Below are 117,654 nucleotides of genomic sequence, written 5' to 3'. Positions count from 1 at the left end.
GGGAGTGGGGTCAGATTCTGGGAGAGGAGGTCCCAGTCCTGGCCTCACCTCCCACTGGGCAGGAATAGGAGATGCAGGGGTTGGGCTTGGTGCATTTGGGGTACATGGGCTCATTCATTCCTGTGCCCCCTTCTTGGCGGCTCCTCATTGAGCTCATCCCTGGTGGGACCACATGGTCCTGGCGGGGTAGAAAGTGCAAAAGTCCTGGGTGCAGGTGTGGGCTTCGCCTCCTCCCAGCTGGGGGTCCCCAAACAAGTCACAGCACCCCTTTGGCTCCAGTTTTCGAAGCTGGAAAACGGTGTCACTAATGTCAGCCTCAGATGAGTAAATGAGACAACGCACTCAAAGGGCCACCAAGCACCCTCAATCATCAGGGGACATGCACCGCCTGGAGGGATGATGGCCCGTCACAGCCTCATTTATCTAGTGTGTGAGACACAAAGCTCAGTCCCGATCCTCCCGTAACTTCTGGAGTGCCCCGGGCAAGCCGACGGCCGAACCCTTCTTGTCGGATTCCCCCACGCCCAGCACAGGCCGGGCACGGAGAGGGTGCTCAGTACCTATTTGCTGAGTGACTGAAGGAGTCTCAGTTTCCCCATCTGTGGAACGAGGATCTTCAAGTGCCTGAGAATCTTACCCAATCCCTAGGCCATTGTGCAATTCAGGTGAAATGATGGCCCAGAAAGCATTTGTTTTTGTAATAAAAAAGGAGGAGGAGGAGGGAGGCAGTGACTTCCCAGAAAACAGCGTGGGGGCTGGGAGAGAGTCTGGGGCACTGTGTCCCCCGGCCAGCTGAGCTGTAATCACCGCAGTGCCTGGTCATCACTCAGCCACCCCCCTCAGTCCCCCTGGCTTGGAGGAGCATCCATCAACGTCTCCTTCCCCTCCGACGGCCCAGACAATTAGCCAGTCCTGCCTGGGTCTGCTGGCCCTGCCACTTGAAGCCACCGCCGCCTCTTCATCCGCCAGCCTGAGGAGCCTCGCTGGAGGCTGCGAGGCAGGCGTGAGCCTCAGATCTGAATCCATGAATCCCCTCCTCTTCCGGGTGAGGGACCCTGCCGTGTCCCCATTTTACAGGTGAGGACATGGGCTCCCAGAGGCCAGAGTCTCGCCCAGGCTCACGCGAGTGAGTCCTGGAACCGTCACTCAAACGCTGGTCAGTCTGGTTCCAGAGTCTCCACTTTTAACTTCTGCCGCCATCCTCTAAGCCTCAGTTTCCCCTACACTCGAGAGAGCTGCAGACTTCCCGAGGGCTTCAGCCCCACGGAGCCTGGCAGAGGGGCTGCTGCTTGCTCACCCCCTCCCAGTGGCCCAGAGACAGCGTGATGGATGAGGATCCTGTTGGGGGCAGGGGCGACACGCCCACACATGCTCGGACCAACTGTTGGGTGATGGATCTTTCCCTCCTCTCCCCTCCCCAGGGGCTCGGCTCCATCTGGTCCGGCGCAGAGCCAGGCTGATGGATGGGCCGCTTGCCAGGTCACCCTCACTGTTGTGCTCCAGGGTCAGGAGGGCAGCTCTGCGGTCCCTCATTCAGCCATTCAACAAACACACCAAGTGCCTACTATGTGCTGGGACACAGGACAAGCAAGACAGACTAGGAAAGGAGCTGTCACCCTCCAGAGCGACAAATGTTGCCCCAGGGTAGCTGTGAGAGCCAGAGGAGGACTCGGATCCGAGGCACCAGGCTGATGGGCGTGACTGAGGCGGGGTGTGGGGGGAGGAGCAGCTTACACAAAGTCCTGGAATTGAGAAAGAGCAAGGCACACACCTGCAGCTGCAACGAGCCAGGGTGACTGAGGCGTGAAGATGGGGCGGGGGCTGGGGAGTGGGAGAGGCCAGTTGAGGTGAGAGCAGTGAGGAGCCAGGTGGGAATTTCCAGAAGACCTCGCTGCCATGGGAGAGGGCAGCCTGCCAAGGGTCTGCCAAAACTGAGGAGCAGAAGAGAGGACCCTGGTGGGGTCACTGGAGGAGGCAGCGAGGGGAGGGGATGCGAAAGGCTGTGTCACCGACCATAGTCGGTGCTGGAAGCCAGGAGGGTGATAGTATCAGCCCCACTCTAAAGATGCGGAAACTGAGTCCCGGCTTTGGGGGAGAACTTGCCCAGGGCACCTTAGGGAGAGAAAGAGCTGGGCTGGAGGTAAGGGTGTGAGAGCCCACAGCCCCCCGAACCTTGGCATCCAGGCCTCTAGGGCGGGGACACCCCCCACCAGCACCAGCAAGCCTCTTTCAGGGAGGCAGCTGAACCTTCCTGCTGCCACAGACAGGAGCCAGGCGAGAAATATCACATCATTACAATGACAAATCCCTTCACTAACTGAACTGGAAGGCCTGTCTTCCTGCCTCATATCCCCTCGGTCCCCCTCTTTCCCCTGCCCCCAGGCGTATATTCCTTCCCAGGCGGGCAGGAGAGCGTGGCCAGGACCACCGCCTCGTCCCTGAGATGACCTTGGCTCTTCAGCCCTCCAACAGGGCCAGGGTGGGGTTGGGGGGCTTTATTCCACAGGGGAGGAAACAGGGGCTCAGAGAGGGGACAGTACCTCAGTTGGGGCTCCCTCCTTTGCAAGGATTCTTGCCTCCGGCCCATGTTAGCAGGAGGGCCATATGGAGCAGAGGGTCTGCAAGTGCCCCCGCAGGCCCCGTGCAACCCTGGGATTTCACGGCCACGCCCTACCCCTGCTCAGAACAAGTTCAAGGCGGCTCACCTTCCAGAACAGTGTTCCCAGCCCGTGACTGGCTACAGAGCCTCTCTCCAGGGTCAAACCTGCCTCCCAGCCTGGGGAACATTTTCTTGTCTGAGCCCCACCCTTGGAGGGTGGAGCAGGGGCCTGTCTCCTGAATTTGCAGGCAGGAAACCCCACGGCCTCAGGCAGGCTGCCATCCTCAGTTTCTCCTCCTGACAGTGGGGGCCTGGCCCCAGATGTTTTGACTGAAGCTGAGGCCGAGTTTGCGCAGGGCCTGGTGGGTGCTGAGGGGGCACGTGTCTCCCCACACCCACCCTGTATGTCCACATCTCCTCTACGCCTGCGTGTGTGGAGAGGCCCACACGAACCAAGTTCTCTGAACCACAGACACGGGCCCACAACATGTCTACCCCAACTGGGCACCAGCTCTGCCCCAACCCTGAGGCCTAGGACCGTGGCTGCTCAGGCCCCTGCATGTGCCCCTCCGCCCCAGCACACGTGTGGGTGCCCACAACCGGCCACAGATGTGCCCACGGTGCCCACAGGCGTTCGTGCAGGCCCACCCTCTTGAGTGTCCACCAGACCTGTCGGTTTACAGCGGTGTCACGTGCACAGCCACTGAGAGCCTCATGTGGCGGCTGGGCTCTTCTGGGAAGCAGGCAGGTGAACAGATGCTGGGAGATGCCGCCCAGCCCAGCAGGCAGCCCCTGCTCCCAGAGTGACGCCCCCACTCCCCGTCCCTCCTCCAGGCCCAGCCAGCAAGGACACACTGTTTGTCCGCCAGTGTCCTGGTCTCCTTGGACGCAGACAGAGCCCAAGGAGGTGTCTGGCGCATTCTGACTAAGTCACAGAAATTGCAGCACTCCCCCTGCCCCCTTCCCTGTGCCCAGCGCTGACCTGCCTGTCCTTCCCCACCTGGTGGGCAGCTGCACCAGCCCCCCACCCAGTCCTGGGTCCATGGCAGACAGAATGCTTCTTTCAGGAATCACCACTAGTTGTCCCCTGAGCCCTCCCACCTGACCTTGGGCAGGTTCTACTTCTCTCAAGACCTCAGTGTTCCCTTCTGGAAAATGGGAGGGAGGTTGAACTAGAAATTCGCCAAGGTCCTGTCTATCTCTGGCTGTGTAATTCTCCCAAAGGCCAGGAGAGGAAAGGCCAGATGGGGAGCTACAGGGAGGAGGAAGCGGGGTTGCAGGGACAGCCCCTCCCCGGCCCAGCACCAGGCCTCACAAGGTTGGGGGTGGGGGCTAGCACACCGCTGAGTCGGGGGCTGTGCTCGGACTGCAGTCTCTCAGTTGATCCTCCCTGCCCCCTCCCAGTGGGTGCTTTACTGCCATTTTACAGATGAGGAAACTGAGGTCTGGGCAGATGCTGTGAGGGGCCAGGAGCCCCCCACTCCCCGCACCTCCCCACACTAAGGGCCACAGTGTGGGAGCCATGCCCGAGGCAGCTCCAGCACTCCCCGTCCTGCCCTTGGTCAGGCAGGGTGGCCTTCCCGGAACGGCTTTCTCCAGAGCCACGCACCTCCCTCTCCCTGCTCCCGGCTCCTGGCTCTGAGCCCACCCGTCAACACTGCCCATTCATCTGCTGTCGCTTCCTGGCAGGGCCAGTGGGCCATACATCACCTGATGAAGCCTGAGGCAGCCGGCCAGGCCAGTGGGCAGGATGTTGCTGGGAGCTCTGGACCCCAGCCCTCCGCCTGGGGGCCATCCACCTTGATGCTAATGGTGGGATTTCAGGCACTGTCTCCTGCCTGTGAGCAGGCAGCTGGGGCCAGCAGAGGAGGGCTCTCCTTCAAGCCCCAAAGCCTGCCTGAGTAGCCGCTTCTTGTGGGGAGGGATGAAGGAGGCACTTGGAGGCCAGGAGGTGACCTGGCTGAAGGAGAGTGTAGGTCAGGCTAACAACTGCGCGGGTGGAGGGCAGGGAGGTTGAGCATCTGGCAGGAGGACAGAGATTTTTATCTCCCCGCCCCCACCTGCCAAGTAATTTGCTGATGTAGGTCGCTGGGGCGCTATCTCCTGGCTGAGTTACCGGTGGGGGTGGGAGCCAGGGCTCACGGCCAGGGGTGTCTCAGTGCTGAACCACATCAACCTCCTGCCCCTGCAACCCCAAAACCTGCCCCCACCAGCCAGTGCCACCTCTTTAGGAGCATCCAGGCCATTCATTCATTCATTCATTCATTCAACAACTGCGTATGAGCACCAACTGTATGTCACAACATAGGGATGCAGTTATAAAGTGCAAACCAGGGTAATCAAGCAGGGCAGTGGGAGAACAGGTGTGGCTTGTCTTTTGTGGTTTTTTATTTTAAGCTAGGATGGCCAAGACAGGCCTATTGAGAAGTTGACTTCTGAGTAAAGACCTTAAGAAGTGAGCGATGTGGGTGTCTAGGGGGCGAGATTCCTGGCAGACACACAGCATGTGCAAAGGGCCTGAGGCAGGAGTGTGCCTGGTCCTCTGCCAGGAGCCGGCGGGGACGGAGTGAGGCGGCAGGAGCAGGTGGGCAAGGGCAGGAAGTGGCAGCAGAGAGGGGAGGAAGGAGGTATCTGGGGCCCCTTGGTGAGTCTGGCTCTTCCTTAAAACGAGGTAGATGCCACTGGAAGGCTAAGAGGAGACCGTGCCTGAGTTTAGGAGAGTGAGCAGTGTAGGGTGGGGGACCACTGCAAGGGCGTGTGACAGAAACCCTCTGTTCATGGTCTGTCTGCTCTCTCTCCTTCCCTCCCTGTTCTTTTTGCTTTCTTTCTTTCTTCTTTAATTAATCCAGCAAATATTCACTGAGTGCCAGGCTTACTTCTAGCCGTTTGTGAATTCAATCCAAAGGACACTCCACCTGCCTCCCCTCCGCAGGGCACCCCACAACGTCTGCCCCATATGCCTGGAGTGAGGACTGGGCCCCCCCACCCCAGGCCCTCTCCCTGCTTTGTGCCCTGCACACGGGTGCAGAATGGCAGCTCTTTGTGTGCAGAGAACCCACCAAATGCTGCTGTTCAGGGCCGGTGAGCCTCACATGCATGTAAGACCAGAGTGGGGCATACACGAGGATGTCCCTTCCCCTCCCTGGGCCCCTGTTTCCCCATCTGAGACATGAGCAGGGTGGGAGGACCCAAGACCCCTTCCTACTCTGAAATGAGGGCACCCTGTGGCTGCCCAGAGCCCTGGGGGTCAGAAGTGGGACAGCACAGGGCTGTGGTTCCGCTTGTGCTGGCGGGGACATCGGTGCACAGACTGAACCCACAGGCAAGGTCGCACAGAGCACATGAACCCATGTGAGCCCAAGGGACACACGTGTGAGGACACAGAGAGGAGCTGGGTGTGCTCTGCACCCAGTTCTATAGGGAACTGGGCTTTGGGGTCCCCTTAGTAGTGCTCTCCAAGGCCTCCTCCTACTCCTCCCCTGAGGGGACCCCAGGTCTCGGATGGGTACATGTAGACCCCCAGCAAAGACCCCCCTCACTCGGCTGCCCCAGGGCCATACTTGGAAGGGGCAGCAGAAGACCAGGAGGTCCTAGTGATGACCCGGCCCCAGCAAGGGAAGGGGCCCTGCCTCCTGCTCCCTGCCCCGGACCCAGCATGGCCCCCCAGTTCACCCCAGCCCCCCACAGCTCCTCTAATTACACAGTCATAAAGCACAAATCTCTAACGACCCAATTAGTAACGCCATTACTGCTCTGTCCAGGATTAAAATTACCAATTAAACTGCTGTCGATTTTATCATCACTTAGGCTCAACACAACCAGGGCACTGTGGGCCACAGAGGCCCATTAGTGGGCCCTTGGGTAGGGGACCGGCCCCGGGCCAGGGCTGCAGGCCTAGCTCAGCCCTGGGATGGCGCAGCCCCTCCCCCATCACTGGGGACGCCAAAGGATCAGAGTCCAGTGTCCCACAGAAGTGGTGGTGTCCGGCGTAGGAAGGGCTCCTGCAGAACCAGCCCCTGCCAGAGCAGCACCTCCAGTCTGGGCCACCCTCACTGTTCCCTCGTCAAAACTCACCCAACCCGTGACCCAGTCCTCTGTGCCAGGCTAATTAATCTTTACAGCTGAGCCCTGGGACAAGGGGCCATGGGCGCTCATCTGAAAGCCTGGCCTGCATTTCTTCTGCCCCCTCTCCCTGCCACCATAATGCCCTCGGCACACAGGCTCACTGCACCATCCTTACACGATGGGGGTGCAGTGAGGGGACACTCTAATGAGCGGCTCACCAGTGGTCAGCATTGCCTGTCTCCCAGCTGACACACAGGGGCCCCTTTTGAGGTCTCTGTGCCTTGTTTCATAACATGGGAGATACTAGAGTACAAAGTCAGAACACCAAGAATAAGCAAGTGCTGGTTCTGCCTCTTGGAAGTGGTGAGCTCCCTGTCTCTGGAGGTGTGCAAACACAGGCTGCACCCAGACTATGTGGCAGTAGGTGGAAGCAGCAGCTCATGCCTGGGGAAGGGTAAGTGCTGGGCTAGATGATCCAAGCCAGGTAAATAATTTGTCTCTTTTGAGAAAGAATTTGAGGAGTGGTGGGCAGCCAGAGACAGGGAGGCAGGGGCACCAACCTGAAAACTCAGCCCAAAGAGTGTGCTAAAGGCTCCTGGTCCAAGAAACCACGAGGGTCCCTCTGAGACACAGCCAGAACAGTGACGGTGAACACCGGGGCTCTGTCTTGGACCCTGGACTCGGCACCTTGCATCCTTCCTCTTTCTGTGCTCACTCTGACAAACAGGTGCCCTTATTTCCAGGTGAGGCACCAAGACTGCAAGTTCCAATGACTTGCTCTGGGGCACAGTTTCTCTCTTGGGTGCGACCCCGGAGGACTTCCCCCAGTGGGTGTTCCAAGCGAGGCTGCAGAGCCCGCCCACAGGGTCTGCATGCACCACAGCACCTGTGCGGCTCCTGTTCAAGTGGAAGCTTGCACAGAGCCCTTTGTGTCAGCTAGAGAGATGCGGAGAGGAGAGGGCAGACCCCTGGGGGACTGCAGGGTCCCAGTCTCACCCTGCTCCAGAGGTGGTGAGACCCCACAGGAAGGGGTAACCTGCCCCCCCACCCACTCACTGCCACCGTGGGCCTGCAGAGATGGACCTCCTCTGGGGGAGCAGCCGCCCCAGGCAGGATGGTGGAGCATCTCGTTGAAGGCAACAGACTGAGTCAGGGATCTGGGAGCCCAGAGCAATTAGTAGCTGCCTTGTGCCTGTCTCCTGCCAGCTGTCACAGCTGTCACTCAGGAAGTGGGCCTGGAGCAGGGGCTGGGCCCTCAGTACCTGTGATTTCCCATCCCAACCAGCAGCCTGGCCATGCCCCAGGGGTAGGCTCCACTTCCCAGAGGGGAAGATTGGGGCCCAGAGGGGACCAGAGACAGGGACTTCTGTCACCATCTGGGTGGGATATGCCTCAAATCCTTTTGCCCTGGCAAGGCTCAGTTTCCTCCATCAGGCCTTCTGCCTCTGGAGCAGGAGTTCTAACCCTGGCCGCACCTTAAAAGCTCCTAGAGGACTTTTTAAAAGTGCCCTACCCAGGCCCCAGCCCAGCCCAGAGGAAGCAGACTGTGCAGTGGGGGTCCTGGGTGAATGCCTGTCTCCCTCTCACCCTCCACCAGTTTGTTGCATTTATTCACAGACCCTGCCCTGAGAGCCAGAAGCTTCTCTGCTCCCACAGCCATGCCTCCCTCTGCCTTGTAGACCACTCCCTGGCTCAGGGGAGCCCGGGGGCCCAGAAGGGAGGACCTGAAGGTCCAGCCGCAGCAACAGGTCTGAGCACTGTGCGTGCCTGGGACAGTGGCACCAGGCACTGTCACCTCCATCATCTCATCAGATCCTCGCAGCAACCCTAGCTGTGTGGTGGCAGCATCAGCCCCATTTTACAGGGGAGGAGCCTGAGGCAGGACAGAGCCACACGCAGAGCACACAGCTGGTAATAGAAGACAGCGTTCATCCCAGCCACAATGGACTCCAAGTCCAGTGCCCTTTCTCTACTGCCAAGTTGCTTCTCAAAGAGCAACAAATTCAAGGACCTGTCCCCTTCATCCCATTTCCTTCTCATAGACTCTGTCACCTGCTCTGTCCTGTCTTCCCTTGTCACCTGCAGGAGCTGGGCATCTAAAGGCCCAGGAGGGGTGCCCAGGGCAGGACGAGATCAGAGCAGACAGAGGCCTCAGGAGTCGGGGCTACACCCCCTTTCAGCTAGGTCTGCCTCTGCAAGTCTATAAATTCCATTATTCATCAAGTGACTGTGTGAGTTTGCCCAGCCAATGAATATTTTATTCACCTCCAGACACTGTCCCCAGCGGGCTCTCGGAACAATATTGTTCCCTAGCCAAGGAGCAGAGGCCAGAACCTCTGCCCTCCCTGGACACCCCTCCCCCACCCCATTTACCTCCTGCCACCCCCAGCAGCCCCCCAGTTCAAGCAGGGCTGCAGTCAGCAGTCCTGACATGACCCTAAGCTTGGTGCTTGCCCTCCCTCCACTTTGATTTCCTCGTCTGGACAATGGGTTCGTTTATTGCCTTATCAGGCTCTGTGTCCCTGGTAAATTCACCCTACTCTGCAGGGCCCTGGGCTCTGCCAGGAGCTCTCCCTGGTGCTGAACAGCAGTCGTGAGCGAATGTTGGCCTCAGAGGAGCACTCCCCTGACCAGGGAGAGTGGGGAGCGTGTTGGTTTTGACAGGAGAGGGCTCCTGTCTCTGGGGGGGGGGGGGAGGGATCCAGCCTCTGGACAGAGTGGTACCCACTTCTTTCTCCCTGCCTCCCTGCCACTTGGTGGATTCTCTCAGAGTCACAGGTGGGTTACCTCTCCTGGTGTCTCCAGCACTCTGACCCAGGTACTAGTGGGTGAGGTCTGTGGAGACCCTTCTAGGGAGGGCCTCACAAGTGTCCTGGTGACACCCCGGGGAGTGCAGTGTGATGGCAGCAGTACCTTCCCCAGATGGGGGAGCGACAGACATAAATCACACCCTGCAATCACGCCATCTGCTCCCCAGCGATGTGCAGAGAAGAGGATGGGCCTGCAGTGCCAAAGGGCTGGTGGGCGATCGCTCATTCATTCACTCATTCATTCATTCTCTCACTCATTCATTAAGATGTTCATGCAGCCCCGGCTCCCTTCCTGAGCCCAGCCCAGCCTTGTGCCAGGTACAGGATCTGTGGATGCAACCTAGACCCTGTCCTCCAGAGCTGAGGTGGTCCTCACCTTCTGAGCTTCTGCCCACTTGGCTCCTCCTCCTGGAGTGCCCTTGACCCACAGTAAGAACCACCGTTTCCATGCACTGAGCACTCAGGTGTGGGATCTAAGTGTTCATGCCGAGGGTTAGGTGTGTTCCTATTAACAGGTAAGCTGAGCCTCAGAAAGGTGAGTGTAGACACCCCAGGTCACATGGCAACTCTGGGTTCTCCATGCAGAGCTCTTGCTGCTTGTGACACTGCCTCTTCCACACCATGTCAGAGAGTTTTCAAGCCCTGTCTTCATGTCCTCCCTCTGTAAAAACCACCCCCCGTCCCATTCTCTGCTGCCCCCAGCCATGTGTCCAGCCCTCTGGCACTTGCTGTGTGAGTCTCAGGTGGGAGCAGCTCCTCCTCATCCCCTGACTCCCAGCCTGGCTTGCTCAAAAGACCTGGCACCCAGGTGCACAGAAGTAGAAGAGGCTGACAATGGGTTCCAGAGGGGGCAGCATTCCTCTGAGCCTGAGAGGGCAGGGAGAGACCAGCATGGCTCAGAGCCTGGGCCCTGGCCCCACCCTGCTCCCACCTTGCGCTTGAACCCCCAGCTCTCCCCATACAGCTGCATGACTCAGCCTGGTCCCTTCTGTGCCCCCATGCATGAATGGGGGCAAGGCTAAACTACCTTCAGAGGTTCAGGAGACTTAGCAGGTCACCTGCACAGCCAGGTGTAGCTCATGTATCCACAGCAGAAGGGGGAGCAGGTGTAGCTGGTGGCAGATGAAAGACCCATGGGCCCACGGCCAGCTCTGTGGGCTTTGGCTTTGCACCAGGGGAGAGGACAGAGACTGGACTGAGTCACCAGAGGCTGGGGTTTCAGGGATGTGCCAGGCAGTGGGGTGCACTAGAGCCCTGGGACTATAATCCCCATCGAGTCCTGTCCCTTGGGCCTGGTGGAGCCCGCTCCAGAGAGCAGCCTGGTCACAAGGCAGACAGCCCAGCCCCTGGGCTATAGGCAGAGGCTGAGGCCTGGAGGAGGCCCGTGTCAGGCCCGCAGGGCCAGCCACGTGAAGTAGGCCCACCCACCTGATTTTTATTCGATTCATCTCAGGAACTGTTTCTTCACCATCCTTTGAAATTCTCCACCTTGGCAGCAAGGCTGGGAGCCGCAGGGGACACAGCAGGAGGTACTCCTCCGTCAAGCAAGTAGAGTACTAATGTGCTCTGCGGCAGCCTCTCAGGGGGTCCCCAGGAGCTGTGTGGCCCACTAGCCCCTCACAGGCTGCAGCCCACCCTCCCTCAGTGCGGGATTTCGAAATGGCTGGCCTGGGCTGCTGTAGCCTGGCCACTCTGTGAATGCCACAGGAGCGAGCTACTGCAGCTCACGCTCTCAATCAATACGTGGCAGCTATAATTATTATTAATTCATATTTCTCAGGGGGGTTCTCATGCTAATAGGAAATTCCCAAGAGGTATAGGGAGGCACCTCCAGGCACCTCTCATCTGTCCCATCGCTCCATGCTCACCACAGCCTGGGAGGTGGCATTCCTCCCTCCCCTTCACCAGGGGGAAACCGAGGCCCCAGGAGGTTAAGGGAGGTGACTTAGTTCCCATAGCAAAGAGGTGGTAGATGCAGGAGCCTCAGGTGTACCTGGCTCGAGTTCTAAATTCTCACAGCTTCACTCCTCTGCTCCAGCAGAGGACCCGAGGGAGCTCAGAGCAGTCAGCTCCAGTGGTGGCCTGTCCAACAGCGGGACAGGTGGACGAGGAGAGCTCTCCTGGGGCCTCTCGGAGCCCCAGGCACAGTCCTGATGTGCACCCGACTGGGGAGGCAAATAGCTGGGGTCCCTCCTGACTCCTCTGCGGGTTCCAGGTGCTGTTGGGAGCCCCCTCCAGAGCTGTGCCAGAGAGTGCTGGGGCCCAGGCCCGGCCCAGCCCAGCCCAGCTCAGCAGAGCTGGCATCCCTCTCTGAGCCCCCTCTCCCCAGGCCCCAAGACAAGGCTGTGATTAATCAGCAACAAAAGCAGAAACACGCAGGAAAATGTAATCAGCTTGGGAAGGGCAGATCAGGCAGGGCTGTGGCAATCTGCTTTCCCGCTGGGGCCACGGGCTGATTGGACCAAAGAGGGCAGGGAGGTGGTTCTGATGGGTCTTCTGGGAACAGGGCCCACAGCTGGGGCCATGGCAAGGCCAGAGGGTCATCCCCTCCCCCATAAACATGCACTCACATCTGTGCGCGCATGCCCATGCCACACCCAGCCCTAGGTCTGCACCCTGCCCCCCACCTGCCCAGGCTTCTGCTAACCAGCTCCTGCTCTCCCCTCCCCTCCCCTCCCCTGCCAGCTCACAGCCTTGTCACATACAGGTGTCCAAACACCCCTAACCCACGTCCATCTACACGTGGACTTGCACACTTGTACACACCCTCGTGGATAACAGATATATGCACACGCATGCTGTGTCCCATGAACACCTGCCTCCTCACCCCGATGTGCACGCGTGCTCTGGGGCCTGGGTGAGCCCTGCACACGCATTAGGTCTACCTGCGGCCGTGTGAACTGACACACAGGCCCTCTCACCAGTCCCCACAGACACCCAGCCACCTACTTCTCTGCCCCTGGATGCCCCCTGGCCATGAGACAGACCCTGGCTCCCCCTCCTCAGGCGAAGGGGCAGGGGCTTGGGAAGGAGCAAGGACTGAGGCTCTGTACTGCGAGCGGGAAGGTCTCAGCCACAGGGCAGGGGCGCCTGCCCCAGACCCTGACCGGCTCCTGCCTGCCGCCCCTGCTTCATGACCTTGGTAAATGCCCTTCTCTCTCGGCCTCAGTTTCCCCACCTTCGAGCCTCTCCTGGCACCAACATCGTATAACTCTCCTCGAGGACCAGACGCCTGGGACCGACCTAACCTCGTTGCCAAGTCTCTGGTCCTCCCGTCCCTGCTCTCAGTTCGAGGGGTGTAGGGGCGGGCCAAGGGGCAGGGAGAAAGGGCCTCACCTCATCGCGGTCCTGGTGGCTGCGGTGGGGGGCGAGTGATCCTCCCCGGGGAGAGAGGGGCAACCGAGGTAAGGGGAGCAGGAACCCCCAGCGGGCTTGGGGCGGCCCCCCAGGGGCCGGCGGCGGGAAGGGGCGGGCGGGGAGCGCGGAGGGGGCGGGCGGACAGGCGGCGGGCGGGGGAGGCGGGAGCGCAGCCAGCCCGGCACAGAGCGAGCGAACGAGCGAGCCGGGGAGGAGGCGAGAGCCGGAGCGGCGGGCTGGGCGGCCGCGCGGGCCAGCGGACGAGCTGGTGGCGAGCAGCGCGCAGCGCGCGGGGCACCGAGGAGCCGGCGCGGCGGGCGCAGCGCTGGGCAGCCGGAGCAGAGAGGCCGGAGCGGCGCCGCCCCCACCACCCCTGAGGGGCCCCGGCCCGGAGCCCTACGAGGGAGGGGGCGGCATGGACCGGTGGCTTGGAGCGCGGGGGCGCTAGGCCCCCGGACGGGTGGCACCTCGCCTCGTCGCTGCTGTCGCCGCCGGGCCGCCCTTCACAGCTGCGCGCCCTGCCCGCTCCAGCCGCCCCCCGGGCCGCCGCCGGCCCATGAGCCCCGACCTCAAAGTTTGCGGCGGGCGGGCGGGCGCGGAGCCTCCAAAATGCCGTTCCACCCGGTGACGGCGGCGTTGATGTACCGGGGCATCTACACCGTGCCCAACCTGCTGTCGGAGCAGCGCCCGGTGGACATCCCCGAAGATGAGCTGGAGGGTAAGTACCCCACCGGGACCCCTGCCAGCTGGCCCTCCTACCTGTGCGCCCAGGTGAAGCGCGGGCTAGGGGCGCAGGGGGGCGCGGGGCGGTCCGCAGGTGCCTGCTGCCAGGTGAGCGCTCCAGCGAGCAGCTGCGCATGGAGGCCGGACCAGCTCGTACCCCTGGGCGCCGCGGTGAGGGTCGCCAAGGCGAAGGGGCGGCCCAGCCTCTGCCCGCGTGGTCCCCAGCGCTGCGGAAACTTGCTGGGTCCCGCATCGGGGTCACGGGGCCGTGCAGTCCGCGGTGGCGGTGCGGCAACGCGACAGGTTGGGGTAGGGGTCCGAGCTGCGCCCCAGCGCCGGCCCAGCCGGAGCACCCGCGTCCTGATCCCCTCCGCGGCGCCAGCCCGCGGCTCTGCGCTCGCATTGATATTCCACTCGTGTAGCTTTTAAAATCCAATCTGCTCGGGCAGCTGGAGAAGGGGAGAGGGCAACTGCCCTGCTTACCGACTGCGGGGCTGCCCCTCAGCCCCTCCTGCGGCCTTAGCTTCTTCCGCACAGCCCTGCGGGGGACCCCCAGCCCCGAGCTCGGGAAGGCGGTCGGGGAGGTGGTGGCGACAACAAGTGGCCAGATTCAGCGGCTTGGTCGTGATAACCAAGCCTGGAAAAGGAAAGGCAGAGAGGCACCCCCAGTCCCTCTGCCTCTGGACATGAATGGGGGACTTCAGGCAGCGGACTAGGTGAGCTGGGGGCAGAGGGCAGGGGCTGTAGTCCGCGGACCGAGGCTTCTGGGGAGCAGCGAGACCCCTGGGGCCTGGGAGCTCTTCCCCTACTGGGATGCGGGCAAGTACTCAGGCTTCCCCTGGCCCCAGACCTCCTGGAGCCCCATAAGGAGTGAAGTGTGTGTGTGTGGGGGGGGCTCCAGGCTGATAGGATTCTTGGCCCCCCGGGATCTTCTTGTCTGGTGTTGGGGGAGGGGCTGAGATTACCCAGAGGCCCGGCCTCTTTCGGAGTTACTTGGGTCCAGGGTCTCTGCCACCCGGGGCTTATCAGAGTCTGGAGGAGGGTTGCAGCGGAGACACCAGCGCAGTTGGGGATGGTGGGAGCACGTTGGATCACATGGAGAAAGGACCTCTCTTGTCCCCAAGGCCTGGAGCGTGCAGGTCTCGGGCAAGTCAGCCCTGGCTTAAGGGGAAGATCAAGAGCGAACAGGCAGCTCCCATCCCCCCAACTGCACCACATGCTACGGGCCACCTGCTCCTCACCAAGTCCCCCGAAAAGCTCCCAGAGGCCAAGAGAGCCACCGAAATGGGTTCTGGTGTCCGATGTGGGCAGGACAGAGGGATGGGTGCTGCTCTTGGGTCTTTGGTCTTGAACCCCAAAACCCAAATCCCTCCCCTGTCTGGGCCAAAGTCCATGAAGCAGAGCCTTGTCCAGGGCCTGGGACAAGGAGGGAGTATGATGAGGGGCGAGGGGGCAGGGGATGGAGCCTGGGCTCTCTTCCCTAATGTCTCCTCCTGCTCTGGGCCACCCGAAACCTCCTGCCTGTGCCCCCTGTTGCAGGCTCTCACCACTCCCCCCTCCTGGCCACTGAGGCAGGGGTCAACACTGTCCCCTCACACCCCAGGCCGCTTCCACCTCAGTCCCTCCCCTTGCTCCCAGCCCCCCACCAGATGCTGGCAGCCCTGCTTTGGACCTCACTGGGTCCCACTTCTCCCAGTCTCCCAGGCCTGAAGGGGAGAGGCCGAGAGGAGTCTAAGACGCAGGGGTGAGTGGGGCACAGGGCAGGCAGTGCGGGGGCCGGGAGGCCGCAGCCGCCTGTTGGGCTGGGCTGCCCGTTGGCCACGCTGGCAGGAGCCCAGGAGCGTCAGCCACCAGCCACACCAAACGCACTCCCTGCTCCACTCCGTCCTCTTCTCCTGGGCCCTGGGGAGCAGAGGGGCTTGGCACAGGGGGCATCTGAAGGGCAAGGCCCTCCTTGGTGTGAGCAGGCAGGGGCTGTGGAGCAAGCAGCTGCCCAGGTGGCCCCAGCCCATCTCCTGGCCCACGGGCATCTACAGAGGAGGACAAAAAGTCCCCCACGACTGACCCCTGCCTTGGCTGCAGGCGTCCCGAAAGCCCTCCTTCTAGGAGACCAAGTTTCTGCAGGCCCCAGTGACCCCGGGAAGCCAGGGCTGTGTGGACAGGGTGACCATTCCTGGCACAGATCCCCCCTCCAGCCGCTTCACCGCCTCCCCAGTGCCCCATTAGTGCTTCTGCCCCAGGGCAGTCTGGGTAACACCCAGGCCCTTTCCTGGGAGGATGCCCATCAGTGGGGGAGCCACATGTGCCGAGAAGAGGGAGCCTGGCAGCTTGGGATGAAATGCTGCAGACAGTACGTGCCTGCTGCAGAAATCCAGGGGGTGGTTAGTCCAAGGGGGAGGAGGACCGGAAAGGGAGGCGGAGAGCTCAGGGTTAAGATCAGGGCTTTCCAGGCAGCACTGGGTTCGAGTCTCTGCACCCCTGCCTCACAGAGGGACCTCAGACAGTCACTTGCCTCTCTTGCCTTGGTGTCTCCATCTGTGAAAGGGGATTGGCATTACCCCTCCTCAGGGCAGCTGGCGACAGTGTGATGAAAGTGCTCAGTGCAGGGCCTGACAGGCAGTGGGGGCTGGACAGATGCGGCAGCAGGGGAGGCCACGGAGGGGGCCCTGCAGGGATTGGAGTCTGGAGTGTAGAGGGACCAGCGAAGGCTTGAGAGGCAGGGCTGCAGGGCCTGCAGGGGGCCCAACCAGAAAGGCAGGTGGGGGGAGGGGCTGGGTGGAAGGGGCCTTGAAGGTCTGGCAGAGGCACTGGGACCCCGCGCCTGGGGCGCCATGGATGGCAGTCGGCAGGGTAGATGTGGATAGGTAGAGCTGGCCTAGGATCACCTGCCCCCTGTGGGAAGCTCCCCCAGATTCTCCTTGTACCTCCTCCCCAACATTCACACACAGCAGAGAGCCCCAGACCTGCAGGAGCACTGAGCCTGGCCCCAGTGGCATCATGGGGCTTGAGCACCCGAGGGTGGGAACGGGGCACCTGCAAGCCGCAGTCCCATCCTCTCCGGCCCCAGAGGAGGGAGGAAACAAACAGGCGGCCACCAGGACAGGGTTCTGAGCCTGGCACTCGGCCTCCTCAGTGGGACAGTGGAGCCTGCATTGAGAGTGGCCAAATAGGGGCATTTGGTGAGTGGGGGGCAGGGGAGCCCCATTCATGCCCCTTTTTCCGGCAAGCCCAGCAGCTGCCTCTGTGTGGGCCGGAACTCAGGGAGGCTGGAGTGATGGGGCGTGGGGCCAACATCTCGGAGAGCGCCAGTCACTGCAGAGGACAGACACTGTCCCAGCCCCGCAGTGACCTCCAGCCCACGCACCCCTCTCCAATTCCAACTCTCTGACAGAGTGCCTGTGTCCCTTGGAGCCTGTTAAGGACTCAGGCCCTGACAGCTTCACGACCCAGGGGAGGGGATTAGGGGTGTCAGGCAGGAGGCCATAGGTGGGGGACAGTGTGGGCCTGGAAACCCAGAGGCCCTGCCAGCCCTTTCCCGGGCCAAGAGTCCCCATGCCAAGATGGAGCACAGCAGGCTTCCCCCGCCTCATGCTGCAGGAACAGAGCGAGGCTTTCGGGGAAATGCACCCAGCTGGGACGTGCTGATGGCAGCAGCAGCACCAGGGAAGTCGTGACAGCCCCCCCACCCCCCGCACTCAGGGAGTCCCCAGCAGGTCCAGGCCTCCGCAATGGAGTAAGAGTCACGCTCCCATTTCACAGATGAAGCACTTGAGCCTCAGAGAGGGAACTGTCTTGCCCAGATCATTCAGCTGCTGAGCCACGGAGCTAGACTTGAAGCCCAGGCCCCCAAGTCCTGGCACCAGCCAAGAGGAAGGCTGCTCTGGTGTCCAGAACTCACATAGTCCTCCTGCTCCTTCCGGCGCTGCTGTCTGACGCTCTGATTTGCAGTGGCCTGTTCTGAGCCAAGCCCGGCACCATCAAGCACTTACATGCTTGATTTTCATATTTAGTCATCCCCGCAGCCCCATCGTACAGGTGAGCAAACACCAGCCAAGGTCACACAGCCAGCACATAGGAGAACTGGGGTTTAACCCGAGTCTCTGTGACTTAGAGCTGACTCTCTAGCTGAGGAGGTGGTCCCTGAACTTGGCCTGGGTGTCAGCTGGGGCTGGGGCAGGGCCCTTGGCATTGGCAAAGGTAGAGAGGCAACCCGAGGTGTGAGCTGGGTGTGCCAGGGAGGGATGGCAGAAGGGATGCACAGACGTGGAAGAGGCAGTTTTTGGATTTATCTAGTGGTCTTAGGAGGTTAGTCCTGCCTGAAAAATGGCTGTGGGGCCCATGGGCGGACTCCAGGCCTGTCACCTGCCCACATACCCCATGATTCACCTAAGCACCAGTCTCCTGCCAACCCAGGGCATTTCCTGGGGGCTCCCGGCAGGGGGTCCGGGCCTCCAACTGAAGCAGCCTTGGGCTCCGGGAGCCACACCTGGCCCCTGCCAGGGTGGGAGGGACCACCCGGACCCCAGTTCATTGCAGGGGAGGGGGCCAGTGCCCACTGCAGCCCCGCCGGGGATTCAGAGTTTTGCCATCTCACCCTGAGATCTCTGAGTGACGGCCACACATGAAGAGCTGCAAAAGCTCCTGCTCAGCTCCCCTCTCTGTGCGCTTCAGATGGGTGGGTTCCCCAAATCCGTTAACCATTCACACAGCAAATGTTTATGCTTGAATGACAGGCACTGTTCCACGTAATGGGGACAAAGCGGTGAACATGCTCCGTCCCTGCTCTCATGGCACTAGTAGTTCAAATACAATGTGGTCAGTGCAAGGTGGGAGAAGAACGGGATCTGAGGGAGCCCAGAGTCAGCCACGAGGCAGGGAGGGCACCGGGGGTGGGGGTGGGGGGGCGGGTGATGTGTCCATGCCGGGAGCCGGGGATGCATCAGCGTGTGCCATGGCGAGAGAAGAGCATTCCAGGCGAGAGGAGCTGCCTGTTTGAAGGCCTGGAGCTGGAGCAGCCCCGGTGCCCGCAGAACTGAAAGGGCTCCTGGAGCTGGAGTTCAGGACACCCGAGGTGGACGGACCTGTGGCTGGGCCAGGAAGGCAGCTGTGCCAGCCAGAGACCTGAGTGTGTGTATGGGGGCGAGGGGACAGAGAGCGTCCCTGGTTGCACGGCCAGCGCACTCATCTCTAGCAGAGACTCCCAGGCGACTGGAAGGCACTCAGCAGCCTCCATAACTATGAGGCCTCTGCTCACATGCCTCTGGGAATGGGGAGCTCACCACTCCTCGGTGGCTTGGGAAACCTCTAGGTGGAAGTTGGCCCAAAGTTTCCAGAGTCTGGGCTTCACAGAAACCCCTGGGCCTTGCACAGATCTCCCTTCCCAGCTCCCATCCTGCAGACGGGCAGGTCCTGCCTGAGACAGGTAAGGGCAAGGTTCAGAGTCAGAGGATCTGCGGCTCCGTTTCTGCCCGGCCTGCACTGCAGCTAGTCTCACCTCCAGGCTGTGGGTGCAGACACCAGGTGGGAAGAACCTGATGAAGTTCTGGGCCTTTGTCCAAGCTATCTTGCTGGGTAGCCTGGAGCACTCGGCCACCCTCTCTGGGCTATCGTGGGGCCAGCAGGATCAGGGAATGGCCCCAAGATGCAGAATTACACAATCAGTTTCAGGGACTCACAGACCCTTAAGGCCAGGCTCAGGCCAGCCTAACTCCTGCTCTCACTAGAAATGGCCCGGACCCCACACTGACCCTGAACTGTCCACCTAGCTTCCCTGCGCCTCATTTTCCAGCTCTGCAGCATGAAGGTTATCTCATCTGCCTGTACTCCAAAAATGCCTGTGCGTGTACACACACACACACACCCCTGAGGTGGCCTCTGCCTGCTGAAGTCCCACCCAGGGAAACAGCTTAAGCGAAGGCCGGGAGACTGGCAGGCGAATGAGCAAGGAGACTCGGGGTGCTGGAGCAGAGAGGGCACAAGTGGATTGAGATCAGCTCTGCCCCAAAGGAAAATGCTCTTTTGGGCCAGTCAGGTTGAGTAACAATGAAGGGACACCAGGCAGAGAAACAGGGGTAGAGCCAGAAGAGGTTCCTGGGTATCCTTGGTAAAACCTTGTCGCTCTGCCTTCATTACCACCCGCTTTACTTTGGGGAAGTCTGAGGCTCGCTCAAGGTCACTCTTGGGGTTGCTCCTTCCCAGGTTCTCAGCTCACTGCATTGCCCCACCTGAGTCATCCAGGTCTTTGGGCCTGTCTCCCCCTCTGTATGTATACCTGAGTGGAGGGAGGGCCCCCCACATCTGAGCTGAACTAGGCCAGCTGGGACCCTTCTGTCCGGCCTCCCTTTCCTTGCAAACCTTGGGCTCCCAAGGCAGTCTGCACTGAGCTGCCAGCCCTGCTGGGCTGCCTCCGTGGTTGTCAGGAGAGTGTCGGCCAGTGTTGAGGAGCTGAGCCTGAGCCACCGAGCTGGGGGGTGGGGAGGAGCGCAGGATGGGGACAGGGGAGAGTGAGGATGGAAGGAGTGTAGGGCGGGCAGGCGCCGCCTGGCTTCCTCCCCTGCACAGTGGGATCCATGGCTCCTGCCACACGGGGTCGTTGTGAGTATGCCTGGAGAGGCCGTGGGAGCCTGGTGCACCGAGACGGAGACCCCGGGGAAGGTGGCATCCCTGCTGAGGGCCTGGCACGCCTCTGCTGCTTGCTCTGTCCCGAGCTCCCAGAAGCAGCGCTATTGCGGACTTCTGGGCCACCTGCCAATGCTCTGACCAGACCCGCAGGCTCTGGTGGATTCTCAGCGCTGGGCTCAGGCTGCGGGTTTGGGGATCCTGGCGGTGTGGGAAGTAGGGTGTCAGGGAACAAGAGTGAAGTCCTGGCCTGCTCTGCTCCCCCCACAGAAATCCGAGAGGCCTTCAAAGTCTTTGACCGCGATGGCAATGGCTTCATCTCCAAGCAGGAGCTGGGCACAGCCATGCGCTCCTTGGGCTACATGCCCAACGAAGTAGAGCTGGAAGTTATCATCCAGCGACTGGACATGGACGGTGAGTGCTGCCCCATTTCCTCGCCCTTTGCCTGGGGGGATGGGGCCTGAACCTCTGGGGACTCCCACTCTCCCCACTACCAGCCATCCCCGAGCCTGGCTTATAGCCAGGTCTGACCCCGTCTCCTAGCCTGGAGAACCTAGAGAGTTGAAGCCAGTGTGACAGCCCCAGCCACACCCAGTGGTCCGACTCTGCCCGTCCTGGTCTGTATCCTGAGAAAAATTTAAGTACAGAAAGTAGGAAGAAGGATATACTAAATGTCCCAGGTCTGACCATTCAAAATAGAAAATGATTTAGTTGTGTTTGCCAACTGGCATTTTATTATTGAAGAAATAAGGACCAGCAATGCACAGTTCCCCTCCCTCACACCCGTGCCCTGCCTCCTCTTTACTCAGAGAGCAGGTTGTCCCCCCTCCTGAGCTCCATGTCCTGTCTGTGTGGCGGGGAATGTGGGCCCCACCCCACCCCACCCTGGGGCAGCAGCAGGGTCCTGGGAGCCGTGGGGGTTCTGGGTGAAAGGCCGCGTCCTCAGGGCGCACCTGCCGCACTCCACCCCCCACCTCGTCAGTGGAGCCTCATCACACTTGGGTTTAGCATCAGCCCCTGAAATGTAGGTGCCCCTAGAAGTGACAAGGCTTAGAAAAGGAGGGGACCTGCCTGAGGTCAGACAGCTGCAGGCTGACCCCGCTGATTGGACCTGTGCCTACTCTAGGTGATGGCCAAGTGGACTTTGAGGAGTTTGTGACCCTCCTGGGACCCAAGCTCTCCACCTCAGGGATCCCAGAGAGGTTCCATGGCACTGACTTTGACACTGTCTTCTGGAAGGTATGCCAGGGCCGGAGGGGACCCAGGGCTGTGCACACTGTGGAGGGCTGTACTGGGACCAGTGAGTGGCCAGGCCTGCTCTGTGAAGGGGGGATGGCCACTCCAGTCCTCTGTCCGCTGGACGTCTTGTCTCCCAGAGAGAGGGTCTCGGGCTCCCGGGAGAAGCTGGGCAAGGACTCGACAAGTGGAGCGAGTGGTTTCCAGCCCTGCAGCATCTGGAGGCCCGTCCCGGCTCAAATGGCTGCAGGCGCTGGATGGGGACTGTGGGGGTAGTGGTGGCCAGAACACTGTGTCCCCTCCCACCCAAGTGTGACATGCAGAAGCTGACTGTGGATGAGCTGAAGCGGCTGCTCTACGACACCTTCTGTGAGCACCTGTCCATGAAGGACATCGAGAACATTATCATGACGGAGGAGGAGAGCCACCTGGGCACAGCTGAGGAGTGCCCCGTGGATGTGGAGAGTGAGTGACCGACCCCTGGGACCTACCCCCTGGGCAGGCCAACTGCTTGAGCAGGGGTGGAACCAGGGGTATGCATGGCTGGGGGGAGGGGGGTGCGGCTCGGTCTTCCTCGCCTGCCTCCAAGGCTCGTGTCCTTGTCCGCCCCACGGGACAAACCCATGTGCAGGAGTGCAGGCAGCTCCTGACTCCATCGCTCCACTGTCCCCTTCTGTCTCTTTCTGGTGCTCCCTGGCGGGCAACCACAGCCTGCTCCAACCAGCAGATCCGCCAGACATGCGTGCGCAAGAGTCTGATCTGCGCCTTCGCCATCGCCTTCATCATCAGCGTCATGCTCATCGCAGCCAACCAGGTGCTGCGCAGCGGCATGAAATAGGCACCGCCTGGGCACCTCCTCTGGTGCACACGATGCGCGGGGCCCCCTCCACACCCACCACCGCCTGCAGGCCTCTCCTTCAGCTGCACCCTGGGCCGCCACCACTGTGTGCATTTCGGGGCCTGGAGGTTCAGTGACCCCGCCCCACCCGCCCTTGCATGGAGCCATGGCCCAGCTGTGGAGGGTCTGATGGTGGCTCTGAGGACGGCTCCCAGCCCCGCCTGTACCCTGCCCCTGTCCCCCTGGCCTGTATGTAGCACTAACTCTTCCCACTGTCCAGGGGCTCCTGGGAAATTGAGGGATGTGTGCAGGGCCCAGTAGCTGCTGTGGTCCCTTAGGCTGGAAGGGGCACCCTGGGCCCAGAGCCACACAGCTAGTCTGTCCCTGGTCCCTGAGGTTTGGGCCATGGGCAGGGTGGTGGAGGTGGGACAGAAGGCCTCTTCCTGGGGCAGGGTAGGGGGGTGAGGCCAGGGTGTCCTGGGTCCTACTTCCTGGCATGGACTGAGAAGGCCCCTGGCCTTCTGCTGGGTCCCTTCCTCTGGGAGACTCAAATCCAGCCCTCCTCCACACACTCACTGGGGCCAAAGAGCCAGCCCATTTCACAGATGAGGGCCCAAGGCTCAAAGGGCCCCCAGATTTGGCTTTAGTTCCCCTATCGGTAGAATTTTCAGGAAGGACAGAAGCTCATGAAGGATGGGGCAACTGAGGTGCCTGCAGTCCCCCCACCTCCTGGGTGCCCCCGACGAGAGGCCCAGTGGCCTGCGAGCCACACTGCCCACTACCACCCTAGCACAGAATTTAGAGCTGGACTACAATTGAGGAAGGAAGCAGAGGGGCCTGGAGGCCCCAAATCGCCTGAGCAGCCTGTGTGATCTTCCCACCAGCCAGGCCACTCCTCCAGGGCAGAAGCCTTGGAGGGGCTTGTGTCCGTGCCAGGAAGCTCAGCCAGGCCACTCTCGCAAGCCCAGGACCTGTCTTCCTGGGTCCCCCACATTTCTCAACACAAATTAGGCTGGAGACCCAGCTCCCATCCCTGCCCCAGTTCTGCCAGCTCACACTCGGGCACCAGCTCTGCATGGGCAGGTGTGGGAACGACTGGGAATGGCAGACAGAGTCCTTGAGCTCCTCTCCCCAGATCTGGAGCCACTTCTCAAATGGGTGACGGTCATGGCCACACTGGCTGCCATCTTTCAGCTCCCAAGGGAGAAGAGTAGCAAGCACCGTCACCCTGAAGAAGACCTTGTATCATTCCAGCCCTGCCCATCCTCTGACCAGGGGCCAGAGCAGTGAGCTGAGGTCACCCGGCAAGGGGGAAGCGTAGCCATATCACCATAGCGACAGACTTTCTTCATAAACATCCAGAAGCTAGTTTCCTCACCCGTCTTCTTAAGGTGTCCCATGACCGAGGGAGGGTGAGGCTGACCGGCAGGACCAGGACCAGGGCTGCACCTGGTGGGGGAGCTCCTGGGCCTCACCAAGGCCTGTCCAGGCTGAGCCAATAGCTTCAGAGGCTCCATGGGGGCACAGCAGGAGGGGGCCTCCGCATCCTGGTATGAACCCTTTATTGTGACTGCAGTGGGAACTGACCGGCCGGGGCCAGGTGGGAGTGAGGGACTCAGCCCCACTGGACGCTGGGCTGCAGGGGCCACCCCCCGGGTGGGGGTGCCCGCAGAGATGGAGGCAGCTCCTGGACTGGTGGCCAGCCCACTGGGTACTGGAAGACAGAGGCTCTGATGGGTTCAGCCCTGGAGAGAAGGAGAAGGGCAGAGAATCAGAGTGGAGCAGGCCCCCGGCACACCCTCCCCGCCATCCCGGCTGTAGGGAGGGCCAACCTTTCCGGAAGGCAGAGCCTCAAAAACATGCAGACCCTTTGAGCCAGCAACCTCACCTCTAGGAATGAGCCCAAGGAAACAGCAGGGTTGTGGGCAGAAACTGAGGTGAGAAAAGCAGAAACCACCTCAGTGTCTGGCTGGGGGGGACTGATGCCACGTATATGCACGTCCACGGCAGAGAATGCTATGCAGCCTGGGTACGAGTTACGGCAGACTTATATGCACTGATGAGGAAAGGCATCCTGATGTACTGTGTGAGTAGTAGCAAAAGCAGCTTATAAAATAATGTATATAGCATGATACTATTTTTGTTTAAAGATATATAACATATATAAATGCATAAAAAAACCTGGAAGACCGCAAAGTGTTAGCAGTGGCTCTATCTGCACAGTTATGGGTGGGGATTTTTTTTTTTTTACTTCTTTATACTTTTAAGAAAAGTTTTACAAGTCCGCAAGCCTTTGAAATCCAAAAAAAAAAATACCGTCTAAAAATTTTTTAGGAACCTCATTTCTCAAGCTACTCACTTTCCTTCCCTGTCTGGTCCACCATCCCTGGGACAATTTCCTGGGACCCCAGGGCCCATCTGAAACGCGCAGCCTGGGGCCTCCCTGTCCCGAGGAAGCGCGCTGAGGTGCAGAGACAACCTCCCCCACCCACTGTTCCACATTCCAGTCCTCCCGGACTTGACCCCCACTCGGGCTGCCGCTCCCAGGAGCGGGGACTCCGTGAGCTCATGTGGGAGCTCATGTCTCCCCTATGGGATTGGAGCTCTCAGAGGGTAGACACCAGGGGCTAGGGGTCGGGTCCATCGGGTCCCCCAGAGCCCAGAGCTGAGACTGGCACAGGGAAGCCACCTAGGGCATGTTTGCCGATGACAAACAGCAATGCTAACCAGGCACTCCTCTAGACTAGACAGCACGGCCTAGAGAAACCTTAAGAATCGCCATGCAAACCCCATTTTATAGATGAAGCAACTGAGGTATACAGAGTCAGGCACACTCTCAAGTGAAACAGTCCAGGAACAGGGGTAAAGGGCTGGGATGCAACCCACACGTAGGCTCCAGACATACACCGCCCCACTCCGGCTTCAGCTCCAGCAGCATCCAGCCCCACCCCACTCCCAGCCCCCGCTTTCAGTGAAGGCGAGGCCTGGCAACTCCTGGCTGGCTCAGAGGCCCAGTGGCTGGCCCTACGCGAGAGGTCTGGAGAGGACTCAGGCCTCCGAGGTGGAACTGGGCACTTGGGGCAGGAGGCCCAGGAGTTTGTCTCCCTGTACCCACCCAGGCTGCCCCTCTTGGGGCCTGACCTGAGGAAGCGCGCTGCGGTGTCTATTTGAGAACCTCAAATACAGAGCCTATTTGAGGACTTGGGGCAGCCCAGACACAGCCACTGGGGCCTCTCCTTGCACATGAATAGGGAAATCCCTGCTCAGCTGCTTGCTGCCTGTTGGAAAGCGCAGAAAGCAGCTCCCAGCATGATTTATGGCCCTGGGGAGATTTCATAAACTCCACCAGCTGCAGAGAAGGGTGGGAGTTGGGGAGGCTCCACAGTCACTGGATGGGACAGCCCCAGCTGCCCGCCAAGCCGGAGTTCTCTGCATCCTCCACAGAGAGGGTATGATCCTGGGGAGCCCCTTCCCATGAGCCTCAGACCCTCCCTCTAGAAGGTGGGACAGACGCCTGGGCAGCTGGGACTCGGAGCCCCTGTGCACCCTCAGGCCTCCCACCGGGAGAAGGGCACCCCCACGTGTGCTCACAGACGCTGGCACGGTGCCCAGACCCCAAGACACACGGGCCTGAGCCCCTGAAGCAGCCCCTCCAGCCCCACACAGAGCGGATGGGGACGCTGAGCTGCACACGTGGCACGGCTCTGCTCGCAGGTGCGTCCGGGCACAAGGACAGGAGCAGCTCTCGCTCTCCCAGTGAGGTCTCAATCAGAAGGACAGAGTCTTTGCAGGGTGCACGGGCCGCAACAGCAGTGCCTGGCCAGAGCGCGGGCGAAGGGGAAGGTTACGAGGGATAAAGTCACAATCTGAAGAGCCAACAACACGGGGCGCAGACAAGCACCGGCCTCGCCGGGGATTAGTCCGCTCGGCTGGGGCCGGCCTCTCCCGCCCTCCGCCCACTGCTCTGGGCACAGCCCTCAGGGTCAGTCTGTCAAGGGACACGGCACAGTGCGCCTGCTGGGGCCCCAGGGAGCCTCCCTCTCCCCTGTTCTGGAGGGGTGGCCTGGCTCACCTTGAGGGCTCTGCTCAGTCTGTGGGGTCTGGGCCCTCGAGTCTGGGTGGCCCCAGAGAGGCCAGGCAGCCACCGGTGTCCTGTGCTCCAGGGGAGGAAACAGACACCCAGAGAGGAACAGGGGCCACTAGATCAGTCCCCGTAGGTGGTCCATGGCATCGACACCCAGAAAATAGTCCTCCAGGCTGGGGACCCTGCTCCCCAAAATGCTCTCATGCAGGCCACATGTCACCCAGCTCCAGACCCCAATGACAATAATGCAAGCTCAGGGCCATGATGGGGAGGCCGGGGGCTGGAAGGGGTGATACCTTAGCCAAGCTTAAAGCATGAGTCTGACTTTGCCAGGTGTGGGAAGGTTGGGGGGCAGCGACAGGTGGAGGAAAACAGCATGCACAAGGTGCCCCTAACTCAGAAACACCCACCACAGCTAAGAAGCTGCTGAGCATCCAGGGGTACTGACATAGAGGCCCGATGGGACAGGCTAGAAGGTGACCCCCACAGGCCCGGGGAAGTGGCAGGGAAGCTCCACCTGAGGCGGAGGAGGCCTAGGAGGGTTTAAGCAAGGGCCAGGCCAGCACGTGTTTTAGAAGCTTGTTGGGCTGTTGTGGGAATGAACTGGAGGAGCAGAGGGGAGGCAGGAGACCGGGAGGGGCAGCCATGGCCACCAAGGAGAGCTTGGTGTTTGAAGGTCACAGAGCACCTGTTTCCAGGGCTGCCTAGAGGGGGACATGGGAAACAGTGAGGCGGGAGTGGGGGGTGCTGGCGGGGCTTGAATCCACCTGCCCCCTCCCCTGCAGGGGCAGAGCCCAAAGCTCTCAGGCCCAGGATTTGGGTGACATTTTTCACAAGACTAGCCTACAGGAGAGGGCTGAGAAAGAGGGCAGCGATGACAAAAGCAATGATAAAGGTTCCCTCTTTTCTAACAACCCTTTTTTCTCAAGGCTGGACAGATCTGCTCTGCCCAGAGAATAATTCACTTTGGCTCTGAGCCCTGAAGAGGCAGGTGGATGGCGGGCGGACATAGAGAATAAGTAAGTGGTTGCCGGGAAAGCAGGTCCCCTGGAAGGGGCCACATTGCGTGGACAGAGGGGGAGAGGCCTGGGGGAAAGGTCCGGACCCTCGAGAGTCTGGGGTCATCTCCAGTTGCAGGCGGTACTCCAGAAACAGGAGGGGGGTGAGAGGCCAGGGAGGGAGCATGGCTCAGGAAAAGCAGCGCAGCTGGACGCGCAGGTAGCTAATCCCGGGAGCAGTGCGGGGTCCAGCCGGAGGGCAGGGCGCCTCCAGAGCTCCCTGCGGGGCCTCCAAGTGGCTGCAGAAAGAAGTCTGAGGCTCAGACGTGAATCCCTGGGTGATGGTGGCCAGCCAGCCCCCAGGAGGTGCCCATATGACTCAAATCATCACCACGAGGAAGAAGGGATGTGACGCTCTAATATTTGAGTCATTTCCGTACTATATGTATTTTCAAGGTGGGGGGGGGGACAAAAAACTGGGCACAGATTTAAAACAAAGATGAAAAACAATGGAAGTTCATTGTACAATAGAGGGAAGTCCTCATCCCCATAGACCAGGGGTGTCGAACTCATTTTCACCAGGGGCCACATCAGCCTCGCTGTTGCCTTCAAAGGGCCAAATGTAACTTTAGGACTGTATAAATGTAACTGCTCCTTAACAGTTAAGCAAGAGCTCAGCGCTGCCGCTGGGTTGAAACAAGGTGCTGAATCGGATAAAACAAGGTGGAGGGCAGGATTCTACCCGCGGGCCTTGTGTTTGCCCCCTGTGCCACAGACTGTCCAACCACACACAGGCCAGGCCAGCTGCTGTCCCATAAAGCCACACCGCAGAGATAACTGGGTCTGAAGTGGGGTGGTCCCAGGTAGGGCAACTTGTACAAAGTCACAGGCAGCCAACGACACACCCTTCGGCCCCTTTCCCTCCCCTCCCTCTCCTCTCTCTCCTGGCAAAGAGCCCCAGGGAGCCCTGGCTTGAAGAGAAGGACCTGGGACAGCACCCAGCACATACATGAGGGCCCCACCCAGGGTGCTCCCCATATGTGTAAAGGGCGTACGTATGCAAAGAAATAAAGGACGCCCCCTCTACTTCTGAGCATCCCGAGTGCTGGTCTAGGCAGGAGCCCCTCCGCAGGGGAGCCCGGGACAATGACAGGAAGCCTGTTTTTACAACCCTGGGCACTCCCAGCTCAGCCTCCTCCAGCCATGCGGCCTCGGGCAAGTCACACCCTCCTGTGAGCCTCGCTTCCCTTCTGGCAGGACCCTAGAGGGGACACAGCAGAGACTGGGACACGGGGGATTCAATAACCACAATCAGACTCCTGTGGTCATGGAACTGGTGATGGGGAGTCAAGGAGGCTTGGCCTCCCTGCAGCCAGCGCAGACTCCGACAAGGGAGGAGCCACTAAGGCAGGGGGACGAGGCCCAGGAAGAGGAGCTTTCGAACGGTCGTGCCTCAGCTTCTGGCCAGACTTGGGGGCTCAAGAACCCCCAATGTGGCCCTTCCCTGGGGGAGCTCCGCTGGGGGCTGAGTCCCTGTCTGGCACCGAGGCTCCGGCAGTGCATGGAGAGTGTTCACCTTCAGGTCAAGGCAGGCTGGCTGGGGTCTTGCTCCCAGGGGACACGGAAGTGGGGGCCCACGGGACCTGTACCTGCTGCTCGGGGCTGAGCTCAGCCGCTTGGCTCTCTTCTCCAGCCAGTCCTCCAGACGGCCCTCGGGCAGTTCAGTGCTGTCTACAGGCCACTCCCTGGCCCGCCTCTCCTCTGTGGGGAAAGGAAGACAGAGGCAAGTGAGGGGCAAGTTCACCCCACCTGAATCCCAGCCTCCCACAACACAGTCAGAACCTTTCGGAACCTTTCCGAACCTTCCTGGGAGGGCGCGGGCTGGGAGGCCAGGAGCACAGCCTCTGGCCTGTCCCCACCGTGCCACCACTTCCCCAGGCCCACCCCTCTGGGCCTCACTCTGCTTCCCCATCGAGTGGAGGTAAAACACTGACTGTCTCCCACGCTTTTTCGAGCTGGACACAGGATAATGCCTGGGGAGAGCCTGGCCCTCAGGAGGAGCCCAAATCCAGGGTGCAGGGAGGCCGTGTGGGCTTCAGAACAGGGCAGAGCAGGATTCGAATCCTGGCTAAGCCACCAGTGAGGTCTCTGACCTGGGCAGGAGAAGCAGCCTCGGCTTTTCTGATCTTTCTTCTCATAAAACGTCCTATGTAAACCTTTGCTCACTAAGTTGAAACCAAGTAACCGGTGGAGTTCAAACAGGCTGGGTGTGAGAGGGCGTCAGAGTCTCGGGGGGCGTGGTGTGGGATGCAGCCTAGGGCCAGACAACCACGGTCATACTTGTGGACAGTGCCTGCCGTGGGCCCGGCCCTGGGCCAGCACTGCGCGTGCACCTACGCTCTCCACCTTCAAAAGCGGTCACGTCTGACAGGTCAAGGCTCTGCCCCTGAGAGATTAAGCCGTGTGGCAAGGTCACACGGGATGTGCTAGAGCCAGCTGGGGGCACGCCTCTGCTCCCGCCTCCCCCACCCTCCGGGCCTCTCCCGCCCTCCGGGCCTCTCCCGCCCTCTCTCCACCAGGGGTCATCTCCAGCCTCAGGCCCACTGGCCTGTGCTCTCCCCACCATGGACCAGTGATGCCCCGAGAGCCCAGGCTGGTGAAGAGCAGCAGGTACTGCCATGGCCAGGACTTGCTGGTCTGGCCACGGGCCTCGCTTCCACCTTGGGAAAGCTCCCGGAAACCCTGAGTTTTGCCAGGGCTGCAGCCATAGCACTGTCAGCTCCCCAGGGCAGGAGATTGCCCACAGGGTCTGATTGGTCAGAGGACAGTGAGGCCCCTTGGGGCACAAGGGCAAAGGCCAGGCTCCCCTAGACACTCTGGCTGCCACAGGGCCACCGGACAGAGTAAGCACGGCAGCACCCTAGGAGACCCCAGCTGGCCTCTGCCTCGCTTGGGGCCCACGTGAAGCCCTTCTGCCCAAGTGCTGGCCTCAGTTTCTCCCTCTGTTCAGGGAGGGGCTGCATGAGAAGATTGATAAAGACCATCTTAGTGGGAACCTCCTTGTTCTCCAGTTGGAGAAGTGAGAAGTGAATTTCCTAACGGCAGACACGCCAGATTCCAGGGGAAGCTGAACTTGCCCTTCCCTGGGACCACGAGGCCCAAGGATGCTGAGGGTGGGCAAGCTGCTCTCGTCACCCCCTTGTCCCCAGAGTGCAGCAGGGGCTCGCTGTGTGTTGCCTGGTTGAGGCAGGGAGGGAGCACACAGGTGAATGAACGTCAGGGTAGCAGGAGAGCCCACGTGGGGCTGAGGTGACCCTCAGGACTCCCTGAGAAGCCATGCCTGTCACTTTAAACCCAGCAGGGGGCACAGATGGGAACTCCCCTGCACTTTCTCCACTCATGCCTGGGGTGGTTTGGAGGCAGTTTCTGACATCCACCCTGTCACCCGGGGCAGCCCTCCGCCTACCCGCCATGGCAACCATAAAAGACGGGGCGGTAAGGAGGCACAGGGCAGCCTCCCCGGCCTCAGATCTTGCACACTGCCCCCAGCAGCCCACCCCCACCCCAGCCCCTGGTCCTGACCCAAACGCACCCTCCACCTGAATGCTCAGCTCCTGCAGGTCTCGCTCTGACATGTGGGAAAATCTGCAGTTGGGGCCAAAGTCGCACTGGCCTGCAAAGGGAAGACAGAGTTACTCGCTGCTCTGGCGGGGCTCCCACTGTGGGTGGAGGGGTCACTGAAGTTTTAGGGGCAAGGCTTTAGGGACTAAGGAGCAGCACCCCCACTCCTGAAGACAAACCTGACTCTCTGTGGCCCCGCCCACACGAGCAGCCAAAACAAGCTGTCTGGTCCATCATGCCTTGCTCATAACCCTTCCCTGGCTGGGGATCAAAACCCACTGAAGTCTTTTGTGATTGGGCAGCAAGCCTCTGCAGGTCTGGCTCTTGTCATCACCCTGTGGCCCCAGCCTCTGTTCCCAGCCCCAGCAAATGACATGCGGGTCCCTGAAAAAGCCATGCTTCCTCTCGCCACTCCAGGCCATGGCCCGTGCCGTGTCTTCCGTCTAGTGGCCTATCTGCCCATGTGGCTGCAGAGCAGCTGCACTGCTCCCCAGAAAGGGGAGCAATGGCAGCTTTGTACCATTAAAGGAGGCACCAAAGTCCAGGGTGGCTTTCTGAAACTCAACTGAGACGACCAAAATGTGTCTCAAAATATCAGAGGACTGGAGGTGTCCTAGGCCAGCGCAACAGACCAGAGGCATGTTCACGTTAAGGGGAAGTCCTTGGGGAAGGCCCCATAGGGGCAACACCATCCCCTGAGGGAATGCGCCTAGATTCCCGAGGTCAACAGCAGCACCTCTCCCCAGTGCTAAGTCCCCTTACACACTATGTCAGTCACCATGGCCTTCATCTTTGCCTTGGCTGCTAGGAAGCTCAGGCCCAAACCCTCAGAGGGTACACAGGACCTCAAAGCAGGCAGGGAGGAGACTAATTTTCCTGGCTTTGTCTTCTTTTTATCTGTGTCTGCTTCCTTCATTTACTGAGGTTTTTATCTCTTTAAACTATATGCATCGCCCTGACCACTGTGGGGCAGTGGGTTGGGCATCGCTGGCAGATGGAAAAATTGCCAGTTCAATTCCCGGTTAGGGGACAGGGTTGCAGGCCAGGTCCCCAGATGGGGGTGTTCCAGAGGCCACCGATTAATGTTTCTCCCTCATATCAATGTTTCTGTCTCCCTTTCTCCCTCCTTTTCCTTCTCTCTAAATATAAATAAATAATGAAGTAAAAGAAAAACCATTGTATATGCATCTTTATTAGGTGGGTATTGAGCAGTCACATCAACACTTAGCATCCTTGGTTCCTATTCTGAACCTTCTTGGCACCATCAGGCCTGTCACTGTCTCCAGCCCTGCCTGCCGGGAGGGAGGACGGGAGGGAGGACGCAGCGGAGGTCTGGCTCCCGGGCTAACTTAATCCGCCAGTCTATTACTCCCGTCAGTGTCTCCTGGATTTGCACAATCTGCCAGTGCTTTCCTGTTCCGGCTGAGCTGATAAAATCGCATTCTAGGTCTGAAGAACTGAGGACAAGCTCCCAGAAGCCCTAAGGCGCAGCCCTAGGCCTCAACTGAGCAGTGGGCTGAGGCGCCAGGGCCAAAGAATGGGTTCAGGATGGGGGCCAGGCTGGGGGAGAGGCTCTGCAGAGGTCCCAGCAGGCCAGGCAGGGCGTGCTGGTCCCTGGAGGAGGGGGAGCTGAACTAAGCAGAGCACTTTACCTGTCAGTAGGAACTTCCTGCAGGGCCGCTTGTTCTGTTCGTCCAGCAGGATGGCAGCTGCATCTGAGAGGAGAGAGCGGCTGGGTTCAGACCCAAGCTGCACGCAGGTACTTCTGGAAAGAGCTCCCTACCCATGAAGGAGTGTAAGAGGGGAAGGCCACAGATGGGGGTGCTGGGCAGAGGGACCCCGGCTCCAGGAGACCTCAACCCCCTCACTACCCCGCCCAGACCCAGACAAAGGCAAGGACCGGTTTTAGGTTAGAGGGTCTGAGCTTTGCACAGTGGAATCACCTAAGGGGTTGTTTTTCTTTTTCTTCTTTTTTTTTAAATGCTGGTACCATAAGACTTTTCTGCCCTGTCTTTGCAACTTCCTATAAATCTGTAATTATTTCAAAATAGAAAGCTAAAAAAAACCCCCCCAAAACTCCTGGTGCCCAGGAAGCTCACCAGTAAACCCCAGGGCCCAGGCACTGCTCCACAGCCGAGGCTGCAAAGTACCGCTCTCCGCTCCCCTCTGCACACTGGCTGTGGGCCCTCAGCACCAGGGCAGTCGCCGGCCTTGACAGGACCTGGAAATGACCTTTCTGGATGAGAACCTAAACCCTGGTTTCCCCTGATTTTTCTTCTACCTTTGTTTTCATGGTATAGTTTTGTGTACTTCTTGGTAGGCAAGGCAAGGAATCAATTCATCGAAATCTGTAAGACATGTGAGGAAGGTGCGCTGACTCACTGCCCTGATGTCACCTTCGAGAAGGCTTCCCCACATGTACAATGGCAGGGGAGGTCTCACCTGGTGAGGCTGCTGTGACAGCAGACAATGAATGGACCAGACTTGGCAGGGGGCCGAACGTTCCTATACCTGATGCCACGTTAGCATTGCTGGGAAGGTGGGGTTGGGCATGGCCTCAGCATCAGGTTCCCCAGGTGACGCTAACTTTCAGCTAAGAATGAGACCTTCTATAGTGGATGATCAACAAATGGCAGCAGTTCTGATTTCATTTCCTCCTCACACACCCACTGAACGCTACGAACACCCCCTCTGGCAGACGGGAAAACTGAGGTTCAGACAGGGAAAAAGGGCACATGGTGAGGAGGCGGCAGTGAGGGTTTGAACCCTGGCATGTGAGTCTAAAGCCCCCACCCTTTCCCGTGTGGCTGCTCATCCCCTGGTTTCAGGGTGAGTAGCTGGCTCTGACGGGGGCTCCTCCCTTCCCCCCTTCCCCGGGGTAGCTGGTGGCTGGGGGATAGGGTGGGCTGCTGGGGTCAGGAGTTGGATATCAGAGGACTCACTCCAGGGGTGGCCTGGGGGAACGTGGGTTGGACCAGCGGGGTGGGGAGGGGTCCACCTGTCAGCACTGGGCTTGTCAGACTCAGTCCAGCCATCTGACGCCACAGAAATTTCCGGGGGAGGTGGACTGGTGGGACCATGTGGACATTACCCAGGGCCCCCTTGGGGGTTGGAGCGCTGAGGCTAGCAAGCCTGCACGAGGGACCCTGGCTGGGTGGCTCAGTGCTGGGAGAAGACTTCCAGGCTGCCCAACATCTGGCGGGCGGTGCTTGAGCCCAGCTACACGGTAGAACCATCAGGCGGCTTTTAAAGAACACAGAAGCCCGTGCCCATCCTGCTCAGGCTCTGCTTTAATTCGTCTAATGGGGAAAGCATGAGAATTGTCAGAAGCTCCTCAGTGAGTCTGAAGTGCACCTAAGCTTGAGAACCCCGGGCCCAGGCCCCACACAAAGAAGCCTGCGCTCCTCCACCTCGTGTTCAAGGCTCCTCGTGATCTGACCCCATCTGTCCTTCTCGCTCCATCTCCCAATATTAACACCTGCCTCGGTGCCTGTGTTGTTTGCTCGTTCAATTAGACGTTCATCTAACAAACATTTGCTGAGCACGTCCTGTGTGCCAGGCTCCGTGCCAGGACGAGGATTTAGTGGAGAACAAGTCAGGCCTGGTCCTTCCTTCCAGTCCAACAGCCACACTAATCCACGCGGATGGACAGGGGCAAACAGCCAGCGCAAAGCCAAATGGCCTGACCCGGCCCCAGCGGTGGGGCGGGCAACCCGGAAGGCTCTGCCTGAGATGAGGCGGGAGGACCGGCAGGGCGGGGGGTGGTGGGCAGGGAACACAGCGGGAAGGGCACGTCTGTAGAGGGTACAGTAACTGCAGTGACCAGTGTGGCTACAGCTCAGAAGGAAAGGTCAGCAGGGCATGGAGGCCTGGGTAGGACAGGGGTTCCACCCGGAATACGCCGCTGTCACTGGGCATGAGGTCACTTAGGAGAGGCCTTGCTTTGTTCACCAGTAAGTCTTCCGAGGCTGTCTGGGAGCTGAGGGCATGCCCGGGGCTTACCCGGCTGAGTGCTTCCTGGGCGTCGGCTGGATGAATGAGCCAGGAGATACGGGGCCTGAGGCCAGCCCTTCTGCGGACCCACAGGTACCTTTCGTACTGAGTGAACCCTCAGTGCCATACAGTAAGCTCAAGAGGACTGAGATTACACGTCCCTGGGAGTTGGGTGCTGCTGGTATGGCTGTTCAACGCCTGATTAAATTAGGGCCACGCTGTTAGTGACACCTTGGGACTGACCCCCAGAAAGCCCAGCTCCAGGGCCTGAGCTGATCCGGACCATGGTCAGCACTCTGGCAGGACAGAAGTTCAGGGACTTGTCCGTGGATGTGAAACCAGGAGCAGAGCAAGAGTTGAGTCCTAGCCCAGGCTGGGGTACCACATGTTCCCCCTGCCCCCCAAAGTCTGCACTGTGCGGTCGTTTGGGTAAGCTGGGGCCCTGGGGAAGCCTCTTAAGGAAGTGGAAAGAGCTTGTACGCCAGCTTAGGGTCCCAGGGTGGAGCGACCCACTGCTCTGGTTTTCAAAGGTGCCGCCTGAATTAGGGGGCCCCAGCCAGCCCAGGGCCCTTCACAGATCTGTTCCAGGACTGAATGTGGCTGGTGAGGTGAGAGGATGCTAGGAATTCAGGAGCCCTGAGAAGGGGCTCACCTGTTTCATCTTTTCTATGAGTAACACAACAGCCTCTGAAGATCAGCCCTGGCCCCTCAGGCCTGGCTGCTCTCCGCTGAGAGTCTGGGACTGGGGGCAAACACCAGGGTGACCCTGAGGCCCAGTTCCATGCCAGACCACAGCCCCCGCTGGACTTGGGGGACAGGGTGTCTCTGCTGGCACCAGGGTCAGAGGCCTGCCAGGCACCTAGGAGGCCCCTTTGCCCCCAATCCCAGAGCCCAGCAACAGCAACCGTGTCTGGCCTGCTGAGCAGCCTGGCCACCCACCCTCATCTGAAATGGGGCGAGTCTGGGAGAGCTTTCAAAATATCATGCCTAGGCCCATCCCAAACCTGCCTCTGGGGATGGGGTCAGGGGATCAGCACTTTTTATTTCAAGGTCTCTAGGTGATCCCAACTCCAAGGACTGAGATCCTCTGACTTAGAGAATTACTGAGAAAAGCAAATGACAAAACACGGAAGGCACCTGGCATGCAGCAGGCACCCAATAAATGCTCACTCCCTGCTTGTGAATTCTGAGTCACAGACCAAGGAATTCTCTCTGCCTCACCTGCTCCTTCCCTCTCAGCTGCTGGAACTAATAACGCCCTCCGCCCAGAATGGTGTGGCTGGCTTTCCCCCGCCTTTCAGCTATTGGCTCACACATGGCCTCCTGGGAGGGGCCTTCTTCCTGGGTCACTTGTCCCCAGAGCCTGGCACGGTGGCGTCTGAGAACCGAGCCCTCAGTCAAGACCCCTGGGGAGAGGCGCTCACGCTCCAGTCTGACCTTCTGAGGCCCCCCTGCACGAGGGGCTGTGGGCCCACAGCGCTCCTGTGTCTGAGGATGAGGAAGACCAAAGAGCAGGGCTGTCAGCCGGGCCGCTGGGTCAGCGAACACCCACCTCGGAACATGTCGTACCAGGACTTCTTGGCCTTGAGATGCTGCAGCCCGTTCAGGTGCTTCTTGCGGTTGTGGAGGTTGTCCTGGAAGGAGCGGTCGCAGTAGTCGCAGAAGTAACGCTTCCCCATGGTCACCTGCGCCAGGTGCTGCCACTGCCTGGGGGGGCCACAAAGCACTCATTCAGAGCGTGGAGGAGACGCCACGCACCCAAGCCCACCGCACACCACCCTGACAGCGTGTTCCCTGGGGGCCAGGCCTGCGCTGTGCGAGGAAGGCCTTCCGGACGCGCTCTGCCTCGGTTAAAACTCGCCGCAGCCTGTGAGGAGCCACGTGGGCCAGTGCCCGGGAGGCCTCACTTCAGAGGGATCTTGGAACAATTTTGATGCCCAGCCTCCACCCCAGGCCAGTTAAAGCAGAGCCGGAGTGGGTGAGGCCCAGGCACCAGTATTTTTAAAGCTCCCCAGGAGATTTTCACAAGTAACCAGTGAACCACCACCTCACACCCCAGGCCGGCTGCCCCCTCCACGCCTCCGACCTCCTCTCGACTGCTCTCTCCTTACCCCTTCTCTGCTCCTCACACACGCCAGGCACAGGCCCACCCGCCGGCATTGCCGTGCTGTTCCCTCCGCCTGGGTGCTCTCGCCAGGTACCTGCCAAGCGTGCTCACTCGACTCCTTCGATCTTTGCTCGAATACTACCTTCTCAGTAATCTACCGTGACCACTTCATTTAAAACTGCAGAGCCCTCCACCCTCTACTTAGCTTTCCTTATTCCCTGCTTCACTTTTATCACCTTTAAAACAGTAAGTCACTTGTTAGGTTTACTATCTTTTCTCCCAGTACGAAGATAAATGCTTGCAGGCAGGGATATTTTTGTTTTGTTTATCGCTGAAGCTCCAGCACCCATAGTGGTGCGTGGTACCTAGCAGGCAACCAAATACTTCTTAAATAAACAAATTAATTCTCATTTTCCTTAAGGGACAACTGAGGTTCGGAAAGAGGACTTGCCCAAGGTCACATAGTTGGTATGCAGAAGGTGAACCCTGGTCCCCTAAAATCCAGCTCTTCCACAGCTAGCTCAGTGCTTAGAGAAGTCAGAGGCTTGGGTAGAAATGCCAACAGCGTCCCAAGGAGATTGGCTAACCTCTCAAGTGGCAGGTCCCCAGCCAATCACAGAGGAAGGTGAAAACTGAGACCCTGAAACATTCTTATTTCCCTCTGTCTTAAGATCCATGGAGGCCACAGCTGCCACTCTGGGCCCCGGAGGTCTGCAGCCCAAGGCAGAGGTGAGTCTGCGGCTCTCGTGGTGTCACAAGGCCGGGGGAGAATCCACCGGGGCCATCAGGTAGGATCTGCATGGGCTGAGCCCAGACAGGCCCCTCGCCCTTCGGGTTCTGTATTCCGACCCTTCCTCTCACAGAGCAGGGTCCCGAGGTCCAGAGGACAAAGACAGGTGACTTGCCCAAGGTCATGTGGTAGCAGCCCAGGGTAGCAGCCAAAGCTCCAGACTCTCATGATCAGGCAGATAAAGATAGAACTGGGACCTGCCCCACAGGCTAGACAGATGGGGAAATGCATCTTGTTAAGAAGGGACTGGAGGGACACGAGACACACAAACCCCCTGGACAGTCCAGGAAGCCACACGAGCTGACAGGGAAAGCTGCTCCTGCGGCAGACAGGGACAGCAGCCATTAAGTCAAGGGCTGTAATGGGATTAGGAACAGACAGTCATTTAAAATGAAAACATATAAAATCTCTCTGTTCTCCCGTTACTGCTGAGAAACCGCATCCCAGACACATGGACTTGATATATTAAATTTGGCAGCTCTAATATAGCCCATCTTGCCAATAAACTTATAGGAATTGGATTGAAATCGTAACAGATGAACGTTTAGGCTGAAAGCTTAACCAAGCCATTCATGAAGCTTGAGGCTCCAAGGAGCTGCTGGCTCTGGAGAGTAATGGGAAGGGGAGGGGCAGAGCAAGGGGTGCCCCTCAGGAGACTGAGACACGAAACACTGGCCCTGCAGCAGACTTAGCTGGACCAGGCCATACAGGGCACTGAGCAGCCAGCTATGTGACCTTGGGCAAGTCACTTTCCCTCTCTCGGCCTCTGCTTTCACTGTGGGAATGAGGCGGTGGGTCTAACTGGTTGCCTGATTATTTGGGGAGTGGTACAGAGAAGTTTGCTAACCCCAATGAACTAGTAACAAAAGCACTAGCAGTACAGAGGCACTAATAATGTTCAGCACTGAGGAAGGACTAAATAAATATTACCTACCACTTGATTTATTGTGCACCTACTATGTACTGGCACTAGATTGAAAGCTTTATAAGTGCATCATCTCAGGACAACCTCTGCAGTAGGACCTATGGTTATACCTTTTCAAGACAGGGCACTGAGGCTCCAGTAAGTGAAGTGACTTAGCCAGGATCATGCCACCAGAAGGCGGCGGAGCTGGGTTTAGAATCCAGGCAGGACGGCTCTACAGCCCCTCCCAATCACTCATGCAACTCTCCTCCGGACAAAGCACGCCGACGACAGCTTTCCTTTATGAATCACTCACTATACCCCCAGGACCACATGGTCCCCAGAGGCTGGTGTTAGAATCTCACTCACGAATGAGGAAACTGAGGCTCAGAGAGCTGCCGTGAGGTGCTCCCGGGAGGGCACGTTGAGGAAGGGCAGAGTAGGTCTCAGGGTGCCCGGGGCTCGGGTCTGCTGAGACAGCCTCCCACCAGCCCACTGGGAAATCAAGGCTCAGCAACACTCGGACCCAAATGATAAGCCCCCTAGGGCTGGGTGTGTGTGTGTGTATGCGTGTGTGTTCACGTTTTCCTTCTCTCGCACACACACAGTGGGGGGCAAATCAGCCCCAGTGGAGGGCCGCAACAGCAGAACGGCCCAGCATGCCTTGCTGTGTCCACCCTGGCCACCCCTTCTGGCACAGGGGAAGCACTCAGCCATCCTGAATGGGCCAACAGACCCCCACAGTCTAGTCCCAGATCTGCCAGGTGACGCTGTGACTCCGCCACTTGCCCTCTCTGGGCCTGTGTCGCCGTGTGTGAAGCAGCAGGCGGGCAGCTCAATCAGACCATCCTAACGGCTTCTCCAGACCATCCAGGTTTAAATTCGGGTTTAAAACTACTGCTTTCTAACTCTGCAATCTCGAGCAATTAACTTCTTCTTATGAAAACTGGGAAAACAGCAGTGCCCAACTCAAGGGTTGCTGGGAATCAAATCATCCACATACACACTTCAAGCAACACAGGGCCTGGTCCACAGGCCTCGGAAATGTGTTGGTTGTCCTTATCATCATCAGCAGCCTTCAAAAAGCCTGCTATTTTAGAAAACACAAGCGCAGACAAGGAACAGGATGCCACTGCCCAAGTGAGCAGCTGGTACGTATCACAGATGAGGTGAGTGAGGTCAGGAGAGAAGTGAGTGCACAGAACATGGCAGAGGTGGGACTGGAACCTCGGCCCCTGTGGTGGGCCCAAATGCTTGCTCTTCACAGCAGTTCCGCAGAGCCCCCCACTGCTTGGGGATGGTGTCAGGGGAGCAGACAGGCTCCAGAGGACCAGGGCTGCCTGCCCGCCTCGCAGGACTTCTCCCTGGAGGCAGAGTCCCCTCCCTGGGCAGGAGCTGGCCTTCAGCAAGGTGACCTCACCGGGCATCACCCAATTCCGTCCTGCTCCAGTGCTTTGGCACACATCAGGACTAGGTGCGGCTGCAGAATCACCTGGAAAGATACAGCGCCCACCGGACACACAACTTGGCGAGCAGACTCACCCCTCAGCCAGGTGCCCTTGCACAGGGCACAACCGTATCACTGCACTGGCAGCCCCGAGTGGGAGGTCAGGGAGAGGGGATGGGGACAGCTGGACATTTCTGATGACGTTCAGATACCAGCATGGGCTGCTGACTAAGCTGGCCTTCTCTGCCGTGATTCATCCTCATCTACTGAGGCTGGTGTGCTCGGCAGCCTATGAGCAAGGCCCTGTGCGAAACATGGAATAATCTGGCCCGCTTCCTTGCTGGGAACACGGGTGGAACCACCCGCTCAGTCCCGGGGCCCAGGTACATGGTTGCAGCAGCATTTGCCAGGTGACAGAATGGCTCCTTGGGACAACCCAGTGGGGTCACACAGGTGTGGTTTCGAGTCCCAGCTCTGCTGGGTGACCTCTAGAAAGTTATTTCATCTCCTTGAGTCTGTCCTTAGCTATAAAAGGGGAGCCCCACTGTTGCCAGGGACTTACCAAGGTAGTGGTAGGCTAAGGTGCCTAGCATGGAGTTCATGCTCCAGTGGAGGCTGTTACTGTTGCTGCTGTTTGTTGTCCAGAAGCCTCATCCCCTCAGCCCCCTGGTGAGCACCCCCTGACCACCTGATTTAAAACCGCAGCCAAAGTCACAACTGCAGGCGCACACCAGTGCGGGCACTTCCTCCCCGCTGACAACCTGCTGTTTCCCACAGGTCATCTCGCCTTCTCACGGGCTGATCTGCTGCCACGTGTGGCTGCCTCCCCTCTAGAATACAGGCTCCATGAGAGCAGAGAGTTCTGTCGGTCTGTCCGCACCCAGCATCTGCAACAGGGCCTCGCCCACACTACGGCACAGCTGCTGGTGGAAGGAGCCTGCAGAACCCGAGCTCTCCCACCCTGTGCTCACTCACAACATCTGCCAGGCCCCCTTTCCTCAGGATTGAATCTGGGGACAACGATGGGGATGGAAAGAGGAGACCGTGAGAAGAGAGACACACATGGCCCCAAAGGCAGGTCTCTCAGTGCTGCCACCGCCCACCCCATGGGGCTCCAGCCTCCAGCGGAGCCCCCTCTACTGACTGAGACCACACCTGGCCACCCCGTGGCTCCCGACTTCAGTCGTCTGGGCTCAAGGAGGAGATTACCAACCAGCTGAGAGACACTCCGGGACAGAAGGAAGAATAAAAGAGAATGGGGGTGAGGGAGGGTGAGGGAAGACACCTTCAGATTTGATTCCTGCGTGCTGGGCTTCTGGCTTTCATTCTCCTATTTAATCCTCCCCGAGACCCTCTGTATCAGGCGCCCACTCACAGATGTGGACACAGGTTCAGGAATACTACTGATGTGCTCAAAGCCAAGGCTGGGAGAGACACTGATAACGGTCATTGCTCTTCAGCCTGAGCGCTGCTGGCGGGCCAGTGGCACCGAGGACCCTCTCGCGAAACCTGCTGCTCACGTGAGGCCGTGTGCCGGGGCCCCACAGCCAAGGTGCACCAGAGACAGCACTCACTCACGCTGGGGTCTGGCTGACCCCAGAACCCCTTCTGTCCCCATCTCCCTGCTCCGCTGAGAGGCCGCCGTGGGGCAGACATTTGTCCTTTGCTGATATTCTTGGTTCCTTTCATCGTGTGCGTCTCAGGTACAGAGCTCGCTTTGGCAGAGCTCGCTTTGGCAGAGCTCGGCTCTGGCCGGGGGCTGGGCCACACATGGTAATTACCCAGGACTTGTGCTGACCACATGCAGCCCTGAAGCTCACCTGCTGTTCCTTCTAATTATGGCACTGCCAGACCCCAAGTCAACAGCAAACCGCAGCCAGGGGATGGCTTTATTGCACACCCACTAGGAGCATGGCAATGTCCCAGCGCCACATATGCCTGCCGTCTGGAGTAGATGGCATCAGAGCTGCCCTGTGGGGTGGCCCACAGATTGCCCACTTATGACCCAGCTCCAACAGAAGTGCCAAGAAGACCCAGATGTCTTCCCTGGTACGAGTCCCAATATGTTAGGGGCCTCCCTCAGATGCCCCGGTGTTTGTAGCTATCACACGGCTTTCTCATCCTGACCTCCCTCAGCTCTGCCCCTTGGAATGAGAAGCCATCACCTTACTCCCAGGGGTGTCAGGCAGTGGGGGCCCACGCCAAGCAACTGATAACTCGGCAGGCCTGCGAGAGGGCCAGGGTCCAGGGAGGCTCTGCTGCAGGGTCCACAGGCCCCACTGAGAGAAATGCTAGTCTAAGGCAACAGACGGTGGACTGGAGAACAGAGAGGGGGAGAGCTGGCGCAACGTCACAGAGATCACCGAGTCAATCCCTTATGCTAACCATTCAACCGGGTCTGAATCCCATCCCCGCCACTCTCGGGCTGTGAAACGCTCAGCAAACCACTTAACCTCTGAGCCTCATCTGGAAGATGAGGGTAATAATCCCACTTCCTATGATTACATTGAGGATTGAAGCATGCCTGCCAGGTGCTTAGCACAGTGCCTGACATGCCGACGGTGCTCATTTGTGGATGTGGCGGCCAGCCGTGGCCCCAACGATACCCCCTCCTCTTGTTCGTGCCGAGTGTTGTTCCCTTCTAAGCTGTAGCAGAGTTCTGTGTGACTAAGAGAGTAAAGCAGAGATGACAGTATGTCACTTCGGAAATCAAGTTATAAAACACGCTGCGGCTTCCATCCCAGTGTCTCCCTCCCTCCAGGCCCCTGCTCTGAGGGAAGCTGGCTGCATACTGTGGGTAGCGCTGCGGGGAAGTGCACGCGGCAAGGATCTGAAACCTCCTGTTACCAGCCACGTGAGTAAGCCTGGCAGTGGGGCCGCCAGCCCCGGTCGAGCCTTCAGACGGGCACAGCCCAGAGCTTGATTGCAACCTCATGCGCGCAAGTCTGAGAACCACTCAGAACCACTCAGCTCAGCCACTGCCAAATTCCTCACCCTCAGGAAGAGTATAAGATAATGCTCGTTGTGTTAAGTTGCCAAGTTTTGGGGTAACTTGTTATATAGCAACAGCTAGTGAACGCACTGGAAGACATGAAAAAACTAAGTCGCTTTACGATCCATGATGGCTACAGACTGCCCTGTATCCAAAAACCAAAAAACAAAAAACAACCCCACTCCTGAGTTAAGTCAAAGGAACCCCTGCACCCTCCCCACTCACACACGCACAACCCCAGATTCCACGGGTCCCTTTGCGCCCACTCATTCACCAGCCAAACATCTGCTGAGCACGTCCTCTCTGCCCAACTGGGATTCCCCTTTCATGACACAAAGTCACTGTCCTCACCAGAAGGTGCACTTCTTCGCCGGGGGTGACTGACAGATGTGCCCCAGTAACAGCACTAGGTAACAAGCTCTGTGCCAGGGGGTACCCAAGAGGGGCCCCGAATCCAAGAGGGAATTCCTCCAAGGAAATGATCAGAGATGATCTCAAAGATCTAGGTACCAAGGTGGTTGCCACAATGCAGCTTGTCCTAAAGCTGAGATGTAGATGCCCAACCGTAGAACAATGGACAGTTGGGCGGTGCTCACCACATGCACAGCAGGCTGCCCAGAGTCCTGAGCGGGTAGGGCCAGAGGCTCAGTGACATGATGCACAAAGCCCCTTGTCCTCACCTTACCCTCAAAAAAAAAGAACTGTGGCCACAGCTGGCCAGATGCAGGAGGAGGGCATGAGCCATATCTGGTTGATGGAATACCACACAGCCATTAAAGATCAAGACAAAGGAAATGATTCCTTCATATGGACAAATGTTCACTCCATATTGCTAAATAAAAATGATTCATTATCACAACAGTATGTATAATATAATGGCACTTTTTTTAGGAGAAAGAACCTCCCACCCCAACACATACGCATGAAAAGATTAGAGCAGACACAAAGTATTTGCTGTGGTTGTGTCTGGGTAATAGGGTTACATGTAATGTGGTTTTTTCATTTTGTGTTTTTCTATTTTTCTGCATTGAGCATGTATTGTTTTTAAATCACCCCCCAAAATTCCCTTAAAAAGTGGGAAACTATTCCTTCTTCTGTAGGAGATACCATAGATGGCTCCGGTGGCCTGGCTCACCAGGATGACCCTGGAGAGGGATCTCAGGCAGACCTTTCCCCAGCCCCCAGCTGCAGGCTGACAGTATGTGCCCTGGTTCTAAGCAGACCTGGTCCATAAAGGTCAGCTGAACCCAAATCGGGCTCCAGGGAGCTGCAGGCTACAGACACGGTTTCTCATCAGATAGTTACAGGTCCCAGGAGGCTAGAGTTTCCAAATAGGAAAAGTAAAAATAGTCTGAAGGAGGCTGATGAACCAGATACCCAGACTCAGAACTGCCTGTGCCTCCCTCTCCCCCTCCTCCGGGTCTGGGCTCCAAATACCACCTGACCCTCCGTTACCACCATCACTGCTGCCCAATCAGATCTCTCCTTCTTGCACCTGGACCAACCTCTGCCCCCGCCCCCGCCGCATTTACCCACCCTGGGCATCATCAGATCAACCCTCTTAAAACAACTCCTGCTCAAAATTTTCCATGGCTCTCTCTGCGAAGCTTATTAAAAATGAAGTCTCCTGGAAGCTCTCCAGAATTCTGACCCAGCACATCTGGGGCGAGGGCAGAAATCTGCATTTGAACCAGTGAGTCTAGCACCTGTCCGTAGGTACCTGCTAAGAAACCAAAGCGTAGGGGAACAAGCTTCTGCTCATTGACCTCTCCATTCCCTGCATCCAAAGGCGGCCTCCACTCGGGACAGTGACTCCGGGTAGACACAGCCCCCGCCCGATGTGTGTCCTTGTCAGAAACTGGTCAGCTTGCTGACACGGTAACCCCAACTTGATTGGCATGCTACACATAATTCACTGGAGTGAACAAAACTGTTTTCTTACTAGCTATGTGTGCTGTCACGCTTCAGGACAATTTAGAACTGCAAACAGAGGGAGCAATATAAATCAAACTCATTGTACAGGGTGGAGCAAAAGTGGGTTTACAGTTGTTCATGTGGAAAATAATACAATAATTACTAAGTAACATACAAGAATAAATTCTGTGCTTTGCATACTCACAACTGTAAATCTATTCTGCCCCCCACTCCGTATATATGTTCCTGTCCTGAATTTAGTAAGTCTGTGGACATTTGGTATTTAAAAGTATCAGTGACATTGAAAAGAATTTGACATGTTGAGTATATGACGCATAAGCATTGTGATTCCAATTTAAAACATAGAAGTTAAAATATACAGCTAGATAATTGATAAATTAGGTCAGTAATTAATATTACACTTGGGATTTTAAACTGAGAGGTTATCAGTGGTTGGAAACACTATCAGGATTACCTGGGGTGCTATAAAAATACTAAAGGTGCCCCCCATGTCCTAATTTCATGTCAGAGATGTATTTTTTTTAGCTTTGTGGGCTGGGAAACAGTAACATAAGAGAATTTGACTGTCTATTAAATGCACTGAACTGTGCCCAGAGATGAGGCTCAGTTGATTGGAGCATCATCCCATGCACTGAAAGGCTGTGGGTTCGATTCTCAGTCAGGGCACAGATCTAGCATGCAGGTTTGATTCCCAGTTGGGGCGTGTACAGGAGGCAACCAATGGCTGTTTCTCTCTCATATTGATGTTTCCCTTCTCCCTCCCTTCCTCTCTCTTTTTAGAATCAATAAATATATATATATTAAAAAATAAAAAGGTACTGAACTGTTTACAAGAACTTAAAATGCACTGTTTATAGGCTTAATTTATTAGGTTTTCTAGTAACTGTTTAAGTACCCTGGGGTAATTATGCTTGCTATGTTATGTATCTGAAGTACTTAAAAAGAAAATCAAATACATTACATTTATAAGTGGAATTAAATGTGTAAGGGAATGCAATTAGGCTGTAAATAAGGCTGAATGTTTAAAGGAATTTAGTTTGTTCAACATTAATCAAAGGAAAAGTTCAGGTCATTTTTCTCAGTTTATTTATAGAATAATAACTTCAAAGTTGAATTTGATGACTTACAGAAAATTACATTTTTAAAAATTGTTGCTCCAAAATGAATTAACTAAAGAGACAAAATAAAACCAAATAAAACAAGCCACAGCATTACTGTCGGTGGTCTTCTCCACCCATCTCACCAAGTCCTCCCTCCTCTGAACTTCCCATTGGCCAGATTTGTTGTTAGCAAGATGTAAGTATTCTTTCCCAGAATCTTCACAACTTCCTGTCCCAATGGGCTACTAGGATGCTTTGCAAACAGAAAATAACCATAGTAAGGAGAACTCATTGTGGATGTATAGCATTTCACTTTTTTCCTCCCAGTCCCCTAATGACCGCTAGTTTTACAAGTCAGAGGCAGACCCAGGCCTTGAATCCAGTCCCTGGTTTCCAATGCCACACCTGTGCCAATGGGTTTTATCTGTGGCCCAGGTCTCTCCCCGGAAAATCAGTTCCAAATCCCCATCTGTCCGCAGACATCTCCACTTGATGTCTAAGGGGCAGCTCAAATTTAACATGGCCAAACAGAACTTGAGATCATCCCCATAGATTTTTAAACTGTTGAGATCAAAACTTAGTGCTTGATTCCTTTTTCCTGCGCACCCTACATGCATCTGTCAGCCTGTGCTGTCTGTCCTACCACCCCAAATACCTCCCAAATCTGACTGTGGCCAGAAGTAACTGAGTGGATTAGCCATTGTGATGGAGGGGACCACAGGCACGTTTTGGAACTAACTGCCTGCAGAGCTCAGGCCGTAGGTCCTTGTGGAGCCACAGCAGACAAGTGCTGCCTGATTTGGCTGCTTTCTTTGCTCATCTACTGCCTTTCAGATAGAGATTTGCTTATCCTGTGGTAAGGAGGGAAAAAAAAAAAGCAAATGCCACAAGTTTGAGAGGCAAAGAGTGGTGACAGAGGAGCCATAAGTGGAAGTGGGGAAAAAATGAAATAGGGAAAAATAGAATTTTGTATTTAAAACACATTCAAAACAAGGACATCCCTGCCCTCAATATACCACATATACATAGATATATTTCTCATTTTCACAAGTATCTTGCCCCCTTTCTCAAAGTATTTTCTTAAAACAACATATACAAGAAGGACCAATTATTTAATACAGCCCATTTCCAAAAATTAACATTTCCCCTAAAATACAAAGATAAAACAAAATTATACAACTAGGCAATGAGGAAAAAAAAATCTGATCACTACTCTAATCCAAACCCTAATCTAATTTCACCATCCTGCGTCAATTGACCCACCAAGATAACTTCCCCTCTTCAGTCCATTCTCCAGAGAGCAACCAGAATGATATCAATAAAATGTAAATGAGAGCACGACACGACCCAGCCTAAAACCCCTCAGTGGCTTCCCAGTGCAATTAGAAAAAACAAGGCTCCTTACAATAGGGTATAAGGCATACATGCGCTGACCACAGCCCACCTGTCATAGCCCACTCACTCTACTTCTTCCTCTCAAACAACCCAGGACTGCAGCAGCCTCAAGGCCTTTGCATCGAGGTTTTCCTTGTTTGACCTGCTTCTCTTCATTCGGGTCTCCTGTTAAGTGTCATCCTGGGGACCTTGGCTAAAATGACACCATCACCCCCTCCCCAATCAACCTGTCTTCGGCTCTTCAAAGCATTACTTGTTTGTCGTTACTGCTCCTCCCCATCCATCCACACCCAGCAGAATGAGTACTCCATGAGCAGTTACTTGTTCACTAAGTCCCCGGTGCATGGTCCAGAGAAGGCACTCAAAAACCACTTGTTAAACGGCCCTAGTACTCCAAAGCTCTTACTCTTTCTATTCTTAAATAGGGATTATGGTGTCAGTTTTCCTGCCTTGCAGGCCAGGGTTCTCAGCTCTAAAGTCCAGGTATGAGGGATGTAAGAAGTACGAGCAGGACTGCCCCTTCCCCTTAAGCCAGGCAGAGGGGTTAAGCCCCCCAGGACCTGACTTTTGCCACAGGATCCAACTGGGATCCAGGGAAAGTTGGGATTGACAGAGGAGACAGGAAGAGAGATGAGCTCGGGACCCAGATGTCAGGACCCCTCGCTGCACTAGCCACTTCCATCCCGTTAAATAGTGCGGCCCACCGCGAGGAGCGCAGACTTAGAAAAAGAGCTCAAGTCTTCCAGTGATGGGAAGGAACCTAAGACTCGACTCTCGACGTCTGGCCAAAGAAAGTACCTGGTTCCGCCCGGACCGCTGGATATGAGCTCCTCCTCCTGGGTCCCTGCGTCGTGAACTGCTTGCTGGGATTCGTAGTCCTTCCTTGGGTATCAGTCCTTCCTTCCCAGAAACCTTTGGGAATTAAAGTTGAAACCGGACACGGGGAGGTGGAAGTAGCGTGAGGGCTTCTGGGTGTTGTAGTTCGAAATAGTTAATCAGGAAGAAATGGTTGGGGAGTAAACTTGTATAATAAATCTTACAAAGCAATTTGAGCTGCCTTGATTTGACTCTTATGATACTTATTTTTTCCACGAAAGCCATCAGTTACCTCCGTGATTCAAAACGACGAGCACCAAGATTCAGAGTGACTACATATCCCATAAAGTATTTCATATTGAGGGCCTTTGGAGAGCAAGGTCAGCTGCGGCGCAGGCGCTGTGTCGCGACTTCGGCAGCGGAGAAACATGGCGGCACCGACATTAAGTGGGAGGTTGTACTCCTTGCTGTTCCGCAGAACCTCCACCTTCGCCCTTACCATCGCCGTGGGCGCCCTGTTCTTCGAGCGCGCCTTCGATCAAGGCGCAGACGCAATCTACGAACAGATCAACCAGGGGGTGAGGGCCTAGGCCATCCCTGACCTTGGGCCCACCTGAGGGGTGACAGTGGGAGTGGAGGTGGGGTGGGACTCAGTGTACCCTTACAAGGGAGAGGGGTAAACCCTGGGCGTCTTCTGTCTGTAGACTGCCGTCTGTCCTTTCCGCTCGGTGTGACTCCTAAAACGTTAAACGAAGTCAATAGATTCCCCCGTTGCAGGGGTTGTAAATATTGCTGTCTCCCACGTTCACGCTTTTCTATTTGGAGAAGCAAAAACAAAGTCAGTGGCAAGTCAGGGCTGGAACCCGGACCTCCTGCCTCTTCTGAGGGTTTCAAGGGCAGATTCAAGCTGCCGACGATCGCAGAAAGGGCATCTCCTTAGACGTTGTGTCGGCCTTTTCAGATAGCACTTTCAGTTACTAAGGCTTCCCACGCAGGCTGCGTGGTATTAATTATGGTTAAGAGTGGGAGCTGTGAAATCAGAGCGCTGGGTGGAAATACTGGGCCTTGTCATTTAAAACTGTGACGTTAAACTTGGGCAGCATTCTTAACATCTCTGAGCATCATTTCTGTCTGTGAAATAGAAACAACAGTAACTACCTCGGAATTATTGTGAGAATTACTTGAGTTATAAACAAGATGCCACAATACCTGCTAGGTAGTACCACTCAAAATAGCATTGTTGCATTCCTCAGGAAAAAGTGGGAGCATAATGTAGGGAATAACAACATCTTTTACTATTTTAATTTTTTCAAATTATAGAAGTTTATTTAGAAAGTTACAAAGGTAGTAGAAATGAGCCAGCTGGGCTGTGTAAGCTCAGGAAGCAGGTTACAGAAGCAAAAGAAGGGCCCTTGGAGCTTAGGAGAAGAAAGGACAAAGGTAACATCGCTGCGCGGAAGAGGGGGCGGACAGGAAAGGCATTCCCGGGAGAGCCAACATCTTTTAGGTGCATTGTGTGGCGGGGATGGTGCTAAGTGCTGTGCATGCTCTAGATCATTAAGTTGTGGCTCACACTAGGAGAGGTCTTGTGCAGCCCTGTCCCAGCATTCACTCTTGTCTTTAATTCATAGCTGTCTGGCCTTACAGCCCCGGCGGGCTCTGTTCACTGACACTGTACTGCCTGTGGCCAGGGTGACTTTCTGCTCCTGTAAAAGTGCTGCCACAGTTCCATCTCCTGCCAGCAGTTACCCTTTCCCAGTGTTTGTGAAAGGCACCTGAGCATGTTGTCATCTGTGAGTTTAGGAATGAGCGCCCAGCTAGTTCCTGACCCAAGGATCGTAGCTCTGAAGAAATTAGGAGTGGCTTAATGTGAAGTGTAATATTTGGGGACTCTGCATTTAGGACCTCCTAAGTGATACTTGGGAGTTGAAGAAATGAGCCGTCTTTCAGGCTCTGTTCCTTAATAATTGTGTGTTTTGGGGCCGATTCCTCAATCTCTGTATCTCAATTTCCTATAAAAGTAGTGTTATTTCTTCCCATTTACTTCACATGGTGACTGAGAGCATCAGAGCGTTTTATAAACATTAGGAATGTGCAGCATGCCTGGCATTGCTTCCAGTTTGCCCACTGCAACTGTCAGGACGTGGTAAGAGTTTCCCTCAAGTTTGTTTTAGAGACCAGAGTAGTAGGAGTAGAGTTGTAAAATGTGAGAGGCGAAACTGAAAGTCTGTGTCTGTTGTCTTTAAAACACAGAAGCTGTGGAAACACATCAAGCACAAGTATGAGAACTAGATCCTCGGAGGCTCCCATGAAAGCCAGAAGGACCAGGTCCACCTGCCAGCTGTTCACCCAGAGCCAGGGCCTCAGCCTGAGATGATGCTCACATCACGCTCCATGGACCGCTCTGCTCGTAGCTGTTGTTGTGAAATGGCTTCACCTGACAGACTCGTTCACTTCTGCTGTGTTTGAAGTATGTTCAGTCAGAGTCATCAGCAAATAAATGTAAATTTTCCTCGAGACCTGCTCTGCGTTGGGTGCTTTGTTGACTCCATCTCATCTTCACTTGTCACTTACCCGAGACCACTTCCAAGTCCTCTGCAAGCATTTGAAGGGCAGATTCCATTGTTTTGGGTTTCCTGTTAACTCCCAAACAATTCTGGTTTTTAAAACAAGAGCTAGAGCCCTGGCCGGTGTGGCTCGGTTGGTTGGACATCGTTCCCGCAAAGTGAAGGGTTGCTGGTTCAAGTCCCGGTCAGGGCACGTGCCTGGGTTGCAGGCCTGGTCCCTGGTTGGGGTGTGTGTGAGGTACGGGGAGGCCAATCAATGTATTTTCTCACACATCCATGTTCCCTTCTCTTTCTCCCTGCCTTCCCCTCTCTCTAAAAATAAATACCTAAAACCTAACAAATAAAACGAGCTAGAGTTGGACATGTTACCTTCATCTATTAAACTGGTAATTCCATTCTTAAATCATACACAGGACAGCTAACTGGCTTGGCCATGGGGAAGCGCTGTGGCCTTAGCTGGGCAAAAAACCCTGGCCTGAGGGTCTTGGGACACCTAGACCCCACACTCTAGTCTCCATTCAGCCTTTAACTTGCTGAGTGTCTTTGGGTCGGCTGCCATACTTTTCTGGGCTGCAGCCCAGAACTCGAAGCCTCCTGCTAGAGAGTCCTGTTCTCTAATGGGCTTCGTTTATCATAGTGCTCTTGGTTTGAACCCTCGCCCCACCAGTTCTAGCTGTGTGAACCAAGGACAGGGCATTTGATCATGTTGAGCTTTAGTTTCTTGTTCTGTAAAGTGGGGGAGATAGAGGTACCTTCTGTGTGCAAGTACCTTTTGAGTATTAAAGGAGTTACTAATGCAGGTAACAGTCGTAGCTCATGGCACTTGGTAAAGGGCACACAGAGGTAACTGCTGGCAGAGAGATGGGGGATGCTGAAGGACCCAGAGAACCAGAAGATTCTGCTGGAAAGCTGTGTAGCAGTAGGAATATGAGGAAAAGGGGTTCAAGGAACTTACTCTGGTCATTCAACAAATGTGTGGGTGGCCGCCGTGAGGCACTGGAGTCAGGTGCTGGGCACATGGTGGTAAACAGAACACGGGGCTTGAACTAGGGGAGCACTAAACATCATCCATACGTACATCTTACAGACGGGCCCATGGCTCTGGGGGGTGCCGAGCAGATGCAAAGCAGTTCTGTTTTGTAACTAGCCTGGGAAGGTAGTCACTTGCCTACCATCTTCCATCCAGTGCCCTGGCATGATTCTGGACCATGGATGGGGGAAGACTCAGGACAGGAAACACAGGCAGAGGAAGGTGGGACCCTAGGAGTTACCTGTGTCCGGTCTAAGGCACGTCTCCATCGAGATTAAGGCAAGGTCTGTCAAAGGTGGTACAGTTCTGGGGGTTAAATCAAGATCTGAACTGAAGGAGAGACAGTCTAAGACTCTTAGGAATGATTTCAGCATCAAACCAAGGATAACCCTGGGGTTGAAAATTGTCCTCAACATTATACTTTCCCAGTGATTTGAGGGCAATGTGCTGGTAAAAACAAAGAAACAAAAAAAAACATAAAGCAGGGAACATTCTCACAGTTACTCTGTTATTCTGCAGTACGTGGTCAGGGCAGTAGAGTCATAATGAGCTCAGTGGGTCTGCTGCCTCAGGTGGGGCACATTCTGCCTCAGTCCAACCAGCAAGCGAGCGTATCCATAAGCCCACCTATAGTTAAGATGTCCCATTATTTGTCCTCGGCATTTCTGGGCTATTGTGTGTGTGTGTTTCTTTTTGATAAGAGCTGAAGTTTAAAATAATAAAACCTGTTTTACCTGTTGTAGGGGATTAAATAGTATCCCCCCAAATTCATGTCAACCTGGAACCTCAGAAGGTGACCTTGTTTGGAAACAGGATCTTTACAGATGTAATTAGTTAAGATGATGTCACACTGGATTGGGATGGGCCTGAAATCCAGTAACTGGTGTCCCGTGAAGAAGGCCACGACAGGACACACGGGGAAGAGGCCGTATGAAGACAGAGACAGAGACTGGAGTTATGCTGTCACAGGCTCAGGAATGCCAAGGATTGCCAGCAACCACCAGAAACGAGGAAAGAGGTGAGGAAGGATTCTTCCCTAAAAATTTTGGAGGGAGGGTGGCCCCGCTAAAACCTTGATTTTAGAGGTCTAGCTTCCAGAACTTTAAGAGAATAGATCTCTGCCCTGGCTGGTGTGGCTCAGTGTATTGAGCCCTGGCCTGTGGACAGAAAGGTTGCTGGTTCGATTCCCAGTCAGGGAACATGCCTGGTTTGCAGGCCAGATCCCCAGTAGGGGGTATGTGAGAGGCAACTGATTGCTGTTTCTCTCACACATCGATGTTTTTCTTCCTCACTTTCTTCCTTCCCCCTCTCTTTAAAAATAAATGAATATTTTAAAAAAGAGAGAGAATAGATTTCTGTTGTTTTCAGCTGCTCAGTTTGTGCTAATGTGATACAGTAGTCCTATCAAACAAATACACCTATCACATTGGCCAAGATAAAAAATGATATACATAATCTTATCGAACACATGAAGAAATGACACTCATGTGCTGTTGGCGAGAGTATGTGCAGCATCACCATCTTCTTTTAAGATATTTGGTACATATGTACTAAGATCCTTAATGTGTATACATTTGACACAATAAATCTCACTTCCAGCAAATTCTCCTAAAAGAAAAATGCATGTCCACAAAAGATATTCATCATAGTGTTGTTTGTAACAGGGAGGAAATGAAAACAAGTAAAATACCCCAAATAGGAATTACTACTGAGGTGAAGCATGCAGTCATTTAAAACTGTGTTTTAACTGGAGGAAAATATCCAAAGTACCAAACCTCACTAATATATGAAGCAGTCTTCCAAATTAATAAGAGAAAGATGAAGAACTCAAAAGAAGCTAGGGTGAGATATGAATACGCAATTAAGAAATACAAATGGCCCCAAACACAAAAAGATGCCCAGTTTCACTAGTACTGAAACACAAAATGAAATTCCTTTTTTTTTTTGGCTCAGCATTATCAACAAAGATGAAAAAGATTAGCAAGATGGGTTTTCTGGCGAAGGAGCAGGCGTCGCCCCGGCATTGGAACAACAGTTTTAGAGGGCAGTTTGGCCCTTTAATCGTTTATTCCTTTTGACCCTGATACTCTGCTCCTAGAAAAATACCTCTAGAATTATATATGTGTGCACACACACAAAGTCATTGGAGTATTGTTGGGAATCGAAGAAGAAAAAGATCTTTCAATGGGGGAGTGGTTAACTACAAAACAGGTAGATTCAAATTGTAGAAATTTACGGTAGGTAGATGTTAAAACGCACGAGATGACTCCGTGTGTAGTGGTAAAGAAAAATAGATTAAGTGAAAAAGAAATCTAGCTGCAAAATGGTATGTTTAGTTGTTAAGTCTGATCCCGTTTATACAAATGCATACACATTGATATGTGTACATGCAAAATTCTGAGGAATATGCGCTTGTTTTCACAGTGGTTATCTCCAAGGGGCAGGGCTTCCAGGACTTGCACTTTGTGTAATAGATACCTACTCTTTTTTTCTTAAAACAAGCAGATGTTGATATTCTAACCCCCCAAAAATTATAAAAAGAAAGCAATAAAGTAAACAATGCATCAGGCTCACAGACAAAATTGGTCAAAATATAAAGCTAAGTGGAAAAGGTGACTTACAAATTTATATAGCATGTAGTACTTTTTCTTTTTGCAAACATGTATACGAAGAAAATTGGAAATGTTTACACCAAATCATTAACAGTGGTTAACATTGGGCGAGTTGTTTTCTGTTGTATTTGTTTTCTTGGTTTTTAAGTTTTCCGCATCAGGCATGTATTATTTTTATAACGGAGGAGTATAAATAAATTAAAAAGGGGCTGCCTTAAAAGAGGAAGTGTGAACACAAAGAGACGCAGAATGTGAGCCCCCTGGCGCTGGCTGCAGGCCTGGATCCTGGCAGCTCAGACCCCCGGGGCCCCTCCCTGAGCTCCCTGTGAGGACTTGCCCTTGAGTGGCACTGCCAGATGAGAGCTGAGCCTCCCCAGAGGCCCCTGGCTGGGTCTGCCTCACAGGTCTCGCAGGTTGGGGATATGAGGATTAGCACCCTGCTCACACTGATACCAAGAAGCTGTTTATTACCGAAAAAAGTTTACCCTCTCTCCTAGGCTCAGCCGGAGGCATTTCCAGGAGTCAGGAGCTGGGACAGTCTTCACAGTTACAAAGCCCCGAGAACCTCCCACCTGCTCCCCTAGCGCAGGTGTCAGGAAAAGCTAAACGCTTGGGTGTCTCATAAAGCAAGTTCCAAGGTGTCTGAAATCCTCTTCTAAGAAGTTGGCATCTGGTATAGCTCTGAGCAAGCAGAATGGCTCTCTGACTTAAGAGTATTTGAGCTGATGTCTTATTCCCCTAGCTTCCCTCTTGTGTTCAAAAATATCTCTCCAAACTGGTAGAAACCATTCATTCATTCATTCATTCATTCATTCATCTATCCATCCATCCAACCAATACATCTTTACTGAGTGCCTGTTCTTCCTGACACTGTTCAAGAACTTGGGCATACCTGGCTGGCATAGCTCAGTGGATTGAGCGCGGGCTGGGAACCAAAGTGTCCCAGGTTCGATTCCCAGTCAGGGCACATGCATGGGTTGCAGGCCATAACCCCCAGCAACCGCACATTGATGTTTCTCTGTCTCACTCTCTCTCTATCTCTCTCTCCCTTCCCTCTCTAAAAAAATAAATAAATAAAATCTTTAAAAAAAAAAAAAGAACTTGGGCATATATGGAGAACTTGGGCATATATGGAGAACAAGAAAGACCCTACCATGTTGGAGCTTACCATTCTAGTAGAGGAGATAGGCAGTAAACAAACAAACAAACAAAACTAAGTAAGAATTTCAAGGCCCTCACCTGGTAGCTCAGTTGGTTAGAGAGTCATCCCAATATACCAAGGTTGCTGGTTCAATCCCCAGTCAGGGCACATACAAGAAACAACAAATGAATGCACAAATAAGTGGGACAACAAATGGATGTCTCCCCCATCCCCGTCTCAAATCAATAAATTTAAAAAAGTTCAGTTCACATTAAGGTTTATGAATAAGCTAAAACCAGGTAACGTATACAGAGCGACTTGGGTTTGATGAGTAAAGTGAGACGCTCAGGTGGGCAGTCAGGGAAGACTTCTCCGAGGAAAGGACACTAGAGCTGAGGGCTGAATGGAAGTTTCGCCGAGGTAAAGATCAAGAATAAGTGCATGCTAGGAAAAGAGAACAGCAAGTGCAAAGGCCCTGAGTGAGGCGTGAGCTCGGTTTATGCAGTGAACTGAAACAAGGGAGGGAGCAGCAGAGAGGGTCAGACACTGTGTGGTCTTGTAGGCCGTGCTGAAAGAGTTCGGATTTCATTCTAGGAAGGAAGGGAAGCCCCTGGAGAGTTTCTGATTAATAGCTTACATTTGTCAACTTCTTACTGTGAGCCAGGCATTGTATTAAGTGCTTTGCAGTTTACGTGTCGCTTAACTTGAACAATAATTCAAAAAGCCATGTTATTATTACCACTGAATAGCTCTAGCGAAATGTAAAGAGCACTGGTTTTAGAAGGGACAGTCCTGGGTTAGAGTTCAAGCCCCACCTCTCATTGGCTGTGTGAACCCAGACAAGTTACTCACCTTCTCTGAGCCAGTTTCCTTGTCTGTAAAATACCCGCCGTGAGATTGCACAGTGGCAGCTGTGATTCTTGTTATTTCTGGAGATGGTGTCGAGGGGAGTATGGATTACAGTACAGTAAATCTTCGCCCGGCTGACTGCTTAATTAGCCCAGCCAGGGGCTACCCAGGACGCATCTGGTTCTCCAGCGTTGCCTGCCAAGGCTGAGAACTTCTCAGCTTTGGGTGCAGTCCAAGCACTCCTGGCAGCTCAAAGAAAAAAAGGAAAGGCCAGCCCTCAGAACATTCTAGGCTTGTCCCGGGTAGACGCAAGGATGCTGCCTGTCACAGACTGGGTTCTCTGGGAAAGAGACTTTTTAGTGCACGGCAGCTTTATTAAGAAGTGCCCTTGGGTTGACAAAGGCAGGGAAGGAAACAGCACTGGCAGAGGGGAGAAGTCAGATGCAGAGGTGCAGTCTCAGCGGAGGACTATGCTGACCCCAGACCCTTGGGAGTTCTGAGAATGGGATGACTTTTCAGAGCTGCCCTGAGCAGGGGGAGAGGGCAGCCCTTTACAGCCCCATTGGTCACCCTCTGAGGCTGCTGCCTAGGAAGGAGGTAGACTCGGGTAGGGCAGTCCTCGGCATGGCCAACCCCAGTGGGGCTGACAGCATCTCACTCCCGCAGGGGATCCAGGCAGCGAATCTGAGCATCCCCCACACCCCCTACATCTTTCTCAGGTCCATTTTATGCCTGCATCCACTGCTCGAGGCTGCACAAGAATGGAGTTGCAAAATAAAAATAACTAGAAATGCCTTTACTTATTAAACATATGAAGGCTTTCTTATTATTATAATACTTGGTGTGAGCAAAGAGATAAGACTGATCATTCTCAAATCCTGCTGGTGAGAAGGCTAATTCAACAGCCAAAACACTTGACCCAGCAACTCTATTTCTAAAATTTACCCTGAGAAAATAATCGTGGATGTGGATGAATATTTAGCCAGGGGGCTTTCACTGTAGTTTAGTAACTACAATGAGAAACAACCTAAATGCACAACGACAGGGCACTGTACAAAAGCACAGTACAATAGAATGCTAGTAAGCCAGAAAAAAGGATGAAGATAAGAAATGGAAAAGTGTTCACAGTTGTCTTATTAACTGAAAAGGCGGTGCTAACAGCATGTGCTATAAGATCCCATTTTTTTTTTTTGTGGAAAACCAATGTGTATATTCCTTTTTCTAAAATAATACCAGAAGGATAAGAACTAAAATCCTAACAGTAATTACTTCCAGATGGCAGGATTATGGGGTTTTTCTTTCTCTTTGCTTTATTGTGTGAACCGCATTGAGCATGCTACTGCTTTTGTAATAAGGGGGGAGATGCAATATAACTTTTAAATAAATAGATTCCATCCTGTAACTCAGCCAGCCCTTCCAATTAGAAAGAACAAGGACTGTCCTACAAATGAGTCTGAAATCTTCCAAGGAAAGGACAGAAATCAATGAATTTAAAATGTCTGAGCAATCTGCAAAGTTGGAGGGAATACAAATTCCTCAGGCAAGAAGGAAGTTATGGCAGCTGCTTGAGGGTTAGGGAAGGACGAACACTCTGTACCAGGGGCAGGCCCCAGACCATACGGGAGATCAGACAGACAGACAGACACACACATGTATAAACAGTGCCTTTTCTGGGCATCCACCCAGGGTCAGGCCTGGGCTGGGTGCTGTTAACATGCTGTGTGTCACTGGATCTTTGATCTGAGGTGGGTGCTAATCTCCACCCCATTTTACAGGTGGAAATGAGGCTCAGAGAGGTCAAGCGTCTTGCCCAGGGTAACACAGCTAGTGAGAGTGGAACAGGACAGTTGGCTCGAGCCTACAATCATATACACTGCTCCACGCCATGTAAATCGTTTTTCTCTTTTCACTGGGGCCTCGGCCCAATATGCTTGGATTTATGCACAGACTGAATGCCAAGGGCAGGCCCCAGCCAGCATCAAGGACAAGGCAATGATGGAATGAGGAGAAAGTGTTGGCTAGGAATAGCTCGGTTGATGGTCTGAGTACAGGGGTGCTGACCGCCTTCCTACCGCCCTGGCCTACCGCCCTTTCAAAACTCCTGCATAGAGCCTTTCTCGACCGCGCTGGGTCCTTGTTCACTGCATCCTCGGAAGGCTGCTAGATCAACTCCCCTTCAACACCTTCAATGGCTCCCACAGCCTTCAAGATCAAGTCCAAATTCCTTAGCCTGACATATAAGAACAAGGCTACCTCTAACTTCACTTCACAAACCTTCCAAAGAGGGTCGTTGCTGTGCTCCCTTCACTCTCCTGCCTTGGGCCTAGGCATGGATGGTGGACACAGAACGTGCCTGAGTTTGAACTCTAGCTCTGCTCTTTTCCAGCTGACTGAACTTGGGTGGGTCGCTCCCCCTCTGCGAGCCTTGGTTTCCCCATGTGGAAAATAGGATAATGATGATAATAACTCACAGGGTGGTTGGGAAGATATGTGAGATAATGCTTGTGAGCGCTCAGCACAGGCTTGTTAGCTAATGTTGTCTGCAGCGAGTAAATTAACAGGGGCTCCCCGCGCTGTCTTCAGGGACAGGCGCCTAATTAGCATATTCAATCCACTGAATGCAAACTGCGAGCTTTGGGAATGATTGCACAGCTGAATCATCCCGGTGGCCCCCACCCCACGCCCCAGCTGCTTTAAAACCATGTTCCCGACATACTGCCATCCCTCTGAGGCCCGATCGCTTTCCTGTGATCCCCTTGTGTCCCTTGGCAATCTCATTTCAGCATCTCCAGCACGGTTTCGAACCCCAGCAGCCATGTGTCATTCTCAGGCAGCCGTTATCGCTTCCCCACACCTTTAGCCACGTAACCAATGCCTGTCTGCTCCATCTTCCTTCCTTCTTAATGTCAGGAGGACCTCTGTCCCCCTCCTGCACAGGCCTCCAACGGAGGCCACTTCCTGCCCTAGGGCTGCTATTCCACTTGATTCCTTATCTCCTTGGCTCACTAAGTTTTCCTAATGAAACACCTTCTTCACACCAGGCCCTCCAAGGAGCAATCCTTCCTCCCACCGGCAGAAAGGGGAGACTGGCAGAGTGGAGATTTGGAAAATGGACTCTGCCCGGCCTCCTATTCTCCTCCTTTCTCCTGACTCTGTCAATGGAATAACTTGGTTATAGGTTGTATCAACAGAAGTATGGCATTTAGAACAAAGAAGGTGATATACCCTCTTTCCTGTTCTTAGTCAACCACATGTGGAGTATTATGTCTTCCGGTTCAAGTGCCCAGCTGTAGGGAGGAAGGAAAGCCAAGGGGCTGAAAGTATAAATTTTAGAGGCTGGCCAACCCTGGGTTTGAATCCTGACTCAGCCATGAGCAAGTAACTGAACTGCTAAATGAGGGTAATAATTACACTTATCACCTGTCTCTGTTTCAAGGCTTCAGTGAGGTCATTTCCAGTCCTATAAGGCTGAGCAGATACCTCCTCTGGGTCCCCAGGGTACCCATCACACACTTACTAGGCTGGATTGCGTCTGTCTTTTTCTCTCTCCAGCTCCTTTTTGTGTAGGCCATCCTGAGGCAGAGGCTTCTGGGACGACTACCTTGGAGGGTCAGGCCAGCTGTGCTGAGGGGGTGAGAAGGTGAGGCACACAGAAAGCTAGCTGGAGCAATGACGGGTCCCCCGCCCTCCGGTTTTCTGGGTCCCTGTGAGCAGGGTTCTGTGAGTTTACTAGCCTGCTTCATGGCAGGCCGGGACAGTACACACCTTATTCGGACGTCCTGCCAACGTCTCCAATTTAGACAAGACAACCGTGGCTCAGAGAGATGAGGCTGCCTTATCAGTTACATGGCCAGGAAGTGGCTATGGCCAGCTTGCTTCTGACCCCAAAGCCAAACCCTGCTCTGAATGACAAAAGCCAAATAGGCCACTGTCCATTCAGAGGATTCTGGTCCCCAAGGAGAGGTTCTGGCCTGGCCGTCACATGCTATGCTGAGTTAATACTCTTGGGGAGAAACCAGTGCCTTTCTGTGCCGGCCCCTCCTGAGCAGGGAGTCTGGTTTTCCTGATGTGACCGCCTGCACACATCCCCCTTGGCAGGTTGCTGAGCTGATCCTCATCTGTTGCTTCTCTTCTGTGACAGAGGCCAGCCGGACCTGGGGGCGGGGCTCTGCACCTGGGATCTGTCCCGTGGCACCTGGTGAGCTTGACAGAGGAATGCAGACAGCAACCTCACCTTCTTGTATTCAAATCCCATCCAAAGGGCCCTCAGCATCATAGTTCCCGGGCTCCCCTAGAGGCAAGGGCCTGGGGGAGACTGTTCCACCTCAGAAAGTACCCGTGGAGGCAAAAACCTTGAGTTCAAGCTACCCCCGGATTCTGTCCTTCTGATGAGAACTATCAGCAAAAATTCAGAGAAAGGCAGCTCTAAAACTATGGCCCTGGGACCCCAGCATTCTATGTTTAAAAATGTGCCTCCCGGAAATAACAGGTGATTTGTGCAAAGAGGTTTCTGGCAAGGTGATTAAGAGCAGAGGTGGGCACTCTGCCTCCAATGCTGATTGGATAGGACTCTGCCCTTCAGAGTTCTCTCCCATTTGGCAGGGTTCACTGCTGTGAGAGTGTCCCCCAGTCGTGAGCTCTTCCCACTACCTGTGCCCGTGAGACAAGAGGACCAGGAAAATGATCATCCCCATTTCTCACAAGAAGAAACTAAGGCCAAGGTTATATACAGCTTATTGAAATCCAGGGCCCAAACTCCACCCCTTCTGACCCTTAATCTAGTGGTCTTTTCACCAACCCAGGCCACATTTATGAACAAATTAGCAATTAAAAAGGACAGGCACGTGTGCCCTGGGAATGTACCCATGAACGAACACTAAGGAGATCAATCAGACCAGGAGAGGGGCGACAGGGCAGGGATCCGCATGTAAAAAACCCTGCAGATGAAACTCCTAAATGCTGAGAAATGATTGGACCTCGTCCCACTGGGGGCCCCTTTTCTTCCAGGCTCTTCTGTGAAAACCACTTTAAGGAGGAGAAAACCATAATTACTACTTGGGATGACAGGACACTTAAGGGACGTGTCCAAGTGCTGAGGGTGGGCTCATGCAGCCAGAAAAAGCAAATTCAATGTCATAATTCCATATTTGGGAAACTAGAATTAAGTACCCGTTGTTTTTGTAATTCAGACCGCAGCAAGAGAAGCCCGGCATAACCTCCGTGGCTGGGAAAGACCCATCAGAGCCCAGTGAATTCTTAAGCAGGGAAAGCTCCCACTGCCAGCAGGGGAGCGGGTATTTGAAGGATACCCAGGGCCTGAGACTGGAGAGGTTTGGAGGTTTAAATAGGTTAAGAAATTCTGGAAATTAAATGCCCTTTAAAGCTCTTTGAATTCTGCCAGTCTGTGTAAAATTCTCTTGATGATTATCGATTGTGAGAAGAGAATTTCCAGTTTGAGGTGAAGTCAGAATTTCATGCTCATTTTAAGAACCCCCTTTGCCCCCCACACCCGGCCACCACACAAACACAAAGGGCTGGAGATGGCAAACTTTAGGCTGATTTGTTAACCTTGGTTCAAGCTGCAGAACTGTAACAACAGCCTCAGACCATAGTCAACATCCCTCCCTGCTGCTCCAGCACCTGTACATTTAGGAAGGGTTTGATATCATCTTGGCTGAGTAGTTCAGTTCGTTGGAACATTGTCCAAATACCACAAGGTTGTTGGTTCGATCCCCAGTCAGGGCACATACAAGAATCAACTAATGAATGCCTAAATAACTGGAACAACAAATTAATGTTTCTCTCTCACTCTCTGTTGACCTTGCCTACTCGCTTCTTCCTTTACTTATTAGGACTCAGCATAACTGTTACTAATAATTTTTTCTAAAATGTTTTAACATTCAGATCGCCCCTGGAGTATAAACTGCGTGAGGGTGGGTACTGGGTCTTTCTCACACATGACAGTGCAGTGCCTGGCACCTGGCAGATCTCGGTGAACGTGTGCTGAGTGGGTACACGTGTCCTTCCCTGCCCTGGCCCTCCCTGTTGGGCGGATCATCCATGCCTCAAGCTTTGAGAGCAGGCGGCAAACATTCAAAGCTGATGCTCCAGACAAATGTCTAGGTCACGGCCCGTGGCCCTGACTCTGGCGCTTACTCCTTGTCCTTTGCCCTCTTTCACAGGTGCCCCGGGCCCTTTGACTCCGCCCCCCACCTTGGTCCCTTTCAGGTCACAGCACTGTCCAGGCTCTGCTGTCCCCATGGCAGCTGACGTGCCTTTTCTACCCCCGGCCTTTTCTCCACTGCCCGTGAAGAAGGACGGGACACAAAAATAAAGAACTATTCAGTAGGCTGAATGGCAGACTAGACACACAGAGGAAAAGATAAATGAATCTGAAGACAGAAAGTGAAAAGAATGGAACAGAGCATCCGACAACTGAGACAGTATCAAATGGTCCAATATACACGCAACTGGAACCTCATCAGCCTGGTCTGATGAGATTGGATTTCCCATCCTCTTGTTCTGCAGCTACATTACTTGTATTTTCTCCTTTCTTTGTAAGAACAGTAACAGGGATGCGGGAGAGAGGAAAGAGGGAAATGGCTATTGGCTGAAGCGTGAGTTCTCGGAGACAATTCTGGGACTGAGTCCTCTTTAATCACCTGCTATGCGTGACCTTGGACAGGTTGCACACCCTCTCTGTACCTCAATTTTCCCATCTGTACCCAAGGATTAAAACAAGGTAATACAAGGAAAGAACCCAACAGAAACCCCTGGCTTTGGTAAGTACTCGGTAGTTGCTTTTATTCTCATTACAAATCACTGTGGTCTCACCATTTTCACTTACGCGCATTCCCTTCCAGATTTGGTCTGTAAGCTAAATCTTTCTTTAATATTTTCACAATCATGTTGCAACACAATCACGTTTTCTGCTTTCAAACTTAAAAAGAATTATTCTCGAATATTTAGTTTCCCATGTGGTGGGAAACTAAGGGTGTCCTCAAGGCTGGTAAGTCTTCACTGACATCATTTAAAGGGGCGCTTCACAACACCCCCTGCATTTTTGGTGGATTTATTTTTATTTTTGTTTCCCTCACTGTGTTATTTACCCCACACGCCTTGTGTAACAGGGGCAGGCAGCTTCTTCACAATGCACGTGCTCTTCCAGACTGCGCCTGCCTGTCTAAGTGGGCCACTCAGACAGGATCTGCATCCGGGCTCTGCCGCTAGCTTGCCATGGGCTGTGGGCAAGTTACTCCCTGTGCTCCTGGCTCCCTTCTGTAAACAATGACGGGCTCTGTCCACCCACTCGGAGAGGCACAGAAGCACTGTTCAAACAAACACGGTCACCATCACTGCTGCTCATGGACCAGAAACAAAGACGAGTCTTAAGCTCTCTCAGAGGCACAAGGTCTTAAAAGCTTCCTGGGAAATGCCTGCCATGGTCATGTTCTCTGCCAGGGAACAGAGGAGGCACTTGGCACGCTCCTGCTTAGCAACGGTAGTAGGGGTGGTGGGCCCCAGTGAGCCAGTGGGCAGGGTTCCAGGCCCCCACTCCACTTTACTTGTGGCGCTTCTGCCATCGTCCATCTAAAACCTTGGGGCCTCCTCAGAGGATTTAATGGGCACTGAGAGGAAACCATGCATCTGGTCCAACACACCCACTAGGCAGATGGGAAAACTGAGACTCCCAGAGGGGAAGGGCTGTGCCCACCAGCACCATCCTAGATGGCCCCGGAGCTGTTTTCAAAGCATCCCTGAAAGGGTGTCCTCAAGGTCTGAAACAAGCAAGGACGCCGTTCCTCAGGGAGACTTAATCTGACCTGGCATGACATTTCAGGAAATTTAAAAAAATCACTTGTCTTCTCAAGTCCTTTAGACCAGAAAGCTGTGAGGCCTGAACACAAGCCTGGGTGGTCAGGAGGTACAGATGACACAGTGAAAGTGAGAGAGGCCATATGACCAGTAACAGGTATGACAAGTAAAGCCCAGGAGCTCCACCAGCCCGCCTCCCTTCGCCGCAGGGACGAGAGCTGCGTCTGAGGAGCTCAGTGACAGAGGAGAGTGGCCTCTGCCCCTGCCTTGGCAAATGCCTACGGGAGGAAAGAGAGTCTTCCTGCTGCCTGTCAGGATGGCTGACCCCGGGCCTGATCTCAGCTAATCCGGCAGCGCGAGCAGAGGACATCACCCCCATATCTGCTCCGCATCTCCAATGCGCCAGGAGAACCGGCTTCACACAGAAGAATTGCTATTGATTTTCACTTGTGCGGGCTGACCTAAAAAAACCAATTCATCACGGGCCTGTCTGCCTCGCCGCTTCAGACGCCCATCCTAACTACATGCAAAGAAATTATGCTAACCACTAAAGTGATTTGTCAAGGTCCAGCTGGGCAGGGGCCCTGGCTTCCCACTGATGGACTGCAGGCTGGGCTGGGCTAGGATCACCCAGCAAATGCCCCACTGTTGACCCTCCATTGTTCAGCAACGCTCTGGGGGGCCCAGGAATCGGGACGCCTGGCAGCTGCTGCCGCACCAAGAGCCAGTTGGCCCTGCCTGGGAGGGGACCGAGGGACTAGGCCCAAGTCTCACTCACTCTAACAGGGCTTGGCAGTAACATCCTCACTTGTTTCTTCTGCTCTCCGACCCCTCGATTCTGCAGGATGTGAGTGTTCATGCAACCAGGCGGCGCTGAGTTCTGGTGATGGCTCTGCCGCTGGCCAACTGTCCTCAGGCCTGCTGAGACGGGGGTGACACTGCCCACGGGGGTCTAGGGCCCAATAAAGGCCAGGGGTCAGACTGAGTGCCCCTCCCTGCTCCCCCACTTCCTAGCTGGGGCCTGGGCAGGCACCTTCAGCTCTCGGTGCCTCGCCTGCCTCATCGGTACTCTGGGGCTGACAGCAGTGCCCACGTCCTCAGGTGGAGGTGGCGGTGACTAAATGAGATGACAGACCTCACAACCTGAGTCCTTCCTTCCACAAGCAGAGACTGGAGGTTCAGAGAAGGGAGTGCTGTTCTCAGGGACACACAGAAAGGCGGAGCCGCGTCAGGAGGGGTCGCAATGAGAGGCAGGCACAAAATGTTCGTGAGAAGAACACGGCAACATCTGGCTCTCTTCCTTTCCAGACAGTGGCTGTCACCGAAGAACGGACGGGACAGTGGGAAACGGGTCAAGGGCACATCATGGGCGATTGCTTAAAAGGGTTAAACACTTTATGTGCAGGCCTTTTATTGTTTTTGTTTTTGAATATACAGGTTTCCTGGCGTCCAGGGAAAAAGGGGAGTGGTGTCTTCCTGCACAAGGTCTGGGGGGCTTGCCTTGGGGCTCTGTCCCCATCCCTTTCCCTGCTCGCTGGCCCCATGGATTCCTCTGCTGTGGGATAAGGCACTGTGTGTTCTGACAAAGGTGCTCACACTTGGCAGGTGGACAACCAGGCGGCCTTCTCAGGGACTGCAAAGCTGAGGCTGTCGAGGGGTCGAGTTGAACTTGGGGTCCTGGTGAGGAGGCCTCGGGCTACAGAAATTGCAGCCTGGTGGGCTTGGCACCGCTGCCTCCCATCTGGCCCTGACGTGGCGGCTTCAGGATGGAATCATGCCTTTATTTCTTTTGCGGTCGGCCATGGTCCTCCGGTTGTGGTTGGCTCGTGTGGACTTGTTAGCTTCCTTCTTCCTGCGTTCCTGCGTTGTCTCACGGCTCTGCCCGTGGCCCCGGGGGCTGCCGGCCACTGCTGTCGAGCTGTCATGCCGGTACCTGAGGGTGGAACAACCCATCCCCAGGAGAACCCATCAGCTAGAACAGGCTCTCACAGGAAAAGCCCACAGCCTTCCCGGAGGATCCCTGGGAGAGGACACACAGCTTGGGCCAGGACACCCGACTTCTAACTTCCAGTGGGACGAGAAATGAAGCCTGGCAGGGGCAGGGGCCATAGGGGCTCCGGGCCACCCTGTGCCTGGCAGTTTCTCTTCTCCGAGCCTTGCCTGCAGATGGGACCCTGGCTAAGCATGAGGAAGGACCAGCTAGGGGGCTGACTGCAGCCCACACAGGGAGAGGGAGAAGGCTTGGGGGTGGGTCCTCTCCCTTTTCCATCCTGGGCCTGGTGCTGTAGATGAGATAATACTGTTCTACATCCCAGGGCCTTGCTTGGTGGCCTTCAAAGACCAAGTGCACCCACAGACAAGACTTAAGGACCCTTTTGGACCATCTCATCTGCTGGCTTTACCCAGAGCTCTGTGCTCAGGGGGTTGGGATGGAAGAGAAGTCAAAGTTGCTCTGTTTCCTGCTCAAAAACCTCCTGTGGCTCTCTCTTCTTGCCTTCAGAATGAGATTCAGTGCCTTCCCTCCGTGGTGAGGCCTCCTGCACTGAGTGGGCAGTGCTGTGGGAGTCCCAGGGCCAGGACGGGGCACTGGGTTTCCACCCCTGGCTTGGCCTTCAGTGGAGGAGGGACCACAGGCAGGTCCTTGGCCCTTCTGGACTGTTTCCTCACTGGAAAGACTAGGGGACTGAATTAGAGGTGCCTCTGGTTATGCGTTCCCAGCTTCCCCTTCTCCAAAGGACACCTCTCTGACTGCACATGTGCTTTCTTGCCTTTCTGCCCTCACATGAGGAACTACTTTGCACCCTTCCCACCTTCAGGGCCCTGCCCAGGTGCCCTATCCCTACCATGCCTCTCTCAGACATAAAGGTTGTACGTCTGTCTGTCTGCCTGCCTGTCTGGGCTCTTTCACACTTTACACTCTGCCAGACACCAGCTAGCTCTGGACACACTGGGCTCGCACACTAGGTGATAAACTCCTTGTGTCTGTCAAGTAATGGTTAGCAGTGTGGACCCCCAGAGCTGGGCCACCTGGGTTCAGTCTCTGCTCCACCATCTACTAGTTGGGTAACCTTTGGCAGGTTACTTAACATCTCTGGGCCTCAGTTTCCTCATCTGTAAAATGAGGATAATGATAACAGTAGCTACTTCATAGGGTTGTTATGAGGTTAATTGATATATATATAAAACACTTAGGGTTCTGTGTGGATTTCCTGGGTATGTGGCTGGGACGTCCCCAGAAGGATTCCCTCCCACCAGAAACAGCTCCCTTCAATCTTACCCCTTCCTGGCGAGGAAGGCCATGCGCCTGGCTTCTGCTTTCTCCCGCAGCACCGCAGGGTCCTGCACAAAGTGGTCGGGCTGTGGAGGGAAGAGGGGAAAGACTCACGAGCCGCCCCACACCCCTAAGCTGCGGCGAGGCTGCGCCTGACTGAATCTGGTCGATGCCTCCCAGGGGTCAGGAGAAGCCGCAGCACGGCAGGGCACTGCCCCAGAATGGCAGTGGGTTTGCTGTGGTCCAAGGTTTCTACTAGAAGGCTCCTCCTCTGTCCCTTCCACCAGTTCCCCAAGGGGGAGGCAGCACAAGGGACTGGGTCTTCCTGGACAGGTGTCACAGGTGGGTGGCCATAGCTGGGGCATAAGAACGATAAATGGGAGCAATGAAGGGAAGGCCAGGATGGCCACCATGAGAGGCCACGTGAGGCCTTGAAAGCCAAGAGAGCGGCCCCTGGAAGCTGACTTGTTCTCACGCTGGCAATGCCACCACCCCTGTGCTGTGGGAACGCCCACTCTTGAGGACCATTTTCTGCGCCAAGGGTGAAAGGGACCTGGACTAGGAAGAATAAAAGGAATAACCTAATGACCACAGACCACAGACCATGGTGGCCCATGCTATTTAAAAAAACACAAACAAACAAGCAGAATGAGTGAGCTTTGAAAACCGGAAGACTTTACATAAAAGGCGGCCTCATCGCCTGGAAGAGGGGAAAGCCCCGGAAGTGCTGTCCGGCTCTTGCCCTGAGGGCCTCCCCTACCCGCCCCCCCACCCCCAACAGGGTGTGAGTGCTGTCCCAGTACCAGACTCAGGTTCCGCCAGGACACATTTGAATTTGTCACCCTGGTGGGAGGGGGCCACCTAGGGACCCAAGGATCATAGGCTGCTACTCTGTTCAGCCTGAGCAGGACCACTTTTAATTGTTTTTTTTTTTTTTTAAGTGTTGAGATTCTAGTTAAGATTTTATTTGAAAAAACATTCAGCCTCTAAAAAATGACATTTTCAAACCTACCAGCTCAAATGGCCTCCAAAGGCCCTTGGGCTCTGACACCTCTCTGATTTTAAAATTGCCATCCTGGGCACGGAGGCAGACAGCTGCCCTCCTCCCGGCTCCCAAGCTCCTGGGCCTAATGAACCCAGCAGCCTCTGATCCAGTCCCTGGGCCCTCCCTGGGCAGCGGAGGTGAGTTCTAAGCCAGCAGCTCTCCCAGCAGACATGTGGGCTTGAAGGCTCCCCTCTCCTCTCGGTAGTGGTGCTGGGGCTGCCTCGAGGCCAACAGGGAAGGGGGACACAATGTTCTCCATTTGCCCTTTAGAACTGCACGCTCCCTCCCTTCGTCTGCCAGCTGCCAAGCAGGTACCTTGGGGGCCTCCTCTTCAGCTTCATCCTCCTCCTCGTCATCCTCCTCTTGCCCTTCTCCGGGCACTTTGGTTCTTAGCACTTGAGGGATGGTGAAGGGCCTAAGGGTTTAGAGGGAAAGTAAGATCAAAGATAATATTAAACTCAGAGAGCCTCAGGGAAGAGGTAATGAGGCTGGGTGAGGGGGCTGATGGGAGAGGTTCAGGAGGCCAGGAAAAACCAAAGTACTTTTCAAGACAGCTTTGCTGCAGCCCCTGAATTTTTGAGGGTACCAGAGTCTGATGTGCGAGCTTAGGGGAGACTGAGCTGCGGCTGTGAGGGCTCTCTAGCTCTGTTTTTATCTGTATTGGGTAATCTCCATATGATTCCACTGGCAAAAGTTTTCTGCAATTAAGAACAATGTACCCAATTAATGAGTTCCTACTGAGGGTGGGTCGGACCAACCAGCCAAGGGGGTGACTTGGGTTGGAAAGAGCAATGGACTAGGAGTCAGGGGGCCTGGGTTTGGGCCCTGGTTCTGCCACTGATTTGCTCATGTGGCACGGCCTTTGCTTCTCCATCCGTATAAACAAGAGGTTATGGGAGAGCCCCACGGTCCTGAAAGCCGCTCTGCCCCAGAATTCCACCCTCTGCCTGCCTTATAGCCTCACCTGCAGCTGATGAGCTCATCATCGGAGTCGGCATCGTTGGCGCCCACCTGGTTGCCATCATACGTGTCATCATACTCGTCCTCATAGTCATCACCACGGTAGGACAGGCCCTCACCTGGCTGCAGTGGTACCTGCAATGGCAGAATTGTGAGTCCGAGCGGCCCAGGGGCTGCTGGTCTCTCTGGCCCAGCACAAGCCCAGTGCCCTGGGGACACCCACCTCTTCTACCACCACACTGTACTGCTCATAGCGTTGCCGCTGAGCCACCACCTCTCGCTTGTCGTTCACCAGGCTCCGTGTGCTCTCCCCCTTTCTGGCATTGAGAGGAAACAGCAAAGGAGAAAAGAGGGAGAACTGTCAGGCATTGAAGGTTGCATTAAGGGTCCAGAGAGACCACAGGTTCTCTTCTTCACCCCTCAGGCAAGCACAGAATGGAACAACCAATATCAAGCACCGGTGAGGTGTGGGCAGGTAGGGCTCGCAGCTGCTGGTGCCCATGTGACCACGCCCAGTACTTTCCAGGGCATCCCAGAGCAGCTGTTAGAACATAAAATGCACCTACCCTTCAACCAGAAAGCACCCCTTCAAGGAATCCCCCCAGGAGGCCTCACTGGGGACTTTCTTCCCAGCATTGTTTGCTAATGGGGCAAATGGAAAGCAGCGAATGTCCACCACTAGGGGGAAGGCCGAACGATTTGCACCACATCTGTGTTATGGGGCGCCGTGCACCAGTGCTCCAGAGTGACACTATCTGTTTGTGCTGACAGAGAAAGAATTCTGAGAAGGAAAGTCCAGCTATGGAAAAACGCATACAGCACAATCTCATCTCTCTAAAAAGCTGAAAGCAAACAAGACCAACAATCTGTTCCTGTGGACACACACACATACATGTGTCCATGCATGTGAACACACAGAGAGGGGCCCGTGAGGCCCCCCAGATGACAATGGTGACTCTCAGCAGGGCCTGGGTTCTTTGAACCTTTTACAACAAACACTGAAGAAAGAGCAAGGCCACATGTGGGGTTTTTGCTGAGCTCAGGGGAGCCCCAGGGGGCCTTTGGAGTGTGAGAGGTCAGGACGGGTCCCAGACTCTTTCTCTCACCCCCACTTCACTACGGTGGCCTCCTAACTGGTCTATGTTCAACCTTCCAAGTCAGATTGCATGGGGGGAAGGCCCCTGAAAGTTCCACTCCCTCATGTCACAGGTGAGGAAACTCGGGTCTGGATGGGTGGGGGGTGGAGGTGACTGCCCGGGATCACCGTGGGCTGTAGCACAGCCACAATGGGGACTCAGGCCTGTTGATTCATGGCTTTGCAAATCTGTAGAAAAATCTGGTTTGTCAGACACATAGGCCTGTAGAATGTAGTTTTGAACCCTACAGGGGAAAAATCAATACGAGACGCCAGGCAAGAAAATCCAGCTTAGCTGTGAAATCAGGTCTCTGGAATGTATCAAGGGGTGGCGGGGAGGTACACAAAGCATTCGCAGCTCCCATAAGAACTTCTATTAACTGGCCTTTGGTGCAGGGAGGGGCAGCTGTCAGAGTCTGTCGGGCAGACATTGACCCTAGGGCAGGTCAGGACTGCAGCCCCAAGCATGGTGGGTTAGGATTGGACTTCTTTCAACAGTTTCTGCTAAGGGCCTGCTATGTGCCAGGCAGGGTACTAGGCTGAGCTGGGGAGGGATTCAGAAAGGAGTAAAATATGAATCTGACCTTGTGGAACTCACAGTCTGGTGGGGGTGGCATACAGGAAAATAGCAGCCAACATGAAATGTGCTGAATGGAAGCTCAGGGAAAGGAGGAATGAAATCTGGCTCAAGGGTCCCATCTGGGGGTTTGGGGGAAGGGGTGATGGAGGCTCTATGGTGGAAGGACGTTTGAACTAGACAAGGGAAAAACCTGCATCCACAGAAATCTTCCACATCACACCAGGAAAGAGGTCCCATGACTGTGACCTTGGCCCTCATGTGGCTCTCTTTGTCAACTTAGGGGCTGAGGAGGAAAGAGGCGGAGGAAGTGAAAGGGGTCCAAGCTTGTCTATGTGGTTGGTGCCACTGGTAGGAGCACATCCTTCCATTCAGCGCACATTTCCTGAGGGCCTACTAGGTGCCCAGGTCTGCACTGGGCCAGGGGACCAAGGATGAGTGAGAGGCGTCACTGTCCTTTCTGCTACATCCCATGGCTCCTGCTCCACACTGTCCCAGGTTCCAGGAAGGAGGGCAGTTCTTCAGTACTGGCAGGCTCCGTGTGTGGCTCCCTGGCAGGGCCGGACAGAGAAGCCGGGCTAACTCACCCACCCGGCAGGACCCTGGGAGAGAACTCAGCTAGGGACAGAGCAGCCTGGGCGCCTTGTCTATCACATCTAGGGAGGTGTGGTTTTGGCCCCATGACCTCATTCAGAGGAGAAAAAGAATTAGGGGTAAAACTAGCCGGGAAAAGATCCATCTGAGGGCCAGAACTTCAGTCAAGTCTGAAAATGCAGGCAGCAGTGACTTCGGAGATGGTCTTTGGAGCAGTTTGCTTCCTTGGCCCCCTAAAGGTGACAATGCGCCCAGGGAACAAGCGGGCTCCCTGAAGCCCAACTACCTTTCCCCTCCCCACTTCCTCTAGCCTATTCAAGGCCGACTGCACTCGCCCTTAGGAGGGTGACTCCCACCTTCAAACTTCTAAAGGGCCTGCAGAGGCAATAAACCCTTCTCCTTCCAGGTGAGAAACCAGGGGATTCAGAGAGACACAGTAACGTTAAGGTCACACAGCTTCTACAAGCTGGGACAGGGCCCGACCACAGGCCTCCTGCCTCGAGTCTGCTCTGCTGCTCCCTGAGCTATGTGACCACAGGCGGTCCTTTATCCTTGCCAAGTCTTAGTTGGCATCATCCCTGCCTCCCAAGGATGATGTCAGAGAAAATGAGTCAAAGCGGATCTGCCTCCTGCTGGGCTCAACACAGTGAATCCTAATTCTTCTACCGTAGCCCTTGTCAGAGCCTTTACTGTGCCCTGGGACTCTCCTAGAGGCAGAATGAATGCCCAGACGTTTTTGGCCATGGAACGTTTGTCGGGGGACAACATTTATTATCTTTCAGGGTACCAATGTCAAGTCCAAAGGAGTTAGAGGACCCCACCTTATATATACTGCCTCCTTCATTTAGCTAGGATACACCTGCAGCACCTGTGCTTGGTTAACTATCCAACAGCCACCTCCCGTCTCATCCCCACTCCTAACAGTCCCTCATTTTGTTCAGATCTTTCCACCCTCCCCCTTCTCCTGTGACCCAGTTCCTCAGGGAGACGTGGGGGGATTCTGGAGGCTTCTGGGAAAGATTTCCTGGTCTCTAAGAGAGATACGGGATAGACCTGGTCCAGACTTCCTCCTGCCACTGTCATTTTCGGAGGTCACGGCTCAAACAGCAGCAGCCACCCAGTGGCCTTGAGGGAGCCAACTCCAAGAGATAGAAAAGATGCGTCCTTGATGATGTGGCTGCCCACGGGTTAACTCAGCCAAGGCTGCCCTGGCTTACAATTTCTTGTCGTGCAAGAGAACAGATGTCCTTATTACCTGAGCCACTGAGTGCACCCTACCTGATTTAAGAACACACACACACTTTAATTCAAGTGTGACCTGCCTTGTGCTACTTAATTTCTCTTGTGGGCTTTGAGGGCAGGGCCTAGGGCCCTGAGCGCCTCTGCCCTACCCAGATTAGGACCTGTGTGCCGCTCAGGCCCCTGTGTGCCCCATCCCAGCACCTCTCCCACTTCACTGTGGCTTATTTAATGGTCTCTTTCCCACGGTCTCTGTGCTATTTGAGGGCAAGGCCTGGGTGCCCTGTTCACTCTGTCTCCCCACTGTCTAGGGCATGATCTGGAGCTCGTAAATCGCTTAATAAATATTTGCTGAATGAATAATGAATAGATGAATGGATGCTTTGCCTCTTTGCAAACCTCAGCCCCTGGGCTACCTGTCACAATAAGTTCGGTAATCATCTATCACCCAGACTCTCTGCCTGGCAGCCCGGAGCACCCTATAAGCAGGGGCACAGCCCTCCTTGTCTGACCCTTTCCCCACAGCAGAAGCTACAGAAGGTCATTCTGGCCTGGAACAGTGGCCACTGAAGCAGAATACCATCTCTGGCCTACAACCTGGGAATGTTGCAATGTATGTGACTAAGCAGATTACAACTGCTTCCTGTCCAGCCAGCCAGATAACTTTATAGCTGTTCTGTGCCTGCTCCCTAAGCACTTGGCCAGCCAAGCTTCCAGCATTGGATGGCCCTGGGGAGGGGAAAGAGTACGGGGACATCACGGAAGCAGCAGCCTGCAAGTGTCACTGGGACTCCTATCAAAAGAACAGGGCAGGTCCCCACCCCTGTCTGACCCGTACTGTCTCCATCTGTAGGACGAGGGAAAGGGCAGGCTGGACTTGTCCAGCAGTGCCCAGATTTCTGGATTTCATACGCCACCATTCAGGAGAACTTTGGGAGACTAGCACAGTGTCGTCAGTGTCTTATTTGCCATTCTCTACTGCGCTGTCCTCTCTACCATCACTGCTGACTCCCAGTCCCTCCCATGGATCTCCATTCCAAAGTCAGGTGACCTTTCCAAAACATAAAATGTTCTGGCTCATGGGACTGTCACCATGCCCCCACTGTTCACTCTGCTTAGAAAGCTTCTGCTTCCCCACTTTGCTGGCCCTTCCTTACCATTCCTCTCTTGGTCTCCTGTCATTTCCTCAGAGGAGCCTTCCTGCCTGGATGGAAGCCTCTGCCAAAGGCTTGGAAGTCTGCTCACCTTCACCTCGTGGTACCTGTTATATCTGCAATTTTACATTGCTTGTTTGATGAACTGATTAGTGCAAACTCCACGTGGGCAGGGGCCATGTCTGTTTCACTCTCCACTATATCCCCTGGAACTAATAAATCCGGGGCCTAGAAGGCCATAAGCACTGTGCAAATATTTGTCGAATGAATGAATAAATCATGAATGGTCTTTCAATGCCAAAAGAGTAGGAAGGACATAAACTATACATATAGTATACATGTAGAAAGGCCTTAAAATGAAATGTGTTCACCTTCAGAAACACTCACTCAATACAGGTCCTTAATTTTCTCGTTTTTGTCACAGACTGCAGAAAATCAGGTCACAGAGAAGCTTCTGGGAAGCACTGCCCAGCTCCACTATCCAGAGATTCAATGGTGGGCATAACCGAAGATGTAAGAGGCAGGGAAGAGTTTTGGCCCCTCTGGCCTTTTGCTATCAACAAGGAGGATTCACTAAAACCACCCCATGCAGAGTCAGAGCCTGAAGTATAATTGTTGAAGAACCTGCACCCAACTGAAAAGAAAGGGGAAAAAAACCCCCTCGCCCCTGCCTGTTGGAAGCACATAGGTCTCAGGCTGCCAGGGAGCCCTAAGCTGAACTCAGGCCAGTTCCATAAAGATGAAGCCCTTGGTTTCTCTTACTTTCTTGCCGCTGTTGCAGAGCTGGGGTGCCTGGAACCCCACAGCCCACTACACTCACCTCCTGCCCTTGTGTACCCGGCTCAGGTCCACTGAGTCCCTGCTGAACACATCAAACTCGTCGTTCTGGAAGACGTTGTGACGAGAAGTCAGCAGAGGCGTTGGGTCTGGCTTCACCTGTCTGGGGGTGAAATCAGTGTAAGGGGGCCTGGCCAGCTGATGCCCGCCTACACGTCCCCGTCACCATGTTCATGTTCTCCACTCTCCTTCAACGGCCACACCTGGGACACAGGGTGAACACCTGCCCTACTGGCCCCTGCCTGCATGGCCCACACCTTTCACACAGCTTGGTCCCCCTTGGTCTCGCTTGCCATTCACAGTTTTCTTCAAAGTTTCCTCCCTCATTTAGTGCTCAGAACAGCCCTATGAGCTAGGTGTCACAGATCGCTCAGGCTAACACGGGCACAAGGAAGCTGAGGAACTTGTCCAAAGGCAGAGCTAACAATTCACTTCCAACAACTCACTTGTTCAATAAACATCATTCGTTCATGGAGGAAACACCTGTTTATCCCTCATTCCTGCTACCCCATGAACCCTCAGGGAAGCAGTGGGCCAAACCCAGAAAGGGTAGGTAGGAAGGAAGGAAGCTTCAGCTGTTCTTCCTCAGGAATCTCCTGGGAAGGTGGCAATGACAGGGGCAGACCAGTCACTTCGGAGCTCTGAGGGCTCAGCATCCCCTTGCACATCCCATGTCTTGAATCGGTCTTCCTACAGGTCTGCCGGGATGTCCAGCTGTGCACTCTCTGCCTTACAAGGGCCATGAGAAGCTCCAGAGGGGCCTACAGTTTTCATGTTTCCCCAAACTGGCATTAGTCAGCAAACACCTCTCTGGGGAAGAGACAGCAAGCTGAGTCTCAGGACATGAAGGAAGGAATGGTGGGAGGCAGAGGAGCTACGAAGGGGCCCTGACAAGGGCCTGCAGAGCCCTCTTGCAGGGACACTGAAGCAGCCTGGGTGCCATGGGCCTCCTCCCACCTGTCTCTCCCACCTGTCTAGGCTGCGGTCCAGCTGGCTGAGGGCAGGGGCCAGCCGCTCCTCCAGGATGTTGTTGATCACCTGCTCCGGGTCATAGCCATAGTGCTCCAGGCAGGCCAGGATGAAGCCCTCCCCGAGGTCCGGGAGCAGATCCTTCACTTGGGAGATGAGTGAGTCCAGCTCCACACCACACACGGCGGGGCCCAGAGCAGCAGCTGCCCCCAAGCACTGTGGAGAGAGCTGAGTGAAGGAGGAAGGCGAAGGCAAGTGGGTGCTAGGGCAACAGGCCCCAAACAGTACTGGGCCAGGAAACAGGAGGCCGGATTTGAGTCCTGGCCCTTGCTGGCTGTAGTACCTTAGTCAAATGACTAAGTCAGGGTCTCCATGCCACAAACAGCCATGGCTTCACTAACCACGGTCCTTCTCAGCCCCGACAAGCTGATGGCTGGCATTGGAGGGGAGTAGCAGCCATCAGGCCTGGCCTGTGTGGAGGTGTTCCCCTTTAATTATATGCTTTTCAAAAGGGATTTGGTTTATAGACTTCTTGATGCAGCTTAATTTTGTTACACTTTTCATTTAAGGAAATTCCCAAATTAAAAAAAAAGAAAAGCAAAGCCTTCTATGACTCAGATAAAAAGCCAAATGGGGAAAAGGGTGGGAAGAGGCAGAGGGAACCGTCATTCCCCAAGGCCCTGTGAGAGCTAAGGCACCCGGGCTCTAACAGAACATCAGCATCTATTAACAGGGCATCGAGGGCCAGCCAGGTTCAGGGAGCCCCACACAGCAGCTCTGTATATCCCAACAAGCTCACGAAGACAACTAGCCCCATCTTACAGATGAGGAACGAAGGCTCAGTGTGAGTGACCGTGCCTCAGGCCACACAGCTGGCGAGTGGCGGAACCAGGATGCACCCCTGAGCTGCTTTACTTTACAGACTGTGTGGTCTCAATCCCTATATCATGCTGCCTCCTGACACACAGGGCTCAGTGGCCAATCAGTGCAGCCACAGACCCGGTGTTTTGGAAAAGCCCGGAGAGAAAGCACTAGATGAGAGGTTTCCAAACTGTCTCAGTGGAGCCCTGCAGTTCCCTGGAGGGGCTTCCGGGGTGGCCAAGCAGTGAGACCTGATACTGCACCCAACTGCAACCAAAGCAGCTCCAGTGTGATCTGTTCAGAGGAGAGAGGATTTTGCTTCGTTTGACAGAGGGGAACCAGAGGCTTTGATAGCTTATGAGACTAGCTCTCTACCTACATGCAGCCCAGTGTGCCCTCAGCCCAGGACTCTCTAAAGGCAGCACATGGCTGACCAGCAGGTCGAGGTGCCCATCCCAAAAGGAACCATTTTTCCCTGAGAGCAGAAACAAAGAAAGGAGGCTTCCTGCTGCCCCAACCTCTGAGATGGAGCCTGGAGGGGCTGGCACAGGGAGAACGCGCCACTCCAGACACACGTACCTCCACTCGCTCGGAGTTCTCCAGATGCGATGCCAGTCCACTAACTGGCTCCGCTGTTGCCACAACCCCATTAAGATCCTCAGCCACTGGCGGGTCTTTAGCACCTGTGGCTTTCCGTCGGTCCGCCCCTTCCCACGCACTCTCAACCGCCTGGAGGATGTAGGCAGTCCGTGTCTCATCTCTGTGAGGAAGTGTTAAGGGGTCTCTCTTGGGTGCCAGGCCTCTCTGCCCCCTCAGCTGTGCGGCAGCATAATTTCTCAACCCCTCCCCAGCATGCGATCATACGGTTCCTGCCAGGGGCTGTCTAGGACACACCCCAGCGGGTGTTGCAGGCACCTAGGCTGCACGAAGAAACAGACTGGATCATGGCCCCACTGGCCATAAAACCCAGTACCTGTCGCTCCACAGAAAGCAGCTCTGGGTAAAGACAGGGACAGGAGGAGCATCTGGAATCAGAGCACCTTGGGGCAGGGTGTTTGGATGAGCCAGCAGCTCCTCCTCTGCACTGACCCCCAGGAGGCACTGCCATTGGGCGTCCTGTCCAACCACCTGAGGGCTTTCTGCAGAGGCTGAAGGCCACAGGGTGCCTCTGAGACAGGACAGAGCAACCCACCCCAGCCACCAAAATGGCTCCCAGGTTTGCTCCTCCCTGTCCCTCCTCCCTCTCTACCACCCTGGGCACTGCTAGTCAGACACCTTAGAGTTTCCCTAGACTCTCTCACTCCACTTCTAAGCCGAACCCCCACTGGCTATGCCTGGATGCCAGCGACGGCATCCTCACCAGCCCCTGGGCCTCAGAGAGATCCCTGGCCAGTCCATTCTCATTCCTGTGCCAGACAGAGCTTTTCTAAAGTCTAAAACTGACCCTGTCACCCTCTGCTTTAACCCTTCCACAGCTCACCGGTGCTCGCGGGACAGCGCCCAAAGTTCTCAGTGGGGGTCACGCCAAGGCTGTGCAGGTCTGCCTGGCCCCAAATCATCTGCCATATCCTAACCTGTCCCATGAGACCCCTTCCCCTCAGCCCCGCCTCAAGATCCACGCACAATACTCGTGGTTGTCCAGGCGGACCCACCCTGCTCTCTGTCCCCTGGGAATGCTGAGCTTGGGCTTGGCCATCTCCTGCTCCTTCTGCTGTTCTCAACGTGGACGTCGCCTCTGTGTGACACCTGCACCCCGAGCTCTGCTGGGTTAGGTGCCTCCCCTGGCTTCCCTGCCCTCTGAATTTCCCCCATATGACACTCCAGCTAACCGCCTGTTTAGCCGTCTGTTTTCCGTCCTGCAGTGAGGTCCGTGAGGACAGGGCTGAGTCCCTCTTGGTCACACGAGCCCAAACGCTCAATAAACACCTAGAGAAAGCACGACTGTGCCTCCCCTGTTCCAAGGACCAGAGACGTCATCTCCACCAGAAATGGGCTGGAGCCTTGGCAAGGGTCTAGGCATCTAGGGAAAGCTGGCTGACCTCCATGTTCTGGGGTAAACTTCTCTGTGGTACTTCGGGTCCCAGCAGCCCATCACTGACCTGCTCAGGCCAGGGCCCCCCCAGTGTCTGTGATAGAAGGATACAAGACTGACGAGGCCTGCTGCAGCAAGCTGACATCATCGGCCACAGGGAAGAGCGCATCGTAGTCCCGGAGGAACCTGCCAGACAGAGAGCAGATTGGAGGGACAGGGCTGGGGCCACAGGGGCACCAGTCTGTTATCTGCTGCCCAACCACAAATTCCAGAGCCTTAGACTGTGCCAGGGGCTCTATTATGAAAGGTCTTGTGGGGACTGATGAAGCACTGTGGGCCTGTCCCACTGCTGGTCTCAGCTCAACCACACTCACCTCTTCTCCTGCAGCAAAGAACTGAAGATCTGAAGGAATTCCTCAATGAAGCCCTGAATGCTGTCACAGCTGGAACAGGACACCAGGGAAGATGAGTTCATTTGACGCAGATGACATGCAGCTCCCTTCCCTGCCCACCTCGCCCCGCCCTGTGCAAGGCCTCTAGCCAATTGGAGGAAACCATCCTTCTCAGCAACATGGGAGTAAGAGGGGGCAGATAAAGTGAGGGAAATGCCCTATCTAGGCTTGGGGAGGGGCTCTTCCACCTGGGCAGTGGCTTCCAAGGGCTTACCTGCTTTCTAGGACAGGGAGAAGGCAGATCTCGTTCAGGATGGTATGAAAAATCTCCAGTAGCTTCTTTCTGGAATGGGACAGCCTCTGCCATAGGTCACCTAGCAGCCTTTGAAGGCCAGGGGTAAAAAGGAAAGAGAGATTTGAGAGACAAAAAGGCGCCAAGGGAGCTTAATCCCAGCAGTTGCAGGTTCCACGCCCCCTCCAGGCCCACCCCCATATATGCACCCTGGGCTGAAAAGGCCTCACAGTTCAGGTGGACAGCAGCTGGGAAAAGCCTACAGGCTCTTCCAGCTCTGAGAGGCTGGCTGGTTCCAGGGCCACTTCTCTATTCAAACAGTGGGTCTGGAACCAGCGGCTGGTTAACAAAAGCTTAGAGCAATGGCTGAGGGGAAAAGGCTTAGATGCAGGGGCCAGGCGGCTACTCAGAGGAGATGCAGCAGCCAAAGCTGCAGGGTCCTGTGTCCCACCCCTTGTCTTAGAGATGGGAATGCTGAAGCAGGGCCTTGGCTCAGGCTTCTTTCAGCCACAGTGACACCCAGAGTGTGGTCCCCGCCTCACTTGCTGTCTTCAAGCCTCCTCTTCTTAATTGCAGACTCCAGCTCAGGAATCGCTGTTTCATAAAAGGAAGCAAGTCTGTGGAGGCACACATGGTAAATGGCTAAATTAGGTCATAAATGCTGCACTTCATCAGAAAACCAAAGCAAACACAAAGGAGCAGGAAGGCCCATTTCCTGCTCCTAAGTTGTCACCTCAGTTTTCTCCTGGGATGACCCTGGCCCCAGATTGTCCCATTGTGGTAGGTCCCAGGAAGAGGTCCCTAGGAAGTGACCAGTAGCTACGTCTTCCATTCAGACGGGAAATCATATGATAGGGTCATTCTAACAGAGCCATGAGATGGCCTCCCAGGACTAACTGAAGTTTGAGAAACACAGGTCACTTTTTTTTGGCTCAGAAAGTTCTAGCAGCTGCCTACCTCATGTGATATCGCACAGCAATCTCTTCCTCTGGGGCATCCATACCTAGCACAGCCTTCCTTCCCACCGCAGCAACCTCGCCCCCCCCCCCCCCAAATGCAGTTTAAACTTTCCGTTCCAGCCACATGCTTCTTTTTTTTTTTTTAGTTAAATCAGCCACACGCTTCTTCATCATGCTCACCCATGTGATTACTCCTTCCCAGAACCAGATGCACAGTACTCAGAGTATGTCATCCTTAGAATGTATATGCAGCTGCCTCCCTTCTGCAGTGTAATCCCGTCTCTGAACATCCTAGTTTCCCAAAGTCAGAAATAGAGCCTGTACAGGCATAGGACAGGCCTAGGACAGTGCTGAATCTGTATCATGCACTCTATAAACATTTGTCTGTCAGTTGGCTGACTTTTGGCAACTTCCAGCCTATGGTGGTGCTGTATGCAGAAGAGGGTAACTGGGCCAAAAGAGGCAGGCCTTACTAGGCCCATAGGATGGCACCCAGAAGACAGAGAGGGCAGTCTGGCCCAGAGTCAGGTGTTGCCAGGATACACTGCTGGTGGGAGGGTAAGTTGGAACAACTCTTCTGGAGGGTGATTTGGCAAGATCTATAAAAATTTAAAATGCATATACCATCTGTTCCTGCAATGCTACTTCTAGGAATTTATTACTCAGAAACACTTGCAAAGATGCAAAGTGTATGTGCTAAGTTATTCTTGTTTTTGTTTTATTTTACTGAAATTTTATTTTTTAATTATAGTTTACATTCAATATCATTTTATGTTAGTTTCAGGTGTACAACATGGTGGTTAGACAAAAATTTATTCTTTATAGCATTTTTGTTTTGTAATAGCAAACAACTGAAGAAAATCCTAAAGATCCATGGGATCTGGTATCCCATACAATGGAATTATGTCCAGCCATACCAAAAATTGAGGGTGCTTTATGCACTGACATACATTAATTTTAAAAGTACAATGAACATAGTACATAGAGTATTCATATGCCAGTATTAAATTTTAAAAGGGGCTGGGTGATATATAATATGCACATTTGCTTGTATATGCATATCTCTGGAAAAATTCCACAAAAAACTAAGAACAATAGTTGTATATGAGGAACAGAACTGGAGTAGAGAGAGGGGGAGATGTTACTATATATTTCATACTTTTTTGAGTCTTGAACCATGTGAATGAATTATTCATTCATAAAATTACAGGACAGAGAGAGAGAGATTCAGATATACTCAAGCATATACTCAGGAGGAAGGAGCAGAAGGCTATTGTTATGAGAGGGATTAGCTAAAGAGTTGTTTGATGGCTATGACCCCTTGCCGAAAGTCCTCAGGGACTGAGGTTACTGCATTTGCTCACTGGGCGTTCCTGGCCTCCAACACAGTTTGCACAGGCTGGGCCAGTCCCAGGCTGTTTCTGGGTCAAAGGCAGTGTCATTTGGCAAAGGCAGTGTCACTTTCAGTCAAAAGTGTTTTCCTTTCTTCCTCCCCTCACCCTGAAATGAGTCCGGCCGCTCCCCTCCTTCCACTATCCCTTGCAAGAAAGTCAGCTCTTCCAAAAATGACCCCCCAGCCCCAAAGACCCTTTCAAAAGCAACCTGTGCCACATTTGGGGAGATGCTGTAACAAAAGAGGAAAATGCCTGTGAGAAGTGGAAATAAGCAGGGCACAAAAGTCTAGGACTAACACGATCTGTCGCAGTGATTTAATTTCCTACCTTTGGGGATTTTCCAAATTCCTGCCAGGATTTGCCACATGTACCACGAGAAAAGATACCTTTTTTAAAAAATGGCCAGTGACAGTCCCATCCTAACCCCTTTCTACTTGAAAATTGTCGATCAACACTTTATTCTAACATTCTGTGGGAGGCTGATCAGTCCCAGCGTCTGAGTTTTGCCAGCTGAGGTGACCCAAAAGGAGTCAGAATACCACTGTCATCCCTGGCACATGTCAGCGCTAGATAAACGCTTTGCTGAATGGGCGAGTAAATGACTGAATGGACTGACGGCCGGTGGACAGAGCTGGGCAGCTCCCAGAACTCCTTCAAACAGTGGAGAAAGATGCCTGGCAAGAGCAACAGCCAGAGGCCACTGTGAACGGGCCAGACCCACTGTTGCCAGGCAACATGTAGGTTACCAGCCATGCCTTACACCCCTTTCTCCTGCACAAGGAAGGAACACGTATCTGCTCATGGTGCTGAGAAGGCAAAGAGGGTCTCCTTTCCTTCTCCACGTCCTCCTCTACCTCTTTCTTCATCCCAACAGGATCTTTCTATGACTTCTTTGGATAAGAACCTCCAGTGGCTCCCTTCTGCCTACAGAATGAAGGTGCCACTCCCTGCGAGTGTTTAAGGCTCCTCTCAATCTTACTTGTTACCAGCTTTCCCCAGGGCCATCTCTCTCTGTTACCCACTCCTTTTCCTGCTGCCCTGGTCTCCACCCCACCCCTCCCCTCGCCCACAATTTGTCACCTTCTACTTCTTGGCTTTCCCAGGAACACACTCTGGGCCTTGGAAGACTTCACTCCACCCGCCTGGCACGCCCTTCCTGCCACTGCAACCTTTCTCTGTCTGGAAGGTTCTTCTCATTCTTCCAAACCTTGTTTAAGGATCGCCATGAAACCTCTTATTTCACTGGACAGAATTCTGCCTCCCTCCTCTGTGTTCCCAGAGCATTTCATAATACGGCCGCAACAGCCCGCTCTGCATGTGAGCATGTCTGCTTGTTTCCTTGTGTGTGTTTCTCTGCCCTGGGCTAGGTGCTGAAGCCCTCAGCCACTTCTTGGTGTCTATTACTCCCCTGCCCAAGACAGGAGCTTTGATATAAAACAGAACTGAATTGAAATTGCCCTCTTCTTGGCTGTTGCTATTTTCCCCCCCTACCCTGCTCTTAGCCAAAAATGGGAAATGCTTCTAAAATGCAGGCTCCATGCAAGCAGGAGCCTTATCTGTGTTCTTTACTTCTATGTCCCTGGGCTGTAGTAGGGCCTGGTATGTTGTAAGCACCCAGCAAATACTTGTTGAATAAGGGTGAGAACCATTATTTCAACAGCCCAAACTATCACAGTACCTGTAACAGAAGTCGTGTTTCTGGAAGGTTTGGCAAGCCGAAGGGAAGATATCCAGAAAGGCCCAGAGCGTAGTGCAGGTATCACAAAGGTAGAGAACAATGTCCTTTAATTCCTGTGGCCAAAAGAAAACACTGCATTATTCTCCTCTGCCCCCTTGTTACAGCTCTGTGAAGGGTCGGAGACAAAGTTGACACCGCCAGGGGTCCCCAACAAGCAGATGCGTTGTGGTGGAAAGAGAACACTGGAGGTTTCGGCAAAGCCTGGCTGGTCCATCTCTAGGAGGACAACCTGGGCAAGTCACTCAACCTCCCTAAACTTCAGGTCTTGCTATGTAGGACCAATGGGTGCACACCCAGTGACATCTAGGGTTACTTCCAGCTCTAGGGTAATATGGTCCTCTTCTAAGTTGAAGGAGAACCAACCCTGGAATCTGAACACAATGCCTGTGGCCCCCACAGAAAGTACATCCCAGTAAGAACAAGAATAGCAAGCCCACACTTTTCTTGCATTTTGAAGAGAGTATTCAGAACAGGGAGCCCTTTCTTATACACTTCCCTGATTGTCATGACAACGCATGAGAATTGTTATGAGCTGGGCAGCTGTTAGAATCTCTATTTCACAGGTAAAAAACCCTGAGGTTCAGGGGAGTAAAAAGGATTTGCTCCCACTGCACTTAGTGTACCCCTTTCTGAAATACTTATTTCACGTCTATTTTCCCATGAGATCATAAGGTCCAAGACAGCGGCTCACAGCTGCCTTGTTCCTGCTCTATCTCCAGTGTATAAAGCAGGGCCTGGCATATGTTCAGGCTTCTTAAATATTTACCTTCTGCCTGTCATCAGCATGAGACTCTCAGTTCCATGAGAGCAGACAACAAGTCTGCTTTTGCTTACTGCTTTACACCCAACGCCCGGCACAGGGCCCAGCCCATGTCAGGGGCTCCTCAGCACAAATTCACTGAATGAACGAATAGCCCAACAAACAGCACATGAATGAACCTGGGGCTGAACTACACTCCTGTCCTCTGAATTCCAGTTCTGTATTCGTTTCTCTACTCCCTAAATAAAGTTTCCAGAGAAAAAGGAAAGCCTGCTGAAATGCTCTAAATGTGATGGGAATAGTTGCTTATGGAATTGGGGAAAGGGGCGTGGCGGGGGGGGGAGAAGCTGCTGGGTCCTCTATCAGGCAGTAAGAGGCTGGGCCGAAGGGCAACCTCACCAGGAGGGGCATGTCACTGGGGGTCAACCGGCCCCTCTCTTCAAGCTTCTGTGGTGTGGCACTGGCCCCGTCCCCTTGCAAACCACTGTGCTGGAGGATATTGCTGAAGACCTGCGAAACACAAGAGGTGACTCTCCCACAACCTGCTGGCCCAACAGCTAGGACCTCTGTCCTACAGCCAGGGATGGGTGATCTGAAAACTGCCTTGGACTCTGGAATCGATGCCAGTGCTCCTGTGACACCAGGTGAGACAGTGACCTTCTCTGAGAGCAGGGTCAGAGTGGAAACTGTAAAACAGAGATCATGGGGATATTCTCTCTACAGGATTATGGTGAGGATTAAAAGACAAAGTGTATGTAAAGCCCCGGGATCTTGCAGATATTATCTGACTGGAGAGGCTGGGCAAGTGTATGGTAACATTTAAGATATACATTCAGCAATATATAATATGTTTTTGGATCCCCCCGTAGATGGCATTTATAGGAACTATATTAAAATAAAAGCCAAATCAACAGTGAAGGGAAACAGAGTCGATCATAAAATTATGCAATCTTTAACTGATTATGCTATCCTTAAGTATGATAATGGATAACTGTCCCTCAAAATCCTTCAGGAATTGGTCCTAAGGCCCTGGTGATACCCAAATTCACAGGTGCTCAAGTCTTGTGAATTATTTTATAAGTTCAAGACACCTATATAAAAGGGCATATTTGTATGTAACCTACACATCGTCCCGTTATACTTCAGGGCTGTTCGACCTACAGCCTGTGGGCTGGATGGCTATGAATGTGGCCCAACACATAATCATAAATTTACTTAAAACCTTATGAGATTATTTCTGTGATTACGTGTCACAGTGTATTTAATGTGTGGCCCCAGACAACTCTTCTTCTTCCAGTGTTGCCCAGAGATGCCAGAAGGTGGGACACCCTGGCAAATCATCTCTAAATTACTTATAATACCTATCCAATGCAAATGCTATATAAATAGTGATAATACCGTATGGTTTAAGAAATGACAGCCCTGGCTCAGTAGCTCAGTTGGTCAGAGTGTCATCCCAATATGCCAAGGGTGAGGGATTTGATCCCTGGTCAGAACACAGACAAGAAGCAACCAATGAATGCATGAATAAGTGGAAGAAGAAATTGATGTGGTTTTTTCTTTCTTTCTCTCTCCCCTTCCCTTTCCTTCTCTCTCTGAAAGCAATAAATAAGAAAAAAAATTTTAATGACAAGAAAAAAAGATCTGTACATTTTCAGCACAGAAACAATGATCATAGGCCTATCTATATAACACACATCAGCAATGAAGCATTTAAAAAATTTTTTTGAAGATTTTTTAAAAATGTATTCATTTTTAGAGAGAGGGGAAGGGAGGGAGAGAGGGAAACATCAATGTGTGGTTGTCTCTCACATGGCCCCTATTACAGACCTGTCCTGCAACCCAGGCATGTGCCCTGACAGGGAATCGAACCGGTCACCCCTTGGTTGGCAGACTGGCACTCAATCCACTGAGCCACACCAGCCAGGGCATAAAAAAACATTTTCAATCCATGGTTGATTAAGTCCTCAGATGCAGAACCCATGGACACAGAAGGACAACTGTATTCTAAAAGTTACCATGATGATGGATATCTCTTGGTGTTGAGATAGAATCACAGGGGAATATTTATCTTCCTTTTTCTATTTTTCATACTTTCCAATATTTCACATTGAACATTATTATTTCATAAAATTATTTTAGAAAACTTTAACACTCTTATTTCAGAAGCCTAGCTCTCTTAGAGGGGTAGCCTTAGAGGCTATGGCTATCAGCAAACACAACATGCAAGCCAAGCCCTTTTGCATGAGTACAGTGCCTGACAGCCCTGAGGTTTCAGCCTGCTCAGCAGGGAAAGAGCAGAGTGGAAGTGGTGTGGTGAGGAGCGGGACACAGACCGTCTGGAGGTGGGACCACAAGGGTGTGGGGAGTAAACGTTTATCCCGGGCTCAGGAAAGTCAAGGGGCATTATCAGGTGGGGAAGAGGACTGCTTCCCAAGCTCCCCCTCCTCTGGGCAGGGCTCAGAGCTGGTACCTGAAGGATGGTGGGCATGGTTTCATCCAGGTCATTATAGTAACTTGGCTGCTGGGTAAAGATGTTTCCTGAAAAGAGAAAAGAAAGGTAGGAATTGGGAAAAGAGAGTGGGGGTGGAGAGGATACATTACAAATAGTTGCCAGCATGTTCTGTGACCTTTCTTCCCTTTCCTAAGCCTGCCTGAACTAGAGCAGTCCTGGCCCCAGGCCCTGCTGGCACCAGAGCTTTGGCCCAGCCTAGAAACTTCCCCAGGGTGGGGGAGGGACTTGCTCGGCACAATTTAACCTTATAAGCACCTCTGCCTAGTGAGTTATGTAAAAGACCTGCCCTGGTCAAACCAGCTCTGCCTGACGTCCCGGGGAGTGATCACACTTGGGCACTGTGCCTTGTATGACAGCATTGGCTTTGGAAGTGGGAGTTAGTCATCCAGGAAAATGAGGAGATATGATCTCTTTGCTCAAGAAACCTGGATGCCGAAATCCAGGATTCTTGCCAGGCCACGTCTCCAATAATGTGAAGGGATCTAAGGAAAAATTTCTCTGGAAATTCTTTCACCCTCTGCTTTTGAACATGCCGGTCATACTAATGGATCCCACTCCAAGGTGAGAGGCCTGCGAGGGACCTAAAGACAGATTTACCACCCATTTGCAGTTGTTTCTGTAAAGTGAAGCTCCTCTGTGAGTGTTCACTATTCTCCCAGTGTTGCTGCTGTGAGTGAGGAGGTTAGAGCGTATGGTAACTGGAACAGAAACCAAAGGATCTGACTGCCCAAATGGCGAAGGGAGGGAGGGAGAATCACAGCTAGTGGGGATGTCACATGCAAATGCAAACGCCCTGAGGGGCTAGGGTTCTTCATCCCATTCTAATCCTAGCATTTAAGATTGGCTGACTGTCAGGGTGTTCAGAATTCTAGGTGTCTTCTGTCCTTGGGCAGGTCTGGCCTCGGTTTCTTCATTGAAAACTCTGCAGCCCTCACCCCATCCCAGAAGATTTGTAAATGCAAAAGCCAGATGGCACTGGGTAAGTAAGCAAGTACCTAGGTGGCTGGACTTTCTGTAAACACTTTCCTGGATGCTACTTTTTTCCTTGATTCCAGAAAGCTGAGTTTCATCAACACAATTGCTCAGCACTTCCCATCTCCAGAAGGGTGCTGATCCCTCAGCCTGTGAAGGTACTCCCTGACTGTCTGCACCCACCTCCTACTCCTGACAGGCAAGAAGTGACTGAGCTGTCTCTCCACCAACCTCTCCTCTTCCTCATAAAACCCTCCTATCGGGATCCTCAAGGTCAAGTCAGAACTCCTCACCAAGGCACAAAGGGCCCTGTGAGATCTGGCCTCTGTTGGCATCTCTGGCAACCCTCTCACCATTCCTGGCATCGCACCTCCTCCCTTGCACCGTCCTCATTCTCAGAGAATAAGTCTTGTCCCCTCCTTCTGCATGAAGTGTCCTCCCATAAGGCAGAAGTCGCCTTCTCCAGGTGGTGTCTCCTAACCCAGGCATCAGGAACAGGTCTCCTCCCATAATTTCCAGGGCCACACTGCGGTCCTTTCCACACCCCAACCACCTGGCATGGTGGAAGGCACTCTCTCATAATCCTCCCAATGCTCAAGCCTGAGTAACAGCGATGTTTTAACAAGCATCAAAAGAGATCACATTTCATAATCTACCCTTGGGGACTTTGAAGTTCTTTTCCTTTCCTTTATCTGATTCTGATTATGGTGAAGATCTGACTTTGGATCTCTTAGAGAAATAATTAAAAGGTATGGGACAGCAGTGGCATCCTTGGAAATGTCCCTCCTCGGACTAAAGCGGTCCAGAAACCCAGGGCAAATGGGGAAAGTTGCCAAATAGATCAGTGCAGCGCAGACAGGGCCGAGGCCCAATGTACTCTTGCTTTGGCAAAGCAGCTCCAAGAGAGTCCAACTGAAAGGACCTGCGTTCAAAATTACTTGTTAATTCACAATACCAGCCTTGAGGTTTAAGAAAAGCGGGGTGTAGGGGGAGTAAGGGGCAGGGTAAGGACTGGGCTTCTGCCCAAAGGACCATCAGCCAGGTTCCTTGCTCCCTCCTTCTCTCCTGTGCCTGCAGGCCCATTCTCCACACCCATCCCCAACACACACACACACACACACACACACACACACACACACACACACAATGAATGGATTCCTGATGCCTGGTCCTGCCCTCTTTTCCATTAACCATCCTCTAGAGCCAAAGAATAAGCCAGTATAGGGTTCTCAATATGGGAATGAGGATGTTCTAAAACACCTCAAAATCTATAAGGGGGTATGTTTTTCCAGAGACAAGCTTTTATCTGCTTCTCAAAGGAGTCAGTGATTCAAAACAATTAGAAGTCTTGGCAGCAGGCAGAGCTTTCTCCCTCTACCCTTGCCTGTCTGGATGCGTCATCTCGCCCCCCCCCACCCCCGCCCCCAACAATCCACACAGCCATTCTACACCCAACAGAGCTAACGCTGACCTTGCCTCTACTCACAATGCACTCTGCCACCTCCCAAAGGCCTTTTCTGCAACTGACACCAGTTTTCTCTGGAATCATTAAGACTTCTCTCTTCAGCTGACCTCACTAGCCCTGCTTTATTCCGCCTCCCAGACGTCCTCTTCCACCCCAGCAGCCCAACCAGGCTCTCACCTTCAAAGCCACATGGAGCCACTAGCCTCCTTTGTGGTCTCCTGTCATTGCCCTCTGTACCCATGTGCTGACAGATTAACCTTGTTGCCAGACAGTTCCCCACCCTGCTCCAAGCTCCTAGGGACTGCTATGGTCTCATCACAATAAGAGCTCACACTTATCAAGTGCCTATAACGTGCCAGGCACTGTGCTGAGCACCACCTCACATTTAATCCCCACAACCATCCTATAAGGTGGGTAAGTCACTAGTCTTCCCATTTTTAGATGAGAAAACTGAGCCTTAGAGTGGCTAATTGACAATTAGCTAATTAGAGTGACAATGTGACATAGCTAGGAATAGAGCTGGAGTGTGAATTGGGCAGTTCACCTTGAGAACCTGCCTTTTGAGCCACCAGTAATACCACTCCCCAGAGCCTGGCACTGAGCCCTCCTGATCTGGCCCTTCCCTCATCTCCCAGAATGCTCCACTCTAACTAAACTGGCCTAATAATTGTGTCTTTAACAAAGCAGGCTTGCTTCTTGCTCACTCACACCATCCTCTCAGTCTACATTAAAATTACTAAGGGTCTTTCCCTGGGAAAATAAAATAAATTAACTGATGATCATGCAAGACTTAAATTTCAATGCGAAACCAGGGGTTGTTCCAATAAAAAAGTTGGATATGAAATTTCATATACATTAGCTTGGATATGTTTTTAAGAAACACAGAGAAGAGACTGGAAGGAAATAATCACCAAATGATTGTCTTTAAATACAGGAATTTGGTAACTGCTTTCCTGATTCTTTATATTTAGTATTCTCCCAAAATTTTCTAAATTAACATACATTACCTTTATTATTAGGGAAAAAAAAGGAAGGAAACCATTATAAGGGATCACTCAGCTTTGCAACTGGGCATTTCAAAGACCATGTCCTACAATCTCAAGGTGAAGGAGGCTGACAGCGGTGCCCGGGGTGAGCACCTCTGTGCAGGGCCCAATGCCATGAACTGCAACGGGCTCTGTTCCCTCTGTAGCATCCCAACCAAGCTTCTGTCTCTGACTGAACCTTCCAGCCCACTGCCTCCTGACAGGATCTGCTGCTGACTTCATTTCTTTCACAACCCAGAGTCCTCTCTGAACTCTGCCCCCATCTGTTTTCAGCAACAATGCAAATCATGACATTTCTAGGCAGCCTCAGCATCCCTGAGGCAGGGCGTAGCAAAGAACAAGAGTTCAATGGCCCTGACTGGGTAGCTCAGTTGGTTAAAGCGTCATCCCAACACACCAAGGCTATGGTCCGATCCCTGGTCAAGGCACATATAAGAAGCAATCAATGCATGCATAAATAAGTGGAACAACAAACTGATGTTTCTCTTGCTCTCTCTCTCAAAGCAATTAAAAAAAAAGAATAAGAACTCGACAGTTAGGCCTATGTGACATAAATCCCAGCTTGGCCACTTATTAGTCATGGCCTCTTAGGCAAGTCCTTACATTGTAAACTTAGTTTCCTTATCTGCGGATGTGGAAGATGACGGCATCAGGTCACAGGGCTGCTGTGAGGCCTGGCTGAGATGACACGTGAGGAATGCTCAGCCCCGCAGCAAGCACTCCAATAAAGGTTAGCTATCACCACTGCTGTCACTCTTATCACCAAAGCAAACTCCCGCCTTCTTCAACTGTTTAACACATGGCCTAACACTCAGACTCCAAGATCCTTGAGGAACCACGTGGTACACGTCTTTGTCTCCACTCCCCGTCGCCACCCAGACACTTATTTCAGGGGTGCTATACACATATCTAAGTCATTTCCAAGCACCACCCACCATGGCCACTTGGAATCCCCCTGCACTCATCTAGGTGCCTACCTTTGGAACCTCTAGTTTGGCATGTGGGGGCCATCTCTGTGCACCCCAGGTCCCACGCCCTACGCACCTATCATCTTCTTTAGCAGTGGCGAGTTGCCTTTTCCAAAGAGCACGCAGAGGTCCAGGATCTTTGGGATGTCAAACAGGAAGTTATTGTAGAGGATTTCTCCAAATGCAGAGGGGGAAATGAAGTGATCCTAAGGAACAGTGCCAAGAAAAGATAAGAGACTTTCTGAAAGCAGATGCATTGTAAAGTAATAGCAAACTCACAAGAAACAACCTTTGGGTCCATCAGCAGGGGACTGGATAATTAATAAAGGTCCATCCATACCATGGACACGTCTGAGACTCATATATTGACCTGGAGAAATAGCTGTTCTTCATTTTAATATAAAAAGAAGCAAAAATACATTATGAAACAGTTGGTTGGGGATTCATTCTAAAATATTCATGGATAAATTACCATGATGTCTGGGATAGCTTAAAAATATTCCAAAAAAAAAAAAAAGAAACAAAGAAAAGCTCTGAAAGAGAGAGAAAACTAGATCAGCAAAATGTTGATAATTGTTGAAGTTGGATGATGGGTACATAGGGTTCATTATGCTTTTATGTATATTTGAAAATGTCCATACTAAAAATGTTTTTTTAAAAAAGATCCTATTTTTAAAACAAATACATGCACAGACGCACACCCCTATTTAAAGGGAGAAGGGAAAAAAAGGAAAACCCTAAAGGAATATGCACCTTAAAAGTGGTTATTTTAGGGGGAGGAGATTTTGTAGGTAAACTTCACTATTGACAAATTATTTCTGTAATGTTTGTATTGTTCAGAGACAGCATTATTTTTAAAATCGGGGGGACGGAGTAGAGGTTTTCCAAAAGCATATACAAGTTCCTTTGAAAAATCAGAATCACTGTTTTTATCTTCTGACGCACAAGAAAAGGCAGAGTCACGCGTCATCTGGCAAAGGGCCCTTGGCTCCCATTGATGAAAACAGTGGGTGTAACACAGGCCGACCCAGTGAATTACAGGATAAGGGAGGTGGCACAGATTTCTTCCCCAAAGGTGGGAATAAAGGTGGAGAGGAGACAAAGGGGAAACTGGATACTTCTAGAGCCTTCCTTCCCAGGGACGGAGAGTCCGGCACAGAGGTGTTAGGTATCATTGGCGACCTGTCACGGGATCAGGGACTTACTTTGGATTCCTTGTGAGTGGACATTCGGAGGAAGGTGAGAAAAACGCTTCGATGGAGGCGCTTCTGCATGTCAACAACCTCGGGGGCTGGGGCCACCCACTCATCGAACTTTCTGGGGACATAGTGCAGGTAGGAGTCCAGACACTTCTGCAGGGTCTCATCGAAGATGACCTTAGCCAGGCAACAGAGGAGAGCAAGGATTTGTTACCAAGGCCCCAGGGCTTATGGGTGGACTGCTCAGCGGCTCGTAGCTCATCAGCCCTGGCCGGTGGCAAACACTCCAACCCCAAGGGACTAAGGAGGTATGAATGAGCAAGGGCTAAACACAAGTTTCTAAAATGACACACTAGAAGGCATTGCGTAAACATCATTGAGATTGTGATACAAGACAGAGCAATCCAAACCACAATTTGCTGGTAAGGATCCAGTGAGAAAAGTAGAGAAAAAAGCATCTCCTAGGGGGAGAGAAACAACAACAGCAACCAACCAAACGGCATGTCATGTGCTTTGTCTTAGCATTAATTTTGATAGAATGTTACCTGGCACCAGAATTTATCATGAGGCAAGGCCAGGAGCCAGTCGAGGTCATTGGCTACGAAGGTGGCGCGTTCCAGGTACTCCTCCACTAGGGCGGGAATGTTGTCTTTAGGGGGCGGTTTGTATAACACAAAATACCGGTCTGCCTTCTGCTCAGGGTGCTACGGATCCAAAAACCACGTGTTACCGTGGCAGAGGTTAGTCAGCGAGGGCCCACTTGCCAACCCACAGCAATGACAACACTTGGCTGTTCCAACCGGTGACCCTCCAAGGAGCTTTTAAGCATAAAGAACCAAGTGTCTCTAACAAAGGGGCTTGGTTGCATCCAGGGAACATGAGGCGGGCATTAAAAACCATTTGGAGACTATTTAATGACGGGGGAAAGGTTAAGGAAAGAAAAAGCAGAGTACAAACCTCTCTATTTAGTATAATCAGTTTTTGTTTTTGTTTTTGTTTTTAAGTGTAGATAGATAGATATATTTAACACATTCACCCACTGGAACAGGCTAAAAAAGTGTAGGGGAGACAACACTCCAACACTGATAGTGGTTATCTCTGCTGGGGGGGAGGGATTTTGACTTAAATATACTTTCCAATTAAAAAAAAATAAACGTGTATTACTTTAAAAATTATTTTTAATTATACAAGTGAAATGTCTTTTCTTTAAAAAATTTACAACACTACAGAGGTGAGCCGCCGGGACCGTACCCGTCCCCATGCCCTCGTACCCGGTGAGGGCCCTCGCAGACCTTTTCAAGGCATTTACATTCCAGTATACGCATACGAAGTATTTGTTTAGATGTGTTCATCTTTCTCACAACAATAGTATCATTCTGTATGTATCATGCTTTAACCGTTTAATAATAATAAAATACCTCAGTAATTTTTTTAAGAAAGGATGCTGTAATCAAGTAATTGTAGGTGTTGGCTTAAAATCACAAGTTCTCCCTTCCAGCTCCTACCTTGTCGTGAACAAACCTTACTTTGTTCACCGTAAAGAAGAGACGATGAGCTCAGTTTTCTCCTCTGACTACATAAGGGCTGCTTTCTCCAGGGGAAATGGTAATAGGAGGAAGGCCAGGTAACATCTCAGCTGTTATCAACCACGGTCCGCCCGCTTCCAGGTGTGTCAGTCCAGGGGGACAGGAAAATCACGACTGATTGTCAGTCTCCTTGAGAGCCACCTAGGCCTTCCCCTGGCTAATGCAAGTTTTCAAACTGTGGAGTCTGGGTTCCACAAGCATTCCTCGGGGGCCACCCATTGGGTGGGTCTACGGGATCCTTCCCACTTAAATGAGAACTTATACAGTGGGGTTCCAGGTATAAACCTTTTGAAAAAGGAATCCTGCTGACTGAAGCAAGTTCAAAACCACTCTCCAGGGCCTAAATTCATACTCCTTGGTTTCTAAGCTCTACTGCCACTGTGTTGACACCTCACCTCTCAAGTTGCTTACCAAGCCCGGCTACTCACCCATCATCCTCCGTCCTCCGCTCTGAAACAGAAACACACCCCACCACCCCTAGATTCTACGTTCCTTGCAATCCTACAAACTGACGGGCACCCTGCTGTGCCAGGTGTGGTGGGGCCCGAGAAGAGAAGCATCTGCGTGCGCACAGACACCATGCTCCAGAGGGGAAGATGCATATCTAAGCCATCAAGTGAGCATACCACAGAGGAAGGGACAGCTCAAACCTGGCAGAGGGACGGAGGGAGAACAGCAGGGGATTAGCTCTGCCTGGAGGGCAAGGGCCGCCTAGCTTCCCAGAGCCAGCAGCATCCGAGCTGGCCTTGGAGAATAATAATTTTTGAATGAAGAAACTGTGTTTTTTCAGAGGTATAAAAATGGGCCATTAAAAAAGAAGGGACAATTTGCACTGGGTGGTAGGAGATGGATTTGGAGGGACAGAACACTGAAATAATGATAATAAAACCCACCGCTTACGGAGGACCTGCCCCGCACCAGCTGGGAGTAGGTATGTCCCAGGGCCTTTCTTTTTTATCTATGACAACAACTTAAAAGAGAGATCATATTCTTTTTTGCCTTTTTTTTTTTTTTTTCAGAGGAAGAAACAAAGACTCAGCAAGCTTCAGGAACTGCGCCAAGGTCACAGGGCTAAGGAGGCAACTGGGGCAGGATATGAACCAAAGCTTATACTGCAGACCTACTAAATGACCTATGGTATGTCCATGCCATCCTGGTCTCACTGCTAGTCCTTTTGATCCCAGCCCTGACCTCACCTCCCCCAGGAAGTCTCCCCAACTCCTACCCCTGACTAGATGAGAGTTTTACCTGGGCTCCCCCAGCACCTGCACTCTGTGCATCCCTGACTATAGCACTTGAACTGCATCAAAAGTGCTTTCAGATCAGTAGTTACAGTGGATGGGGAGAGAGGAAGGGACAAATTATAAAGGCACAAATAAACTTTTGGTTGAAATGTTCAATATCTTGATCATGGTGATGGCTTCGTGGGTGTATAAAGATGTCAAAACTAATCAAATGGTATACTTTAAATGTGTACAGTTTATTTCTCTTCAATGATACCCTAATAAAGTTATATACAAAGGGAGAGCCCACCTAGTCTGCCTCCCCTGATAGACTGTAGGTCTCTGAAGGGAGTCTGAGCCTCACTCACCACATTCCCAGTCCCTAGAATAGTGCCTGGCATCCAGCAGACTCTCCGTATACATTTGTTGGTTAGGAAAAAGAATGAATAGAAGTATTAGGAGACCAGATACTGCCAAGGTCTTTGAAGAATTCTGAATGCCAAGCTCGAGAGTAGGGACTTCATTTAGTAGGTAATGGGGGCCATGGAAGATTTCAGAGCAGGTAGCAGCAGGCCTCACCCTTTAAACCTGCTCTGGGTCCCCCCATGAAGCCTTCTGAACATTCTCTGCCTATCAAACTTCTGTTTATCTTGATAAGAACCCATTTTGCCCTGTTCTCCAAATGTTTCACTTAAATGAGTCTTGTCTTCCTCAAAAGTTCATTCACCCATTCTGGCCCAAGACTTTATTTATTTTCGATCTTCAATAGCACCCAGTATACATTGTGCACCCAGTAACTACTCAACAAACACTAGCTTCACCCATCACCCTGCAAAGGCAGCACAGTGGCTGACCCTTGGCTAGAGATCCTCTTGTCCCAAGTTCAGACTAAAGAGAAAAATACAGGGCGAGTACAAACCTCAGGACAATCTCCCAGGAGCTTCCAGTGGCCAGCAGGGTAACCCTTTCAGCATGGCTAACAAGACTGCTCCTCCATCAGGCGGCTGTCTCCCTCAGCTCACCCCGCTTGCCATCCTACTCCCAGGGAATGTTTCTGTCACTGTCACTGTTATCATCACCAATATTATTGAGTGCTTACTGTGTCATAAGCATAGTGCTAATCCAGACACCTCATCCAATCCTTGTAGCCACTGCACAAAACTGGTTCCATTATTACCCTTTTTAGATCCCGAAATACGGGGAGGTTGTGTAAGTTGCCCGAAGTCACACAGCCAATTTGAGTGTGAAATTTAACTCAAAGCCTGTGGGATACTGTTTCTACCTCAAGTGACTGGTGGTTGGTATAGGAGTCAGGACCTCAAAAAACGGCATACGTGGGTCCAGGTCCACCCTCTTCCCATTGCTCTCCCTGGCTACTGCTTATTCAACTTTCAATTCCTAGTTCAGGATCCCCCTCCTTCAGAAAGCCTTCCCTGGCTGCACATGCCCTCCCATTACTCCTGAGACCTCCCTGCCTCCACACACCCCTTCAATCTGGATCAGCAGCCCAGAACCTCTGCTCATACAAGGAGCCCGCAGGACTTCCTTCTATCACAACCCTGATTACACTGTAGAGAAGCTACCGGTTTGTTTTCTTCTCAGACCACCGGCTGCTCAAGGGCAGGAATGACGTCTTTTCTCTTTGTAACCCCAGTGCCTGTCACAATGACTGGCTGGGGTCCTTAACTCTTTGAATGAATTCTTTCTGGCACTGGGAAACCAGAATAAAGAGAAGGCACTATGTCCCATCCTCTGGAGCCCTTAGTCTAGCAACCTAGGTGTTCAGTATGAGGGGAAGGACCGAGGTGGAAAATCAGACCCGGCCACTTAAGGAACCAGTACTGTCCAGCAGAACTTTCTGTAATAACAGAACTGTTCTATGCCTGTGTAGGCCACCACTCACCTCATGGGGCTATTTTAATATAAATTAAGTAAAATTAATATAAATACCCAGTTCCCAATTGAATAATCCACATTCAAGTGCTCAATCGTTATATGTGGCAAATGGCTACCATACTGGACAGAACAGTTCTAGATTTTATGATACTTTCCTCCTTGTATAAAAAGGTTATACAAAAAGAAACAAGAGGTTTTATAGCAGAAAGTTTAAGGGTATGAGCTCTTGGGTCAGCCTAGCTGGATTCCCATCTCAATACCCCTAATTTCCTAGTTCTGTGACCTTGAACTTTCTGTTTCCTCATCTGTAAAATGGGAACAACCAAAATACCTACTCATAGGGCTATGGTGCGGCTTAGATGAGATAATCCAGGTGAAGTGTTTGGAAAGGTTTGACCCAGAGTTAGTGCTCTGTGAATGTTAAGTACTATTATTAGAGGGTAGTTAGGAAGTAATAGGGAGCTATCCAGAAAGCAGGAAATAAAACACCAAGCTCTTTTTCCCACAACGTTACTCAAGCCCCCGGAAAATACTCCCTCCCACCTTGTCTGAGTAAGCTCATATTCTTGGGAAAACAGCAAGTGGGTACAGGGACTCCAGTCCCCACGCCTGTCTCCTCCTTCAGCAGCCTGGCACCTCTCCGTGGCTCTAATCTCACTCTGCAGCTGGTAATCGGCATGCTCACAGCCTCCTTGTTTTTCATTCTCACAAGCCCTGCCGAGCCTGTATGTGGCACTTCTTGGCCCAGTGTGATAGAATACCGCCGGACCTCTGAAATCAGTGTTCCCCCCGCAAGTGTGGATAGCAGCTGAGATAGCTCTGACAAAGGCCTACTTGAAACCTGAACACCTCCCGCAGGGTCAAATACCCAAACCCTGCTTTGGGATGGATCCGTTTCTAGGCCAGCTCAGGCTAGTGAGAACTGTCATCAGACTCTGATTCAAAATGAAATGCTTTGAGGGAAGGTGTGGGGTGGTGACATGGAAAATACTACACAAGTTTTAGCTGCTACTTGGAACGGAAACTTCGACATGGGGCCTGGAAGGACCTAGTAGTGTCCCAGCTACTGAATTACTGACTGTGGCCCTGAGGTCATTCTTGGAACAGATAAAGAAGGAATTTACTTTCCACTTTTGAAATTGCAAGAATGATAATATCAGGCTGAACGGCCTCAAGGCACCGGCTCACCAGCGCTGGTGAAGTCCTCAGCTTCCCTGTCTTCAGGTCCTTGTGGGTGATCTGGAGTTGGTCCAGGGGCAGAGCTGGCATTGTGCTGCGTGACCCTCCTAAAAGGAATATGGATGGGAAGAAGAGAGCAGACACATAGGCTCCTGGTGGCAGGGGCCTGCTCTGGGACTGATCCCAGGAGAAGCTGCATCCTCTGGCCCCGGGGCTCCTGATGAGAGCCTCAAAGGCCTGGTTCCTGTGCCCACTTATCCAGACTGACTTTTTTTTTTTAACCTAAAGGAGTTCTCAACCCAGAAGTTCACTCTTCAGCTGACTCCTAATATATCCCCAACCCCTTCAAGAAGTACTGGTTAAAAGTGCCTAGATTATCTTTATTATGGCTCCAGCTCCGTGCCCTTAGGCCTGGGAGCTCTGTGAAGACAGTGCCCAGGCTCTCCTTCTTGTGCTGCCTTTGTGCTACCTTTCCCATGACCAACACAGGCTGGCGGAGAGGTGACCTCATCAAATATGTGATGAACAATTGAATAGGAGGATACTTTTCTTAGATCTCTAACCAGACTTTAAGTCTTTTGAGGGCTGAAGCAGTGGGCCTTTCCTTGCTTGTAGAGTGTGTTAAGATTTTACAGCCTCTCTAGGCATCAGGGGAAAAGGACATGGATGAACAGAGGATGACAGGATTCACGGAAGCTTGCCAGTGCGAGCTCCTTTCTACAGAGACCCAAATCAGCCTCAGAGTCAGTGAGGGGGCAGACCCTACGCCTTCTGTCTTCCCACTCAGTGCTCTTTTCACAATATCACTTGGCCTGGCCCACAGGAGGGCCATGCGTATAGGCTGCATCACAGAATGAAGTGAATTACGCCCTTTAAAAGACATGCCATAAAAGGTAAGTACAGTCCCAATAACAACATGAAGACATAGCAAGGCCGGGATGAGGGAACCATTACCTCCTGAGCCCTCACAGATAAGCTGAGGAGCATGGTCAGCCATGAGTTACATGTATATACTATATACATATAGTATGTGTGTGTATGTGTGTACTGTATGTATGGATCTATATATGTACCTATATAGAGATATAGACACATCTATACACACTATATGAATAGTATACACACACACACTTATCCACACACACACGTGGGTAGCTACATCTCTAACATCAGGCCAGGGCCTGGTGTTTGGAAGACACACTGATAAGGCAGGGTCTCTGCCCTGAGGAAGCTTACATCCAAAAATAATGATGACAATAGCCTCAGGAGCAACATACTTATCATGTGTTGGCAACCGTTCTAAGTGCTTCTCTCAGTATTAACTTCCTTTACACATGTTAACTCACTTTACATGTATTAAAGCTCAGGACAACTCTAGGGTTGGTTCTATTATAATCTCCATTTTACCAAAGAGGAAATAAAGGCTCAGAGAAGATAAGAAACTTGCCTAATGTCTCACAGTTAGTAGTCGGGGAAGGAGGCTGGCTCTTAACCATTCACTGTGCTGAGTGTCCTCTATAGTTGAGCTTGCGGGGATATGGCTCTCAGGAAAACGTTTCTAGAGGACAGCCTAAAGGATCAGGAAAGCCTGAGTTGTCTTGATGGGAGACTGGCGAGGGAAGAAGAGTGCCCCGGGTAGATGAAACAGCAAGAGCAAAACTAAGGAGGTGAGAAGCAGCTTGGCACACGAGGAACCTTGCTTGGCTCATGGGCTGTTTTAAAAGACTATGACGATATCCATCCTAGAGGAATATAAAGAGGGAGGACCAGTCTGTCTAGTCTTAGAGGTCTGTTTCAGCTCCAGAATCTCAGTGAATCACACACATTGTCTCTGCACACGTGAGGTGGCCTAAAGAATCACAAGACAAAATAATAAAAGGGGCTTGGAGTGAGTTTTAATCTTTCAGCTTCACAAAACATTGCTAATGTCCTCTGTTGCATATACATTGTTTCTAACTGAGTTACTGTCTTATGTGCCTCTCATAACAACCCAGCTAAGGATGACAAAGATTATTATGCTCCAATGTCCAAAGAGAGGCTCTGATGTGCTCAGGGCAAATACGTTAGTGGCCAAGATGAAGCTGAAGCTCAGCAATTCTGCCTTGGCACCAGGGTCTCTTGTGCTAACCATATTAGAAAATACTTCTTTCCTAACCCCACCCCTACCCCTGGTGATGCTGGGAGGGCAGGTGGAAACATCAGTGGTCTTCTCACCAGTGCAGAAGTCCAAATGACTCACAGGCCCAGTTCTTTCCGTGTTTACCTTCTAAAGACAGTAGTGAGAATGTCCAGTGTGGGGACCTAGCGTGGGGAAAGAATTGTAGGAAGAGATAGATCTCCACCCTTTAAGTTCTAGGCCCCAGAGTCAGGGCTTAGACAGGTAATGACAGCACCTACTTTCAGAAAAAATCCACTCCTACAAGCCAGTACCTGTAAGGGCAGTTCAGGCCCAAGCTGGTGTGGTAGTTGAAAGACAGCTTTATAGTTCTATAGCCTGGGTTCAAACACTGGCTCTACGTTCTTCTATCTATGTTGAGACCTTGAGATAGTTCCTTAACCTCTCTAAACTTTGACTTCCTCATCTGTAAAACTGGGATGATAGTAGTACATAATCCCTCAGGGCTGATGTGGGAAGTAATCAACACTAAGTGTTCAACACAGGACTTGATACATAATAAGCACTCAATAGAGTTTACTTGTTATCATTCAAGTCCCAAAAATAGGCAGAGCTTCCTCACTTACTCAGCAAACACTGAATACTTTCTGGGTCCTGGGCAAGTAAATGACTATCACTTGATATGATTAGAGCTATAACAGGAAATTTCCAAAACAAGCACAGCAGAGAAAGGGACAGTGTCACAGAGAAAATGACCTATAACATGGTTGTTGCAGGAGAGTAGAAGAAGATGAGAAGGAAGGGCCTTCCAAGCAAAGAGCAAGCATGAGCAAAGCTCAGAGCCTGAGGAATACATTAGTATAGTTGAAAATACAAGGTCAGGGAGTGGAAGACAGAAGTAGAGAGATGTTGGATAGGAAAGATGGGGCCAGTTTTTAAAATTATTTATTTATATTTTATTTATTTACTTTTAGAGAGAGGGGAAGGGACAGAGAAAGAGAGGGAGAGAAATATCAACGTGTGGTTTCCTCTCACATGGCCCCCACTGGGGACCTGGCCTGCAACCCAGGCATGTGCCTTGACTGGGAACCAGCGACCCTTTGGTTCACAGGCCTGCGCTCAATCCACTGAGCTACACCAGCTAGGGTGGGGCCCATTTTTAAAAAAAGCCTTGCATGCTATGCTAAAGATTTTGGCCTTTCACCTGAAGGCAGTGAGGAGCCACTTAAGTAGAAGAGAGTCATGACAGGAAGAGAAGACAATAGCTTGGTGGCAAGAGAGACCTTGTAGGAACCACTGGAGAGCAGACTATGTTAATCACCTCACTTATCCACTCAGATACTTCTGAGCACCTCTTATCCAGGCAGTGAAGCCCAGAAAATACTAAAATGCGCAAATAACAGACCTGGTCCTTCCCTCCATAGAACTTACAGTTTTTAAGGGAAAGACAGCTATGAATCAAATAGCCACACAACAAGTAAAACTCAACACCATAATGTACCATATGTTATGTCGGTAAGGCCCTTGGAGCTATGACAGAGAGGACTGACTTGACAAAGGAAGGTTGTCAAGGAAGATAGGAGTCTTCATCCAAGGTATGGGCAGAAATTAACTAGACAGAGAACAAACTTTAAGTTCCGAAAGGGTAAGTTAAGGACAATGATCATGACAATGTCTGTTCCTACCACTGCAACCCCAGGGACATGCAGGGCAGCAAAGCGGAAAGTTAGGAAAAGGCTTTCTTTAGAAGGGGAGCTGAGGGCAATCATCAATTACAATAAGGCCTGTGCACATCCCCAGGGCTACTGCTGCCTCAGTTTCTCTGGCTGTTATCACCCTTCTGGTCTCCATATTACTCTCCTCGGAGACTTTACCAGACCGTCCTACCTAAAGTATTCACTACCCCAGTTACTGTCATATCTTTAATTATCTTGGGCATTTATTTTTCATTGACTGACTCCTCCCACTAGTCTGTACACTCCATGAGGGCAGGAGACTTGTCTGTCTTGTTCCCAGTGCCCGGCACGAAGGAGAAGTTAGATACATGTTTGTTGTACTAATGAATGAGCCCCGAGGAAACTGAAGGATTCACGGTCCTCTCACCTCAGGATGAGAGTGCGGGGACTGTGACTAGTTCAGGTCACTCTGGGGCCGAGCCTCAAACCCAAAACTTCTGGCCTCTTATGGGTATGGGGGAGACTCAGACCCCTAGGGCTGCAGAGCCTTGGCCCTGTCGTGGAGGCAGAGAGTCCCAAGGCTGTTTGAGGCACGGCTGCGGCTTCTCCCAGGTCCAGTGCCCCGCATCCGGTAGGGCCCAGCGACACACTCACCTCGGCGGCTCTACTACCGGCGAAGTGCCGCGGCCGCAGCCGCCGCGGTCCACGGTGACAGCGTCCAGAGAGCCAGCACTTCCGGGGTCAAACAGTGATTCCGCAGGCACTGACAGGAAGCCTTGGTCCGGCCCGCCCCCCAACCCCCAACTGCCGCCTAGAAGCTGGGCTGGGGGCCACGCCCCTAGCCCTAAGACTCCGCCCCCACAAGGAACCCGCCTGACTGTAGCCACGCCCCCGTCCCCTTCTGTCTCCATGCTTTCAGCAGAGTGGATGGAAGGTAAGTCGAGAACAGGTTGTGATTCGGTCTCTTGGAATAATCCCAGTATAATACTCGGCTTTTCCGAATCTCAGTCTTCCACCTCCTTCCTAACCTTCTCAATCATAGTTTTACCAATTTAATCCAGAAGAATGTTAACAAGTCAAAAGTATAAACATGATACTGAGCAAGAGAAAGCGGACAAAGTAGTACAGGTTTGTAGGAAGTTCCAGAGCAGGAAAAGCTAATGAGTAGTGATGGGGTAAGGGTGATGGTTACCTTTGGGTCTGGTGAATGGTGGTGGAAACACAAGTGGGGAGAGTCCCTGTCCTCAACTTGGGGTAGTAATATAGATGTTTCTCATTAGAAAAGTCATCAAATTATGTGAATTGTGTGTTTTTTTCTGTGTGTATGCAATACAAAAAGATTTTTTTTTTAAATCAGGGAGGCTATGTATATAACTGTCTTAAGAACAGAATGAATTTTTTCCACAGACTGTTTCAAGTGGTGTAGCCTGGCTGTGAATCAGAATCACCACAGAAAGCTAGTTAAAAATACACATCTCTGGCTTCATCTCAGTGCCTGGCACACAGTAAGGATTTAAAAGCCACCACCATCATTATCACGAGGGTGTTATGGAAACCTTTAATGGGGCACACAACCCAGCCCTAGGGGGTCATGAAATATTATTCAGCACCCTCCTAGTGCCAGGGCCTGCTGTCTGCACTAGGGCTACAAGGAATGACAAGCACAAAGCCTCAAGGAGCTTACAAGACAAGAAAACCAATAGCTATGAGGCAATGAGATAAATGCAGGATGCTGAGGAATCAGGGGAGATGGGCTCTGAATCAGAAATGAAGTTGGATCCTATATGAGTTATGTATTGCTGCCTAACAGATTACCACAGACTTTGCAGCTTATAACAATACACATTTATTACCTCACATTTTCTGTGTGTCAGGAATCTGGGCATGGCTTAGCTGGCTGCTCTGCATCAGGGTGCCCCACGAGGCTGCAACTGAGGTGTCACCCAGGGCTGGAGTCTCATCTGAGGGCTCAGTTGACAAACATCTGCTTCCAAGCTCATGTGACTGTTACACAAATTCAGTTCTTCAGGGTTATTTGACTGAGGGCCTCCGTTCCTAGCTGGACTTTGGCCAAAGGCTGCCCTCAGCTTTTCACATGGGCTTCTCCAATATGGCAGCCTGCTTCATCAAAGCATGCCAGCTGAGTAGGCAATAGGGAGAGTCTGCTAATGGCACAGAAGTCACAATCTCATGTATCCTAATCATGAAAGTGGGATCATCTCACCATGTTCTTATTTGTTATAAGCAAATCACAGGTCTTGCCCACATCGTGCAGAGGGGACTTACACAAGGCCATGAATTCCAGGAGGTGGCAATCTCTGGGGGATGTCTGAGAATCTGCTTACCACAGATACTTAGGGAATGCCCATCAACCCCAGGACTTCAACAGAGGAAGTAGGGGTACAGAGAGATACAGCCCAATCATGATAGTAATGACTACATTTGTCAGGCCTTCACTCCATTCCAGGGACTGGAAAAAATATATTATATGTATTATCTCCTTGACCCTGTAGAAGCTTTATAGAGGTACAAACTATTATTGTTCCATTCTATAGTGAGGTTTAGAGACTAGACCAGGGTCACAGAGCTTGTGAGTAGGTAGTGTGGGGATTTGAATGCAGCTCTGTCTGACTCCAGAGTTTGGCCTCATAACCTGCATGTCAAGGGTCTGCCCGTTCTCCATGAGACAGGTTTGGGAGTCCCAAGTGTAGGAAGAATTCTGTAGCCAAATGCTGTAAGCTGTCTCAGAACAATGACTACTTCCCTTTATTGCTGTCGTTTTTCAGAGAAACCTGGTCATCCAATGACATGGAAGGAACAGAAAAGCACCAGAAACTCTAACTCACTCTCTCTCTCTCTCTCTCTCTTTTACTCTGGCACTGTACACATTGGGCGCACAGAAAAGATAATCTGCATCTTGGTGATTGATTGGAAGGAAATTATATGTAGCAGCCGTTGGTATAGAGAAAACTTAAAATAGGACTCTGACAAAAATGTATGGATCAGTTTTGTCTTCCCTATGGTATCAATATCACAGGTTTTGGAGCTAAATAACACGACTGCAAAAAAAAAAATCTACCTTCTTCAAACACGTCTCAGTTTCCTCACCTGTTAAAAGGGGTCATTAATACCTACTTCATCATCATTACGAGGCTTAATGAGAGAGCATAGACAATGCCATGCCCATAGTAGGTGCTTAAGAAATTTTGGTGGAGAGGAGGAAGGAAGGAAGGAAGAAAGAAGGGAGGAAGAAGGGAGAGAGGAAGGGGACTTCCTGTTAGTTGTAGTATTAACTCATATCTCTTTCATTTTTGTTTTCTTTCCTTTGCCCAAAGAGATTAATGAGGAATGTGAACTTCCAAAGGAGGCATCATTGTCTGAGCTAACGTATGTCCAACTGGAATTAAATTAAAAAGCCACTTTAATAGGAGAAGCCTGAAACCATACATTAGTCACAAGTATGGAGGAATTTCTGGGCCTCTATTCTCTACATTAAAACAACAACAACAACAACTAACTTGCTTAAAGAGCAAATACACTTGTGTTGGCAAAGTAGGCAAGTGTCGGTGGTGCTCATAACCAGTCAAGTCTAGGGATAATTAGGGAGAAAAACTGTCAATAGTTGGAGTTCAGAAATCTGCCTAGGAATATGTGGGCCTGAGTCCTCCCTGGCCCAGATGCTCTGAGTCACCTAAAATGAATCAGTACTACCTTTGTTTTTAAATCCTCCAGGAAGTGTGTGTGCATGGGGCAGCCATTGGTTTCCCCACTAATGGCAACTTGATTACTCCTTAGAGAACCATTCCTTCTCCTGCAGTCCACTTGGAGTAGGATTGACCCCTTAACCAGAGTTGAGGCATATGCAATTGTATTAGTAATCTACTTCTGTGCAACAAATTACCCCAAAACTCAGTGGTTTAAAACAATGCCATGCACATAGTACGTGCTCGAGAAATTTTAGAAAAGAGGAAGGAAGGGAGGGAGGGATGGGAAGAGGAAGAATACTCTCTATCAATTGGAGGGTTAACTCTTATATTTCTTTCATCTGTTTTTTTCTCTCCTTTGCCTGAAGAGATTAATGAGGAATGTGACCTTCTAAAGGAGACACTCTTGTCTGAGCTAACATATGTCCAACTGAAGCTAAATTAAAAAGCCACTATAGGTATTAATCATTTATTATCACACATGGTTTCTGTGGGTTAAGTATGAAAAGAAAAAAACAGTTGTTGAAGGATGAGACTTCAGCTTTGTCCTATTGCACCGTTACATGTGTTCTTTGTCTGCAGGCTTCCCTCAGTTCTAGGGGAGTCTTGTGTGCTGAGTGCATTGGCTCAGACAGTGGCCTCGCCACTTCTGGCTCCTTAGAGCCACAAAGACCAACAGCAGATCTCTCCAGGCACTGGGACTGAGGGGCTTCTGCTGTTGTTTTCCATGGTGGATTTTGTGTTTTGTGTCTTGATAATGTATTACTGGAGAAAAATTGCATATTTTAAAAAGTAAAAAGTAAAGTAAAGTAAGTAAAAAGTAAAGTAAAAAGATGGGGGCTGCTTAAATATCCCCACAAAATGGCCCCTGGCTTCAGAGAGAGGAATCCAAGAGATCAAAGCAGAAACAGAATGCCTCCATGAGTAGCTTTGGTTTCATGTGGGAGGGTATTGTACAAGACCATGAATATCAGAAGACAAGATCATTGGGGTCCATCTTAGAAGCTGGCTACCTCATCAATCTAAGATGAGCCTTGCCAGTTGGCATACTCCAAACCCTCAGCCATGGTAATTGGCTCAAAAATAGATAAATGATTCAAAATTATCCAACAATAACTAATTCTGGGATCTCTAGCACTAGGAATGAACTAAGCTTGGATATTGAACTAAGCCTGCCAGAGGCCACTACCTGGAACCTGAGAATGAAGCCAAAAAAAAAAAAAACGTTGGGGGAGGACTTCCAGCCAAGATGGAGGTGTAGATAGACACACTGTGCCTCCTTGCACAACCAAAAGAAGGACAACAACAATTTAAAGACAAAAAAACCCCCAACCAGAACCAACAGAAAGTTGAACTGTATGGAAGTCCAACAACCAAGAGTTAAAGAAGAAACACCCATCCAGACTAGTAGGAGGGGCAGAAATGGGCAGCGGGGCAGAGAGGACTTGAAGCAAAGCTGCAGCTGACGGACCCAGTGAGGCAGCAACTGGTGGAGTGGGCTGTCTCACATTCACACGCAGATAAACCGGGAGGAACAGCTGGGGAGCCAGACAGCACAACCCAGGGACCCAGTATGGAGAAATAAAGCCTCAAACCTCTGACTGAAAACACCTGTGGGCATTGAGGCGGCAACAGGAGAAACTCCAAACCTCACAGGAGAGGTCGTTGGAGAGGCCCACAAGGTATTAGAATGTACACAAGCCCACCCACATGGGAATCAGCACCAGAAGGGCCCAGTTAGCTTGTGGGTAGCAGGGGAAGTGACTGGAAACTGGCAGAGAGCAGAGCAAGTGCCAATGTTCCAACTCAGACCCCTCCTCAACATACAGCATCACAATGCTAGGACAGGGTTACCCCACCCTGGTGAACACCTAAGGCTCTGCCCCTTAGTACTTAACAGGCACTCTGAGAAAAAAAAAAATGGCCCAAATGAAAGAACAGATCAAAGCTCCAGAAAAAATACAACTAAGAGATGAAGAAATAGCCATCCTATCAGATACACAGTTCAAAACATTGGTTATCAGGATGCTCACAGAACTGGTTGAATTTGGTCACAAGTTAGATGAAAAAAATGAAGGCTATGCTAAGTGAAATAAAGGAAAATGTACAAGGAACCAATAGTGATGGGATAGAAACTGGGACTCAAATCAACAGTGTGGACTAGAAGGAAGAAAGAAACATTCAACCAGAACAGAATGAAGAAACAAGAATTCAAAGAAATGAGGAGAGGCTTAGGAACCTCCAAAAGATCTTTAAATGTTCCAACATCCGAATTATAGGGGTACCAGAAAGAGAAGAGGAAGAGCAACAAATTGAAAACTTATTTGAACAAATAATGAAGGAGAACTTCTCCAATCTGGCAGAGGAAATAGACTTCCAGGATATCCAGGAAGCTCAGAGAGTCCCAAAGAAGTTGGACCCAAGGAAGCACACACCATAATTACATTATAAAGCACATCTAATTACATTACCCAAGATTAAAGATAAGGAGAGAATCTTAAAATCAGCAAGAAAAAAGGAGACAGTTACCTACAAAGGAGTTTCCATCAGACTGTCAGCTGATTTCTCAAAAGAGAACTTGCAGGCAAGAAGGGGCTGGAAAGTATTCCAAGTCATGAAAGGCAAGGACCTACATCCAAGATTAATCTATCCAGGAAAGCTTTCATTCAGAATGGAAGGACAGATAAAGTGCTTGTCAGATAAGATCAAGTTAAAGGAGTTCATCATCACCAAGCCCTTATTACATGAAATGCTAAAGGGATTTATCTAAGAAAAAGAAGATAAAAATATGAACAGTAAAATGACAGCAAACTCATAGTTAATAACAACCATACCTGAAACAAAAACAAAAGCAAACTAAGCAAACAATTAAAATAGGAACAGAATCAGAAATGGAAATCATCTGGAGGGTTAGCAACAGGGGAGTGGGAGAAGGAGAGAGGGGGAAAAGGTACAGAATAAGTGGCATAAATGGTATGTAGAAAATAGACAGGGGGAGGTTAAGAATAGTATAGGAAATGTAGAAGCCAAAGAACTTATATGTATGACCCATGGACATGAGCTAAAGTGGGAGGGAATGTGGGTGGGAAGGAGTGTGCAGGGCAGAGGGGAATAAAGGGGGGGGGAATGGGACAACTGTAATAGCATAATCAGTAAAATGTATTTTTTAAAAAAGGAAAACAGCTAATAAAAAGTGAGAAGCAGGAGAGAATGAAAGAGTAAGACATCATTTGATCCCTGGGTCTAGGTGCACTGGAGTCCAGAGATCCCTAGACTTTTCTAGTTTTGTCTAAGCCATTTTGCGTTGAGCTTCTGTCCTTACACAGCTTCTAGATGCTGAGTCCTTCTCATGCCTAGCTGACCAGAAACCACTGGGACAAGAGGGATAAGGTTGCTAACTGTTCAAACTGGCATTACAAGTCACTACATAGTGATGACAAGAAGTCAGTTTATGGGTTGGCCAAATTATGCCTTGGGTATCCAACAACTGCTATTCTTTAGCTAGACCGAGGGTGTTTAAGAGAGATATATGGTGAAGCCATATACTACATAGATTGGGTGTAGAGTCTGGAGACGTGGGTATCAGTTCCAGTTATACCTCCTATTCACTGGCCAGCCTTGGACAATCACCTTAGCTTTTCTGAGTTTCCATTTCTTTCTCTGCATAATGGGAATAGTAATACTTGTTTAACCTACTATGTTCACTCAGCAAACATTTATAAAGGACTTACTATGTGGCGAGTACTGTCAATAAAACAACAAAATACATAGTTTTAGGCTTCAGAGTTTTTCATAGTCTTTGTCAGAAATATGAATAAAATATGAATTACAACATGGTTTGAGATAGATGTATATGGTGTGATAGACATACGGGTATTTAGAGGTCATAAGGGAGAAAGAGTCTCAGGTGGTAGGATCTGCAAGGACTTTCTGAAGAGAATGCTATTTAGTCTGAGTTTTCAGGAGATGTGGGAACTGACAGGTTGGAAGAGCATCACAGAGAAAGAGCACAGCCTGGAAAAGACCTAAAGGTGTCAAAGAGGATAGACAATTTCAGAAATTGTATGTACACTTGTATAGCTTAAGTCTTGGGCTTTGAGGCTATCTTGAGCAGAGGCCAGATTATGAAGCTTTGTGGACCAGGTTAAGGACTTTGGACTTTCTCCTGTTGATGGTGGGGAAGGCCCTGGAAGTTCTGAATAGAACCAAGGAATTTTAGAAAGGTATTTTATAAAGACAACTCCAGTAGGCATGGGGATGGAGAGGATGAATGGTAGCAAGAACAGAGGTAGGCCTGTACTTCAACAATCTACTGCTACATGACAAATTACCCCCCAAATTAGTGGCTTACAAAGATACTATACTATTTATGATTCTGTGAATTGACTAGGCTTAGTTCTTCTGCTCCATGGGGTGTCAGCTAGAGCTATCATTAGGTTACATTCAATCAGGTGTTCAACTGAGGCTAGAATGGCCAGGACAACTTCACTCATATGTCTGACTTCTGAGCTGGGGTAGCCGGAATAGCGGGTGGCTGGTTGGGCCTCTTACCACATGGTCCCTCATCCCTCAGTAGTCTAGTGCACTGGTTCTCAAGCAAGAGTGATTTTCTCCCACAGGGGACATATGGCAATATCTGGAGACACTTTTGGTTGTTACAACTAGAGCATCTAGGGGGTAGAGACCAGTGATGCTGTTAAACATTCTACAACACACCAGAGAGCCCACCAGCACAAGGAATTATCTGACCCAAAATGTCAATAGTGCCAAGGCTGAGAAACCTTGGTCTTAGCCCAAGCTCTTGTACATGGTGGGCTGACCCCATGAGGGTAAAAGTAAAAGCTGTCAGATCTTTTGAGGCCATGGGATCTGGGACTCAGACAACATCACATCCTTCACACTCTATTGGTTGAAGCAAGTTATAGGCCAGCTCTGATTCAAGAGGAGAGGAATTAACTCCTTCATTCATGGTCAACCACTGATCTACTTTCTATCTCTACAGATTGTTGGTGGCCACTTCTATAGGCAATCTACCGTAGGCAGGGAGACTATGCAGTGAGGGGCCTTATATGGGGGACGATAGTGATTTGAGCTCAGGTAGAAGCAAAGTATCTTTCTGAGAAAATGAAATAACAGCACTGAAATCTCTTTGCAAAGTGTTGCATACAAATACTAATTTCATAATCCACACTGTCCCCAGCCAGGAAATGCTGTCTCCAGCAGCTTTCTGTTAAGCCCGGCTTTCTCTCAATAGGTCTCTGCTCTGTGTCTGTCCAATCCCACTGCCCTCTGTCAAGTTCATCAAAGCTTCTGCTGACTCAAGAAGAATCTAGAGAATGATCACTGCAGTGAAAATCTCAAATCATCCCCCGGGGCCCCTAATAACAAAACATCTGCTTGTCATTCTTCCTTACCCCTCTGGGTTTCAGTGAGAAAACAGCATTAAATGATGATAATGAGAACTTAAAAACTAAGTTCCCTGGCTTCCAAGAAGGGAGGCTTAATTTGAAGGCAGCTAATTATCCACTCATTATAATTTACACTGAGTGGTTAGTTGTCTTGCCTGCTGTCACTGGTCTGTGAACAATTGTCGGAAAGATGAAAAAAAATGTCTAAGCTAACACATCTTAGAAAGCAGAGGGTAGAGAATCCCCTTGTCAAAGAAAGAATCTTCTCGAACATGTGGTCCAAACCTCTCGTTTTACAGATGACAGAACTGAGACCCAGAGAGGAGACAGAACTTGCCCAGAGTCGCCCAGCAACTGGTAGGTGGCAGAATGGGCACTGGAACTGAAGTCTTTGTGCTGGCTCCAGCCTAAAACCCCGCCCAGGAGATGAAAGGGTAGGTCTGTCTGCCCCATGCAGCGAAGAGACTATACTCAGACCACCCATCAAAGTGGCAATTGGCACGTCCAAGCCTCCCGATAATCATCAGTGTGGGATGGCGGAGCCACAGAACCAGTAGGTGGAATAATTCCTCAAGGGCTGGGGCACAGCTTAAACCGCAGAGGGGGTTGGGGCAGGAAGATTGCTTCACTTGGATATTGAACATTTTTATTTGGTAGCATTATGTACTTTTCATGCAGAATCAGAGAGGAAGGATTTTCAAAAGGCACCTCCAGCTATTCTGGTGATGGAAAAGGTTGGTACTTGATGTTTTTAACTATTAAAATATTTTGGTTTGCAATGTAGTGGAATCGTGCCAGTTCTTTAGCTTTTCTTCAGAGAGCATAGGAAGAAGCTACTGGAAGATATGTCTTGACCATCATGAAAAGAGGGGAACCTAGCCTTCCCATGTTTCTAGTTCTTTACTCCCCAGGCCACACAGTACCCAGAGGACTCCAGAATGTAGCTTCTCTGTCTTTATAATTTCCTTTTAAAAATTAATTAATCAATTAATTAATTAATTAATTAATTTATTTTGGACAGAGGGGAAGAGAGGGATAAAAACATCGATGCAATAGAGAAACATGGATTAGTTGTCTCATACGTGCCCCTAGCAGGGACCAAACTAGCAACCTAAGCATACATACACCCTGAATGGGAATCGAACCAGTAACCTTTTACTTTGCGGGACAATACCCAACCAACTGAGCCAAACCAGCTAGGGCTGACTTTCTAATTTCTTTTTTTTTTCTTAAGATTTTATTTATTTATTTTTTAGAGAGGGAAGGGAGGGAGGGAGAGAGAGAGAGAGAGAGAGAGACATCAATGTGCGGTTGCTGGGGGTCATGGCCTGCAACCCATGCATGTACCCTGACTGGGAATCCAATCCAAAGTGTCATCCAACCTGTGACACTTTGGTTCACAGCCTGCGCTCAATCCACTGAGCTACGCCAGTCAGGGCTTGACGTTCTAATTTCTTAAGTGCCCTGGCCCCCTTCACACTTCAGGGCACTAGGCCATGGTGCTTCCTCTGTCTGAAATGCCCCTATGCTCCCCTTATTAAGGTAAAGCCTTTTCTTCATCTCTTCTTTCTCCAGGTTATTGTCATTCCCCTGATATACACAGTCTTAGCTAGCTCCCTACACTTCCCTGTGTAGCGCTGGTCACAGTTCATCATCTTCCTTTTTGCATATGATTAATCAATGACTACCTCCTTCATTAGACTCTGCATTCTGACTAGTTAGGAACCTCATATGTTTTGTTCATCAACCTTATCTCCAGTTCTTAGCTTGGTACTTGGCACCTAATAGGGTGTAATAAATATTTGCTGAAGGAATGATTGAATCAAAGTGCCAAGCTTATCTAGACACCCTCTTACAATTGCAAGTAAGGAAACCATCAGAGTTAGGCAGTGACTCGCCCAGGGTCATATGTAGGCATCTAATAGCTCCTGCTAATTATTCACATCCTTGAAATACCTTACCACCTAGGACAGGGTCATTTCAATGCAAAGCTGAGGGACTCCATTGTTTTTCATTCCTTGGACAGTTGTAGTCCCTCTTCTTAACAAAAGGCTCCCCATGGAGCAGGAACTCTAAACCTTGGCCCATTAAGTGGCTCCCAGGATCTATGGACCCCTTGAATTGTACACAGATATATTGGGGAGCATTTTTCAGTAGAGAGGCTGCAAGGCTCTCTCCTGATCCTCAAAAGAGCTATATGCCCAAAATGCTAAGCACCATTCACACCAGATCTCTGCTGAATCTCTTCTTTCCTTTTAGCTAGAAAAGCCACTCTATGTCCCAAGAATCTTTGGTAACAGACACAATGCTTAGTGTGAGGCTGTTGGTCAGCAATGGTCAGGGCCAAGTGGCTAACACATGGGATCAGAGGGAAATGTTTTTTCAGCTTCAGTTGGTTAGGGTTATCAGAGAAAGCTTCCTGGAATAGGTGCCAATTAAGCTGTCTGTAATGAACTGTGAAGGTTAGTGAGGTTGGAAGTGAGGTGGGGAGGGAGATAGGGTTCTGAATTCCCTTCTGGAAGCCCCAATGTCCCCATCATCTCTTTGTGTCCCAAAGGAGGGCTTGTTTAAACTGTTTATATCAGGGTCATTTTGGTCCAGACACCAGCCTGACTGTAGAGTTTCTTTTTCCCTCTCTCTTTAGAAGGCAATGTGGACTGTTTTGTGATGCCAGCGGCCCTTTGTCCCCTCTGTTGAATTATTCATCCTGTGAGATGAATTATTAATTTTAATTTTGTGTAGCAAATGCCAGGCAAACAGGTAGAAATGGAGCTGGTACTCTGGGCATGGAGCCACAGGCCTCCCCAGGTTCCCTGAAGCACAAGCTATCAGGGCCAAGAAATTATGCAAGAATCTGCAAGGGGCTCACCCTGGAATGCATTTAATTGAGGGTGAAGTTGGCCCAAGTGCCCCTGAAATGACTGGGCTCCATTCTCCTCCGGCTCTCAGGCCCCTTCCTCTCCTGGCACTCCTGGCTGGCTCCGGTGCTGGGCTGCATTGCATGTCCAGAGTGGGTTCAGCTGCATTCATCAGAGGGACTTGAGTTTGATTCAAAGCCTAGACTCCTAGGGGCCCTGGGTTAGTTAAGCAGGGTTTCTCAACCTCAGCACAACTGACATTTTGGCCAAGATAATTCTTTGTTGGGGGCAATCCTGTGCATGTAGGATATTCAACAGCATTCCTAGCTTCTACCTACCACATGCCAGTAGCACAAGGTCTCTAGACATTGTCAAGTGTCCCCTGTGGGACAAAATTGCTCTCACTTGACAGCCAGTAGGTTAGTTCTTTTACTTCTTCAAGTCTTTTTTTCTTTTCCTCATCTGTGAAGTGGGGATCAGAGTAGTAATTACCAGGGTGAGATGATGATCAAATGAGATCACATATGCGCAGTCTCAGCTTGTTTGGAGTGTCTCTACCCTGGGCCTTCTGTTATATGAACTTATATTTCTCTTTTATGCCTACGTCCAGGTCTCAGTTAGGATTGCGTTCAGCGGCAGGTAACAGAAGATGCACCTTAATCTGACTTGGACAATGAAGAGAAGTGATTGGTTCACATAACTGGAGACCCAGAAGTAGGTTAAGCTTTAGGTTCTGTTGATTCAACAACTCACCCATGTCCTCATCCTCAGGGACCAGTTCTTTCTGTCTTTTTGCTCTACTATATACAGTGAGGGCTTCTACTGAGCTTGGTTCACTTCAGGGTCCTAGGATGACTCCTGCAGCAATTGATACCATGAGCCTCCTTATTCACTTCAATGCCAAAAAAGAAGATATCTGTTCCTACAGTATAAACTGTAGTCCTGAAAGTCAGCCTGGCTGGGCCACTTAGGTCACAAACTCACTCTGAAATCACCATCTACATCTAGTGGGGTGGGTGTGTCAGTTGGTTTAAGTCCTCCAGGTCCCATGCTGTCAGTTTGGGATGGAATCAGCTCTCCCAGTGTATGGCTGTGTAACTACCCAAATGAAGATCTCAGCACCAACAGGATCCACTGACTATTCCTGCACCAATCACTTTAGCTGGAGGGGAAGAACAGACTGATTGATTGAATGAAACTGGGACTTGACCTACCCTTGGAATTGAAAACATGGGGAGGTGGGCAGGTCAGTCTCACCCAACTACAAGGACTGACAATGGTGGTGGTGGTGGGGGCCTTGGCTTCCCAATCCCAAAATAGAGATGCTGCTACCAGAAAAAGTGGAATGGATTCTGGGCAGGCAAGAACTTGAGGTGTCCATTGAATGAGGTCAAGAGAGAGCCATGACTGGGGGTAGGGATGTGGTAGTATACCTGTAGAATGAGTTGAACACCTGTGTGTAGCGCTTCAGGTCCTCTTGGGCTCACCTTTTATTCCACCAGTGATACGTGCTCTTAGGTGCAACCTGACAATGACTCACCTCTCTCACTTTTGACACCAGGGCAGGGCACCTGTCGGGTTCAATATTTGTACCATGTGCAACCTGGAAGTGCAAGATGTTAATACCCCATGAGGCAAACCTTGACCAACGGGAATAGAAGCTGATGACTAAATGCTTCCCCCTTTATTCCTCAGAGTGGCTGCTTCCAAGATATACTTTTCGAGGCACCTCAGAAGATCCTGAGGAACTGAGCCCCCAGTCACCCATACTAGGGCCCCTCATGGCCCACCCTTATTCTGGCTCTTTCTCCTTGCCTGTCCTTCACTCCTGCTTCCTGGGGTGACTTCCTAAATAAACTATCAATGAGCCTGTATCTCAGACCCTGCTTTTGGGGGAACCCCAGATAGGTCATAGATTTTTAGCTAGTCTGAGATTTACACGTAAGTCTTTATACTTTTTAGACAACATGTGAAAAATTTTAACAAGTAAGTTTTGTGCCTTTAAATTTTCCTTCTGCCTGCCGATCAGGGGTGTTTTCAACCAGTTCCAAAGACACCATATTCACAGTTTGAAAGTCAAGACTCTTGAAACACAGTGTGCCTCGGGCCTTTCCCGGCAGGAGGCAGCGGCCTGCCAGCTGCTGTGCCCTGGGTGGGCAGGCGGGCAGGCAGCAAGAGCGTCCCAAGATGAACCTCTACCTGGGGAAGCTGTCAGGAGCTGACTGCAGACCTTGAGAACCTTATCAAGACATCACCAGACAAACCGGGAAGGCTGCCCTGACTCCAGCCGAACCCCTGTGATTCTGACTGATGTGTCAGGAAACTGACATGTCCCCAACTCCACTCAGGCATCAAGTGCTTGCTTGGGGTGGCCTGCCAGTGTCACGGCACAAAGCAGCCTTTGCGGAGATAGTGAGAAGGGGCTGGAGAATGGACTGTCTCCCTTTCTCTAGCGGCCTTGTCTCTCTCCCACTGGCTACAGACGTATGTTACAATGTGTCTCTGCTTCCTGCACCCCTGGGCTCAGTTTTCTCTACCAGTGCCCACTGACAATCCCTGACACTGTTCAGATGAATGCCTCCTTTTCTCAACCCTCTGGCCGCTGCCCATCCACCTACTGTGCCCCCCTCCTGGTAGGGCCCTCAGCCACCTCTCCTGGGCTCAGGCCTTGCTGGTGGATGCCAATGAAGCCAGCAGCCCAATACATTTGCCTTTTGACAATCCTCTAGCTCCCTAACAGAAAACCACAGCAGTGCCCTAAGGCCACAGAGGAAGTCAAGTTTATACATATATGGCACTACATCAGCTAGTGGTCAGGCTTACCAGGAGAATTGGGGGCAGGATTGCTTGGTTAACCGAATAGCTCTAATCTGACTGTGTCACTCCTCAGCTTCATATTTTTCAATGGCACCCCCATGGCAGTTGCCTGTGTGGGGTATTCAAGCCTCTCAACCTTGTCTCGTCTTGTGCCACACCTCCTACCACTGAGCCTACTATAACTCTATGACCATCCCCCACTCCCTCCAGCTCCCATGCCTATGCCCTGACTGGTCCCACTGCATAGGATGTACTTCCTACTCTTGTTCCCCTATTACCTGACTTACTTTGAATCATTTTTCAGCTCTCAGCTGACTGACACCTCCTCCAGGAAGCCTTTCTTACATTTCCAAACTAAGTGAAGTTCCTCCTGTA

At 52.2% G+C, this 117,654-nt stretch overlaps 4 protein-coding genes and 2 long non-coding RNA genes across 9 annotated transcripts; 4 read left to right on the top strand and 2 right to left on the bottom strand.

Moving 5' to 3' along the window:
- Positions 1-13,070: 13,070 nt before the first annotated feature.
- On the top strand, positions 13,071-22,399 carry CABP7 (calcium binding protein 7). Its single transcript, XM_045826889.1, has 5 exons — positions 13,071-13,549; positions 20,443-20,586; positions 21,299-21,411; positions 21,720-21,873; positions 22,119-22,399. The coding sequence occupies exons 1-5, from the start codon at positions 13,441-13,443 to the stop codon at positions 22,244-22,246; spliced, it is 648 nt and encodes a 215-aa protein (XP_045682845.1). The 5' UTR covers positions 13,071-13,440; the 3' UTR covers positions 22,247-22,399.
- A 300-nt stretch (positions 22,400-22,699) lies between these two features.
- On the bottom strand, positions 22,700-48,520 carry ZMAT5 (zinc finger matrin-type 5). The gene is made up of 6 exons (XM_045826890.1): positions 48,411-48,520; positions 36,495-36,649; positions 32,602-32,664; positions 30,921-31,001; positions 28,978-29,089; positions 22,700-23,991 (listed from the first exon to the last, which is right to left on the bottom strand). The coding sequence occupies exons 2-6, from the start codon at positions 36,619-36,621 to the stop codon at positions 23,862-23,864; spliced, it is 513 nt and encodes a 170-aa protein (XP_045682846.1). The 5' UTR covers positions 36,622-36,649; positions 48,411-48,520; the 3' UTR covers positions 22,700-23,861.
- A 302-nt stretch (positions 48,521-48,822) lies between these two features.
- LOC123810973 (cytochrome b-c1 complex subunit 9) lies at positions 48,823-50,945 on the top strand. The gene is made up of 2 exons (XM_045826849.1): positions 48,823-49,006; positions 50,682-50,945. The coding sequence occupies exons 1-2, from the start codon at positions 48,857-48,859 to the stop codon at positions 50,718-50,720; spliced, it is 189 nt and encodes a 62-aa protein (XP_045682805.1). The 5' UTR covers positions 48,823-48,856; the 3' UTR covers positions 50,721-50,945.
- Positions 50,946-65,819: 14,874 nt separating this feature from the next.
- ASCC2 (activating signal cointegrator 1 complex subunit 2) lies at positions 65,820-103,278 on the bottom strand. Of its 4 annotated transcripts, none has more exons than XM_045826825.1 (20): positions 103,147-103,278; positions 98,710-98,807; positions 93,362-93,520; positions 92,823-92,993; positions 91,694-91,823; positions 87,125-87,192; positions 85,051-85,161; positions 83,832-83,944; positions 80,343-80,417; positions 79,783-79,890; positions 79,491-79,559; positions 79,228-79,302; positions 77,664-77,844; positions 76,225-76,439; positions 75,238-75,357; positions 69,942-70,035; positions 69,723-69,853; positions 69,074-69,173; positions 67,720-67,799; positions 65,820-66,375 (listed from the first exon to the last, which is right to left on the bottom strand). In XM_045826825.1, exons 2-20 carry the CDS (start codon positions 98,788-98,790, stop codon positions 66,204-66,206), a joined length of 2,253 nt encoding a protein of 750 aa, XP_045682781.1. In that variant the 5' UTR covers positions 98,791-98,807; positions 103,147-103,278; the 3' UTR covers positions 65,820-66,203. The 4 variants fall into 4 exon arrangements, with proteins under 4 accessions (XP_045682781.1, XP_045682783.1, XP_045682785.1 ...); XM_045826827.1 differs by lacking the exon at positions 103,147-103,278 and adding an exon at positions 102,920-103,084; XM_045826829.1 differs by lacking the exon at positions 98,710-98,807 and having other exon boundaries at positions 103,147-103,235.
- On the top strand, positions 87,517-95,767 carry LOC123810956. The gene is made up of 3 exons (XR_006784325.1): positions 87,517-87,727; positions 88,060-88,145; positions 95,422-95,767. It is a non-coding gene; the product is annotated as an uncharacterized LOC123810956 (long non-coding RNA).
- Positions 103,279-103,402: 124 nt separating the features above from the next.
- On the top strand, positions 103,403-116,336 carry LOC123810989. The gene is made up of 4 exons (XR_006784328.1): positions 103,403-103,426; positions 111,904-111,961; positions 112,283-112,338; positions 116,158-116,336. It is a non-coding gene; the product is annotated as an uncharacterized LOC123810989 (long non-coding RNA).
- The last annotated feature ends 1,318 nt before the right edge of the window (positions 116,337-117,654 follow it).

This window comes from Phyllostomus hastatus, unplaced genomic scaffold (genome assembly GCF_019186645.2).
Source record: "Phyllostomus hastatus isolate PE091 unplaced genomic scaffold, TTU_PhHast_1.1 phas_scaffold_760, whole genome shotgun sequence".
NCBI classification, from domain to species: domain Eukaryota; kingdom Metazoa; phylum Chordata; class Mammalia; order Chiroptera; family Phyllostomidae; genus Phyllostomus; species Phyllostomus hastatus.
This window is presented reverse-complemented; position numbering and strand designations above follow the sequence as displayed.

Bases quoted from the DNA above. Each gene is read 5' to 3' on its own strand.
- ZMAT5 (XM_045826890.1), bottom strand. From the start codon at position 36,621: ATGGGGAAGCGTTACTTCTGCGACTACTGCGACCGCTCCTTCCAGGAC. The intron at 32,665-36,494 runs GTGGGTGTTCGC...CTCTCCTCTCAG, and splicing joins CTGGTACGACATGTTCCGAG to ATGCAGCTGCCATCCTGCTG. The intron at 23,992-28,977 runs GTACAGGTCCCG...CCTTCTCTCCAG, and splicing joins AGCTCAGCCCCGAGCAGCAG to GGCTGAACCCATCAGAGCCT.
- ASCC2 (XM_045826825.1), bottom strand. From the start codon at position 98,790: ATGCCAGCTCTGCCCCTGGACCAACTCCAGATCACCCACAAGGACCTG. The intron at 76,440-77,663 runs GTACGTGTGTCT...CTCTCTCCACAG, and splicing joins AGAACTCCGAGCGAGTGGAG to TGCTTGGGGGCAGCTGCTGC. The intron at 70,036-75,237 runs GTGAGTGTAGTG...TCTCAATGCCAG, and splicing joins CGGGTACACAAGGGCAGGAG to AAAGGGGGAGAGCACACGGA.
- CABP7 (XM_045826889.1), top strand. From the start codon at position 13,441: ATGCCGTTCCACCCGGTGACGGCGGCGTTGATGTACCGGGGCATCTAC. The intron at 20,587-21,298 runs GTGAGTGCTGCC...TGCCTACTCTAG, and splicing joins CCAGCGACTGGACATGGACG to GTGATGGCCAAGTGGACTTT. The intron at 21,874-22,118 runs GTGAGTGACCGA...GGGCAACCACAG, and splicing joins GTGCCCCGTGGATGTGGAGA to CCTGCTCCAACCAGCAGATC.
- LOC123810973 (XM_045826849.1), top strand. From the start codon at position 48,857: ATGGCGGCACCGACATTAAGTGGGAGGTTGTACTCCTTGCTGTTCCGC. The intron at 49,007-50,681 runs GTGAGGGCCTAG...TTTAAAACACAG, and splicing joins ACGAACAGATCAACCAGGGG to AAGCTGTGGAAACACATCAA.